The sequence below is a fragment of the Desmodus rotundus genome, chromosome 7 (genome assembly GCF_022682495.2).
Source record: "Desmodus rotundus isolate HL8 chromosome 7, HLdesRot8A.1, whole genome shotgun sequence".
In the NCBI taxonomy this organism is placed as follows: domain Eukaryota; kingdom Metazoa; phylum Chordata; class Mammalia; order Chiroptera; family Phyllostomidae; genus Desmodus; species Desmodus rotundus.
In genome coordinates this window covers 135,899,494-136,039,231 of record NC_071393.1, presented here as the reverse complement: position 1 = coordinate 136,039,231, position 139,738 = coordinate 135,899,494, and the positions used below count along the sequence as shown (strand labels likewise).

The window sequence follows — 139,738 nt, the reverse complement described above, 5'->3', positions numbered from 1 at the left end:
TCGTGTCTCCAGAGCCACCCTCTGTCCTGCACCCCCTTCTGACTGACGCCGGGGGGGGGGGGGTGGGGGGGTGGGCCCCGGTCAGCTTCCTTCTCTCCACTGAGGTGGATGGAGAGTGGGAACTCCCAGCTGTGCTCAGGGATGGCCTTCAAAGTAGTGCCTCTGCATGCCTCTACTCCCCTTGAGAGTCGGGGGGCCGCGCGGGCCACCCCAGTCGGTGGGGGAAGACGGCTGCGCTCGGGCGGGTGCCTGCGCAGCGGTGGCATCCACTCACACGTTCCACCCTGCCTCCCTTTTCTGCGTTTCGGGCTTTTCTCTGAGTAGGAGTAGCCAGTGAAGAGAGACGAAATTCCTAGGATGAAGAAACAGCAAATGTTTCAGGGTGTGGGAAAATAAGATAGAAAGGATCCCATAATGCAGCCTCGGTTTGCAAGGGTCCAGTAGGACCCGTGTAGAAGTTACCCTGTAGGGCCCATGTTATTTTTTATTCTTCTAAAAAAGTAAAAAGTGAACTCTATAAGATTAAAGGCCATAAGAAATAAAGTCAGACACGATGGACTCTGTGAATATTTGAGAGGCAATATCTAAATACGATGAAGAAGTTAGAAAAAGGTGAATCGTTAACTTTGTGGCTTGACATGTATTTTTACTGTCGGAACCGACCTCTACAGGACCCGCTTTGGAAAGTGCGCCGTAGTCAGAAGCTGGACATGTCGGCACGGCTGGAACTGCAGTCTGCACTTGAGGCTGAGATCCGGGCCAAGCAGCTTGTTCAGGAGGAGCTGAGGAAAGTCAAGGATGCCAACCTCTCCTTTGAAAGGTGCTTGTCCTGCCGCCTGGTTCTGCACAGCAGCCGGGCGCCGCGGGGCCTCCGGCGTGCTCCGAGCTGTTCTCGTGGCTGGCGCCCTCACTCCCCGACTTCGAGGTGACGGGCTGAGGTGCAGAGCCAGGACGTGATTGCAGAGCCCCTCGACTCTGGGCTGTGCTGCTGCTCGCGTCCCGGCACATGGTATCTCAGCAGCCTGACTTTGTCCGCTCCCTGAGAGCCCAGGGGCCACCAGGAGGCGTTCAGGCAGATGGTCGCACTCGGCAGGTGTCAGCCCACCATCTTGCCTGTGATGGAAGAAGCATTTCCGGGCCTGATGGCTGAGTCCCCTGGGCTGTGTGTCCTCAGAACACAGGACTTGTCCCCAGAGAGATCAGGGGTGTCCGAAACTCCATTAGGACTTCATGGGATTCGCTTTCTGAACCGTGACTTTTAAAGTCCTTGTTAGTGTGTAATGTTGACGTGTTCGTACTGTCCACAGTGTACCGAGTGGGCAGGCTGACCCACACGGGAGTGGCCATGGGTCTGTCCAGCAGTGTTTGTGGAGGCCGGCCACGTTCCGGCACTTCCCCCGGAGATCAACCCCTTCCCCCAGCACCCACACTCTGAACCGGCACGTGGACGGCCCGTGCTCCGTGCAGCTAACGCCCCCTGTTTTCTCGTTCCAGTAAACTAAAGGATTCGGAAGCCAGAAATAAAGAACTGTTAGAAGAGATGGAAGTTTTGAAAAAGAAGATGGAAGAAAAATTTAGAGCAGATACTGGTAAATTAAAATTACAAGTTTTTCCATTTTTTAAGTAAGAGCGTGTTTGAATGAAATGGTTTTATATTTAATTTCTTTCAGGTTTAATAGTTTTTAGTTATATAAAGAAAGCACTTAGTCATTCCAGAGCCAAAATTCTGAACGATGCGCTCCCCAAAGTTACCCACATTCTTGGTTGATCCTTCCTGTTTCTGTCTTGAGGACAGAGCAAATGCATAGGGGTATAGTGAGACATCACGCCCCCAGCGCGCTCTGTGCCAGCCCGGGGGCCGGGCCCCGTCTCCGTCTCCATCTCTGCTCTCACAGAGCACACCGCCGTGCCCCACCAGCCCTGTGTGGCCTCTCCCGTGTCCCTCAGTGTGTTTTGGGGGTAGACTGCCAGTCCGGGGGTCAGCGTGCACCTGCTCCTGCCTGGTGCTGCTGGCCTCTGCTGCAGACGCCAGCACGTCCGTGTCCCTGCCGCAGGGTGGGCGGGGGTCCTGCCCACAGCCTCGCCCGGCTGCCAGCTGTGGCCTCACAGCCCGGTGTGGGCAGCGTCACAGCGCAGAGGTGGTTTGCGTCTTCATGCCCCGAGCGGGATTGAGCACCTTTCCACACGTGTGGGAGCTGTTTGTGGTTCTCCACCTGTGACCTGTATATTTGTGAATTTTGCCCACTTGAAAAACTGTAAGTCGTTAAGCCTTTCTCTCAATTCTCAGAAGCTTTGTGGAGGACTGTGGCCTTGTGTTTGTGACAGAAGCTGCAAATATTCTTGCCATTTTTTTCTAATGATTTTGGAGGGGAGGAGTGCATAAGGGTTTTTAGAAAATTTTATGTGTGTCAAATTTCCCCCCTTTCGGAGTCATAGGGAGATACCCCCACATCCCCAGTTCAGATAATTCACCCATGTTTTCCTCTAACACCTGTGGGTTCACTTTCTAAAACGTAGCTTACTGATCCACTTGGAAGCTGGGCTGATACACATTTTGGGGAATGGGTCCAGGGTGTCTTTGTCCTGTGGCGAGTAGGTTGTTCAGTGCCAGCTGTTAAAAAGCTCCTGTCCCCGCTGACTCCCCGGCGCTCTTCCCACACACGAGATGGCTGTGGCCCCTGGTCTGACCCTGGGTTCCCACCTGCCACTGTTCATGGGTCCGCTTTATAGTCTGGCAGGTCGCCTCCTGCCACCCTCCTCCTCGGAGATTGCGGAGATAGTCTTCCTTGTTGACTCTCCAGCGCAAGCGTCCCCTCCCTTGTCTGCTGCTGGGCAGTCTCGCCAGACTGCCTGGGACGGCAGCCTCCCGTCTGAGCACCGGGGCCGTCTCTGACATTTCTACCCTGACTCGACATCTCTTTTCTCACAGGGCTCAAACTTCCGGATTTTCAGGATTCTATTTTTGAGTACTTCAACGCTGCGCCTCTGGCACACGACCTGACGTTTCGAGTAAGTAACTGTTTCTGAAAAGGGAGGAGGGAGCGTGTGGTGTTGGAAACAGTGCAGTGTCATCCGACTGCCGGGGGGTGCTGCAGACTCACCAGTGAGTTAGCGTCGGGCTCTCTGGCTCGGTCACGCTGACCCTGCCCTCGACCTGGTGTCAGGTGTGTGGGTTGTAGACGCTCAGGTACTGGGAATGGTGCAGGGAGGCTCCGTTGAATTAAGTTGAAAGTTGGTTCAGAACCTGCCCGAGGCCCCTGCTGAGCAGAGGGCGGGCTCTGTCCTAGGAGCGGCTGTTGTGAAGGAAGGGCGTACGACAGTCTTTCCTCTTGTTCCAAAACAGCCGGGAGGGACCCTCACCAGAAGCAGGACAGGAAGTTAAAGTCATGGAAGCAGAGCTCATTCCTGGGACCTCTAGGAGCTCTTTGTTTTTGTGGCTTTTCCCACTTTTTATTTAGAAAGTTCAAACTTGCAGCGAAGTTGAAAGAACAGTGAGCTCCGGTATCTTGTCCGGCTTCGTGACACATGTGTGTCCCCTCTGTCCCCCTGCGCCCACATGGACCTCCCAGAACTAGCTGGCAGTGAGCGGTAGGCCCCGGTGATGCGGGGTACTTCAGAGTGCATTTCCTGAGGTCCTGGCCAGCCTGCCTGACTTCGACGTCCTTGTCGTGTGCACAGTGTGGGTCCAGCCAGAGCTCAGGGCTACGCTGACTTGTCTCTTTGTTCTCCTTTACTCCAGAACGGTGCCTCCACCTCCCCTCCCCCTTTGAGACATGGCTGTTTTTGTCATGTCCAGACCAGTGTCCTGTGTAATGTCTAGCATTTGGGGTCTGTCTGGTGTCCCCTGGGTTGGGTGTGGGCTGGATGTCGGGTGGGAACCCTGCCCAGGAGGGGTGCGGGCCCCACGCCCTGTGGAAGCCACCCACCAGGGTTGGCCATGCTGACTTTGCTCGTCGGGTTGAGGAGGGGTAGGCAGGCCTCGCCCCCGGACGGGCTCCCGGGAGCGGTCAGCAGAGGCCTGGTCACTCCCCACCAGCAGCCTTTGCCAGCGGGCTAGCAGCTCTTGCCTAGGTCAGTTTTTACAAAGCCCACGCAGGTTGCGCACATCTTTCTGGGCGAATACCTGTTCCATTCACCTGCTGAAGCGGTTTCGGTGAGGTTGGCCATCTTTGTCTTCTCCCGGGTCCTCCGTTTTTAAGAAGCAGGTGCAGGGGCCATTAGTGGCACGTCGGGAGCCTCACCCTCACGGTCTGTCACAGCCTGTTGCCGCCCTCGCCTGCCTTTTCTGCCACTGCAGGGCCAGGCCCCTCTGCGGTGGCCAAAGACTGGGATTGTTAACCAGGGCGAGGTAGCCAGGAAGGTGACAGCTTTTCTGCAACATCAGGGGACAGAGTAGCCGTCTCTCTGCAGGTGACTTCTGGCTTGGGCCCTCCGTCACTGGATGGTGCTAGAGCATTCAGCTTGCAAATGGGGGCTGCAGTCCGTCCCTTGTCCCCTGTAGCCAGCACACCCGTCCTTTCATGGTTAATCTCGGTCATTCTTGAGCACCTCTGATCCGAGGAGAAAGGACGTTACTTGGTGGAAAGCACACCCTCGGTCAGAGTGGGGTCTGTCAGGAGGTGAGCCAGACTGGAGGGCTGTCTTTTAGAAGCCCCGCCCACAAGAGGAATGTGCAGCCCTGGAAACACCCCAACGTGACCGTGACCGAATCAGGTTCTCACACAGGTTGTTCCTGGGGGTGAGGGGAGGGTGCTGTGTCTCCGGTCCTGTCCACCAGCCGCTGGGGGAGAAGTCAGCCCCTGCCTGCGGGTCCCTGCTGCTCCCGGGCCCATACAGCTGTGCTCCATGGCTCAGCGGGGGCGCCTGCCTCCTCTCTTTGCATCCTTCTGATCAGCTAGCAACTAAATGAAGCCGGCGGGGCTGTTACATGGTGAAAATTAAACTACTTGCCCTTTTTTTGTTGTTCATTTTTTCGAAAGATAGAGCCCTAACGTATTTAGCGTACCTGTTTATGGGAGAAATTTGCTCATGTTGGCAGCTGACCCAGCCTTTCCGTTGTGAAGTTCGTTGCAAGTCCATCCAGAGCTGGCAACACGGTTGTGTGTGGGCTTGCATGAGCCACCTGATGAACTGCAACTGTTTCAGAGTGTTTCTCTGGTTGGGTTGGGTGGGCTTTCCACGAGGGGCACCAGGCACAGCTGTGAACGGGTGCCTTCCGCTTGCTCGTCTGCGTCCCAGCAAAGTGCCAGCGCTTCCCGTATTCCCACACGCAGGAACGGTGCGTGAGCGTCGGTGGACATAGTAGTAGCCTTTGGTGGGGAAACGTTAGCTCGGGAGTACTTGTTAAAATAAGGTCGGTTTTAAGTGGTTTTAGAACACAGCTTTAGCTTTAAATTAGCTTCAAAGCTTTAGCTTCAACCTCAAATTAGTTAAGAGAGTGGTGCCCCCTGTGTCATGGACTCCCCGAAGCTCTTCTGGTCAGAGGCCCCCAGACCTCTGCCGAGGTGGGGATGTCCTCTGGGTCCCTGAAATGAGGCCGAGAAGCTTTGGCTGCTCATTCGTAAGGCTACAAGGTACAGACATAGTCACTTGTGAATGACCTCAGGGGGCTGGCATTCTCCTCTTCCTTCCCTTTAAACACGTAGGGGGTTTGGGCTGCAGGTGAGGTGAGACCGGATGACCTCTGTCTTTGCCGATGCCTGACTGTGCCTTGTCAGAGTCTACCGGGCCAGCGGTCACACACCAGCCTTAGAATGCCAAGGGCTGAGGTCCCCAGGGAGTTGGGGTGGGCTGACCACCTGGTGCCACAGGGTTAAGAACCCATGCTGGGACCCCAAGGAGATGCCCTTTGTGTTTTTATTTTTTAGTATTTATTTATCTATTTTTAGAGAGAGGAGGGGAGGGAGAAAGAGAGGGAGAGAAACATCAGTGTGAGAGGTACTTCATCGATTGCTCTCACATGACCCCGACTGGGGACCTGGCCTGCCACCCAGGCCTGTGCCCTGACTGGGAATTGAACCGGCAACCCTTTGGTTCTCAGGCCGGCACTCAATCCACGGAGCCATATGAACCAGGGCTGGGGATGCACTTTTTTTAAAAAAGAACATATTGTTAGAGTCTGAATTCTGAGAATAAGCTGTCTTACTCCCACTCCTTCTTTGCCTTCTTTCCCCATAGACCAGCTCAGCTAGTGAGCAAGAAACACAGGCTCCAAAGGCGGAAGTGTCCCAGGCGACGCCCGTGGCTGCAAGCACAGAACAGCAGGAAGTAAGACTCTTGCCCCGGGACGTACTGCGAGCCCTCGGGTCTGCCCCTACCCCATGGCCACGGGCTGCTCTGTGCCCCCCTCCTCCCCTTGCCCCTGCTCTGCACCCCACATGCCTTTCAGAATCGCTGCTGGTGTGCCAGCAAGACCAGTGGGGTGGGGCGGGTGTTGCCACAGTGCAGGGCATTGGAAGTGCAGAGCTGTTCCTTGCGGATCACTCGGAGAGAGAAGTGATCGCGGCAGCTCTGCCGTGTGGGGTGGCGCAGAGCTGGGGCAGTGCTCACCTCTCCCTGCTCATCTCCTAGGACGTGGCTCGGGCTTCGCAGAGGTCGCCCGCCCCCCAGGCCCTCACTCTGGCTGGACCAAAGGTAGGCACTGCTGCGTGGATGAGGCAGGCGTCATTTCCGTAGACACAGTAACTCACCTTTCTGCTCTGGTGACAGTTTGTTACCGACAGCGTGAGGTCCAGGGAGTGTCAGGACCCCGTGTTTTCCTCCTCACACCGGTGCTCCCTGAACACGTTCTCCTTGAGAAATGTCCACATGTAGCCCCAGGCCCCTTTCTTCATTCCCCAGACCCACCTCCCCTCTCCAGGGTCACCGCTCCGTTCTGTGTCTAGTGAGTTCCTTCTCCAAGTCTGTTTCCCTTTACTCCTCAGCTCCTGGAGCCTTAGAGAACGGTTGGCAGGGGGGCACTTTCCCTCAACGTGAACGGAACTGTACTGAGTGTGTGCTTTGTGATCGTGTCTTTTCATATGTGTGTCTGGCCAGCTGTGCACACCCGTGCACACAGGCTTGACACAGATCGGAACGTTCCAGGCGTCACAAGGTCTGAGTCTCAAGCTTAGCTGGCATTTGGCCTGATTTAGAGACTTTAATTTTCTTTAGTGTAGACATGGCTTCTTTCACGGTGTTGTCCATCAACAGCCAAGCCAACCAGAGATGAGACACTCGAGTGTGTCTGAGACTGCCGGGTGGCGCGGCTATGGGGCTTTGATGCCCACCCAGGCAGCGGTCAGGGGTCCTGCACCCTCGGTTCCGACCCCTCCTGCCTCCTGCCGGGCTCCCACCACGGTTCTGTTCCCCGGCTCTGCGGTGCTAGCCTGAAGACACCCTGTCCCACTTCGAGCACGGCTTCGCCCCCCACTGCCCCTCCCCCAGCAATGGCGGGGCCTTTCCGCGCCTGCTGTTAGGAACGGGGCTGCTGTTTGTTTCTCGCATGTCGGTTGGTCCCGCATAGGAAGGCTTCCCCAAGTGGGAGCCCAGCCCAAAACATGGCCCTGGGAGGCCCCAAGAGCCTCTAGGAGGTAAGGGGCTTATTCCAGAGCACGTAGCAGCCACGCTCCTGCTTGCCCGCCAGCCGACCTCCTGTGTGTGCCAGACTCCTCTCGGAAGGAAACGCGTGGTGACGTGTTTTCGGCTCCAGCTCCGTGGGTGGGTGTTGAGCACACAGACTTCAGTCCGTGCGGCCTGGGACCACGTGTGCCTCAGAGTGAAACCGCACGTCTCTGCCTTCCAAGATGGTACCCAGGTTGTTTGTGAATTCGACTCCCTTCTTCGCAGAGCGCACGCTCACCTTCCTGGTGTTCTTCCCACAGCCCAAAGCGCACCAGTTCAGCATCAAGTCCTTCTCCAGCCCCACGCAGTGCAGCCACTGCACCTCCCTGATGGTGGGCCTCATCCGCCAGGGCTACGCCTGCGAGGGTGAGTGTGCCCTGGCTGCGCAAGGCGCCTTCTCGGGAGGGTGGCTGCCCTGAAGGCAGGCGGCTGCAGTGAAGCCCGGCGGTGAGCTGGCTGAGGGCAGCTCCTCCATCACCTCCCAGTTTTCCAGAGAGGCTGTGAGCGAGAGCCTGAGCCCGAGCCATGGTCCAGGGTGACCGAGACCTCTGTCTGTGACTGTGGGTCACGGACGTACTGTGTGCCAGGGGGTCCAGCCTTCCAGTGTCTCCAGGCCGCGCTGGCAGAAGGAAGAGTTGTCTTGGGCCACACATTAAGTACACAAACACTGATGAGAACTGATGAGCACAGAAGAGGTTTTAAGTAAATTTAGGATTTTGTGTTGGGACGCATTCATAGCTGTCCTGGGCCACGTGCGGCCCATGGGTTGGATGCCACGGTACACAGTTGCCCTAGAAAATCAGCCAGAGCGGAGAGCAAAATTCCACTGTTGCCTCTGCTGGAAGAACGCACCCCCGTGCAGTGGCCTCTTGCTACGGCCACTGTCCACGTTTCGCACCCAGGCCAGCGTGGCACTCACCTTTGGTGGTGTGACCCCTACAGTGCAGGCAGCCAGGCCACGGTGCTTAGGACTGCTGGGCCGACCCTCAGTACCCCATCGCCGGGCAGTGGGCGCAGCTGGTTTGCCGAAGAGCTCTGCTCTCGCCGTCCGGGCCGGCACACGCCTTCCCTGTCATTAACTTAAACTTGGCCAGCCTGTTGATTGACTGCTAGACGTGCTCCCCCACCCCCGCCCCGTATGTCACCAAAACCATCGCCCTGTCAGATGGTTTTGAAGCTTCACGATGTGGGAGAACGAGAGGCCCAGCTGTGTGACAGTCTCTCACCATGGCGCCCTGTGGCCTTGCTGCGCCCCGTGGGCACGTTGAGGAGTCGCTCGCACGGGCCCGCGCTGTGGTGGGGAGTGCCGAGGGGCTGCCGCGGGCACAGGTGGCTGACAGCACCCCTGCGTTGCAGTGTGTGCGTTCGCCTGCCACGTGTCCTGCCGGGACAGCGCCCCCCAGGTGTGCCCCGTCCCTCCTGAGCAGTCCAAGCGGCCCCTCGGTGTGGATGTGCAGCGCGGCATAGGGACCGCCTACAAGGGCTATGTGAAGGTAGGATCCTGCCCATCCCAGGGCCCTGGTCCCCAGTACCCCAGACACACACTGGGAGCTGGCCTGTTCTCGCCTCCTCCTGGCTGTGCACCTGACCACGGGGCGCTGGCACCAAGTGCCATCTGCAGACCACTGTGCCCTTTCACCTCTGGCTCCCACCCGCTGCTGCAGCTCGCCCAGGCTGCCTGTTTGCTGAGGTGTCTGCCTTGTCCCTGCAGCCCCTGGTGGGCGTGGAATCCTCCTCAGTAGTGCCTAGACCTTCCTGGCCTAGACTGGGCTCTGGCTGCCAGCCTGGGCCAGCGAGGGGCTGGTCTGTGGGGAGACCCCGCTGTGCAGCAGCGGGAGGCACCCAGTGGCATCGCCAGGAGGTCCCGCAGGGCCTGACCCTTCAGGGGCCATTCCCATGGAGTGCTGACTAGCCTTGCTGGTCCAGTGACAAAGCCCCTCTCTGACTGCAGGTCCCGAAACCGACCGGGGTGAAGAAGGGCTGGCAGCGAGCTTACGCGGTGGTCTGCGACTGTAAGCTCTTCCTGTACGACCTGCCGGAGGGGAAGTCCACCCAGCCGGGCGTGGTTGCCAGCCAGGTCCTGGACCTCAGGTGTGTGCCTGTCTCCGAATGCCTGCTTGCTGGTGTTCCACTGAAATGAGTCTGTCGCTTGACAAGCTCAACCTCAGTCACACCCCACCCCCCAGTCAGCATGCCGGTGCACAGCAGGGACTTCGGGTGCGGGCCAGAAACCACCTGCTCTCTGTAGGTTTGCAGTCAAAACAGTTTGCCAAATGGCCACGTGGCCCGAGAACAAGTAGGAAGTATCCAGAGGCGTGTTGCGTGTTCTGGGTGCCTGACAAGTACCCCAGTTTGTGACCGCACCTCTGACCTGTCACGTGCCCCCCGGCTGCAGGCACTCGGAGGCAGCCAAGCACCCTCCTTCCTTCGTGGCCCTGATTCCGCTTCCCATCTGGGAAGTGGACATGACCACAGGAGGAGGGTGGAGGACGGTTGTGGGAACGACGCATGTTAACAGGCGGGCGTGCGGAGGTTGGGGCCTGGCGTGCAAGGCTGCCACGGCCACCACTGGGTCAGCTCCCTCCCCTCGCCAGCCGAGCTCCAGGGCCACATGGGACCACACGTGCACATGGGGTGGCCATGCTGGCACCTGCCCAGGGCAGGGCCCGGCCTTGAGCTTCAGTCTCCAGCCCTGTTCTGGGGACGAGAGGCGCTGTGGCCGGTGCCCACGAGGACAGCCTTGTGTCCAAGTCCCTGTGCTCCTACTGTCTGTGTCCCCAGTGCATGGAGCGGGGTGGACAGCGGGGGCCTGTGGTGTTGGAAAGTCCGCAGGGCATCCTGCTTGCCCTTGCTGAGTGTTGGTGTGCCCTGGCCTGGGGGTGCAGAGGCCGCTGGCAGACACCCTGGGGTAGTTTGCTGGGCTCCAGCCCCGGGTTTGGAGTAGGTTGGAAATGGGGCTCCCACGGTCATCAGCAGGTTTCAGCCCTTTCCTTCAGAGGGACGGCCGGGGGACTGCCTGCGTGAAGCCACGTGTGGGCCAGCTCGGTGAGGTAGCTGGTCTGTCACAGGGGGTGACTCGGACTCGGGGGAGCTGCTCTTCCCCAGCGTCCTCGAGCCCCAAAGTGCCTGGGGGTTTGTGAGTTGTTTGTGGGTTCTGCCAGTGGAAGCACTTTCCAATCTGGGCAGAGGCGAGGGGCCCACGTCATGTGCAAGGGGCACAGTCGTGAAAGTGCCCTTCCTCGGGAGATGGCCGGCCCGGGAGGGCGGCGCGCGGGCCCAGGGTGCGCGTCTGTCCCCTCGTCCTGAGCACCCGGTTTCTCTGCAGAGACGAGGCGCTCTCGGTGAGCTCGGTCCTGGCTTCTGACGTCATACACGCTTCACGCCGAGATATCCCGTGTATATTCAGGGTACGGTGGTTTTCTGCTTTTTAGAGACATTTCGTTAAGCATAAAGAACCGGGGCTAAAGCGAGACAGTCCGTCCGAGCGTGTCGCTGCGCAGTAAGAGAGGCCAGCGCACGTCAGAAAGGCTGCTTCCCCACCGTCCTTTCTTGCCCCACGTTCCTTCCGCACGCTGTGCTGCCTGCTTCCTGGGGCCCCACCGCCCACAGCAGCAGCCGTGCCTCCCACACTGCACCCCAGTCTCTCCAGCTACAGCAGGAACACTCAGCCACCCCCACTCACGCAGGCCTGCTGGGCTGGCTGAGGCAGAATGGCTCCCCCTCGGTTGCCTTAGAGGCTGTGGTGCGAGGAGACTGGATCAGGGAAAGAACCGCCCCACACCTCCGCCGGGAGCTTTCACAGACACAGTCGAGTTTTGGTTGACATTGTTACTATTATTAAGCTGCGTCTGTACTCAGAAAGCACCTCTCGCGCACGGTACCGAGAACAGCCATCACTGTGCGCTCAGCAGCAGCCGAGACTGTCCCCGTGTCCCTGTGCGGGGAGCGCTCCCGGGAGCAGATGTTTGTTGGAGAGTCTCTCATCTGGGCCGTGTTCTGAGAATCCCTGAGTTAAAATGAGATCCTTCAGGAAAGCAGCTTCAGAATGGGCATTACCCTGCAGCTGGGCAAGAGCAGAAATGACTGAAACCTGGCCAGGGCTGTGGGTGGCCTGGGCCTGGTGGGCCCCTGGCACAGCTCAGAGGGCCCTCCAGAACAAGCACAGGCGCCCGGAGCTGCGTCCTTCCTGTGCCCGCAGCAGGGCGATGGCGGCCAGGCCAGGCGCCGTGCTGGTGTCCAGTCGTCTCACGGCTCTTCTCCCCGTCTTGTCTTCCGTCACGAAGGTGACAGCCTCCCTCTTAGGAACACCTTCTAAGACCAGCTCACTGCTCATTCTGACAGAGAACGAGAGCGAGAAGAGGAAGTGGGTGGGCATCCTGGAGGGACTACGGTCCATCCTGCAAAAGAACCGCCTGCGGAGCCAGGCGGTGCATGAGCCGCAGGAGGCCTACGACAGCTCGCTGCCCCTCGTCAAGGCCGTGCTCGCGGCCGCCATTCTGGGTACGTGCCTGCGCCTCGGGCCGCCCTGTGGGGGCGCAGAGGGCTCCCATGTGAGCGCGGCCCCGGCTGTGCCGTCGCCGGAGACGAGCGTCCTCCCCGGCTCCGTGGAGCAGACGGTCTGTGCGGACCGCTGACGGGCTTCCTGTTCTTGACAGACGGTGACAGGATTGCGGTCGGCTTAGAAGAAGGGCTCTACGTCATCGAGGTGACCCGTGACGGTGAGTGGGCCCCGTCGGGGAACGTGCAGGGGTGGAGATGACATCACCAGGCAGGGAGAGTGTCACCCCATCACAGAACTTTACGACAAGGGGGGGGCAGCAGCCAGGAAAAACGATGTGCAGCAAGGCTGACGATGTTCGACAGCTGCAGTGTCCACGGGGCAGCCCGGGGGCCTCCAGCGGGGCGGCTGCCACCCGCAGGCAGGGTGCTGGGTGGGCTGATGTATGGCTTCCGCTCTCCAAGGAGAGGGGTGAGCGGGGATCCAGGCCAGGAGAGCACCCCAGGGGTGGAGGTCCATTTTGGTCCTGGCTGCCGGCACCTCACTGAGACTTCCTTTACTGCAGATTTTGACATCTCACTTTTTCCAGTGAGAAAAGGCAAAAGCACCTGCGTCTCCCCTCTTTACCCCCTGGGCCTGGGGACCAGAGGGGTGGGACTCAAGAAGGCCTGAGGGGCTCAGACCGGCATGGGGCCCTGCACCCGGCTCTGCTCCGGACAGGGCAGCACCCCTCCTGCCGGCCAGCACCCATGCACTTGGCACACTGTGGAAGAAGGGTGTGCTGCCCGGTCCTGACCCCACTCCATTTAGGGTGTCGGGGGCATTGGGTGACTTTGGGGGCCCAGGGAGGGGTGAGTGGTTTCTGAGTTTGTCTGAGGATCCCATGAGCTTGGAGACAGTCCTTTTCTCCCCAGCTGCAACCCCGGGGCTCCTGGCCTCAGTGACGAGTGGACAGGAGGCCCGCCCCAGGGCCACAAGGTCACGTGTGAGGTGGCAGAGGCCAGGCTGACCGCGCAGGGAAGGGGTGGAGGGGGTTCGTTAGCAGGTGTCGCAGAGCGAGGTGGAGACGCCGCGTCGTCCGTCTTCCCCCCCCCCCCCCCCCCCCCCGTGCTTGGCTTCACGCCCCGTCCTCTCCGCAGTGATCGTCCGCGTGGCAGACTACAAGAAGGTGTACCAGATCGAGCTTGCTCCCAGAGAGAAAGTCGCCGTGCTGCTCTGTGGCCGCAACCACCACGTCCACCTCTGCCCGTGGTCTGCTTTTGACGGCACTGAGAGCAACGTCGACATCAAGCTCCCGGAAACAAAGGGTTGCCAGCTTGTGGTGACGGGGACGCTGAGGAAGAGTGCCGCCACCTACCTGTTCGTGGCGGTGAAGCGGCTGGTCCTATGCTATGAGGTCCAGAGAACGAAGCCTTTCCACAGGAAGGTGGCGGAGCTCGTGGCCCCCGGCACTGTGCAGTGGATGGCCGCGCTCAAGGACAGGCTCTGTGTGGGCTACCCCTCGGGGTTCGCCCTGCTGAGCACCCAGGGAGATGGGCAGGCTCTGACCCTGGTAAATCCCAGCGACCCCTCGCTTGCGTTCCTCTCACAACAGTCTTTTGATGCCCTTTGTGCTGTGGAGCTCACGAGCGAGGAGTTCCTGCTCTGCTTCAGCCACATGGGACTGTACGTGGACCCGCAAGGCCGGAGGTCGCGCGCGCAGGAGCTCATGTGGCCTGCGGTGCCCGTTGCCTGTAGTATGTATATGTTTTCTGTTGCCTCCCCCCGCCGCTGCGCTCCTCGCCCGTCAGCATGTGCTGGTCCTGCTTCCGTTCATCTCCGCTCCCTCGGCCGGGCAGCGAGGGAGGCACCAGGAGGGGTGGGACCCGCGGTCCTGCCATGGGAAGTGGTTCCGACATGGATCTCGGGCCGCCGGGGGTGGGCTTGCAGGAGCCATGGGCCCCCTTTCCACCCACCTGCCCGCCCGTGGCAGCCATTTGTAAACATACATGGTCACCACAAGCTGCAGGCGTTCAGGGTGCCAGCAGGAATGTGCTCCCCTGTCCGGGCTGAAGTCCCTCCTGGGGCAGACGTCATCGTGAGAGGCAGAAGCTGTTCCGGGAAAGAACGGAGTCAGCCTGTGTACTGGGAGTGGTTTTCTGTGTGCGTGGCGGTGCTGGAGGGAGTCATGGAGCCCCCAGAGTTGGGGCTCCCTGTGGCAGCACCCGCCCACCCTCCTGACTTTTCCAAGACCCCGTACTGCAGTGCCCTTCTCTGGAGGAGTGGGCAGTCTGCACTGTCACCTGGCAGGCCAGGCAGAACCAGGGGCAGCAGACGTGGGGTAATGGGTGGTAGGTGGGTGTCGCGTTTTTCCTTAGTCACCTAAAAGTGCAATCCTTTTGTGCCCCTCGTTGCTGTCTAAGACCCTGGGGTGTTGGGACCAAGAACCCAGGCCTGTGAGGTGCACTGCCCACCATTGGCTATTGGGGCTCGCTGGGTGTGTTGACTCGCCAGCCCTTGGCTGGGGCTGAGGCCGTGCGGGCAGCCCAGAGCCCACTGCTGGGATACCCCTTCGCTTCCCTGCCGTACCCCACCATCCTCACAGTGGTGCAGGGACAGCCTCGAACCACCCGGGCCCCTGCTCAGCAGGCCTTCCTCCGCTAGAGAGAACGAGTGACCACAGGGCCTAGGCTCCCGGTGCCCGTGCATGAGCCGTGGGGCACCTGGTGCCGCCGCGCGGGCTCCGCCTCATGGCCTCGTGTCCCCGTGTTTCCTGCACGTGTACGAGGCCACACTCTGTTGGTCTCAGGGCTGGTGCACTGACCCTGCCATCCCCACTCTGAGCTAGGCGCCCGTGTGTGCTCAGCCCCCCTGTCGTGGCCGCAGAGGTGAGCACACGGCAGTTCGGTCGACCTCAGACCTGCCTGACTCCACGGCCTATGCTCTCCCCGCTGACACCGACTTTTCAGTCTGCGTCTTCCTGTGGCCTGCACGTCTCGGTTTAGCGTTCTGCCGCCCAAAGATGTCCTCCTGGCTCCTTGCACGTGGAGGCCCCCGTGGGTGTGGGGAAGAGGTGCTGCGCTGCCTGAGAGCCCTGCCAGGACAGGGTCCTCCCGTCACGTTTCTGCATGTGGCGCTCCAAAGGACAGCCTTGTGGTTCGTCTGCGCCGTCACTTGTGAGAGGGTCTGGGGACCAGCTCTAGCATCCTGCCTGCTTCCTAGTCCTCCTTCCTCCCCCCACCCCCAGAAGAAAGGGCCGCCCCGCCGGCCTTTTGGAACGTAACAGCCCTGCAGGGGCTTTGAAAAGCCGGTTGTGCTCCATCGTCTGGGGCCTGGTAAAGACAGACTTTGAACCACGGCAGGTGGAGGGGCCCGGAGCCAGGGAGAAGCTGGGGACAGCCAGGCAAGGCTGAGTGTGACCATGGACGGCATTCCTCCTGCCGCAAGAGGCACAGACACCCCTGCTGCTTCCTCTGCCAGACGTTTTGCTGCTGTTTAAACGGGGGCGGGGAGGGTGCCCTCTTGAGCTTAAAAGGCCAGGCGGGCCTGCAGTCCTTGGGCTCTGTCGTTGGAATGCTAGGCAGCTTTTCCGTCACCGAGGACAGGTGCTGTCACTGCGAATGAGCAGGGAAGAGCTGTTGCAGGACTAGTCCCGCCTCTCCTGTGTCAGAGCAGACGGTGTCTCCGCCGTCCTCCTGGGGTCGGCAGGCAGGGCAGGTAGGGCTGCCGCCCCAGAGCTAAGCAGTGGTTTTTGTGCTTAAGTATTGACTTAGAAACCCAGCTTCTTGGCATCTCTCATAGAAGGAATTCATTTCACAAAACAGGACACTCGGCCCCTCCCTGAGTTTCACACGTTGAGCCCGAAGTTGTACGCTTCGGCAGCAGCTGTGACAAAGCCAAGTGCAGAGGTTGAGGACCGCCAACCGTTGTGCTGCGGTGTGTGAAGGGCTGCGCATCGCGGCAGCGGCGGGAAAGCACTAACACTTGGTTGTGCGGGTCGGAACTGCTAGAGTGGGCATGGGCGAGTGTCTGGGGCCAGCCCCCGCCTCCACCTGGGCCGAGGCCGGTGTGGCCCCTGCACCTTCGGGGGGCCCAGGTGGCGGGCCTGGACGCTGCCCTCGGGGCAGAAGGCGCCAGGCCCGGGCTGTGCTGCCTCCTCACCTTGCTTTGCTCCGCCTGTGCCAGGTTGCAGCCCTGCACACGTCACGGTGTACAGCGACTACGGCGTGGACGTCTTCGACGTGCACACCATGGAGTGGGTGCAGACCATCGGCCTGCGGAGGGTAAGGCCCGGCGGCCGGGCGGCGTCCCCCTGCTGCTGTGTGCCGGCCACGAGGCAGCCATCTCTCTCTGGTTTCCAACAGATCAGACCACTGAACTTGGAAGGAACCCTCAACCTCCTGAACTGCGAGCCTCCCCGCCTGATCTACTTTAAGAGCAAGTTCTCAGGTGAGTCTTTCTCTGAAGGTGGAGGGGTAGGAAGGCCTTCCCAGTGACCACACCCCTGTTCCCACACAGCCAGGCGCAGGCCCACCTGTGACTGCGGGCATCCTTCCTCGTTTCTGCAGGGACAGCACTGACCGTGCCTGACACCTCTGACAACAGCAGAAAGCAGATGCTTCGGACCAGGAGCAAGAGGCGGTTTGTCTTCAAGGTGCCGGAGGAGGAGAGGCTGCAGCAGCGGCGGTAAGAGCCGGAGCCGCAGCCCTGCTGTGGCGGCCCGGTGTCCGAGTCCAGATGGCGTTCATGTTTGCAAATCCCAAGACACCTTTTCTCCCTCCCCCAGGGAGATGCTCAGAGACCCGGAACTGAGATCCAAAATGATATCCAACCCGACCAACTTTAACCACGTGGCCCACATGGGCCCGGGCGACGGCATGCAGGTTCTCATGGACCTGCCTCTGGTGAGCTCCCGCCCCGCCCACCCCGCTCCCTCACCCCTTCGCCACCCTGCTGCAGGTGGGACTCTGTCTGGGGCGTGTCAGGCACTCCCCACCCAGGCTCTCCAGGTGCTCTGAGCAGACCCACAGCGCCCGGCACGGGCGTTCCCCCACTGGGCTGCTTCTGCTGGGAGCGCCCGCCAAGGGGCCCTTACATTGTTCAGTGACTACTAACGTTTTCACGACAAAACCAATGTCAGAAACAATTTCTAGCCCTGGCTGGTGTGGCTCAGTGGACTGAGCACCGGCCTGCGAACCAGAGGGTTGCCGGTTCCATTCCCAGCCTGCGCACATGCCTGGGTTGCGGGCCAGGTCCCCAGTAGGAGGCGCACGAGAGGCGTCCACACACTGATGTTTCTTTCCCTTTCTTTCTCCCTCCCTTCCCCCCTCTCTAAAAGTAAGTAAATAAAATCTTTAAAAGAAATTTTCTAAATAACACCTTAGTGTGAGCAGGTAACTTTTTTTCTCCTCCACTCTAAAAAATGGGTTTTCTGTAGGATTCAACTTAGTCTAAAATTACTGTTGCCAACTCTTAGCTCCAAACACAGCTGATGTTGCTGGGAGAGCCTTCCTGGCCCAGCTGTGGGTGGGCTGCAGACCGGGCAGCTGGCCCGCCTGCCCAGACACGCCATGAGTTCTCACGCTGTCTTCTCTGCCCAGAGCTCAGTGCCCCCGGCCCAGGAGGAGAGGCCCAGCCCAGCTGCTCCCGGCCTGACCCGGCAGCCCGCTCCCAGGAACAAGCCCTACGTCTCGTGGCCGTCGTCAGGTACCAAGGGCGCCAGAGCCAGGGCTAGACAGAGGGGGCTCTAGGCTCGCCCTTCAGCTGGGACTCCGTTCCCTGAGACAAGGGCGTCCTTGTGCCGCAGGTGGGTCTGAGCCCAGCGTGGTGGGGCCCCTGAGAAGCATGTCCGATCCTGACCAGGACTTTGACAAAGAGGTAAGGCCTGCCTGGTGAGGGGCCATGGCCCACAGGGAGGAGAATCCCAGTGGCCCCTTTTCATGGAAGACACTTGGGGCCCAGGGCTGGGTTAGGGGTGCAGCTGAGTTGCCTCCTGTGGAAGGAAGCACAGCCGGACGACACAGGACCTGGGTCCTTGTCATCAGTCCATCTGGAGCTCTGCACTTGTGACCATTTGGGCTGTGCCAGGGGAAGGGCAGGGCAGGTGGGCTCCAGTCCTGAGCCTGCAGGCAGGGAGCTGTGACCGTCCATCTCCAGGGAGTGGCTGAGTCCTCCATGGCCCGGTGCCAGGCCTCCTTTCAGGCTCTGCCCCCTGGCCCCAGACATGGCTGCATGGAGGCCGGCCCCCAAGGGGGCCGTGGGGCTCTCCTCCTGGGCACCAACTGCGGGGGGTGGGGGGGACGTCACTGCACGGCTGAGAAATGAGCGCCGTCCTGAAAACGTCTGGCCAGCTCTCCCTCAGATTCCTCTGTGTGGTTTCATGGACTTCGATGTCATGGGCCAGAGGTGCGGCCCTTGTGACCCCCGGACAGTGGTCCCCTGTGCCCTGGGGAGCCTTTCCCATGGCCACCGCCACCTCTGATGACTGCTCGGGGCCCCGCTGGGGGCTTTCCGTGGGGCTCAGGGTCTCCTTCGCGTATCCCAAACCTTGCGCTTACGCAGGATGAGGCACAGCTCTCTGGGCCTTGGTGGCCCCCGGCGAGATGGGGCGGGAGCACTCCTGCCCGTGGGGGGTGAGGTGGGGAGCACTCGGCACTGAGGGTGGCAGGGACACGGGCGCAGGTCTTGTGCCCTTGGTGACCGTGCAGGGGGGCACGAGCTGCATGCCCTGCCCACTGCTCCCCAAAGCCCGCCCCAGCGCTGCCAGGAGTGCGAGTCACCCAGCTCTTCCTGGCCCTGGCCCCCCTTCCAGCGCAACCGGCCGCGTCTCCCTCCAAGGCCCAGCTTCCCCTTCTCCCCCCCCTCACCTCCGAGTTGTCCTGTGTTCTCCTGATTCACGGGAACTGTCTAAATCGTGGTGTCATTTGCTGCAGATACTTCCCCCACACCACTCGTCTGCAGTCCTTTTAATTCTGGGGGTGTTTTGTCTGACAGGAATGTTTAATTTCCACACAGTCTAGTCTGCTGCTCTTCCCCAGTTCAGATACGCCACAGTCGTCACGAGGTCCGTTTGAGAGCACGGCAGGGTTTTCCTTACCGTTTGGCATCGTGTCATGGAAACGCGTGTGTGTGAGAGTGTGTGTGACGTGCAGTGTGAGGGTGTGAGCGGGGCCTGTCCCATGTGTGGGCCGGGCAGTCCTGCAGGCCGAGGTCCCTGCCCAGGTTTCCCACCGAGGCGGTGCTGCCTGCCGTCCCTGCAGCGTCCTGCCCTTCCTAGTGTGAGGACAGTGTTCCGTAAGGAAGTGGCGCTGGGTGTTAATCAGAAGCTCTCAGGCATTTTCCAAAGCGACTTCATTCCTGGTCCCTCACCCTGCTGCCGTCGTCACAGTGGGTCTCCTGAGAACCAGACCGCCGCGGTCGGGACGTGGTGTTCCCACGCAGCCCACCGATGCGTTCAGTCTGTGGACGTCGTGCCTTCCCTTTCTGTGCTGCCCCCTGCCAGTGTTGTCCCAAGGCTGCACGGCCTCAGCTCTGCCCTGGGGCGTCTGTGTCCCTTGTTGCCGAGGTTTGGGGATTTCTCTCCTGCCACAGTCATAGCCTTTGATGATTTTAGAGGGAGGTCTGTTTTTTTTTAATTTGTTTTTTTACTTTTTCACCCTCAACTGTCTCCTTTGAAAATTTTCATACCTCCAGAAAAGTTACAAGAATAGAGGAGTGAACAGCCCCGGTAAGCATTACTAACCCCCGTGCCCCCGTGAGCAAGGCAGCTCACCTCACGCCTCCCCTCACCCCCTGGGCGTCCGGTGGTGTCCCTGGAGCTCTCAGTCCACAGTGTAGGCGAGGCTCGGGCCGCACGCCACGCCGCATCTCAGTCCTCAGCCTGTCTGGCCACTGTTTGTTCGTGGCCTTGAGCTTGTTTTGGAAAGTCTAGTTCTCTTGCAAAATGTCCCTTCATCAGGCTTGTCTGATTTTTGAATTGGGTGAACTGCGGTTCCCCCACCTCTCTCCCGGCCCCCGGTCTCCCCAGGACGGACGGGCAGGTGTGTGCTCCCGCACCCCTCCTGAACCAGCAGTAGGTCCCCAGTATCGAGCCCTCCCTCCGAGTCAGCTGGCCCAGCGCGCTGTCCACTTGCGAGCAGCCTGCACGTCCGAGTAGCATCCCCACGCTTTCCCCTCCCCACCCCCTCCAGTGCAGGCCCCTGGCCAGGCCCATGCACTGCACTCAGCTGCCCCTCCCATTAGGCCCCTCGCCTGGAACGGGTTTGTTCTTTGTCTGGCACGACAGTGGTGGTGGTCTGCAGCAGCTCCTGGGTTTGGGTTTGCCTCGAGACTCAGGTCGCCCATCCTAGACTGCAGTTCCTCCCAGGGGACCTGGGGTCCTCAGGGCTGAGGTTGGGTGGCTGTTGGGTGCTTTCAGGGTCATGCAGCTGCCAGCTCTGACTAGTTCACAACACCTCCGTCACCCCAAAGTAAGGCCCCCCATTAAGGAGTTTCTCCTTGTCCCCCCACACTCCCCGCCCCGCTCACTGGCCTTTTCCCTCTGTGGAGCTGCCTGTGCTGGGCCCTCCACGCGGATGGAATTGTACAGCGTGGGGCCTGTGCGTCCAGCTTCCTCCGCCGAGCACCATGTTCTCAGTGCCCCTTCAGGTCGCCCCTTCGTGTTGCGAGCCCCCGTAGGAGGCCCCCAGTGTGTCTGCGGACGGACGGACTTGGGCTGCTTCCCCCTTTGCCGGTTCCGAGTGCTGCTGGGAACGTGCGCGTGTGAGCCCCCGTTCACTTCTTTGCACCTAGAAGCACTGGGTCACAGGACTCCTCTAACTTCTGAGGAGCCACCAAACTTTGCCATGGCAGCCGCACGCCACGGCCCCACGGGCAGTGCACGTGGGCTCTTTCTCTGCATCTTCACCGAGACGCGTGGTTTTCCTTTTTTAATAGTCACCCTCGCAGGGTGATGTCCTGTCTCTCTGTGGTATCATTGTGCGTGTCCCTGACGGTCCCTGACACTGAGCATCTTTCTCATGGGCTCGGCCACTTGGAGGAATGTCTGTTCAAGTCCTTGTCCAACGAGAAAGCCGTGACCAGATCTGTCCCCCCAACACACCCACGTCAGGCTGGGTGGCCTGCCCCCCACAGTGTAGGCCCAGGGCGCAGGGGCTCATGTTGTCCCCTTTCTGTTAACAGCCCGATTCAGATTCCACCAAACACTCGACCCCTTCCAACAGCTCCAACCCCAGCGGCCCGCCGAGCCCCAACTCCCCCCACAGGAGCCAGCTGCCCCTCGAAGGCCTGGAGCAGCCGGCCTACGATGCCTGACGCCACTGCAGGGCAGGGAGCCGGGCGCGGCCCCGATGCCAGTGCCAAGACTGAGCGGACCCTCCAGTGTTGCCTGGGGAAGCGGAGTTGGTGTGTACACACGGAGATGAAGAAAATCTTTATTGTAACATGATCAGTTTTAGGCCGCGTTGTTCCGGGCAGTAGACCAGACCCTTCATCCGCACAGCTGTGAGGAGACACCGCTCCCTTTGCACTCGAAGGGCCAGCGCAGCCTCTCCGCCCAGACCAGCTGCGAAGGTGCCCAGGGCCCGCCGGGGCCACCTGCTCAGAGACCCCAGCAGCTCTGGCGCGGCTCTGCCTGGCACACAGACAGCTCGGACGGCCTGGGCAGTGGCCCGTCCCTCTCCTGAGACTTTGCTCAGCCCATGGGAGGAGAGTAGGAAGTTGTCTCATCCAGTGGCGCTAGAATTTTGCAGACAGAGGCCAGAGGAGGTTAGCGTGTGGCCTTTTTACTCCTTTAGCCATGGACACAGGTCCCTCACGCGTGACGCTCATCCTGCCCTGGGTCCCCTGTGTGAGTCCCTCCCTGGTCACAACCACGGAGCGTCACCAGTGTCTACTACTGTGAAGTCGGCTGTGCTGTTTCCCACTCGTTTCCCAGCTCTGCCTCCTCCATGAAAGCAGGGCATCGTGGTGCCGCCAGGACACCCCGCCGCCCGGTCCCCTGCATGGAGCCTGAGATCACCGACACTCCTGCACACCGTCCCTGTCGCGGTGCCTGGGTGTGCACGCCCCCTCCCCAGGTCTCCTGGGAGCAGTTGGGTCTGTGGCAGGTCCCTCGAAAGCTGGTGGTTGCCTGGCCAGCACACAGCTGGCCCTTGGCCCAGGACGGGCTGTCCTCTGCTGTCCCACTGGTCAGCGTCCTCAGAGATGCTGCTGAAGGCGTGCACTTACCGCGCATTGGCACTGAGTGATGGGCGCCACCCACCGCGCCCGCGGGCCCCCCCCCCCCCCCCCCCCCGCCCCTGGGCCTTCTGCTGGGGCTGGCACCTGCTGGGGGGTCTGGTTTTTACTTTTTTAATGTAAGTCTGAGTCTTTGTAATTATTGAATCGTGAAAACATTTTTGAACAATTTACCTGTCAATAAAGCATAAGATGGCAATTTTAAAGTTCTCATTGGTTTGTCTGAATAGAATGACCTGTCACCTGACCATGTCTGAACATGCCCCCAAAGGCAGTGGGAGCCCTTTGGGGCATTTCCTCAGGGGTCACACAAAAGGCACTCATGCCCATGGGGCTAGACTGGCCTCGGAACAGGACCCCTCACCTGCTGAGGTGTTGTGGGGGGCCCACCTGGGGGGATGCTGTGCAGGGACAGCTTACAGCCTAGAACAGCAGAGCACCCTGTCCACCTGCATGCATGCTGGCCCGCAGCCACTCTAGGGGCAGGCCAGAGTCCCTGGGGTCGCTCAAGGGAGGCTGGCAGCCACACTGGGACTCTGACCCTGATGGGGTGGACTGGGCTGTCCCAGCCCTGCTGAGGCCCTGTGTGTCTGGTAAGACACGGGCGGTGACAGGCCTGCTAGGGGGTGGGCTGCAGCCTGGAGCTCCCATGTCCCATCCTACAGCGACACTGGCTGCCTACCGGCGCGGTCACTTAAATCCCAGGCTCGTCCCACTGTGGGGTCTCTGCAGTCACCATGGGAAGGTACAGGACAAACTGGCTGCAGAGTTCCACCCAGAGGGGTTCCTGTCCCATCTGCCTCCACTGTTTAGGCGAGTCCCGGCAGCCCTGGCCACCCAGAAGTGGACTGCAGCCTCCTCCAGGGTGTGGGAGCTGCAGGGGCTGCACGAGGCACAGGCGGGGCCCTTCAGAAACAGGTGAAATCAAATCACGGCAGCTGGGGAAACCGACGTACAAGCAGGGACGGACGCTGGCGAGCAGCTGGGTCAGATGGGTTAGGTCTCGGCCCCCAGGTTGCTGTCCGTGCCACATGGACCACAGTGGCTGTCACCAGGTGAAACAGGCACCAAGTGCCTTTTTTAAAAAATAAAAAACAGCTGCTGCAGCACAAGGCATGGCGGCGTCCACGCGTGGAAGGCAGAATAGCACCACAGGAAGCATCTAATCTAGGGTCTGAAGCCAGCGCGGGTGGGAGGGGGTGTTTGCAGACTCAGACACTGGTTCCACAGAAAGGCCGTTTGGCGGCGCCATCTCACACACACAGCCGCGTGCTGCGCTGGCGAGTGGCCTCAGAGCTGCCCTCGCGATGTGGGGGACAAGGCTTGGCATTGCAGACACCAGACACCCAGGCACTTAGGCTCCCTGTCCCCATCAGAGGAAGGGATCCGCCCACCCTCTCCCTGCAGGACGGGGCCCCGGGGCCGCCCTCTGGGCGGCCCAGACTGGTGGGCGTCCACGTCCACCCTGGTCCTGTCCCTGCACAGCAGCTTGGCGGGCGCTGGCTTCTGCCATGGACCCCCCCAGCACCAGGGGCACAACCTGCCCAGTTGAGGGCGCAACGTAGTTGATGGGAAGTCTCTGGCCACCCACGGGGGTGCTCGGGGCTGCCCTTGGCGTGGCCGGCCAGCCTGCAGGGATAGGCTCTGAGGACCACCCCTCTGGCTCCAACTCCCACCGGGCAGGGGCACGGGGGCGGCGGCGCAGCAGTCAGTGTGTCCGAGGACGGCAGGGACAGGAAACGCCTTTATTGGGCAAGGCCGCCCTGTGCTTGGCCGGCAGGAACGGAGACCCGCAGATTGGGACCCGCACGCTCAGGCCTCCGCCTCGGAAAAGAGCGGGTTAACGAAGTAGCTCTGGCTGGTGCTCCCGGCGTCCGCCTGCGGGGCTGGGGGCTGCGGGGACGCAGAGTCAGGGGGCGTCGGGCGCGGGGAGGCCCACACCCCCGCGCCACAGCCACTCACCTGCTCCACGGAGCCTGCCGCGCCGAACACCGGGTTGGGGAAGCCCAGGGGCGGCTCGGCTGCCGCGTCGCGCCTCCTCCACCTGGGGTGGGAACTCCCGTGAGCCCACGCTTCGTGCCCCAAGTACCCAAGGCCCCGCCTTCTTTTCCGTGGTACACAGGAGGTCCCGCCTCCAGCCCTTACTCCGCACACCTGAGGCCCCGCCCTGCGTACCTGAACCCCCGCCACCAGCCCCGAGTACCCGAGGCCCCGCCTTCTTTTTACGTCGCACATATGAGGCCCCGCCTCCTGCTCTGGCCCCGCCCACCCGAGTCCCGGCCCAGCGTACCTGAGCCGCCCAGTGCGGTGCAGCAACAGCGCCCCCGCCGGCAGCACCAGTAGCAACAGGAAAAGCGCGGCCGCCACACCGCCCGCCAACCCTGCGCGCGACCCCGGCTGCTGCAGACCCGCCGCCGAACCGCCTCCGACGGGCGCGCCCGACTCCCGGACAGTCGCCGCCAAGACCCCAAGGGCCTCTCCTGCAACTCAGGGCGGAGCTCAGTCTCCCCCGGGCGAGGCGTGGCGGGACCGGGCTGGGGGCCAGGAGGGGCGCTCGCGGTTACCATGCTCGGCGACGTCCGCCAGGAGGGCCCGGGCCAGCTGCCCCGCGCCGCCCGTGCCGGGCCCGGGCTCCACCAGCACCACCTGGATCTCCGTGTCGGCCTCCTCGCCCGTGGCCTCGCGGGGCTGGGGCGGACGCGGCACCTTGGACACGGCTGCCTGCAGCTCCTGGTACTGGGGCTGGGGAGGGGGACAGGGTTAGCCCGGGTACTCAGCTCCTGGGACCTGCAGGGACGTTGCGGGTATGGACACACGGTGACCTGGTGAGCGGCAGAGTGGGGCCTCAGCGTCCCTGACAGGGGGAGCGCCGGAACGGGGGCATGGAGGGGTGGGGCCGGGGCAGGGGCGCGGCCCCAGTACCAAGGTCAGGAAGTCGTGCAGCAGCCGCGCTCGGTACTGCTCCAGGTCAAAGGTGGGGCCGTGGGTCAGCGACACGATGGCTCCTGCTACAGGAGGGCAGGGGTCAGCGCAGCGGGCCCAGGACCGATAGGTAGACTGAACCAGAGTGGCCAAGCCGCCCCAGCAAGCAGGGGCCGGGCGGGGGCGCTCACCGCAGAGGTCGCAGCATTGCCCCTCAGGCCGGAGGGCATCGTGGCAGGCGGCCGGGGGACAGTGGCCGCCCAGGGGCTGGAGCAGGGCCCTGCAGATCCATGGCTGCACCTGGAGGCAGGAAGCGGGGTTGGCGCAGAGAGGGCGAGGGGCAGACCTGCGGGCCCCGGCCCAGCGCCGGCCCGGTCCCGATCCCCGCGCAGAGTCCCCTCCGCTCCACCGCGGACAGTGCTCACCTCGGCGTTGCCGCAGACGCAGCCCGACGGGTCGGCACAAGCCTCGGGCTCTATGTTTAGCGCCCCGAGCCCGTGGAAGCGCAGGCGGCCAGCGCGGGACGCGAGGAAAGCAGCCAGGTCTTCGTCGTTTGTGAACTTCTGCGTTGGCCGGGTCACCAGCGGAGCCAGCCCGAGGAGGCGACAACATCTGAGTGCTCGCAACCCACAAGTCCAGAAGACCAGAGTGGGAGGCGACCCAGGGAGGGGCCTTGCCAGGGGCTGGAGCCGTGGAGACCCGAGCCTCTGCCCCGCCCGCGAGCACCCGGCTCACCTGCCCCAGAGCCCAGAGGCTGCGCACGCGCAGGGTGCGGGCGCTCCGGCCGAGGCCCACCCGGAAGGAGTGGTCGGGCGGGAAGACGACGTCGTCGTGGTGGCAGGGCACGCGTTCGGCGTCCACGGAGAAGAGGCCGTGCGCCAAGTCCCTGGAGCGCCACAAGCGTGGGTCGTGCCACGAGAAGCGGTCTGGGTCGAGGAAGAGCACAGGGGCGCCTGGCGGGCAGGTGGGCGCGCGTCCCTGAGCCCCGCAAGGAACAGCCCTCCAGCCAGGCCCCTGTCTGACAGCCCCCAGGCCCCGGCCCTCAACACGCCCTTTGCCCGGTCCCTGCCTCCAAGACACGCCCCTCCAGGCCCCTCCTCCGATCACACTCCAATGTGGATCAAGCCCTTCCCTCCAGGCCCCGCCCCCTGCCCTGCCCTGCCCTGCCCTCTCACTTGCTCCGCAAGTCAGGTCTGAGCTGGGGTCTGCAGCGCTGAGTCCTGCTTCTGAGGCCAGGACGAATTCCCCGTCCAGCGGCAGGAGCTGCAAGAAGCGCAAACTGAGGCAGCGCCACGTGGTGGTCCAGCGCGCCAAGAGGGCCTGGTCTGCGCCCACCTTGCTCCTGTGACCCTGGGGAGGAGAACCTAGACAGCGGCCAAGAGGATGGGCAGGGCCGCAGGCCAAGGAGCAGGAGCTGCCCTGAGACCTGGGGGCTGGAGAGTTTGGGGCAGGTGACACTTGCCAGGGTCACTGCCCCCCTGTCGGCCTTGAGGCTGTACCAAACCGCTGGGAAGCCTGAAGGCAACCCTGAACCGTGTGAGGGCTGGGAATGGGTTCCAGGAGTGGCCAGGGAGGGTCACAGGCTGTGCAGTCCAGGCCTTGGGTGGCAAAGGAAATACAGCAGCAGGGAAACCAGGAGAGGAAAGACTGACCGGCCCCCTCCCTCCCCTTCCAAGCCTCAAGATCCCACCTCTCCTCCTGTTGGCCCTCCTCAGGGTTGGAAGTGAGGGCTGAGCCATGGGAGCGTCCGGTGCAAGGGTCAGGGCGGGGCTCAACCTCATCAGGGGCACAGCCTCCTGTCCCAACTCATTGGGCAGGGCCTGCTCTTTTGCTGTCCCCAAGCACTGACTAAGAAGCTGACCCCTGAGGGGATGTGAGGTCACAGGCCAACTACCCCCACACCTGAGGGCACTGTGACAGCAAGTCAACCCACCCACAGGCACCAGGACGGGTCTTGGGGACAGACAGACATGGTATGCCTGAGGAACAGGGGCGGTATTAGCGGTGTGAAGCATCAACTCATTTTTGCAAAGAACCAAAAGGGGACATATAAGTAAATTATGGAGAATATGAGCCTTGCAAGAAAGAACACAATCAGTGAGATGAACATGAATATTGACCCAGCTGGAGACCAGCCAGTGACTAGTGTTGCTGTTCAGGACACCCCCCACACACACACCAAGGCAGCGGGAAAGGGAGGAGAGGGAAAACCCGGGCGCCGTGGGAGGGTCAGGATCAACTCGTCAGCATTCAGGTACGAGGGGTGGGAGAGAAGATACTTGAAGAAACAATGTGGATGAATTTTCCAGCTTGGAGGAAAGCCGGGAAACTTCAGATTGCAAGGTCTCAGGGTGTGCCTAACAAGAAGTAAGGAAAGTCACACCCAGACAGGTGACATTACCCTTCGGGGTGTTAAAGATGCAGGGGACATTCTAAGAGCTTCAGAGAGAAAGAACAGATCACCCAGGAAAGACAGCATTGCAGAAATCAGATTTCTCAGCAACAACAACAGACTCAGAAAGACAATAGAATATTTTATATATTAAAGGAAAATAACTTTCCATGTAGAATTTTATACGTATTTTTTAATCCTCCCCCGAGGATATGTTTATTGGTGTTAGAATGGAAGGGAGCGAGAGAGAACCGGGGATGCGGGAGAGAAACCGCTGGGTTGCCTCTTGTACGTGCCCCACCCGGGGCTCAAACCCACCAACTTTTGGCTCTCAGGATGGTGCTGCAACCAACTTCACCGCCTGACCAGGGCTCCGCCTGGAATTTTATGGCCAAACTTCCATTCACATGCAAGAGCATAGTAAAAATACCCTCAAGCTCTTCCCAGCCAACACGGAGCCATGGCGTCTCTCGGGACAGCAGATGCACAGGCCAGGAGGCCTGGGCCCTGGGGAAGCCCCCCCACAAGGAGCAAAAGTCTGAGCTGGGACGCCCTGTGGCCAAAACCACGAAGGCCCACAGTCCACGTGCGGCCAGGCAACGAGCAGCACCAAGTCCCGAGGCCGGACGTGGGGACGTCTCCTGGGCTCAGAGCGTGGTGCAAGGACTGTGGCTGTTGTCCCCCGCGGGTCCGACAGAGGACCGGGCCCTGGCAGAGAACTGCGACCTGGTCACTGACAGCGCGCCGTCCGGACCGAGGGGCGAGTCCTGCTGCGCAAGGCCCGGGGCGCAGAAAGGGGCCGAGCTGGCCCCGGAGGAGGAAGCAGTTTTCAACCAAAAGCGATCAAAGAAAATTCAGAAGAAACATGACAAGAAGGAGAATGACAGACTCAGCCCCTCCTAGGGGAGCCGTCCGGCAGGGCGAGCTTCCTGCGCACCCGCCCTCCGAGGCCAGGCCCATGGGGCCGGGGGGGGGGGGGGGGGGGGGGGGGGGCGTGGCAAGGAGCTGCGTTCCCGCAGAGGGAAATCGGGCCAGAAAGGCAAAGAAATACGCCTCCCCCATCTCAGCTCATGAAATAAGGGTGTTCATTCTATGAAAGAAAAGTAAAGAAAAGAAAGAAGGGAGAGAGGGAGGGAGGGAGGGAGGGAGGGAGGAAGAGAAAGAAACAAAATCCCTCGAGCCGGAAGACGTCAAGTGCTGGCCACACAGAGACCCGCCCTAACTAAACCCTACAAACGGGCTTGGGGGCGTCGGAAGGAAAGACGGCGCCACCCTGAAGCGAGATGGGAGGGAAAGTGATGAGGGCTCTGGTGAGGCTTGTTGCTGTCTCTTTAAAAGTCTTAGAAGCGAGCACTGAAACGGGACCGGGAGGGCGAGACCAAAGGGACAGGCACCTGCTGCAGGACTGGCTTGTCCAGGGGAGAGACAAACACGGAAAAGTTCGAGAGTTCAAAAGCACCACCAAACGCGAAAGCCGAGGTGGAATGTATCGATTTCTAGAAAAATTTAAAACATCGAAATTGACACAGAAGCAATAGAGAATTTGAGTAGGTTAGCAAACATTAAAGAAATTAAAATCTTAGTCAAGGACCTCCTGATTTCAAAATCCCCAGTCCAAATGTTTTTACAGGCAAAGTATACTAAACTTGCAATTAATGTCTTCCTACAGAAATTGTCTTGGAAAACAGAAGGAAAAAAAGGAGTGGAAATTGCCCGGTCCATTTAATGAGGCCAAGGTGATCTCGATTTCAGAACCAGGTGAAGGACCTTCCAAGATAAGAAAGATTACAAGCTCGTTTTGTTAAGAAGGGAATCTGCAAACAATCCTAAGTAAAGTATTGGCTGACCAGGTGCAACAGTGTATTTTAAAAAATACATGCTGTCCGGCCCTGGCCGGGTGGCTCAGTCGGTTGGAGCTTCCTCCCGTGCACCAAAAGGCTGAGGGTTCCATTCCCGGCCAGGGCATGTACAGGAGGCAACAGGTCAGCGTTTCTCTCTCACGTCGATGTTTCTCTCTCTCCCTTCACCTCTCTCTAAAATCAGCAAACATAGCCTCAGGATATGAAAAGGATTAAAAAAAAAGGTACAAGAAGATTTTTAAAAAGAACAAAAATATGATGTACAAAGGGTTTATTTGACAGGAAGGCAGGCAGGCAGGCCTGGGACTTCCGGTGGTCTGTGTGTCTGGTGGAGTCCCAGCAGGTGGCAGTGGAGAGTCTCCTGCTGGGAAAATCAGCGGACGGTGCCGGCGGGAAGTCCGCCGGATGGAAGAAGCTGGCGCTGGCTTTGGCGGGCGCTGGCTGACGCGCACCCACACGAGGGAGCCAGGAGGAAAGGTTGCAAGGATGGTTCAACCTCAGAAAGCCTCGCTGGCAGCTACAGGAGGGGAGAAGATCGCTTCTCCATCTATGGGGGAAAAAAACTGAAAAAGTCCGACAACCTATTTCAGATTTTTAAAAAATTGCTAGCAAGAGAGTAGAACCGAATAAGGTTTATGCAGCGGAACCCTGCAGCCAACTGGACGCTCAGCGGAGGAGACCGGCTGGCTTTGTCTTTGGCTCTGGAGCAACAGGACGCCCGCTTTTGTCACTTTTGTTTGCCGTGGGCAGTGCTCTTGGACCGAGAGAGAGAGAGAGAGAGAGAGAGAGAGAGAGAGAGAGAGAGATATCAAAGACGTTAGGAGGACGGGAAAGGAGTGACTGCCGTTGTTCACAGAAATAACCCACCAGGGAATAGAATGTTTTAAAAAGTGAGCTCCACTCACAACAGACCCCAAACCATAAAGTCTTTCTAAATTTACCAACGCTGTCAGAGACCTCAACGGGGAGCACTTTAAAACTCTCGTGAAGAGTTTCACTGGTGGGTGAGCTGAAATGCTTGGAGAGATGCATATTAAGACTCCCACGGAGATGCAACGTGCGGACAGCAAGGTGCGGGCAGGGGACAGCGAAGGGCGCGTGGGGGCCCCAGAGGGAGCCTGGCCTGCACCTGTGCTGGGATGGGCTGCCAGGCGGCGCCACAGGCCAAGAGCAAGGCTGGCGGTTTGTAGGAGAGCGTCCGAAATGGGGCGTGTTCCAGGGGCAAAAAGAAAAAGCTGGTCCTCTAGCCAGCCCTCGCTCAAACACGTGCCCCCAATGGCCAGACTGCGACCTACGAGATGTAACAGCTACTTGATCGGGTTGACTAGGGGCTGGCGAAGGACTCTGGCAAAATCCGGAACTGGTTCGAGGGCAAAGGTTATAATTGTTTGATGATAACGGGGCTTCTGCTCAGTGAAGGGGACAGGGCGCGGGGTGTGGGGAGCGGGGAAACATTCCCAGGAGGAAGACGACAGTGGGTGATGGCTGGGAAAACAGGAGCTGCCCCCCAAACAAAACTGGGCGAAGGGTAGAAACAGGAGCGGGGAGGGGGCTCAGGAGGAAGAAAACCCCAGGGAGAGACGCTCCAAACTTGACAAATACAAATTAAAACACTGATGTCCCCGAGCCTGTGACGAGGGTGACATTGAGGCTGCAGGACACTGCTGTGCTTGGAAGAGGGGACCTGTGCAGCTGGGTGGGAGGCAGGCTTGCGTGGCACTGGCTCTGTCTGCCCCCCACGGATGGGGACTGCGGGGGGCCCCCCTGTTGCTCCCTGGACTGTCCCCACCCAGGTCCTCTGGGAGCATCGCTGTGCAGAGGAGAGCCTGGGAGGTGAGGGGGACGCCCCAGGGGCCGTGCACAGGGACATGAGCGCCCAGCACCCCCCAAAAGAAAGTAGGGGCTCCTGCCTGGGCAGCTTGGGATGAAAAGAAGGGCCTGACAGACAGGGACCTCTGCGGCAGTGAACGGATGGATAGATGACGGATGGGTCCCTAAGCTCTCCCGAAGATCAAAGTAACAAAGTCGCCTGGGAGGGGTCCAAGCCCCGGAGCGCTGCCTCACTGACCCCCCTGCATGCCGGTCCCCCACCTGCCCAGGCTGCCGCCCAAATGATACTTCAAATTAGGGGTCCGCCACCCTTTCAGCAGTGGGCCGGAGACCGAGTATTTTAAGCTTTGTGACCACGCAGCCTCCTCAGAGCCCCTCAGCTCTGCCCTGGTGGTGCGGCAGTGGCCACAGAAGCAGGGACCCAATGGGGGCTGTGTGCTGATAAAACTTTATTCACAGACCCTGGAGTCTGAGTTCCCCAGCCTTCTCACTTCAACCCCACCCCACCAACCCAACCATTTAAAAATGTGAAAACCATTCTCAGTGGCAGCTGTGCGGGGGTGGGGGTGGGGGGTGGGATTTGGGGCACCTGGCTGCGCAGCCCACGAGCCCCACGGCAGCGGTTGGGGAACCTCTGCTTCCTGCTAATTCCCAGCCATCTCTGGACACCGGGGTCTGGGCAGCGTTTTGAGAGAAGGGTTCCCCGGAACCAGGACGGAGAATGGCTTGGAGGGAGGGGTCTTTCTCCAACCCCAGGCCCCCGGGGCTGCGTGTGGCCCAGGATGGCTGTGAACACCGCCCACCACGAAATTGTAAATTTACTTAAAACCCTTTTGTGCTCATCAGTTTTCGTTAAAAAGTGTTTGTGTATTTAATGTGTGGCCCAAGACAACTCTTCTTCCAGTGAGGCCCAGAGACGCCAGAAGGTTGGACACCGCTGCGAGGGGACACACACTGTGGGGACCGAAGCCAGAGGCTGAGGGCAGTGTGGGCAGGAGGCCACCCACCCGCTCCCCCTTCTGAGGCTGCGGTGTCCCCCTCCCACGTGGCTCCCCGACCCCTCAGAAGCCCCTCCAGAGGCCAAAGGCCGCGCCTGCAGGGCCGCGCGCACCGCCAGCGCCCTCCCCTGGCAGCCGCGGGCGCCCCTCACCATGTCCGAGACGCTGTGAGCTGCTCGCAGCAGGACCGACACCATCTGCCGGGAGAAGCGGCGTCAGCGCGGGCCCCACTGGGCCCCCCGGACCACGCGGGGCTCAGGGTGCGAGCCACCCCCCCCACGTCCCGGCACCTTGTCCGCGGGGAACTCGACAGCGGCGCCCGCGCACGGGGTCCGGTTCTGGCTCCAGTTGTCCGCCGTGTCGAAGTCGGTGTCGGGGACCCAGATTTTGTAGGCGGCCCGGGTCAGCTCTGGGGAGGGGGACTCTAAGTGCTCCCCGCGCCCGCGGGCGTCCGGCTCCTGCCCAGACGTCCGTCTCCGGGAGCACGACCCCCGGCCCCGCACTCGGGCGCCGAGGGCGGCCGGCGCGGGTCCCACAGCGGGGCTGGGGGCGGGGGGTCCCTGGGGCGGCCCGACTGTGCCCCGCCCCGCCCCGCGCGCCCTGGCGAGTTCCCACCGGACCTGCGGAGCCCGCGCAGTCGCGCATCCCCCCGGATCGCCTGCTCCCAGCGCGCCCGGCCCGGCGGGGCCTGCACCCCGACGACCAAGGACGCAGGGGCGGAGAGAGGGGCTGGGGCGGCCCGGCTGGACGGCTCGCCACGGGCGCGGGGGACGTGGGGGGCGGGGACGGGGCTGCGGCTCTTAAAGCTCTGGGCTTGGGTGTGGTTGGGGCGGGTCTCGGCGCCTCCTGGGCAGGGACCCTGAGGCCCCGCAGCCCCAGGCGATGACTCCCGGGCGCGCTGCAGCTTTGCGCTGGGAGGAGAGCCCGCCGGGGCTGTGCTGGTGCGACCCGGGCCGCCCACCCGTCAGGCGGCCTCGGCCTCGGGTCTGCGCCCCGTTGCGCGCTGGCCCCGTCCGTGCGCCCCGCTTACCGCAGAGCTGCAGCCACAGCAGCAGCCGGCCCGGCGCCCCCAGCGCCCCCAGCGCGCCCATCTCCACGCGCTCCTCCGCCGTCGCCTGCCAGGACTTTGCCCCGCTGGGCCCGCGTGACCAGGCCGGGTAGGGTGGGGGCCGCAGGGACAGTTACACATTTACCTCCAGACCCGCCTGGGCCGAACCTTCAGGTTCCTCGGCCGCGCCTGTCGGGCCTCGGGCCTCCCCACCTTCAGCCCCGCCAGGACCCGTGGGCCTGGGATGTCGCGGAGAGGGGAGAGGGTTCGTCAGGACCCCCAGCCCCGTGAAGTGGGTGTGCCGGGGGGGGGGGGACGGAGGAACGACCATTGGTTCCCCCTTCTCTGTCCGGGGCGCCCACCTGCAGGGGCTCGGAGTCCACTCTTCAAGGTGGGCTGTGGGTGGGGACGCGACGGAGGCAGGTGGGCGGCGGGCGTGGGCGTGGGCGGGAGGCCGACTGACGGGGGTGCCGAGTAGGGGAAGGAGCCTGTACTGGGAACAGTGGAAGGCAGGCAGCGAGTGAGTGCGCGAGTGGACAGTCACCGAGCGGTGGTGGACGGAGAACGAGGGGTTCGTGACTGTGGGTGCGGACGGGCGGTGGCGGCGTGGAGGATGCGGGGACAGCGGCCGGACCGGGAGGTGGCTGTGGGCGGCAGCGGGCTGTGGAAGGAGGGTCCAGACGGGCAGACGGGCGGCGGGGGCGGTCAGAGGAGGGAGGCCGCAGTGGGATGAAGAGGTGGACGGAAGCGTGCGGATTGGTCACGTGGCCGGTGGCGGGCGGAAAGGTACGGGGTGTTTGGGCAGGTGCCCTGCACGTAGGTGGGCGAGGCGGGCTGTGGCGTTGGGATGGCGGGTGGAGGGCAGTGGGCGGGACTTGGACGTATCGTGGGCGGGAGAGAGGCAGAGGATGAGAGTAGAGGTGATGACCAGACACAGTGGCCAGGCGCCTGGACAGTGGGCCGCTGATGAGCCGGGACAGATGGACAGATGGATGGCAGTGTGCTGGAGGGACGGGTCTGGGGGACGACTAGCCCTACTGGGAGAGGTGGGTGCTGGGCTCTGCACGTGGCACAGAGGGAGGACTGTGGTGAGTGGGCGGAGTGGGCCTGGGTGGCGGAGTGTAGCGTGGGTGCCCGCGCAGATTTCACGGGGTGAAGTTCATGAGGTACCGTGGGCTCATGGGGGGGCAGGTGAATAATTAGGGGTGGGCTGTGGGTCAACGGAGAGAGAAGCGGGTGACCTGGGAAGGCAGGAGATTGACAGGGATGCCCTCACTGCTGCTGGTGGACGGAAGGGGCCGTGGATGGGCCACGGGCTCTGGGTGGCTTGACAGTGGCTGAGGGAACGTGGAAGGGTAGATGGCAAGGCAGAGGGCTGTGGGTGAGGGGAGCCAGTCAGCCTTGGGGACTCCTACGCCTCCTCCCCCGCAGGGTGCCCCGCCCTGCTCCCACACCTCTTAGCACCAGCTGTCAGAGGACAGAGCCCACTACTGGGGCTGCTCTGGCCTCTGCGCCCTGGGGGTGGGCAGCGGCCTGTCTGGGAAGGAGGTCGTGAGCACACCAGTACCCCCGTCCTCCCTGTGTCCTCATGGGATGGGGGAGCTGCTCTCAGTGGCTCCTCGGTGCCAGCCCCGCCCAGGGGAGGGGGTCTGCCTGGCCCCTGAGCGTGGCCTTGCCTGCCTGTTGGGCTCACAGACAGATCCATTCTCTGACCTCGAACTGGAATGCAGGGGCTGTTTGGGGGTAGTACAGGCTTTGTCCCTTGTCTTGCTTCCTGCTGGGAGGGAGGTGGTTCTGTGGACAGCGTCTCCACCCAAGAGCCCCTTCTCTGTCCCCCACCTCCTCCCCCCACCCCACTTCCTGTGCTCAGGGTGGACAGCCCGGAGGTTCAGCAAAATGCACCCCGGGGCCAGAGCACTGCAGCCACCCCAAACAGGCAGGTGAGTCTGCTCGAGGCCTGGGCTCCTTGCTCTTGGCACAGGAAGAGGATCATGCAGAGGGCAGGGTCCCAAGGAAGCTCCAGAGGCTGGGACAGGTGGCCTGGGGAAGCTGAGCTCTGACTACTCCTGCCCCACCTGGGCAGGCCATTCCCTGAGAGACTGTTGTCTGAAGACAGCAGTCAGGGAGGGCTTCGTGGAAGAGGCAGCACGGAAACTGCAACACAAAGGCTGTGGTCACAGCTGTAGGCAGAGTGTACAGGTTGGATAGTGGGGTAGGGCTGGCTGGCTGTGGGTGTTGGCAGCCACCTCCTACCTCAAGCGGCTGTCAGAGAGCGGCCCACAGAGGAGCCCACGCCAGGTGGGAGGCGGATACTAGCCCGGGCCCAGGCTGCCAGAGGAGCAAAGCTGTGAGGTGGCACATGGCTGGACCACGCTGGCCACTGCGTACTCAGTGCCCCCGACACCCAGGCCCCCAGGGGCACACACTTCCTCAGTGGGAAGTGGGAGAAATGCAGCATGCCCAAAAGAGTTTCTTCCAGTGACCAGGAAACCCCACAGAGCAGCTGCTTTGGGCACGGGTGGATCCAGGGGCTCAGCTGTCTGGTCTCTTGGCCTCTGTGTCCGTCTGTCCTGCTCTGACCGCCCTCCGTGAGCTGCTGTGCAGGTTTCTCTGTGCTCAGCCTTCTCCACGTGGCAGGGAAGGTGGCCCAAGGGAGCCAGACCCCCGCAGCCCCGGCTGGGCCGCAGACAGGGGTTCAGGGAGGTGCCAGCTGGTTGCACCACGGAAGGGCTGCTGTCCTCTGATGGCCATTGCGTCCCCCCAGGGGTGGAACACCCTGAGGGGCAGCCCTGCTGCCCTGGGCTGTGGGTGAACAGACCTCTGTTAGCCCTAACCCAGACCCTCCAGGGCCACGAGAAGCACCCCCTTCTCTCCCCATCCGCCGTTCTCACCTCTGCGGGGACAGATCCACCCCCCGGTCAGCTCCCAGCTCCTTCTTCCCCCCTTGGTCCTGACAGAGTGGCCACCCCACCCCCCGAGCCGAGGGAGGCGGCGAAGGCCCTGAAAATCAGTCCACACTCTGCAGGCCTGGCCCATGGCTCTCTGGGAGCTGCTGTCCCCAGCATGACCCCGCGGACCGAGGCCGAGAGCCGGTCAGCCACGCTGCTGCCCCCAGCCCTCTGGCGTGCCTGCCCCGGGACTTGAGGTCAGAGTGAGTCCTCAGGACCCTTTGTCAAAAACTGAGAATTTCAAGACAGTGACCGCTGCACCGAGTGGGGGCTCGTCTGAGCGGCTGCCCAGACGCAGGAGCTGGGAGAGCCCATGCCCATACCCGGGGCCCCGGCCGGCCAGCAGCTCCTGCCGCCTGTGAGACAGGGTGATGAAGAGCCCGAGAGTCCTTAGTCAGGTTTATTTTCCTCTAATAAGACAGCTTAGCATTTCAAAGTTTTGCATTCTACATTCTTACAAACTTCAGTTATTAGCATCAGGAACACAAAAAAAACATTACAAGACCTCAAAACACAAATAAATACCAAATAAAACCACACACAATATACAGTAAACACAAATATAAAACATAATAATGCTATCAGAAAATCAGACATGTTGTTCACTCGTATTAACAACATGATTATTGCTGAGCAATAACTTACACTGTGTCTTGTTGTTTTTTCTTAGAAGAGCAGAAAACACGGACGGGAGTCACTGGTCACAGTCACTTGCGCCGTCAAGGTGGGGCCTCCCAGCCGGCGGCCACCGCACTGGGCAGCCTGTGGGACAGCAGGTTAGCACAGGGTCCAATGAGAGGTCGGCCTTCTTTGGTCTTTGTTCTGGGTCAGGGAGCTGAGCGAAGAGGTGAGCCAGCAGGGAGGGGATGCGATTCTGAACACGCCACGCAGTCGTGTGCCGGGTCTGCACTTCCCTTTGTCACGGATGTCACCCCCCAGAGTCTCAGAGAGATCCTTGGAGGTCATGCTGCTTTTGTGTCCACCGATTGGGTCCCTGGGTTTGCTGCTGAGGGTCATCTTACTTTCCTAAGGGGACTGAGTGATAAAAGCCAACCACCACGAGCGAGCTGCAGGAGAGGAGTGGCCGTCCTGCACGCCACCCCGTCTCGGCGAGCGCTCACAGGCACTGCGACAGCCGGGGAACGAAATGCCAGCGCCGCCCCACCTGGCCAGCGGAGGACGTCCCTAGGGCGCCTCTGGGCTTTGCCTCCCTTCCCTCCATCAGCCCTGGCTCCCCGGTGACGACTGAAACTGCCCAGACAGGCAAGAGTGATGGCCAGGCCACTTGCTCACACGAGCCTCACCTGACCTGGACCGCGGAGGATGCGCCCGACGTCGGAGTAACCACAGCTACCGACACTGGCCCACGAGAGACGAGGCTGTGGTCTCAGTGGAGACGTCAATGCAGGTGGCAGATACCTCACTCATCACAAACACAAAGGCAAAGGGGCTGCCGGGACCCCCAGTGAAGAGCTGGCCCCGCAGTGAGCAGTGATGGCAGGCCTCACGGCTCCACCCGGCAGGCTCCGCACTAGCAACCCCGGGCCGAGGGACGTGCTTGCGGCCGAGGTGTGAGCTCCCGACCAGCCCGGGGAGGACAGCGGAGGTGCTGCGGCCGCACCCGTCTGTGGTGGGCACGGAATGACAGTGCTCAGGTCACCCCTTCAGTGTCAAGGGATGGGCAAGGGATGGGCACTGGGGCCCAGGGTACGACCCACCTCAGGACCCGGCTGTGTTCCGGGCTCCGTCCAGATGCCCTTTCCTCTGCTGGACATTGCCCCTGCCCCCTGTTGCAGGTTGCCAGGCCAGCCACGGGGGACCACCCTGCGAACAAGGACTGCAGGTGTTACCCAGGCTGTGGTCCCGACCCTGGCAGCTGACGAGCCCGGAGGAGACAGACTGGCTGTCCCCCGTGGTCCCCAAGGCGGGCCACAGTGGTCCAGGGGAAGCCTTGGGGGCATCAGCTCTGCCTGAGACCACTGGGATCGGCTGGCAGCACCAGGCCTGGTGGAGGCAGATGGCAGGAGCCACCGGGCCGAACGCTTCCCGCTCCACCGGCTGCTCCGGCATCAGCCATCAGGGTCGGCGCAGGCTGGCAGCAGGGAACAGCCAGGACTTCGGGCTGTAACAGCCACCTCGAGGCCCTTCCTGTCCACAGCAGTGAATGCACCCCAAGCCGCATCCCAGGGGCCGGTACCACCGTCCTCTGACAGCCTGAGAACTCACGCACACTCCAAAGCACTCCTGCCACCTGTGAGCCAGGGGGAACGGGAAACCCTGCTCCTACGAAAGGCCGGCTCACACCCCTCAGGGCTACACCGGGCCCCGAGTCCCTCCGGGGGTCTTTGGTGGGTGGGGGACGAGGCTGGCAGGAAGGCTAGTTTCTCTCCAGTGTTGGAGCTCGTGTCTGTGGGCAACTCTGTCGCGCACGGGATCGCACCACATCCCGCTCCGCCTGTCGGGGGCCCGTGAGGCGGAGGAGTGCCAGGACCTGAGGTCAGGCCCAGCTGCGTGGGCAGGGCACCAGGTCGCCAGGAGGCTGCCCTCCGGGGCCCAGGGCACACGGCAGGGAAGATGCACACACAACAGGGGCCACAGGCCCACGGCCCCTGAGTGCCACCAACCACGATCCAGCCACAGGACCACACTCCTGCATGTCACAGCCTCCTCCCAGGGGACAGTGCCAGCTGCCCACGCCATGTCCTGTGGCCTCCTTGAGAGGAGGAGGGAAGCCCGGCACCTGTCCCAGGGGCCAATCTGGACAAGCCCTGCCACGGGGCGGATGCTTCCAGGTCGCTCACCCCCAACAGGACTCCCACCCAGGGAGCAAGGGAAACACCGTCTTTTGTTTCTCTTTTTGAGCAGAGGGAGGTGCTGCTTCTCCTAAACTTGCTGAGGAGGAAGCCACAGGGCTGTGCCTGTTGGTGGCCCCAGACCTCAGGACATCACCTGAGGCCCGGTGGGGGCTCCAGCGGGTCTCTCCTCTGGGTGTGCAGGGCAGGGCCAGGGCGAGGCCTGGAGGTCGGGGACCCTTCTGAGGGATCCCCGCGGCACCTGCGGGAAGTCCTTCCTCTGTGAGTGTGGACACGCGACTCCGAGCTGACGACACGGATTTGCCCTCGAAGCCGTCCTGGTGGTGGAGACGGGAGAGGAAATGAGACGACGGAGCGCTGGAACTGCCGAGGGGCCCGGCAGGTGGCGACGGAAGCCCAGGACGGTGTGTGAGGAGGGCGCTTCCAGCAGGCACTGGGGCGAAGGCACGCCCAGGGCGGACGGCAGCACCAGAGACACGGTAGGCCGCGGGGCAGCAGCCCGGCCGTCCCTGCGCCACCGTGGGGAGCCCAGAGGCAGGCAGGCAGTCTGAGCACGCGGCCGGCTGGCCGGCGTGGGCGCGGCTCTGGGATGACGGCAGAGGCGGTGGGCCGCGCGTTGGCCGTGCCTGAGAAGCACCCGTCGTGTGTAGCACCGTCAGGGTCGGAGCACCAGGACGCGCGGTGCAGAGCAGAGGGGCGGGGCAGGCCAGGCTCTGGCTGCCAATCACAGTTGGACCATTGAGAGAAGGTAAACAGTGAGTTGATAAGAGGCCAGCTGGGCAGGCACAGGCTGGGCCCACAGACCCCCGAGGCCAACCCTCCCGGGGGCAGCCCGGGCAGGCCCCCAGAGCGGCGGTCTCTGGAATGCTCGAGGGTTCTGCTTGGGCGGGGCCCACGCCCGCACCCGCGCCTTGCCCGGGCGGCTCACCTGGGGGCCTAGAGATTCGGAATCTGTGATGGTTAAGCAGGGGCCCAGAAGCCCCGATGGAGACTGGAGCCCCTGCAGCAGGGGTGGAGCTGCCTGGGGGCCGGTGAGAGACAGGTCTAGTGGCCGAGAGAGGTCTGGCCACACGACCACTCCCTGGGACTGCAGAGGACGCAAAGCCGGGCTGGGAAGCAGCATGCACGCCTAAGGCACGTGGACCGTACGCCGCCATCTCTACGCAAGGACGTCGCTTTTGGAGGTCGCGGAGGTCACGGACAGAATGCAGCAACGTGACAGAATGGAGAACACCTGCTGTGGCCGCCTGCAGCACAAGTCGCCTGCCCACCCTGGACACTGGACACCGAGGGCCGGTGATGTCAGCGACCGAGACCTCGCCAGAACACACGGGGCACAATTTTAAAAACCGACAGGGTTTGTTTAGAACTCCAAAGTTCAACGAATGCCCTAGTTTAGGGTGAGAACAAGTATAAACCTGGAACGATGCACAGCATCCATGAGCGGTTTCCTCGCGTGACAATTCCGAAGCACTGTCATCGACTACGACAGGTATTGAAGGTTACATTTCTAACGAGAAATAACAACGGGTTGGATATTCTCTTTCCTATCACAAGTGATAACCAGTGTTTGATATTTTACATTTTCTTCCAAGAAATATAAGTCTATCATCGTTTTAAAATAAAATGTCTGCAGTAACAATTATCTTAGAACTTTAAATTAAAAAATGATTCTGAATTTAGAGACTTTCAAAAAAAGACCCAGGTGTACTTCAGGGTCTTCTGACAAACAAATTATTAAAACAGAGACCAGGTGAGGCCTTAAAAATAGACAATATGTTGTATTTGAAACAAGACTGCACTCTTGAATTTGAGAATGAATATATAGGAACTGCATTATTATTTCATAAATTCTCCTCTTACTTAGCATGCTGACACGTCCAGCTGTCCCCGGGTGTGTGTGTGCGGGTGGGTGTGGTATTTTTTTTTGGTGTTCAAGTTTCAGGAAGAAAAATCACGGTTCTTTCACTTAGCGTATATGTTTTCCACCTTACTTAACTAGATCTTTAAAAATGAAAATGGAAGCCTCCTCTGACGGCAGTATTTATCTCGTCGAAGGATAAGTAATTCTTCAGTGAAGTGTCGCTAGTCTATGAGAAAACGTCCTCCGGCGTGGCTCCTCCCACCGGCCCTCGGCCGCCTGCTGCCACTTCCTCCGTCCCACAAGGTCCTTTCCGAGTGCGAGGACCTCGGTGGAGACGGCGGTTCAAACCCCCCAGAGGAGTTGCCTTCTGCTCGATCCGCCCCCCCAGGGACTCGTCAGGGGTCGGGCAGGTCCGAAGTATCCACTATGACTTTAATAAAGATGGTGTCGTCTTTAATGTACGTCCCGTTTTCTAGCACAGTCTGCGCCACAAAGACCGGGCAGCCGGAGGCGATGTTCATCTCCCCGGTGGGCTTCTTGAAGCTGCTGCTGTTGGGGTCTGGCTTGAACGCGTCCCCCAGGTGGCGCCGAGACGACCCCTGGTCCATCAGCATGAGTGTCACCTTCTGCTTGAAGGGCCACGGGAGCAGGGCGTCGTACTCGCCACGCATGATGACGAAAAAGAGTGACAGGTGCGTCCCCTTCCCCATGCCGTCCCCGTTCAGGTAGACCCGGGCGCACATCTTGTAGCCGAAGTAGCCGGTGTAGAAGGGCTGGCTGTACAGGGACAGTGTCTTCCCCATGACTGCCTCCTGCTTCCGCCGCTTGTAGTCGCGGATCTTCCAGATGAGCACCCCGTTGTAGCTGGCGGTCTCCAGCACCTGGAACCGCAGGTCCATGTCGGCCAGGCGGATGTCGTGCACGCTCAGCATCTGGTCGTGCCGGCTCAGCTGCGACTCCAGCAGGCCTGGCGGGTGGGAGAGACAGACAAGGGTGTCAGTGGGGACCAGAAAGGCGGGGGGGTTGCACTAAACACCAGGAAACCACCGAGGCTCTCGGCTGGCAGAGGGTAACTGCCACGCAGATGCCCTGACACAGGCCTCAGACCCTTGTGCTGTGTGGGCCACCACACCCATGGCGACGGCGCGCTGAGATGCAGCAGCCTGGGGTCCCCAGAGCCCCTCACTGCAGGGTCAACAGGGAGCCCTCCAGCCTGAGGCTTGGGGTACCCTGCACCCCAAATGTCAGGTGCTTCTGTCCCCACCCCAGGTCCTCGGCTGCTGAATCCAGCCCCCACGTACTCCGCTCACCATCAGCCCTTCTGTGCAAACACGCAGCACATCCATGTGCCCCCTGAGTCACAGGCCCAGACTACTTCCAGACATCAGACATGTGTGGGCGGGGCCGGCGGGGCTCTGCCAGCCTGCCTGTCACAGGCCGATCCCTGGGCCTTCATACACACCCGACCAGCAGGCCCTGACCCACGGCTGCCATCCCTTGGTGCTGGCCTTGGACAAGTCCCAGCGGGACCGTTTGTCCCTGCCAAAGGCACCGGGGCCGAAAGGCTGTTGGCCTGGCACACACTTCTCCCATAACCGGGAGGCCCTGCTCTGAGGCACTGTGTACCCCACGGGTTCGAGCCACAGCACTTACCTGGGTCCAGGTCCCTCCCAGACCCATCCCTGCCCCTGTCCGGCCACCCTCACCTGTGTTTCGGGCTGCCTGCCCCGAGCTTTTGTCCACACTCTCCAGCTCGGTCACTCGGTTCTGGAGCGACTCCACGCTGCTCTTCATGCTGTCTGCTTCCTCCCAGTTCTGCCGGAAGGGGCGGATCTCTTTGTCGAGCTCTTTCAGTTTCTCTGCTTGGCTGTCTATTACTCGCTTCCAAGTCAAAGGCATCAAAGAGGCAAAACACAGTCAGAACTCACAGAAAACGCCGAGCCACCACCACCAGAGCCCAGCTAGTTGGGGACAGAGAGGCCAGCCCAGGGCCCCACAGGCACCCTGTCCAACACCTCATGTACCTCAGGGACAGAGGTAACGAGGGTCCTTACTTCCCAGAGGAGGGACTGAGGCACAGAGAGGCCCCCCCTCCACCAGCGGCAGGGCAGGTGGCCCCACATCACTCTGTCCAGGGCTCTCAAGTTCAGGGCACTGGAGTGATGCCCGTTGGCACCATCTGAAGGCCCACGACCGGAAAGGCTCCAGCCACCAGCAGGGGCCAAACGCTGGGGGCCTCCTCCCGGCTGCCTGGCTTGGGCTGCAGGGGCTGCCCTGACTCTGCAGCTCCAGAGACCTGGGCGTCTGCAGGGGCTCACAGCAGGAATGGGCCCTGGGGGCGGGTCTTCAGACCCTGGGGAGCCTGGGCCCAGGCCTGGGGCAGTCTGCCTCCCCCCAAGGATCCCCCCTGAGGGACTGTGGGAGCACCGCCCTCTGGGCCCACACGTGTGGTTGGCAGCAAGGCCTGACTTCAGGCTACTTTACTCAGAAAACTTTTCTTCCCAGAAATACACAGACCGCTTCCATCTCTCACAGGGACGGCAGGGGCAAGGGCCCACCTATCCTGGAGGACCCCCCGCCCAGTCTGCGCAGTGGCCCGGGGCCAGGGCCTAAAGGGGTTTTGCCTCTAAAGAGAATTTGCATTTCTGAAGTAAGGCTCCTGGAGGCTGAGCAGGGCAGCCCGTGAGGCCGTCTGTGGGGTGGCAGGCTGGGGGTGGGGGCCAAGCTCACTTCTCCTTTTGAAAGCCTATTTTTAAACACGGGGTTTCAGCACCGTTGCTGGCTCTCACTGACCACGAAGAACAAACTCTGCAGGTTTGGGTTACTTTTGGGGGGTAAAAGCAGTGTTATTCTTCCTCTTCTTTCCAAGAAAGCCTGATGTGAGTGAGCTAACATCTAAAAAGGAAAGATGATTTCGCTGAAGAACACCTTCTACGCGGATGCTCCTCTACTTTCAAGCGCGCTGTGGCAGGAGGCCACTGAATGAGTTCACCAAGTCCGGTTCGGGCGCCACGCAGTTCCCGCGGTGAGCGCGCAGACCGGCGAGGCGCCTCCACTGAACGCCCGGGACTGTCCTCGCAGGCTCTCCCCACTGAGATGATCCTTGGGCGCTAGCAAGTGGGAGGGGACGGCAGCCAGGCCTGCAGTGATCAGGGGCAGCTGGGAGGGGCCACTCTGTCTGGGCCTCACCCGGCCTCTCAGGGAGGGAGCTGTGGAGTCTTAGCCACTCGAGCCTCTGGGTGGCCAGGACGACTCCAACCCAGGAATGCGGAGCCGAGGGGCAGGAGGGCACGCACATGCGCACTCGTACACTAGGCTCAGCTCACCTGACAGGGGCCCCCACAAGGGAAACTGCTGCTTTTAAATGACCTTTCATTTGCATCAACAGCACCATTCCAAAGCCAAATGCCAGTCCAAATTGACCTTTCTCTACAAAATGCAGCCAAGGTGCTTCCACTCCCGAGGCACCGCCCACACTCAGTCTCCTCGGTGTTTCACCAGTAAGAACCCACGTACAGGCACGTCCCAGACGCACGCGCAGGCGCACACCACGCAGCAGGCCCGCTTTCCCAGCGCCCGTCGGTGTCCGGCGCGTGCTTCCTGTGAGCCCGTGCCGCCCGTGCGGTCCCTGTCGGGGAACTGGAAACCAACGTTGTCCCCATAGGACAACGCAGGTGGCGCTCAGGGGCCAGGCCCTGCAGGGCCCTTGGGAGAGGAAGTGCCACGCCTCCCGCCACATCTGCACGCATGCAGCCCACAGGGGTTTCTGGAAGACGGATGTCTCCTAAAAGACCCACAACCCCGAATTTCTTCTCCCTTGCACCCAAGTGCAGGCAGCCTATGGGTGGGGCCAGAGGCAGACTGAACCTTGCCCTCCTGGCTGCCCTTCCACGCAACCCTCCAGGGGAGTGGTCACCTGGCCTCAGCGCCACACGCTGTACAGCCGATGATGGGCCCTCATCTTCAAGTGCACCCCCCCACACGTCCCTCTCCAGGGAGAATGGCCCCAGCGAGCCCCCCTCATAACCAGCCCTAGAGTGCTAATAAGGGCGGAAGCTGGCTCCACAGTGTGGTCACCCTCTGTCTTAGACTGCGTGGGTTTATTCAATCACAATAGCTTTAAAATATGAATCACACACAGCAGAATCCCTGAGCTCTACAAGAAAGGAAGCTAAGTGAATTAAGTGCCAACTCTGCTCACTGGAAGTGGAGGGAGTGGGTACACAGAAGCCTCGGGGGCTGGGACAGGGCACCTGGGGCCTCTGTGAGATTCTAACGTCCCAGTGCACGCGGACCCACTGCACAGTCACTTTCTTCCACTGTCGGCATTTCTGACAAGGGGTGAACAGCCTCCCCGCCAGGCCACTCAGGGGAACACGCCGCCGCAGGCACAAGCCTGGGAAGCCATCCTGGCAATGCGCTGGTGTCCCCGTGACGAACGTGCAGACGGCAGTGACAGAGAGCACACTAACCAGCGCCCCGGGGAGACCTGTGCTGGAGGCAGACGGGGAGCAGCCTTCTACCCAGGCCCGTTTCCACCGCCACCTTCCCCGGGGCCCCATGGGGCTGCAGGTTTGGAGACGCCTTTGATCGGACGGTGGGATCGAGCCAGTGAGCATGAGAATCACTGGAAAATTCAGAACAAAACAGGAGTGTGGCTCCACCTCACTTTAGGAAGTGAGACTTTACACATGAACATATGAAACCAGAGATAGTAATAAAAACAGCTAATTTTCAAAATCATAGGCTTTTAAGTTCAGCTGCACTGACAGGGACTCAAAGGCACAAAGCAGGGACCGGAGGCGCCTGTCTGCTAAGGGCGGGGCTCCTGGGACGTCCTTCTGAGAGAGGACACTGTAGGGCCCCCCTGCCCTTCAACGCAGCCATGGTCTTAAGCCTCTTACCTGTAAATGAAGTATTTTGGATTCATTATTTCGAAGCATTTCCTTCTGTCTCTCGATCTCAATTTCGAAGCTACATATCTGGTTGTGCAGGCTCTGGATGCTCTTGTTTTTCTCCACACTTTCATTCTGCAGCAAGGAAACCTGCAAATGAAATTCTCCAATTAAGCATGCAAAATTGGTTTTAATGTTAATGACAAAAATTCGTAACAATTAGGAAAGCAATGCAGTGTTCACAATATAGGCCGCCTTTTAGCTCACTGGAAGGCGTTCCAGGGAAAAACCTCTCCCCACAGGAGGGAGAAGCCCTGGCAGTCGCTCGGGGACCCACCAGCTGCGCTGCTCAGCACCTGCCCCAGGAACGGAGAAAGCGAGGCCGAGTGTGGCCGCTGAATCTCAGAGCGGACGGACGCCTTCCACAGGATTTGCTGAGAACAAATAAACCCCTTACCAGCAAGGCCTCCACACCGTGTCACACGGAGTGTGTGTCCCTGAGAGGCAGGAGTCACAACGCCACACTTGTCCTCGCCTACAACGCACCCTGATGGTCCCTATTTTATTCTCCTTTGCTTTTGGAAAGTGCTAGTCCTGCACCGCAAAGTTATTTCAAATCTACCAGCGGCCTTGCACGTTGAAGGTGCTTTCAACACAAGGAGCCGGCCCGGTGAGAACAGGAAATGAGGCGCCTGCTTCCCCGTCACAGAGATGGGGCTGCAGGCTGCTGTACCCACTACTCCCAGCCTCGTGTCCAAGCCCCCTGTGACTTTTTCAGGAAGAATTGTTTCTTCTTCCGGAGAAACAATTGGCTCCTGAGATCCAATTTAATTAATGGGTCTACAGTCCTGGGGTGAGGAATCGGGGCGCCTGGCCCCCGGAAAGGCCACCTCCACCCCCAGGTATCTCCCCTGGAGGCAAGTGTGGCTTCCCCTAAGTCAATGGGGACTCAGGATGAAGTGGAATGTCACCAGCACCCAATGACCGAGGTGATGTCACTGAGGTGGCGGCCCAAGGTTCTCAGGACAAACCCAGGAGTGGCAAGAACTGACTCCTGACGGGCCCCTTTAAAGAAGGACTGGCCTGAGGACAGACCCTTCCACTGCCCCGGCTGCGCGGGCCATGCTCCTTCAGACAAGCACGCACTTACAAAGGAGCACAAACTCGCTGGCCACGTGTCCTGGGGTTCTACTTGGCAGCACTGGACTGTCCTTCCTGAAACAGGATGCCACAAGGCCTGCGGCGCCCACACGTGACACAGCGCCCCCATGCTGACAGGCAGGTGCACCGTCACAGTGCCGCCTCTGCCTCTTGCCGTTACAGCTCACCTATCCCCGCCTGTCACAGGTGGGCCGAGTCCCAGACTCCATTCTCAGAGACACCAGGCACACACCAGCCTGCTGGCAAAAGACTCAGTCACAGCTCCAAAGCCACGGCAGCGTGTTTCCACCACAAACCGAGTGACTTGTGGGTGACCAGGGGTGTCCACACTACAGGACGCCCACCCCGCCAGGGCAAACTCTCCATCTTCCTTCACCCTGATGGACACTGGTTTTTATTTATGTAGACGTTTTATTCCAAGAAACCAATGCTGTCACACACAGGAGAGGTGGCCTGGCGGGTGTTTCCAGGAACTACGGGTGACGTCCACACAGCAGATGAACGGTCCCCGCCCCCAGCCTGTGCTACATCTCCCTGACTCACGCCTAAAACGGCAGGTGTGGGGGGTGTTCCTAAGTCCAGATTTTACAAGACACTTTTTCTACGGTTTTGACCATGTGATGACCCGTCTCTCTGAACCAACCTAAGCATTCTCTTTCCTGCTGCAGATGAACAATAACCTGAGATTCCAGCTGCATAATCCAGACTAAGCAAACACACTCCAGGAAAGTGAAGTGTCTCCTCTATGGTCCAGCCTTCGCTGTGGGCTCTGGGAAGAAGCAGGGCCCAAACGAGCCTGTGTGGAGCAGGGGCTCGGCCTGCATGACCCCTGGGGCGGGGGCTGGGATGGACAGGGCCCACCTGGATGACAGAGTTGGGGGAAAGATCTTCGAGCTGCTCCCCGAAGCCTGGGGTGGGCAGCACCCCACGAACCAGCATCCCAAAAAGGGCTTTGGAAGGCCCAGCCCTCACGCAGCCCCTGAAGGGCAGGCGGCAAAGGTGTCTGTCTGGGAAGGGGACCTGCTCGGCGCCCACCCCACACAGCCCGCTGGGAGGTCAGCGGGGCACGGGTGACAGGGAGCGGTCTTCTCCCACACATTTGACGCGGGTGCCCTTCCTGTTCAGGGCTGGCACCACTGCTGGGAGAGCCGAGAACGGGGGTCTGGGGCTCCGGGGTCCACACTGTCTCAGCTGCCCCACTCGCGGCAGCTGTGACAGTGTGGAGAGGAAAGCCCGGCATCCAGCACGGCTTCACTCACAGGAGAGGGAGGTCTGGAAGTTTCCCAGTCCCTCCTCCAGAGCAGCGCTAAGATACCTACATGTGACGCTCTTTAAAGAAAGCAGGCGCTCTTAATGGTGACTGAAGAACAGAAGGAACGCAAACACCTTCAGGGGTAAGCGCAAGATCACACAGGAGCGGTTATGTTTTCGAACGCCTCTTGATGCTGTGTTCCTTTTACCCCCAAACCACTAGCAACTATAAAAAAGGTTGTTTCTCCTTTAAGGAACTGACGGAAACGATGAAAACCCAACGGGAGCGAGGCGTGGCGGGCCGTACCTTTTTCTCGAGAGAGCTGCTCCACTCCTTCAGGAGGTTGACGTGCTGCACCGCGGAGCTGGCCTCGTGGGCCTTGATCTGCTGGTTTGTCCCCTGCGAGAACGAAGGTGCGGAGTGTGAAGCCAGCCTCGGTCCCTGAGCGCACAGGACGCCTCCCAGATGCCTAACTCCAGTCCTGACACCAAGCGGGGGGGCCCAGAGCCTGACATGGGCCGTGCCCGGCAGCCCCTGCTCTACTACTGTGTGCGGGCCGGGAGGTGGCCTACACAGGGTGCTCTCAGACAGGGCTCGGCAGGTGCATGGTAGCCTCAAGGTCACGTGCATCCCTCCTCACCCTTCTTATCACGCGCCTTCTCAGCTATGTCTCACACTTGTAATGTTGAGAAATTAAATTTCAGACATATTTTTGTTCTTTTATGGTTTTTTTCATTAAAAATACCAATGGAAAATGTTTAGACACCTAGTTACAGCTAGATACTGGTACAATAGTCAAGTGGACATGTAATCAGACTAGGATTTAATTAACTCACCCAAATACTGATTTCTTAGTGAAACAGTGTATCAGAAAGGGTGGTGTTCATCGCTGCCCTGAGTGCACTTAGAGGGGCACATACAAACATAAACGATCTACAGAGTACATAAGATGCAGACCACCGTGGTCGCTCGTGAGCACAGGACACTGTACTTCCCATATTGGAGGAAATAATTGGTATGAAAATATAATTTGTTTTGATACTGGAAAATTCAGAAGCCACAGGAAGCATTTTAATGATCTCCAAAACATATACTCTGTACATAATAGTCATATATGTGTATGTTGAGATAAGTACCGCCATATATCAACATATACATACACACACACAGGATGGATGGGGCTGCGTGCAACATGACAGTGGGGGCTCTGTCCCCTCAGAGACAGAGGCGAAGGGAGAGCCGGTCGTTCTCGTTCTCACGCTTTCCACTTGCTTAGACAATCCTAGGGTGCCGACATCCCCGTACTGATTTCATAGCAATGTATTATGCTAATACATAAAATTAACTATAAAGTACTCTGATAGTAACATGTATTGTCTTTTCGTAGTTTTAAGACTAAGATATGCATTTAAATAAAAACTCAGCTCAAATTCACTAGCAATCTCAGATGTGTTGAAAAAAATAAATAAAAAGCGAGACACAGGTTTGTCCCAGCACAGGTGTGGCAGTGACGAGGACGTCCTCTCCACACTGTTCTTCCGGGAGGTGTGGCCTGTGTGTAAACGCACTGGCGGCACAGGCGGGTGTGGTCCTTACTGCTCGGCACCACCACACGTGCGGCCAGAGCCAGGCCGGCTGGGTACCTGGGGCGCTCAGTCCCGGGGGCATTTCCCTCGCTGTCTGTCTGAAGCCCGCCCGCCACCAGGCCTCTGTGTCCCACTCGCTGCTCACTGGCTGGCTCTACACGCAGTGGACGCCCTGACGTCCTCCGGGGCAGGTTCTACCTGGGGCCTGGAATCCCTACGTGGAGAGCAAGCACCCGCGGCCGCTGCGCATGGCTTTCTCCGCCGTGTGGCAGCAGGGCGATTCGGTTCCACGACACGTGCCAGAAGCGGCACATTTAACATTTATGTGACAACTTTCCCTCATGGCAGAACGTCAGCGACTGGGAAGGACAGATGTCGGATACTGACCTGAAAAACGCAGCCATAGCGCTTAAAACTACAGGTGCTGGGGGCATTGACACACTCTGACAAGTGCGCACTCAACTGCAACGGGAAAGAGACATGAGTTGTGGCACGAACGCTCGCACGGAAATGTTCAAACACGTTAAGGGCGCACCAGGACGGACGGTGCCTCCGCCTTGGCTGCGCGCACCACCTGCTTCCGGACTCCTCAGCAGCAAACTCACGGCATCGTCACGTGTGTGCACGCATGTACACCGATATACAGAGATACATTCACTGTAACACTGCTCACACTTGCATTTTCTTTAGAATTGTTTAAAATGGACATGCCATCTGCAGTGCCATAATTAATAAAAGGAAACAACGTGAACTGAAATGCACACTTAAAGACTGTAAACAAAAACTGCATGAAACACGCAAAAAAGAAAACATTCGGGATGCAACTGGCCACACACCTCATACACAGTACACGGAAATAAACCTATTTCCAAAGCAAGCTCACACGATGGACCGCTAGGCTCGGTACTCAAGGTAACTGGAGGAGCGCTGCCTTCTCCTAAGAGACTGTCCCTTCTGCGTGGCCACACATTCCTGCAGCTACCAAGGACCACTAAGGTCACCCTAACAACATGAGTCCCAACACTGTCCCCACCCCCCTGCAACGATGGGAGAGATTAGGAGGAAGTGGGAGTGGAGAGCTCATGGGGCGCTGCTCACAGGTCAGCCACGCGTCAAGCAGACCCCAGGGGAGAGGGGGACAGAGCGCCTGGGTCTAAAGACACAGCCCTAGGCCCTAGGCAGGCGCCATCGAAGGACAGACGCCCCTTTTACTGAAGAAATAAATTCTCATTAGGAAACTCTGGGGACAGACCTTTACAGGACCAACTGTACCCTGCATCAGGGAAGCGGGCGTGGGACCTGCTCGTGTGCCAGGCCCCTGCACCCCCACGGGCCTGGGGGCGTCACTCTGGCAGGTGCAGTTGGTTCTATAACCTCCCCTCGGTCTACGGGACAAAGACGGCCCTTCCCTTCAGGTCAGTTCTTTGGGCAAAGAGGAGAGGGGCCCACCCCCGCCCTGTTGCAACTGTTACCAAGGAGGCCAGTGCCAAGGGTGTGGCCTGAGGGACCCACCCCACCGTGGCCAAGGCCAGCGGAAGGCCTCTGAGCCCGGGCCTCTGTCACAGTGACGGAAGTAGGAGCTGAGCACGCCCCCTGCCTGCAGCTTAGTCGTGGGCCGGGGCAACAAGCACAGCGCTCGGCCTCAAGGACAGGGTGAGCTCGGTGACGCTGCAGCCTGCTGCTGCGGGTCCACGCCGTTCCCCAGGCTGGCCTTGTCGCCGTGGCCTCAGAACCTTACAGAGCCTACAGGCAAATGGGGGCAGCGTTTGCCCCTGATTACTTAGTAAAAACTTAGGGAAGCATGTAAAACCCTGGAAATAATTCCAAAGACACAGACTCATCATGCGTCCACTTGAACAGGGGCTTTCCAGCTGTGGTGACAACAGACATGCACCTCCTGCCACTCCCTGCGGCATGACCAGGGACCAAGGGCCAGAGACCCATCCCCAGGCAAGAGCTTGTCCTCGCCCAGCTGTCAGGTTGTGCGAGGACGCACCTCAGTGACAGCGGCCCTTGGGGTCCTCCCTGTACTCCATGTCTCTTGCTCCATGGGGACATGACACTAACCCCCCCATATCCAGCGGTAAAATTCCCGGCTGCTGAAAAGACTGAGGTGAGCAGGGCCCTCAGATCAGAGCTCCCAGGACTAAGGGGCCGATGCACCGGCCCCCAGCCAGGCCCGGCCACTCCCTCACCTCGCTCCGCAGGAGGGTCTGGACTCTGCACTTGTGAGGGCAGGACACAGCCACGCAGGGACAGTCCGTGTCTTCGTGTCTCTGAGGGAGAGAACAAAAGTGCTGTCAGCTCTGAAATGCATGGGCCTGCCAAAGTCCCCCTCGACCCGGAGGGAGCAGCCTGCCCCCACCTGCTGCTCCAACTCGGGCGCTCACAGGACTCCTGGACACGCCCTCACACCCAGAACGTGTGAGTGTGAACCACGAGGCATCGCAGAAGCCTGATGTAGGTCTGGCGAGGAGCAGTGCCCACCCGTGGGAGCAGCACCCTGCTAGCAGCCCCCTACACCCACACTGAGGCAAGGGTGGGCCAGGACCGGCCCAGGTTGGCCTTTGCTGGCAGGGCGGACAGGTTTCGTCTGGCCTCTTTTTGGGGTCTGGAAATGATGCTTCTCAAGCACCTGAAACAGTGAGGTCTCCTGGGTATTTAAATCGCAGGCCTGACATCTTGCTGAGATTATCTTTAGTGAACAGAGAATAGGGTGAATTCTGCTTTAGCCATCCCGGGTGACTGCCCCACTCAGCGCCACCTGGGCAGCACACCTTCCGTAAGCAAGGCGAGGGCCAGAGTGGAGGTGGAATTGCAGGTTCAATTAGGTACCCTAGGGGAGGACAGGCCTGGCCAAGCACCTCGGTGCCTCTGTCTGACCAGGCAGGTGTGGGGACCAAGGACAAGGGCAGCCCATGCAAGTGAGCAAGGACAAGCCTCTCCTCTAAGGAGCAAGCCAGGCGCCTGCTCCGCTTCCTTCAGCATGTTGTGGGTCCGGATGACACCTTGGCTTTGGGGTCTGGCTTCTGGAACTGTCAGAGAATAAACAGCTGTCGCCTGTCGTAAGCCGTGGAGTCTGTGCCCCTGCCCCGTCAGAGCAGCCCCAGGAAAAGGACAGAGCCTTTAGTCTGTGAGAACTCCGCACGTTCGTGGGGTTAGCCTGTCTGTGAAATTAAGTACAGCTTTGACAGGTACACGGAGCAAGGACAAGACATGGGAGCCGCAAGCAGGGCTTCACAGTGACTGGTGCAGGGCCAGACCCAGTGACCGCCCCCAGCTCCGTGTGCTCCCGTCCCTGCCCGTCCCCTCCCCCGAGACCGACCACTAACCACAACCCTGAACTCTGTGCTTCTGCTCCCTGTGCTTGGGAAGAAAAGGCTTCCTTACTCGTGTATTTGTGCCCGACAAAATCCTGTTTTGTTTTGATGGCTTTTGATTTTTATCAAAATAGAACCCTAGCCGAGTTTGCGACCTGGCTCAGAGTCAGGCTTCTCAGGCTAACACACACGCTGTGCATGGCTGCCCGTCCTCGCCTTCGATGAGTGTCCCCGCTGCGTCACATGGTCCACAGGGGCCCCCATGGCTGGTGTGCGCTGGGCTGCGTGGCCACACTGGGGCACAAGCGCCATGGCTCTCCTTTCCAGAAGGGGAGGTGCCGCCAACTGACTGACACGTGAATGCCCTGCCGGCGTGTTTTCCAAAGAGCCTGTGCCCCCGTGCCCACGGGTCCCTTTGCCCATAAAATGCGATCTCTAGCATTCTGACTTATCACAAACGCACAGAGCTGCGTAACGAGCCCGATACCCGATGGCTTCTAGACTAAATGTAAGATTATGCCGACCTGTCGATTTGCTGATGTATCATCGGCACCACAGTTTAAACACAGAGAAGGTTCTCAGGGCACGGCCCAGCGTGCCAGCACCGCGTCAGTCTGCACTCCATCAGCAAGCGACGCCCAGACGGGATGCGAGGTGTGGGAAACGCAGGGATGCCGGGGAGCGCGGGCACTTGGGCCTGCTGGAGCTAGGCGGCTGCTCCTTGTGAGCTGCAGGCTGGGAGGCTGAGCCTGTGTGTCAGCGTTGGAAGAGTAAGACCTGGGCATCAAATCACGCCGTGACGGGTCAGGAGGCCAGGGCGTCACGGGACCGTCCGTGGTGTGCGTGGGCATGAGTATGCAACTGCCCTGCTGGAGTCAGGGTCCCGGTGCACGAGCAGGGACCTCGAAAGGCGTGCTTGGGACAGCTGCAGACCCCGACAGAAAGGAACGTCTGCCTCAGCACACGCTCGCATGTCAGTGTCAGTAAAACAGTGTAAAACCAGTTTTCTTAACGAGGGCATGGCAAGGTTTTAAGGAATCATCATTTGCACGCTCAGGCCCAGACTTGGTAATTGTCACTTTGTGCCTCTGCGCCTGTCGTGCCTCCGAAGAGGACAGACCACTGTTTGTGACCTGCGTGTGCTGTGCCAGCAGCCCCAGCTCCGAGGTCCAGCAGGCCCCTGATGCCACCTAAGTCCGTGCACCTGCAGCGGGGAGCCAGGCCCTCACCTGTGTCTCACTGACACGCCCCACGAGTCCTTCTGCAGTGGGAGCTGGTGCTGGAGTCTCTTCTGCAAGTGAAGGCCACCGACTGGTGCAAGCAGCAAAGTGCACGTGCGACAGCAGCACACTGGCCCGTGCGAGGCCGGGGCATGCTCACTAGGCACACGTCTCAGTGCCTGGATTGAAGTGCTGACGGGGTCACTCCACTACAACAGATACTGGCCCTCTCCTAAGTGGGGGCACAGCTCCTAAAAGTCCTTTACGACCGGAAACGTCTGGGGCCCACACAGGATTCGGGGTCGCCACGGGAAGGTCACGTAGAGGAAGTAAACACGGGGGTGATCAAGGGTCCAGCCCATTTTATAGTGAAAAACCAAAGCGTTTTCTACATCTTGGTCACTAAGTGCTTCAGATTATCCACCAGGCATTCCTGAGCCATCAGCGACTACCATGGGTTCTACCCTGGAAACAGCCCCAGAACCTCTCTCCCCATCCAGACCGACACTGTGCCTCCCGGCCCTGCCGCCGCCCACCTGCCACACCTGCCAGAGAAGTGCAGGAGACATGGGGCTCGGACAACGTCACCCCAGTGCAAGGCTGCCCCACGCCTGCCCCCACCCTCCGGTCTGCCTCCTGTCCCCTTGGCACTTGGACTCAGGTTCGCACTGGGCATGCGCCGGCCTCTCACGGTTCCTAAAATCCACCCGCCAGGTGAGTCCCAGCCCAGAGCCCCAGTTGCCGTGCTGCTGCCTCTGCTCCAGGTGCTTCCTGCATCGGTCACCAACTGGGCCAGAGGCCAGCCCTGACCACCCTGCTCCCCTGAGGGAGTTTACTGGTGTGCACAGAGCTGGTCTCCATCACACGCTGTAGGTCTGCCTGTCAACAGTCTCTTCCCACCAGACGGGGAGCTTCACCATGAAACCCTCCGACCGAGGACGGTGCTTTGTGCGACAAAGGGACTCGTGCTGAGAGCCACCACACCGCGATGCGCGTACAGTTCGTCCACCACCCCAACGGCTCTCTGTCTCTCCAACTCACAGGGGAGGCATCTGATGCTATGGCGCGCTCGGCACCGCACCGTGCCACAGCGGTCGGGGCACGGGAAACATGCCGGGTTCTGCTCTCTGCAAGACAGGCAGCTGCACTCCAGCACTGCAGGGTAACCGCCCCGCCGGGCGGACAGCTCCCACAGAGCTGTGAACACAGGGAGTGACTTAACAGGAATCTGAGGCCGTCCCCTGACACCCGTGAAAAATGCTCCCTTTTCTGAATAATTAGTCTTCATCTGTCAGCACCCCAAATGATGGTCAACCCAGGCAATGAAAATGTTAATTACACAAACAAAACCAGGAAAACCCAATGAGGCTGAATGCTGAAGTCAACTCAGGTGAGCACTGCTATTCACTTCCTGTGCTCGCTCTCCGTCCCTGCCGTTTAGAAGGCGTGCTGGGGACGGACCGCGCGGCGCAGGCAGGTGGGAGGGCGTGGTGGCACGCACCTGCAGCGTGATCATGGGGACCTGGCTTTTGCAGTGGCTGCACGTGGCCTCTCGGTATTTACAGGCCTTGTCCACGTGGTCACGCAGGTCTCTCCTCAGGACCCGTTCTTTGCAGTCGGCACGAACGCACGGCAGTTCTTCAAACTGGCAATCATTCTTCAAATGCACCTGTAAGCAGACAACTCAAAATTCAGAATCGGCAAAACCGCAATCGGAAAACACCAGATTTTAGCCTCTGCGCAATCAAACCCTACAGAAATGTGTCCGCCTGCCGTTAGACTGGCTTTTCACAGAGACGAGTGACACATGTATCAAGAGGTACTGAATTTCATACCCTCGTTAGTGGTCACTCCCACTATATTGCTTTGGATAATGAAGTCCACTCCTCTTCCTGGATAAGTGAATGGCTATCTGCTAAAGACTATGATTCATTCTAATTCAAATGTCTTTCCAGGACAAAATGATACGAATCAAAAAAAAAAACCCCACAAGAAGTTGTGTGGAATTTGATGGTAAAAAAGAAAAAGGTTTTTAATGCACCTTCCAACTTAAAACTCCACGCAGACTTCTTTCTGTCCCAACCAGGCCGGGGGAGCTCAGCAGCCAGGTGCGAACGCTGCTGACAGCACTGCACACCCAGGTGGCTGGGCTGCTCTCCCGCTGGGGCGCGCTTTGAGGGACGCTCCTCCCCCTGTGGGAGCCCGCCCGCCACCCCGGGACTGACCAGCAGGTGGCCCAGTGTCAGCTGCTCCGCACAGCCGCGGCCCTCGTTCCTGCAGTAGATCTGAAGGGCCAGGATCTCCCTCTTGCAGCAATTGTCCTTGAACACCTGGAAGGGGAAGGGCAGGCGCAACTGCAGAGAATTAGTGTTTCTTAACCTCCACACGCTGCTGCTTCGGACAATGCGAAACCACTCAAAACATCCTGAAAGCGCCTCTAAGTGGCCTCACAGCGCACGAAGCACCATCTTAATTCCTGATGCTGTGAAGAGGAGAAGGAAGCTGCCCCACTAGGAGACACAATTTAAGTGACAGAAGCTTAACTGTGGCTTTTATTAGAAACGCCACAAGAAAACGAGTCACATGGCACCCTCGGAGACCACTGTGGAGCACCGGACACTTCGCAGTCACCGTGATGATCTCAAGGCCGGGCACACCGGTGCCACGGTCACATGTGCGCTCGGGACGCTGCAGGAGCCGGCACCGAGAGGGGCTGCCGGGGCAGGACCTGTTCGGGGCCTTTTCAGGTCACCTGCTACTCGGGAAACTGCTGTAAGAGATGGCATCTCCCAGACGGTTTGCGAAACATTTATTTTGGTTCCTTCTCCTGATTAAGTCACTCACAACTCATTTTTCACCAAAATACCCTGCCAAAAAAATACCAAAAAGCCCCTCTTTCAGCCCTGACCAGTGTGGCTCAGTGGGCTGGGAGTCACCTGCAAAGCGAAAGGTCACTTGTTTGATCCCCGGTCAGGGCAGGTGCCCAGGTTGTGGGAGCCAGCTTGGTTGGGGGGCCTGCGAGAGGCAACTGATTGATGCTTTTCTCTCACATCGGTATTTCTCTCCCTGTCCTTCTCTCTCCCTTCCCCTCTAAAAATAAATAAGTAAAATGTTTTAAAAAGTTAAAAAACAACCCTCTTTTAAATACACATTGCAGACTGAGATTGATCTAATAAAAAAAATGTTTCCTTTTCAAAATGAAAACCTTCTTTCTCTATTTCCCTTTGAGAAAACGCTCACTCCTTCTAAAAACACAGTCTTACCATCTCAGCCCTTAGGCATTTAATTCTAAGAAACACCCACAGCAACACTGTGAGGGTGGGAAGCCAGACTGGGGTCTCATGTGCCCTTCTCAACTACAGAGACAGAGAAAGAGAATCAACAGCTGTTGAGTTAAAAATAAACTTATCTGGAGTCAAATATAATCCTGTATTAAAAAATGACTGTTTATATTTTTTAAAAACTTAAAACAAATGTTTATTGGTTTGAGAGAGAGAGGAGGCGGGGAGAGAAACACCGAACGGCTGCCTCCCACACATCTCCGGCTGCAACCCTGTGGTGCTCAGGACGGCGTTCCACCATCTGGGCCACACTGACCGGCACAAACGTGACTATTTTTTTTAAAAAGGTCATAATTTAAGATACATTAAACCAACAAAACAGGTATTTTAACCGGTAAGAAGTGAGCTTCCTTTTTGTGTCAAAATTTCTTGAGTCGTCCGAGTTTAACTTCACAGACTGACAACACAGCAGCGATGGAAGCACGGCACTCCGGAGTGGACGGGGCTCAGCCTACCTGCCGCAGCTGTCCCAGGCTCCCGAGGGGGACCCCAAGGGCCCCACAGGACCCCGTCGTCACTGACCCGGCCTCAGTCTCCCAGGGCCCAGCGTTCCCACAGGGACCCGCAGCATTAGCCACCTCTTGTGGGACTCTTCGAGAACATAAGCAGTTTTCTGTGGCTATGAAGCCACTGAAAAATGGGAACAGTGCTGAAGAATGAAGGGGAGACACTCGGAGGCCGCCTCAGCCCACGGTTCCGGCCCCTCAGCCACGGTGGTCAGACTCACGTTAACAAGGTGACCACGCTAAGACAAGGGGTAGAGTCGAGTGACTTGCTTTTCTTAAAAACGACCCCTTCCCTATTACCAACAGACGTTTTTAGAAGCAGGTAAATGCTTAGAGCGAACAGGTGGATGGACATTCGGCCAATTCGTGTCTACACTGTCCTGAGCAGGCCCCGCCAATGCCCTGTTCTGCAGCCCAGGGCCCGTGGCGGCTGCTCTGCCAGCACCCGGCGGCCACGTGCTTCAGACGGGAAAGCCCCTGGGAGGGAACTTAACTGTACAATTTAATGACCTGCATTTAAAAAAACTGTCAGGTCCATTAATCAGAACACGGGAACCACAGATTTTTATTGATATTTTAGATATTTCGATGAATCACTTCAACCTCCCAGTGCCCTGGGCAGCGCACAGACGACCACAGAAACGCCACGAGAGCAGACCCGGGCCGAAGGAGGGAAGCCAGTGGGCCACCTGGGTAGCCTCCTGTGCCCTGACAGGGTGGCCCCGAGACACCCGTGAGCTTTCCCTGGCACGCACAGGCCCGTGGGGAAGGGAGGGGCTGACGTCTCCCTTGTACAATAACTTCAAGAGGCCACAAGGGGGCCGGGGAGCCAGGCAACAGCACAGGTGCCTGCGCACGTGCCGGGGTCTCAGGAGGCCACCACACCTGCAGCAGGTGAGTGCGGGCTCTAGGGGGTGAAGACCTTGCAGCGAGCAGACCCGCCCCGTGCGTCCAGGTGCCTGCATGACAGGGCGCCGATGTGACCCCGCCGCACCGGCAGCCACACTGAGATAACAGGGAGCGCCAGAGTGCACTCTGCCCAGCGTCAGACAAGGGACAGACAGTCCACCGAAAGCCCGAGAATACCTTATCTTTCGCGATGCCTTCTTGACACGCCGTACACTTTGGGCCCGAGGAGCTGAGGGGAAACACACAGACTCGTTAGCGCATAAGTGCCAGCCCCGGACCCAGCGCCTGTCCTCTCCCCGGACGGCCGAGGGGCCGCAGGGCGCCTGGCAGCAGCCAGAGCTCTGGGGTGCCGGGGCAGGCTGGGCTGATGTGTGAGGCTGTAGGAAAAGGGGGCAAAACACGTTCCATGGTAACTTTCCATAAGGAAGTTGAGCAGAACAGCTAGGTCAGGCCCCACTGGAAAGCCCCTTGCAGTTAAAAGTGAAATTTTATTTCAGAAACCAAAACCAGCTACATGAGGGCTCCTCAGGGTGGGCCCCCAGGGCACGGGAGCTGAGCCTGCCGTGGGGTGAGGGGGTGTCCTACAGGGACTGCAGGGGCAGGGGCTGAAAGCGACAGGTCTCCCGCACCATCCCCAAGCTCAGGCCCGGAGCCCAAGCCACCCTGTGCTGGACCCTATAAACCATCCGGGAGAATGAAAGGAATGCTGGGTCCGTGCTCCTCGCCTACAAGAGGCGGAGGCGCAGGTGGCAGGCTCCACAAACCAGGACTTGGGCGGCGGAGCCAGGGGCTGGTGGGGGAGGAAGTAGACGCCTTTTAAGATGCAAGCTCGCTCACACAGGCAACGCCCACTAACGTGGAGCTTGTGCTGAACTGTTTTCGCCACAGCAATCTTCAGACCCTGGGGCTGAGCCGCCTCGGAAGGGACCCCGGCGCCCGCAGGAGTGGAAGGGGAGGAGCCAGAAGACAAAGAGCCCCGTCCACCTGCCCTCCTGCCCGCGGTGGTGCCCAGGGTTCACTGTTTGGGACAGTGGACAGGACCGCAGCGGGCAGTGCCCGGTGGAGGGTGACGGGGAGGGGCAGGGAGGCTGGTGGGTGTGCTTGGCAGTGAGGCAGGATGAGGAGGGGGCACGTTCCCTGGCACCTGCGCCCCACTGGGGACAGAGTGTAAGTGCGGCCTGCCGTACCCCCAGGGCGCAGCACCAGGCCCAGGAAACCTGCGGGCGAAGGAAGACACTTTCCTGGCCAGTGTCACTTTGCTGAGGCCGCCCTGACCCCCGCACCATGACTGCGGTGGTGTCGGCCCTCAGCTGCCCAGGGCTCCCACGGGCCCATGCGCATCTGCCAGCACACAGACACGGGCCCCTGCTCTGGCACACGTCCTGTCCGTCCCGCGGGCCCCGTCCTCCGCAGCCCTGCACACCAGAGCCCTTGCATCAAAGGCCTCCTCGGTCCGTCTCCGCCACGGAACTGTGGGCCCCTAGAGCAAAACTCAGTGATGTGGCCGGGGACACCAGGGACAGACGGAAGGCTGCGGGAGGGGCTGAGCGGTGCAGGCCACGGGACACAGAGACCCCCACCGCAGGCATGCACCCCAGTGGGCTTCCCTCCATGACGCATCCATCTGGTCACTTCAGGGCTGCAGAGCTACAAGAAGGAGCGTGGTGGGCTGCAGCCACGCAGGGGGCCACGGCGGGCCTACCTCAGCACGGAGGCCATGCAGCTGTCGCAGAAGCGGTGCCCACACTCGGTCTGCTTTGGGTTGCACAGCACCAGCCGGCACTTCTCGCACTTGTACTTGTCTTCCACGGGCTTCACGAAGCGCTCCTTGTAGCCGCCCTGCTCGGGGACCAGCACGGGCGCTCCGCGGTCGGGGTGCAGCCTGAGCGGCGGGTTGGTCTGCAGTGGGCCCGAGGCGTCTGTCTTTTTACTCGGCTCCATTTTAAGAAAGAGAAACTCTGCTGGAACAAAGAACAACCGATGAGTCAAGTGCTACCCTGGGCCAGGGACCGGCTCTGGAGACGCAGCCGAGCCCGAGGGACGCGCTTTCTTTCTGCTGCGATGGGACTTCAGTGCGTGGTGGGAACCGGGCAGGGCGAACCCTCCACACTCATGTCGCGACTCAGCTAACAGCATCATCTGCACGTCTGAGGTTCTTTAAAACGCAGAGGTGGTTTGCTGCGCCGCACTTCCACATCCATCTACGCCTCATCCTGATGTTCTGGCGGAAGCAGCAGCCACTCCGCCAGTTTTATTTCCCGCGTCAGCCTTGTTGCGGGGGCACCGTCCAGGGTACCCTGCGCCGGTGGCCCGTCACACGGCATGGCATCGCAGCCAGGCCCGTGGTCAGAGCGGGCGCCTGTCATTCTGACATAGCACTTACTGTCTGTCGCTGTCTGCGGACTCCTCGCTCCTCCTGGGTCCCTGGTGTGCTCCCTGAGAGTGCGCCCCCCGTGCCCATCCCGGGCGTGACAGGCCTGGCCTTGCCCCCTGCGGGCCCACCTCCCCCATCAGCCCTGAGCAGCAGGTCCCCGCACTGTGCACCTCACGGCTTCAGGGTGGCGCCATCGAGGACTGACGGGCGCTTTCACGTCTGGGACAGAGCTGGTGGAGGGGGCATCAGTACTGGATGGGTCTCCTACTGCAGATGGTGACAAGTGTGCAGATGGCTGGCTCCCACCTGCAAGTCGCCCTCCTCAGACCCAGAAAGCAGCTCCCAGACACAAACCACAGATGTGCCAGTCTGCGCGGCCCACCCGCTGGGATGCATGGGGGCATCTGGGGGCCCCCAGAGGAGGCTGCTTCCAAACTCAGCCGAGCTCTCAAAACTACACCGTGCCCCTTTTCTAGTTTATCAGTTGATTTTAGAGACAGGAAGGCAGAGAGGGAGAGAAACATCAACAAGCAAGAGAAACGGGTCAGCCACACCTCCACACACCCCTCGCTGGGGATGGACCTGTAACCCAGGCAGGTGCCCCGACTGGGAATCGAACCACAGGTTTAGTCTCGGTGTCTGGCTGACGCCTGGCAGGGAAGGTGCTCCCCCCCCACCGCACCGACAGAGAAGGGCCAGGTCTGGGCCGCTCTGCCGCAGCGTGCTTCTGTGACAGCCGACCACTCAGGAAAAGAGAACTCCTCGGCCTTCCACTTGGATCGGCAGCTTCACGGCCGGAACGCCCTCACTCAGACGGAAGCTACTGAGCACTTCGGTTTAGCATTTTGTCCTATGGAGTTAGGAAGCTATGGGTTCAGTAGACAGTTCCAATGAGAAACGTTGGCTTTGGAGGTGAACTCTTTCATCAAGGACGAGAGACAAGTAACATCGCGCTGACGATAAATAACAGATGCCCGTTTCCCCGCACACGTCTCTCTGTGTGAACAAGCAGGTGCAGCCTCCATGTGCCGGCTACTCAGGGGGCACCCGGCACTCGGACAGCCTCGCCGCAGCAGCCTGTCCTGAGGCGGAGGGCGGCCTGCAGCTGGCTGGTCAACACTCACCTGCAACGTGGGCACCTCGGAGGCACCTCGGTGACGGGACTCCCAGCGTCCTGCGTCCTATTCCACACCTGGCCCATTCCTGAGCTGCGCCTTCAGGGCTTGGGCAGCAGGAACAAGAAAACACGGGGCATCTATCTACAGCCTTAGTGAGGAAAAGGGACCAGGAGAAAACCGTCTACATGGCAGGCCTGGCCACAGAGACAGGACGCAGATTCCTGGTGGGCAGGGCTGGGGTGGTGAGGTCTACTGCCAGGCACGGGGCCGCTCGCCGGGGTGAGGCAAGTGAGAGATGAGCAAGAGAAGCATGGATCGGCCACACATGGACGGTGCTGATGGGGGCGGCTGCACAGCTCTGCGAAGGCGCCACACACCATGGCACGGCCGCTCCAGGCCGCTCCAAGGACTGTGCCCGGGTTGGTCTGCTCGTGACATCTGTACAGAGCACCACGTGTTTTACACCTGGGCGTGCCTGACGCATGTGGGGGCAGGCTTTCCGGCAGATTGTCCCCGCACACGCTCTCGGAGAAGACGACCGGCAACTGCGACGGGGGGGGGGGGGGGGGGCTGCAGGGACAACGGGAGCCCCTCTCCAGGGCGAGTCCTCGGCACAGCGCCTGCCCCAGTCTGCAGGGCTCCCCACCCCTGGAGGCACCCGTGTGGAGTACCTCCCCTAGGCCCGCAGTGCCAGCCACACAGAGGGACGTCCTCTGGCCAACCGGGCAGGCGCTCAACACATGCGGACTCTTCCTCACCTGAGACAGCCCAAAGCCTTTCTGCGAAATGCCCCTTCCCGGCAATCAGGCAAGAGAGAGAAATGAAAGGCATCCAGACTGGAAAGGAAGGAGTAAAACTATTTCTATTTTCAGAGGACATGATACAGAACATGGTAAAGAATGAACCAGAAACCAGTTGAACGAATATGAACCAGTTCGGCAAAGCTGCAGGATGCAACTCAGTATGTAAACATCAACATGTGAAAACAGTGTTTCTAGCACTAGCAACGAACAACCCAAAAACGAAACTAAGAAAACAGTCCGTTTAAGGAGAGGGGAGCAGGCGGGGAACTGAGGAAGGAGGATACGTGGGAGTGGACAACAGTGTGGTGATTGACAGGGGGAGGGGGAGTAAATGGACTAAATGGCAATGGAAGAAAATTCAATAATAAAAAAAAGGACAGTTAAAACAAAAAAAAGAAAACAATCCATTAAAGTAACATCGGAAAGAGCTCTGGCTGGTGTGGCTCAGTGGATTGAGTGCCAGGCTGTCTGCAAGCTGGAGGTGTCGCAGGTTCTATTCCCGGTCGGGGCACATGCCTGAGTTGCAGACTGGGTCCCTGGTTAGGGGCATGCGAGAGGCAACTAATCAATGTATCTCTCACACACTGATGTTTTTCTCCCTCTCCCTTCCTTCCCCTCTCTCTAAAAAATAAATAAAATCTTTAAAAAAGCAATAAAATGAAAAAAACATCAGAAAGAATACAACATCCAGGAACAATGTAACCGAAGGCTGGGAGGAGGTGCACCCCGACCACGGCAGAGCGCAGCTGTGAGTGCAGCTGGGACACGGCCCGGGATGGCAGCTCTACTCTAACCCAGCTACAGACTCCACCCCCCCCACATGGGCCGCCTGAGCTTCCCTGCAGAAATTCACAAGCTGAACCTGAGAGTCACACAGGATGCGAGCAGAATGGCCCGGAACAGACAAAACGACAACCCTCAGGAGCCCGTGCCTGCTGACGTCAAGCTCACTGTGCAAGGCCAGGCAGTGGCAGAGGACGGACACAGCAAGGAAGCAGAGTGAGCCCTGCTGGTGCTCACCGGCTTTCAGACTAGGCTGCAGGACCACTTGATGGGAAGGGGCCACGTGCCCTACACTCGGGGTCAGCGGTGGCGCCGCGGCTGAGCACGGAGACAGCCACTCCCGGGCCTCTGCCGGGGCTGGGCTGGCAGTCACCCCACAGCAGCCACTCTGACCCCCGCCTCCCTCCCTCCCGGGGGTCCCTGGGCAGAGCTCGGGGACAGACACACTGCTTCAGGGATCTCGGGAGGACCAGTTCTAAGCTCTACCTTGCTGGTGTCCTTTCTAATAAATGTATCAGCTGACATGTGCGACAGTATGTGGAAGGCACGTGCCAGGTCAGATCACAACGGGACAACAAACCCTCAACGCGCCGTCTGTGCGCCGTCCCCCGTCTGCACCTTCCTTGGCCACCCGCCTGCCCTCTGCAGTCCCTGTCCGTCTGGACATGCATTATAACCCTCTTGCACTTTTCTTCCTGCACGGTACAGCTTTACCTGCTTTTAACTTCATAGAAACGATGCCACACCATCTGTGTCCTCGGCCACGCGCATTACAATCATTCTTCTGGGTTTCCTGTGTGTAGCAGGCGGGCCTCACTCACTTTCACTGCTGTGTAACAAGGCCACGAGGTGCACACCTACGCCCAGTCACGCTGTGCCAGCTCCTGTCACCCTCGCCTGCCTGTCTCGGGCCCTCGCTCGAGTTTCCCTAGGACACGTCCTCCAGCTCAGGGCTCAGGGTGTAGCAGACAGGCAGCGGGCCAAACCCAGCCAGCAGCCAGCTTCTGTCAGGCCCTTGAGCTAAGGCACTTTTGCAGATCTTTAGGGGTCGAGCAAACATGAAACAAGGACAATGAAGTGACGAAAGTGACGAAAGTGACGAGACCGTGTGTGGTCTGCAAAGCCTAGCACAGTCCCCATCCCACCCTTGACAGAATGAACTCCGACCCCCGGGGCACCCAGAGTGCAGAAGGGCGTGGCTCTGCAGGCTGTGGGCGTGGCCAGTGGCCAGCCCCGCCCGCTGCCCCCTGGCAAAGCGGCACACGTGTTTCCTCGGCTCCTTGTCCACACCCACCCTGGGTGGCACCAGAAACCTTCACTCCCGCCAGCCTCGTGGCACGCCCGACGGTCTCTCTCTTCCTCACTCTGATAACCAGGTGGTGCTGGCATCTCTCCACACGTCATGGACCCCCTGTGTCCTTCTGTCTGAGAAATGCCCCATTCTGTCTTCTGGCCGTTTTTAACCAGCTTGCCGTCTCTTGCCACACTGACTTGCTACCACACTGACTTGCGGGGCCCAGGCAGATGCTCTGACCGCTGACCCTCTGTCGGGTGCAAGTTCTTCCCCACAGCCCACGGCTCAACTCTAACTTTGCTTACACCTTTTAATGAGGAGTTCCTAATTATCATGGGCCTTGGCCTTTTATTAAAAATACTTAAGAGTAGCTCACAGGAGACACGGATGAAAAAGGGGCAGCCGAGCACACACGGAAGCAAGACAGAAAGCAGTCATGGCAAAGCCGCCAGGGTGTCACTCCCGACACCGACCCCACGGGCGAGGACCGAGGGCCTGGAGTGGGGAGGACAGGAGTCCAAAGGGGTCCCACTCAGAGGGTGCAGAGAGAGCCGGCGTTCCACCACACGGGAAACCTGGTGCTGCCTGCTGCCTTCAGGTAAACAGGGTACGAGACCCTCACCTGTCCACATCCCTGCTGGCTGACCTTTCAGGCCAGGGGGTCAGCGGGGAGCCTGCTGCCTTCAGGTAAACACGGATACGAGACCCTCACCTGTCCACATCCCTGCTGGCTGACCTTTCAGGCCAGGGGGTCAGCGGGGAGCCTGCTGCCTTCAGGTAAACAGGGTAGGAGACCCTCACCTGTCTGCATTCCCAATGGCTGACCTGTCAGGCCAGGGGGTCAGTGGGGAAGCGGTGATGGTCACAGCGCTCGAAGCACCAGTGTGACAAAGAAGGTGAGACTGACCTTGCTCTAGGAGCTCTTTTCAAAGCCTTTGAAATGGAATTCCTGGGACTGCTTGCATTTCTGGAGTTCATATTAAGAATTTATGTTTCTGACATCAGGACCGTATTTTGCCGTGTATAATGTGTACTCTTTTGCCCAAATTGCTGAGGGAAAAATAAGGACGCGCGTCATACATGGGTATAATGATTGCACACCACGGGCATTACAACACCCTGTGTAATGAGCACACAAGCGTGGGACGCGGTACGCACTGTTCACGGCAAAATACGGTACGTTGTTAAATGTCTACAAAGCTTTAATAAATTTATGCAGCTTAAATAAAAAGGAAATAGTTCTAATTTTACCACAGAATCGTTTTCAACAGGAGATTCTGCTCCAATGAAACCAGCAAACGAGCCACCGTGTGAAACAGGCTCGAGCTGCCCCGGGAGACACACCTCCCGAACAAAGGCTGACTCAGGGCAGAAACATGCGAGCCCGGGGCTGGCCCCAGGGCCTCCCATGTCCACGGGACGGCCAATGAGGGCGACCTTAGGGGGCCCCAGGACAGCAGGAGCGAGACGCCTGGGCAGGCGCCAGCACTGCTGGACGGGCAGTGTTCTCTGGTTCCCGGCAACCCCAGCCTCCACCAGCCACCAACTGTCACCACCAGGAGTCAGTTCCCAGGTGAAGCGTAAGCAGCGCCTCCTCACCTCCGCAAACATTTAGGACAGTGGGAACAGAGTCTGCAAGTCTTCAGGTGAGACAAATTCCACGTGTCGTGTCCCGAGGAAAAGGGAGCTCTGGGTTCAGGAAGACCGGCCCTGGAGGCAGGTCCTCCACACTCAGCTCAGACGCAGGCAGTAGCAAGCACTCCTAAAGCGGGGCGCCAGCGTGGAATTAAAGCCACACACAGTCACGTGAAGGAGGAACCCCAGATGACCCTGCCTAGGGACCCCACATGAAACGGGGGAGTGGAGCCTCCAGCTCACGGGAGGAGACAGCAGTGCTCTGTGGAGGGCCAAGCCCCCAGGAGCCGTGAGGGAGGGCAAGGTTTCCACCAGCGTGGCCGCCAGCCAGCAGGCACGCGGCGGACAGGAGCAACGCTGAGCTCCGTGAGCACCTGGAATTCTTTTCTGGAATCAGCCGGGGTGTCCGTGCACCAGGCGAACTCAGAACTGGTTGCAACGCCAGCCCCAGACGTCACAGTAAGTGAAGTCAGCAGAAACACCTGAGTGAGGAACCCCAAAAGTCCACCCTTCCACAAAAGCAAGAGAAAAACTGGCACACCTGTCAGAAATAACTGTTTTGGGACCTGCGAAACTAAGTAAAAGCTTGCAGGAATTAGAGGAACACTTAACCAAGAGAAATGACCTAGTCTTGGTAAGAACGGAGGACTCAGCAGCACCTGGCCTCACCCCGGCCCATTCCCCTGGAGGTCGTGGCCTGAGGGAACACGCCTGCGACCCGCACAGGTGCCTGATGGAGGGCATGCGGAGAACTGAACAGACCCCGAGTGTAGAGACTTCTGCTGGTTGTTCTAGCCGATCGGGTGGCTCCGTAGACCAGCTCACAGGGCCGGGCTTTACCGCACCCACCCCAGTACCCTCTCAGTGCTGAGGCGGCTGCTGGTGGCCGGGGGCAGGGCAGGGGGTGTTACTAGAAACATCTACAGGTCAGAGTATCATTTGCTGCTGCCCGGGGCAATCGATGAGAGTTGAGGCAAACAGCAGACCACCAAAAAGGCTGAGAGGAAATGCTGGGAAGTAAGGCTCGTACTGCCGGGATCCAGGGGCCTGCACGGGCCCAGGGCCGTGTGCCAGCCGGGAGGAAGCCGAGAGGGCCGGCCTCCGGCCTCTGGCTCCGCACCTGCGGGAAGGAAATGAAGGCAGGGCTGTCAAGGGAAGGGAGTGGAAGTTAATTCTGGCTCCAGGCACTTAACAGAAGCCTCCATCCGCTCACCAGCTGACCACGGCCCTCACGGAATAGAGGCTCCAATGAGCAACGTGACGAGGACCAAGAGCTTTGCGAAGCCGCCTCGGCAAAGCCCGCGCACGGACAGCAGCTGAGCTCTGTGTCCCGATCAGCACTCACCACAGCCCACATGTCCAGTTTTCAACACAGGACTGTGAGGCACGAAAAGAAACGCAGGAAAAACAGGGTAAGTAACAGGAGCTCTCGGAGGAAAACCCAGACGTCTGCCGTACGAAGACTTTAAATGAGCGTTCCGCACGGGTCCGAAGTGATAGAGACAACCATGTCTGAAGAACTGGAAGAGGCCACCAGAACGGTGTCTCACGGAACAGAGATTATCGATAAAGATAAATTTTTAAAGAAATCAAGTACAAATTCTGGAGTTAAAAATCACAATGACTAAAACGAAAAACTCACCCCGGGGACTCAGCGGCAGGACTAAGCAGAAGAGGGGAAGAAAGAACTTGCAAACAGCTCAGTGAGATTTCGAGATGAGGCAAGTGAGTTTACTCCAGTCTCAGCAACGGAGGAAAAGTAGCGAAAACCACGAACAGAGCCTCAAACCCCTGCGGGGCACCATCAATCACACCGCACCTACGAGGCCTGTCCAGAAAGTGTCCAGCCACGCACTGTGAGCAATACGGGCATTTACGAAGAAGACACAAGAAACACTGTACACAGGACAATGACACCTCAGTCCCCTTCCAAGTAGGCTCCCTGGGTTCTCCCAGTCGCCATCGGCTGCCTGGTCGTATTTTCCTGAATCTCATCGACGGTCTGCCATCTCTTCCCTTTCAAAAGTGATTTTAATTTGGGGAAAAGCCAGAAGTCACAGGGCACCACATCTGGGCTGCAGGGGACCGAGTCACCTGGGTGACTTGATGTTTTGACAAAAAACTCTGCAGCAGATGTGAGGCATGAGCAGGCACATTGTCGTGATAAAGCTGGCAGTCACCAGCTGCCCAGAGCTGTGACCTTCTGAATCATTGGAATAGTTTCTGTGGAGGAATGTTCGAGCTTAATGCAAAATTGGATGCAGATTTGTTGCTCTACTTGCTCACTTTGAATGTGACGGCCACACAGTGCACACGCTCACTCAATGGCGTCTGCCACCCCCGCTGACTAGTGCAGTGACGTCGTCACTGTTCACACGCGCGTTCCCGTCCACTGTCCTTGGCTGCCGGGTCACACTGCTGCTGCACACGCTGTTCTCGTCACACTAATAATGGTGGACTTTTCCTGCACAGACCTTGTATATTATAAAAGTCCCGGAAGGGAGATGAGGGAGAGAAAGGGGTGAAAAGAACATATGAAAAAATAATAAACAAAAACTTCCCGTATTTGGTTTAAAATATTAATCTGCACATCCAGGAATCTCAACAACAACAAAAAAGTTTTTTTCAGGATGAACTCCAAGAGATCCCCATGTTCTAATCAAACTGATAAAAGAGAATTTTGAAAGTAGCAAAAGAGAAGCAACTCCTCACATACAAAAGTTTCCTCAATACAATTAATAGTTTATATCTCATCAGAAACGGTGGAGGATGCAGAACAATGGGGCAGCATTCAGAGGGTTGAAAAAAGTAAAGTCCTGTTTCAAGCAAAGCTATCCTGCAGAAATGAAGGAGATTACCACCGAAATACGAGAACGCTGAATCCAACAGCCTCTAAAAGGTATTACACAGCATGACGCAGTGGGATTTGCCCCAGAAAGGCAAGGGCAGCTCGATGTAAGAAAACCAATCAGTGTAATGACTGCTTTCATACGACAAGGGGGAAAACAGCACATGACCATCTCAATCCACGTAGAAAAGGCATCTGACAAAATCCAACACCCCTTCATGATAAAAAAAAAAAAAAAAACCTTCAGAAAACAGGGAATAAAAGGAAGATGCTCGACACAATAAAGCACATCCATGAACAGCCCGCACCTGACGGAAGACGGCAGGCTCCCCCCGCCCCCCACCGAGATCAGGGAGAAGGAAAGGATCCTGCTTTCCCCACTTCTATTCGACATCATGCTGGAGGTTCAGCTAGAGCAATTAGGCAAGAAAAAGAAATCGAAGGTATCTGAATTAGAGAGGAAGAAGTAACAGCATCTATATTCACAAATGTCCTGATCCTACATATAGAAAAGCCCAAAGACTTCATAAGAAAACAACTACAGCTAATAAATGAACTCATTAAAGTTGCAGGATATGGGACCAGCACAGAAGCATCACTTGTGTTACCCAGCAAGAAACAACCTAAAAAGGGAATTCCATTTACAAAAGCATCTAAAAGAATAAAATACCTAGGAATAAGCTTAACCAGTGAGGTGAAAGATCTGTTCACAGAAGACTACAAAATAACTGCTAAAAGTTAAAAAAAAAAAGAGAGAGACACAATTAAAGAACAGGACATTGTTTATTCCGAAACAAACCTACGTACACGGATGGGAAGACTTTGCATCATTACAAAGGCAAATACTACTTGTGATGGTTACTTCTACCTGTCACCTGGAACGGGGCACGGGGCACCTGGAGATGCACAACGATTATTCTAGGTGTTTCTGTGAGGGTGTTTCTGGATGAGGTCAACAACCCGAGAGGTCTCTGAGTAGAGCAGACTGCCCTCCCCAGTGTGGGCGGACCTCCCCAGTCAGTCTGGACAGAACAAGAAGACTGCACCTCCCCCGAGAGAAGAGGGTCCTTTTTTGCCTGACTGCCTTCACACTGAGACACTTACTTCTTCCTGCCTTCGGGTTTGGACTGAAATACCAGCTCCTCCTGGGTCCCAACCCTGCTGGCCTTGGACAGGAACTAAGCCACTGGCTCGCCAGCTTGCCAACGCCTCCTATGCATCTCGGGAACCACCCGCCTCCATAATTGCCTGAGAGCCACTTCCTTAGAGTGTCTCTTTCCACACACACACACACACACACACACACACACGGCTGTTTCTCTGGAGCACTCTGACCAATACACTACCCAAAGTGATCTGGGATTAACAGTCCTACCAAAACTCTAATGGCCTTTCTTTTGCAGAAGAGAAAAATCTGACCTTCAAATTCACATGGAATGGCAAGGGACCCCAAAAGCCAAAACAATATTGAAAAAGAAAAAGTTGGAAGACTCACCCATCTCAAACTTACTGCTTTAAAACTTACAATAATCAAAACTCTAATACCAGCATAAGGAGAGACATGTAGACCAACAGAATAGAACTTAGAGTCCAGATATAAGCCCATACATCCACAACCAAATGATTTTCTAAAACAGATTTTATTTATTTCTTTTCAGGGAGAGGACAAGGGAAGGAGAAAGAGACGGAGAGAAACATCGATGTGTGAAAGAACATAGACTGGTTGCCTCTTGCACGCCCCCCACTGGGACCTGGCCCACAACCCAGGCATGTGCTCTGACTGGGAATCGAACCAGGGACCTTTCAGTTTGTGAGACGGCACTCAACCAACTGAGCCGCACCAGCCAGAGCTATGGCCAAATGATTTTAGACAACGATGCCAAGACCACGAAGTGGGAAAAAATAGCCTTTGGGACTTCAGGGGAACCACAGGCAGGAGAGTAAACCTGGACCCCCACCTCACTCCGTATACACAATCTAACCCCAAAACAGAACAAGAACGGAACTGCAAGAGCTAACACCGGAAAACCCACAGGAGAAACACAGGGGTAACTCCTCGTGACCTTGAACACGGCAAAGGGTTCTTAAACATGACAGCAAAAGCAAAATCAACCAAAGACACAGGTGAATTGGACCTCAGCAAACCGGAGAACTCCGAACATGAAAGGACATCACCACGAACGTGCAAAGACAAGACCGAGACGGGAGAAAACATCTCCAAAGCTGACACCTGGCAGGGCCTGGTATTCAGCATGCGTGAGGCCTCCTACACCTCAACAACAAGAAGACAAAAGCCCAGTTAAAACATGGGCAAAAGATCTGAGTGAACATTTCTCCTCAGAAGATAGAAACTGCTGACAAGCATATGAAAGGATTTCAACACCATTAGTCATTAGGGAAATACCAATCAAAACCTCAGTGAGCTACCACCGCAAACCCGCGAGTGACTACAGTGCTTGAATCGGCACTCGAAGACGCCACTGGTGAGAAGATAAAGCGGGGTGGCCACTGAGTGGGCCAGTTCGGCAGGCCGGCGGAAAGCTGAACACCAAGCCACAGCACGAGCCTGCAATCCCACCCCGTGCACCCGGAGGACCCGAAACACGTGTTCACACGAGGGTTTGCACGTGAAGGGCCACGCAGCAATATCCACGAACAAATACTAACAACAGCCAATACACAAAAGGTAGTAACGGCCCAGATGTCCGCCAGGAAATGGCAACGGAAGACAGCACGCACACATGATGTGCTGCTCTTCTTTGGCCGCAGAAAGGACTGGAAGATCGGTGCCGCCTCACGGACAGACCTCAAGACCGTCCTGCTGCGTGGGGAGCGCCAGAACACGGCCGCACATGGTGTGACTCGGTGCGTGAAAAACCCAGAGGAGGCAGGTCCGCAGAAACAGGTGGTGGCGAGGTGGTGGCTGCCAGAGGCTGGGGCCGGGACAGCATAAGGAACCAGTGGCTTCTTCGTGGGCACGGAGGCCCTTTTTGGGAAAATGCTGGTGGTCACAGCTGTACAACACTGGAGTGTACTAAAAACCACTGAATTGTGTACTCCAAATGGTTTGAGTGATTGACTTTCCTTACAAAATGTAAGAAACACTTCTAATGAAAAATGAGAGGTCTAAGGAGCGGAGACACCCGAACCTGGCTGCATCACAGGCAGCCTGACACCCTGCTCATCGACCCCGGCAGGAACACAGCAGCAGCAACAACACTGGAAATGCTCAGCACATGTGAACCTGATACCATGCAATTCTGTCCACGTTTAGAGCAAAGAACCTCGCATCGTTCGATGGATTTCAACAGAAACTCTGGCGAGGAGTGAAGACGTCAGAGGCAATGAAAACCTGGGCTTGAGGAAACGACCCTGTACATTCAGGGCGGAGAAGTAAGGAGGAACAAGTGGCCGAAGGACACCCTCCCACACCTGACATGGGGCGCACTGGGGCTGGGGCCCACGGACACCCCTGCGGCCAGCTGCCACTGGGCCCCAGGCCGAACAACGGGGCCTGCTGGGAGTCCGGCTACAACAGTGAATGCCGTGGACAAAGGTCCCCAAACTAAAAACCTCTGTTAAAAAAAGAAGTTCCTTGGTTCTTATTATAACTCTCTGAAATAAACATAAAATCAAAATGCTAAATTTTTCAAAAATATCTGTGGATAATGTCTAATCTGTAACTAAACCTGGCCAGTCACACCGAGCTGAGACGGGCCAGGAGCCCCGGTGGGCCCGCATGGGGGCCGGCTGCTGGCAGGGGAGTCAGCAAGCAGAGCCGCATCTTAGGGACCTTCCCAAATGGGGGGTGGTGGGAACCTGTGATGAGATTCCTTGATTTAAGTATAAATACTTTTCCTCACTTGCTTATACACGGTATAAAAAGTTAAATTCTACCTTAACCCTAAAGTTTAGGTGTGACGCTTACAGATTAATGACATTCTATAATATTGATAACGATTGTGTTGATGGAAGAAAAGCCGCGTGAGCTCGGTCAAGTGCATTGCACAGGTGGTGGAGGACGCAGCCTGCAGGGACCTGCAGACCAGTGTCAGCAGCCTCGTGTGGGGAAGCAGCTCGGCGCTCGCAACATGCAGAGACTGTGCCTCTGGTGAGGGCAGCGGCCGTGCCGGGGGTGCGACCTGGGGCCTTCCCCCGGTGACTGATCCTCACTTCGGCATCAAGTTTGGGCAGGGGATGCCTGCTTCCACGCACAGAAAGAGAAAGGCTCTGCGCAACGGCAGCCACAGGCACATCACGCAAAGAGAGTGCCCAGGAAACTGTGACAGGGGAGTGGGTGACCGAAAACGGGCACCCAAGTCCCTGCCCCGGGAGCTGAGGAGCCGCCAAGAGCAGAGCCACCAGGAGTCAGCAGCCTGGGAGCTGCGTCCCGGGTGCGCAGCGCGCGGCCTGCTCAGGGCCAGGGCTGGCCGCTGCAGTCCCCTCTGGGCAGAGCTGCTGGTGCTGGAGGCAGCCACACGTGGACCAGACTCACAGCTGTCAGAGGGGAGGGGTTAAGGGACTGGATGACGGGGGGGGGGGGGGGGGGGGGGGGTTAAGCAAAAGAAAACACATTTACAACACACAGACAACAGCGGTGACAGGCGGAGGAGAACAGGGAGGGCGGCAGCTGGAGGTGGGCAAAGAGGGGGAGCGGGGACGGTGGGGGGCAGACTCTGCTGGGGTGATGGGCACATAACTGAGGTGCAGGTGCAGACGGTGTTTTACTGGGTTGTGCCCCAGTGAACTCAATTAGAAACAAATAAACCTGACAACTCAAAAGATTACTGTGTTACTACATTACTGTTTGCTACGTGTTTGGGCATGAATTTATTATATTTTGAGGCCATATTTTTACCCAAATGAAAAAACCCCTGTTCGAGAAAATCGGTTTATGAATGTTAGTTTCCCGCCAGCTGCTCAGGAAGCCCCTCGCAGCTGGGGCAGGCCGTGCTCAGAGGCCAGCGAGGGGCTGGGGCTGGGCCCCTCCACTTCCGCTGCAATTGCCACTCCACTGACTTACTGCAGGTCCCTGCTTCTGTGACTTCAGCCCAGCTCCATTTTACTTGGAGATTAAAAACTGGAAACAAAAGTAACATCTGCTGACAAAGGGTGTTCCAAAACGGGAAAGCCCGGGGAAAACCAAAAAAGGGAAGCATCAGATAAACAAAGAAAATGGCTCCTGCCAGCAAGAAAGTACTCAATACTCAGGGACGTGAAAAACGAGCTCAACGTCAACCCAGCAGGGAAGTTAAAGTCTCATCCAAGAGATGCCGTACAGGGGGAGGGAGGAACCACTGGCAGACAGGTGTGCCTGTTGTAAGTTTCTGGCAGTCCAGTCACACCGACATCTCAGCACAGATTCTGGTCCCAACCCTGGTGCCAAATGCCCCACAGAGTGAGGGGCCTGTGGCCAACTGGCCAGAGCAATGGGAAGGCAAGAGGGGGACTATACTCTCATCCAGACAAATGGGCAGATCATAATCACAGAGTACAAGCCACGCTTAAGAGAGACAAAAAGACACACACAGGCAGGCAGGCAGACAGCTGCAGGTACACAGTGAGAACAATGTGTGTAAACTTGGACTTCAATCCTTTAGGAAAACAACGGCTGTTTGAGGCCTAGCACGGCCGACACCCCTTGGCTCCTGCGATCCAGGCTTTTCTAGAGCACTCACGCCACCCCAGCCACACGCGAAGGTGCTGTGCCTGTGCTGCACCCCTGCCTCACCATCTGGACAGGAAGCACTCAGCCCACTGACCAACAAGCAGGCGGCAGCGCTCCGGGAGGGTGCCCCCTGAGGCCGAGCCCGGGGCTGAGCTGCGAGCAGTGATGTTCAACATCCTGGAGTGTCAGGCGCCCTTGAAAGTGCTGAGTGAAAAGCAAGAACCCTGGCGACGTGAAGGAGCGGGTCACTGTGTTTGCATCGACTTCTGGAGGAAAGCATGAGGCTCCAACAAAACACGGCTCAGAACCCCTTCTGCCCCCCACTCTCCCACTTCTACCTGTCAAGGCTGCTCAGTGCTGACCCAGCACCTCTTCCTCCTCCCCTGCCCCTCCCACAGGGCCGCTCTCAGAAATCCAACTTCCAGCCCCCATCTTCCCGCCCCCAGGCCCCCCCACAGTAAGCTTCTAGCTCTTCACGCCCCCCCCCAGCTCCCAGACAAGATCACCCCGTATGCAGCTGCACAAGTGCCGTGCAGTCCCGCAGCCAGCGTGGACCTGGTCATCTTCAGTGTCTCTGTGCCCATTCGACCCACCTCCCCCTACCCAGAGCCACCCGCTGCCATCCTAGGGAGCAGCACAGCCAGAGCCAGCTGTCCCGGACAGAGCCTCCCCAGAGCTCTCCCTGCAGCCGCCACCTCCCTGCCACAGGTGCGAGTTCTGTTGCCGGCAAGGCCTTCTCAGACTCGGGTGCCTCAGCAGCGGTCTCTTCCAGCTGACACAGCCCATCCTGAGCTCTAGTCCAGCCTCCTTTTCCACGTGAGGAAAACCAGCCCCAGGCGAGCGCTGCGCTTGCAAGGCCCCCACATTACTGAGAAATGTGCACCTGGACAAAGAGCAAAACCATGCAGACTCGCATGCAGGAGAGACACACTGATGAAAGCCAAAATACTTTTTAACATGAGGATGTTTCTACAGTACATCCAATGTGATGGAATACTGTGTAACTGTAATGCAAGAACGAGGACCTCTACACACGATGGTGATGGTGCGAGCCTCACAGGCTGTTAAATTAAAAACAAAAAACAAGGTAGAGAAAAGCTTCTACCATGTGCTACCCTCTTCCATAAAAGAGAACTTGATGCATTCATTGGTTGATTCTTGTACGTGCCCTGAACGGGGACGAACCCAAGACACTGGTGTATAGGGATGACGCTGTAACCGACCGACTACCTGGCCAGGGCCTCACGATGTCATTTTCATTTAAAGAGTGCCTTCCTGGGGGTCCCACAGAAAGGCCTAGAAACCATAAGCAGCCCTGCACCAACGAGCCCCCGCAGCACGCAGACTGTGGTCTCGAGATACCATTTTCTACAAAAGGGACCCCGAGCTGCTCAGAAAAACAGCCAATTCTGGGGTGAAAAGCACAAACCGAACCTGAAACATCTCACCATAGCGGAAAGCAGGGGAAGGTGGAGCTGGGTTCTAGGCGAAGGACAAGGAGACAACTCAAAGTGACCCAGCTTCAGCGTGTGTGAGGGCAGTAGCCGCAGGAAGCAGGGTGAACCATGCATTCACATCCTAAGCTTACGGTGATACTTAAAATCACCGCCGGGCCCCGGGGGCGCAGGGCCACGGAGCACTTCATCCCACTGAGGACCGGACCGGAGAGGGCATCGGGCCTTCCCTGCACCCCGTCTGGACTCTCCCTGCGGGGGGCAAGGGAGGTGTCTCTCTCAGAGGTATCTCCGTGAAGGACGGCGGAGCGCATGGTAACACGTATGACATCATCACTTCGTGACCTGAGAGACCGTCTGCGAGTCCAGAAACCTCCTGGCCAGTGCGCAGAGCCAGAGCGGGCTCAGCCTCCTGACCCGCCTGCCACGTCCCGGGAAACGCAGGGCGCAGAGGGACAAGTGTGATGGAAATGGCAAAGTCCAAACGGGAACTCTGACCACAAAGCGATCAGCTGGCTTCTCCAACAAAGGAGGTACGAGGAGAAAAGGTGTGGGAAGAGCAGCAACACATCAGCTAACTGCAATTATTTGTCCTCTGCTTCAAACAAACTAAAAAAATCGAGTCTATTGGGGAAAACTGAATGGTACAGTGATTATGAATGAAATTTTAAATAGCAGTCTTCCTGATATTTATGAATTTATCAAAAACATCTCTGCATGAAACCTCACTCTGGATGCAAACATTTCAAACCCATTTGATATTCATTTTAATGTTTTAGTATATTAAAGAGTTCTTAATCTCAAATATAAAATGCCATTCAATCACGAATTAGAGACGGGAACACAGGGCGTTTTGCTTCTTTTGAAACTCCTAGAGGAGTAAGTTTAGGGAGCACAGTCCCTGTTAGGAAAGGACGCCACGCTCAGCCACAGGTGGGCACCCTTCCCGCACCGCACGGGCATCCTTCCCAGGAAGGGGGCCCCGGGGAGGCAGAGGTGCATGTCCCCACCCTTGGTCTGCAAACTCATTCGTCGTTACTGGGCCGTTACACAGAATAACAATGTCTACTATCCCCAAAGTTCAACGCTGGTTTTGAATAAACAAACATGAGGTCAGACACAGACCAAAATAAACCGCCACGAGCAGGGAAGATGCTCAAACACATCTGCTATAGACGCCGCCGTGACAGCCACAGCAGAAGAGAGAAATCTATCCCATTAAAAGTCTCGGGTGGCATACCTGAGTGCCCTGTGCTGTGATCAGACCCGGTCCCGGGAGAGGAGCCTCCGGCGAAGAGCGCGAAGCCGTGTCAGCTCTGCCCGTCTTCGAGTAACGGCGCGGAGCCCCTGACCTAGAAGTCAGAACAGTACTCAGTCAACTGGCAAGTTTAAAAGAGCTGAAAAACAGAATTTCAAAATGTAAAATTTAAAAAATAACAATCCAAGTAGACTTTTACTTTTTAACAAAAACTTGTTTATTAGAGGAAGTACCTACTTAACAGAAAAATTGCTAAAGCTAGAAGTTAAAGGTATGTTGAGGGAGAGTCTTTTTAAATCCAATGTAAAGGAATTAATTTTACACATGAATAAAACTAAATGCAAGATTATTATTTTATAATGTTTTATTGATTATGCTACTACAGTTGTCCCAATTTTTCTCCTTTTATCCCCCTCCGCCCCAGCAGTCCCCCGACCCCAGTTCATGGCCATGGGTCACGCATATCATTCTTCTGGCTTCTCCACTTCCCCTACTATTCTGAGCCTCCCCATCTATTCTGTACCTGCCATTCACGCTTCCAATTCTCTGCACCTTTTCCCCCATTTCCCCCTCTTCCCCCACCCCTCCAAATGATCTCCATATCTATGATTCTGTTCCTGTTCTGCTTCTTTGCTTAGTTTTTTAGATTCAATTGATAGATTTGTATTTTTTGCCATTTTATTGTTCATAGTTTTGGTCTTTTTCTTAAATAAGTCCCTGTAATGTTTCATAAAGTAATGGCTTGGTGACGATGAACTCCTTCAGTTTTACCTCGTCTGGGAAGCTCTCTACCTGCCCTTCCATTTTACATGCTAGCTTTGCTGAGTAGAACAATCTAGGTCATGGGGTGGCAAACACAAGGCCCGCAGGCCGAATCTGGCCCTCCACCTTGTTTCTACCCGGCGGCAGCTCCCAGTTAAGGAGTAGTTACATTTATACAGTCCTAAAATTACAATTGGCCCTTTGAAGGCAACTGTGAGGCTGATGTGGCCCCCAGTGAAAATGAGTCTGACACCCCTGATCTAGGTTGTAGGTCCTTGCTTTTCATCACTTGGAATACTCCTTTCCAGCCCTTTCTTGCCTATAAGGTTTCTTTTGAGAAATCAGCTGACAGTCTTATGTGAACTCCTTTGTAGGTTACTCTCTGCTTTCCTCTTGTTGCTTTTAAGATTCTATCTTTAACCTTTGGCATTTTAATTATAATGTATCTTGGTGTGGTCCTCTTTGAGTCCAACTTGTTTGGGACTCTCTGTGCTTCCTGGACTTGTATGTGTATTTCCTTCACCATTAGTGAAGGGAAGTTTTCTTTCGTTAGTTTTTCAAGTAAGATTTCAATTTCTTGCTCTTCCTCTCCTCCTCCTGGCACCCCTGTGATTTGCATGTTGGAGCATCTGAAGTTGTCCCAGAGGCTCCTTAGCCTCTCCTTGGTTTTTTATTTATTCTTTTTTCTTCTTGCTCTTCTAATTGAATGTTTTTTTTCTTCCTATGTTCTGAATTGTTGATTTGATCCTCGGCTTCATCCACTCCACTGTTGGTTCCCTGTAAATTCTTCATTTCACTGAGTATGACCTTCATTTCTGCCTGGGCCTATTTTTTTATGCTATCAAAGCACCCAGTGAGTTCCTTGAGCATCCTAATAACCAGTGTTTTGAACTCTTCATCTGACAGGCTGCTTATCTCCATTCTGTTTAGTTCTTTTTCTGGAGCTTTGCTCTGTTCTTTCATTTGGGCCATGTTAATTTGTCTCCTTGTTTTGGAGGCCTCCCTGTGTTTGATTCTATGTATTAGGTAGAGCTGCTTTGACTCCGTCTTAGTAGTGGGACCTGTTGTAGAAAAGCACACCTATGAGTTGGAAGGGGCGGAGCCTGAAGTACTCGCCCAGGAGGAAAACCCATGTGCATGAGGCTGATGGAGTCCTAGATGTGGTGTTCGCCGCTCTGTGGCTGTGTGTGGGCGAGGACTCAGAAGGGGGACAATGGCCACTGCCTGGCGTCTGGAGTTTGGGAGTAAGCTGTCCCCCTACACTGGTCTTGAAGCCAGACACTTCGGTTTCTCCCCATATGCCACTGGTGCCCCTCCAGATGCTGCCCTGGTGCTGGGGCTTGGAGGGAGTGAGTCTGTAAGTCCTAAGTCCGTTGTGGGCCCTTTAAGAGGAGACTCCTGAGAATCCTGCAGCTTCTTTCACCGCCCCAACCCCCACTGGTTTTCACAGCCAGAAGTTGTAGGGACTTACCCTCCTGACACTGGAACCCTAGGCTGGGTGGTCTGGTGCGGGGCTGGCATCCCGCACTCCAGAGGTGTCCCTCCTGATTTTTATCCACCACATGTGCGTATGGGACCGCCCGTTCCACACCTCCACCCCTCCTACCCGTCTGGATGAGTGTGACTTCTATACTTCCTTGGTTGTCAGACGACCATACAGCTCGATTTTCTGACGATTCTGGGTGATAGTTGTTTTGTAGTTTAGTTGTAATTTTTGCTGAGGTTGTGCAAGGAGGCAAGTCATGTGTACCCACACCTCAATCTTGACCAGAAGTTCAAGAATGTTACTTCTAACTTTTTCATCACTGACAATTTCCAGTTGGCTTCCAACCAGGCAGGACAGGAAAATGCTCTCAAAAATGTAAAATTTCTTAAAAAATGATCAAGTAAAAAGTTTTTTTAAAAATATATTTATTGATTATGCTATTACAGTTGTCCCATTCCCCCCCCAACTCCACTCCATCCTGCCCACCCCCTCCATCCCACATTCCCCCCCTATAGTTCATGTCCATGGGTCATGTATATAAGTTCTTTGGCTTCTACATTTCCTACACTATTCTTACCCTCCCCCTGTCTATTTTCTACCTACCATTTATGCTACTTATTCTCTGTACCTTTCCACTCTCCCCCTCCCACTCCCCTATTGACAACCCTCCATGTGATCTCCATTTCTGTGGTTCTGTTTCTGTTCTAGTTGTTTGCTTAGTTTTCTTTTGTTTTGGTTTTAGGTGTGGTCGTTAATAACTGTGAGTTTGCTGTCATTTTTACTGTTCCTATTTTTATCTTCTTTTTCTTAGGTAACTCCCTTTAACATTTCATATAATAAGGGCTTGGTGATGATGAACTTCTTTAACTTGACCTTATCTGAGAAGCACTTTATCTTCCCTTCCATTCTAAATGATAGCTTTGCTGGATACAGTAATCTTGGATGTAGGTCCTTGCGTTTAATCTTGGGTAATGTAAATTATGATGTGCCTTGGTGTGTTCCTCCTTGGGTCTAGCTTCTTTGGGACTCTCTGAGCTTCCTGGACTTCCTGGAAGTCTGTTTCCTTTGCCAGATGAGGGAAGTTCTCCTTCATTATTTGTTCAAATAAGTTTTCAATTTTTTGTTCTTCCTCTTCTCCTGGCACCCCTATAATTCGGATGTTGGAATGTTTCAAGATGTCCTGGAGGTTCCTAAGCCTCTCCTCATTTTTCCGAATTCTTGTTTCTTCATTCTTTTCTGGTTGGATGTTTCTTTCTTCCTTCTGGTCCACACCGTTGATTTGAGTCCCAGTTTCCTTCGCATCACTATTGGTTCCCTGTACATTTTCCTTTGTTTCTCTTAGCATAGGCTTCATTTTTTCATCTACTTTTCGAACAGATTCAACCAATTCTGTGAGCATATTGATAACCAGTGCTTTGAACTGTGCATCCGATAGGTTGGCTATCTCTTCGTCGCTTAGTTGTATTTTTTCTGGAGCTTTGAAGTGTTCTGTCATTTGAGCCATTTTTTTTTCTTTTTTTGTCTTGGCGCGTCTATTACTTAAAGGGGAGGAGTCTTAGGTGTTCACTGGGGTGGGGTAACGCTGGTCGCTGTGGGGGAGGGGCCGAGAGGGAGCAATGGCGCCCGCTCCCCTCTCCACCGGATTTCAGTCTTTCACTCCGCTACCCACAATCAAACTGGGCCCCTCTGGTGCTGGTTCCCGAGTGGGTGGGCTTGTGCACTCTAGGCCCCTGTGGGTCTCTCCAACGACCTCTCCCGTGAGGCTGGGAGTCTCTCCTGCTGCCGCCCCAACCCCCACGGGCGTTTTCACTCAGAGGTTTGAGGCTTTATTTCCCCGAGCTGTAGCCCTGGGTTGCGCGGTCTGCCTCGCTCCCCGCCGTTCATCTGGTCCATCTATGTTCAAATGTGGGGCTGCGGTGTGCTACCCGCACTCTGCCTGCCCCGCTCTCCGCCACTCCGGGTCCAGCCCTCTTGGTTTATCTGCGCGAATGTGTGGCCGCAGGGTCTGCTAGTGCTCGGACTGCCTGCCCCGTTCATCCCACGCTCCGCCAGTCTCGGTCCTGCCACAGCCACGCGAGTCCTCTCCACCCCGGTGCCTGTCTCCACCCCTCCTACCGGTCTAGACAAATGTTTATTTTTTATTTCCTTGGTGTTGGATCCCCTTGCCGTTCAATTCTCTGTCAGTTCTGGTTGTGCGAGGAGGCGCAGTGTGTCTACCTACGCCGCCATCTTGGTTCCAAGTAAAAAGTTTTAAGATAAAACTGTTCAAACCACTCTATAGAAATATGTGCTTTGGGTTTTCCACATTATTTGAGTTGGACACAAATAAAAAAACTGTCTTCAGATTACTTTTATTTAAAATCACTTTTGTCATGAAGTATGCAGAAACATAGGAAAGCACAGGAAATACGCAGTTTCATCAGGGGAATCACAAGTACGCTAGTCCATCTGCCACCCAGGAGAAGGGGGGCACAGCAGAACCCCCAAAGGGTGGGGCCCCTCTGTTCCCAAGCCCTCTCCTCCCGCGGGGAGTATCACCTGCCCTGACTCTCTTCTTCAGATGTGTCACCTCGGCGTGCAGGCCTAACTGACCCAGTCTGCTTTTGCCAGCTTCTGAATTTGACCTGAAAGAACTGTACCGAGTACATCCTTTTGTCTTGCCTCCCCTCTCCACTGGTGTTGCTCTACCTGCCGTTTATCCTCATTGCTGTGTAATATCCCACTGTGTAAATATCCCATAGTTTCCTATCCATTCCCCTGTCCCCTGGGTAGCGCCTGCTTTTGAGCAAAAACTGGCACCTCTGAGACCCTGCTGGGACAGCTCTTAAGCACACAGGCATGCACTCCTGCGGTGCACACACTGAAAGTGTGAGCGCCAGGCTCCTGGGTGTGTACTCCACATTGCCACTTACAGCCACACTCCCTCCCACAGCAGCCGTAACAAGTGACACTCCACCAGAAGAGATGAGTTTCTGTTGTTTTACTTTTTCAACAAGACTTGTCAGGCATTGTAATTCTTGCTAACTGAGCCCTGGCTGGTGTGGCTCAGTGGAGTGAGTGCCGGCCTGCGAACCAAAGAGTCACTGGTTTGATTCCCAGTCAGGGCACATGCCTGGGTTGCGGGCCAGGTCCCTGGTAGGCAGCGCACCCGAGACAAACCACACACTGATGTTTCTCTCCCTTTCTCCCTCCCCTCCCCTCTCTCTAAAAATAAATAAATAACACCTTTTTAAAAATTCTTGCTCACTGAGTGACTGTGTGGTGATAACCTAAGAATTCTTTATCAGGTAGAATTTTATAATCATTTCGAATAAAGAATTCATGAAACGTTACCTCTCACCACTGCTGCAATGGAGCTTCCCTTCCGCAGCAGGGCCTTCCCTCGCTCTCCCAACAGCTCCTGCACTTTGCTGCCCGCCCAGGGCCGCTCCCCACGGTCAGCTCGCCAGTGGGAGACACGGCCCCAGCCCCCAGGATGGGGCACCTGTGTCAGCGGGGCCGGCCAACAAGGGCACCCTAACCCCTGCCAGAGTCAGCCCACCTCCGTGAACACACACCCAGTTCAGAATTGATGGAGCCTTTCCATCCTCCTCTGGACTTACAGAGGTGTCACGCTTTCCCAAAGCACTTGAACATGAGCACGTGGATCTAGCAACCAGGAGTGAGAGGCTGAGGGTACTGCAGGCACAGGGGGCGCTGGTGGAGACACGTCTGCCTCAGCCGGCACCCCGCGGTCTGCACGGAGGGGAGCAGCTGCCCCTTTCACGTACGACAGTGACAACGCAGTCACCCCTGAGAGCGCCCTCACTGGTGCGACCACACTGCCAAAACCATGAATTTTAATCCACTCAGACACCGTAAGGTCAATTAGGGTCATGCACAGTAACACACACACACCCTCGATATTCTTCATTCACATTTCGTAAATCAGCAGTTCATCATAGTAAGGGAAATAGCCAGTCAGAGAAAGACAAGTACCATGTGATTTCATTTGCATGTGGAATCTAAAGAACACAGTAAAACTACAACACAAGATAAACCGATCATAGTTACAGAGAACAGACTGACAGGGGTTGGGGGTTTGGTGAAAAGGTGAAGGGACTGAGCAAAAACACACAACACACAAACCTCACAGACCCAGACCACAGCGTGGTGATCACCGGACGGAGAGGCAGGAGGCGGTGAATGGGGGTGAGTGCCAGTGGAAGGAGACTGGACTTGGGGTGGGGAGAGCACAGCACAACACAGGGATGACGTGTTACACAACGGCACGCCTGCCGTCTGCACAGCTTCACTAACCTCAAAGGCACCCCGAGGAATCCAATTAGAAAGAACAGTTCATCACCCCAAATTGAACCGCAGTTCTTGCCAATGGCACGTTAACTCCAAGTGTTTCTCTGGCAAGAGCCCGGTGCGTCCTCAGCCATAATGTGTCCTGCCTGCCGGGAACCTCCCCAGGTTACACGACCTCTGTTGGGTTTCGGCGACCAAGTTGTGAGAACCTCAAAAATGAATTAGGATGTGCTCCCTGCTTTGTTTTGAGGAAGTATTTGGGCAAGATTGGTGGAATTAGACAATGAAGCCATCTGTGCCTAAAACTTTTTTATTACTGGTTTTGTAAGGGTAACAGGCTTATTTAAAGTCTTCTCTTTCTTCCGCAGTTACTCCTAATACGTTATATTTTTCAAGAAAGTTATTTCATCTGATTTTTCAAATTTAGGGACACAAAGCTATTTTTAACAGCGTTCTGAGTTTCCACGGCCCGCCGTCCCCATGGCAGCGTCTCCTTCCACCGCACTGACCGCACCGTGCTCCTCCTTTCCCGTGACCGGTCGTGCCAGAGGGCTGTCAACGCGCCACACCATTCAAAGAACCAAACGTTGGTTTTGTTGATCTTTTCTATGTAAATTTTCCATTTGACTGACTCTGCTTTTTAAATTATTTTCTTCCTTTGGGGTTTTTCTCTATTCTTTTTCTAATTTTTAATTAGAATGATGCTTAGCCTATTATTTTCAGCTTTTCTACTTTTCTAAAGCTGTAAGTTCCCCTCTATGTGCAGCTTTGGCTGCGTTCTATAAGTTTTGATACATAGTATTTTCATTATTATCCCATTAAAAATATCTTTTAACCTCCATGGTATCATCTTCTTAGACCCATGGTATTTAAAAACTATTTCTTTATATTCAAACTCTTAGGAGTTTTATAATAATTTTTTGTTACTAATTTATAGCTCACTTCTACTGAGATCAGAGAATAGATTACTCTATATTCTTATAACATAGAATATTTTATTCCAATATTTTATAATAATCTATTGCTGTGACCATGTTTTGAAATGTGCTGAGATTTGCGCAATGAACTAGAACTGGTCGATTTTTACAAATGTCTTACATGTGCTTCGTAACAAAGTTTCTGCACAGAACGTTGGTTATACGTACATGAGACCAAGAGTGCTGACCCCGTTTAAAACATCTGCGCTCCCAGGTTTTGGGAGGGGTGCTGCTTATTCTATCAATTACTGAGAACAATTCCCATTTGTTACCATTTTCCTTCTACCTGAAGTTCCCTTAAAATTTCCTGTAGCGCAGTCCTGCTGGCATTAAATTCTGTCAGCTTTTACAGGCTTGGAGACTGGGACTTCACTTTCATTTGTGAAGGATATTTTCACTGGTGCAGAATTCTAAACTTCAGGTTCTCTTAACATGTCTTTAACATGTCACTCTGGGCCTGAGTGCAGCTGGAACCCAGCAGGAGTTTACCGTACCTCTAGCAGGGGTGTCCAACCCGCGGCCTGCGGGCCACCTGTGGCCCAGGATGGCTATGACTGCGGTCCAACACAAAATCATACATTACTTAAAACCTTTTTTTTTTGCTCATCAGTTTTCACTGGTGTTTGTGTATATAATGTGTGGCCCAAGACAACTCTTCTTCCAGTGTGGCCCAGAGACGCCGGAAGGCTGGACACCCCCATGTCTGGAGGAGCTCTCTGCCTCCACTTCTGCTGCTCCTCATTCAGGCTCTGCCTGTGCTTTGGAACAGGAGCAGAAGAGACCCCACTGATGCTAGGTGTCATGGTCAAGGCTACAACTCATCTAGGGAAAGATTTCAGTGTTGAGCTATGGGGCTGTTTCTCCCGATCCCTCCCCGACAATTCGCTGTGTGGACTTCTCTTGACTAAAAGGTTGGTGGCTTTTGCTGGGGACCAGCGCTCTCTACCACACTGGTCTCTGGTCCTCGCTGGTCTCTGCACACACTCCTCTTGCATTCGGGCTGGACGATCTGCGATGCGTGACGTCAGGCACAGGACGCTAGGCGCGGCGTTACTCTCCCTAGGCTGTAAATTGTCCTCTGGACTCCACCCTGTTTCCCTTTGTGGGCTACACACAGCTGGCAACACAAACGGCGCTCTGCTGCCTTCTCGCTGGCAGTTCTGGCCGGAAGTCACTGTCATCTGTACCTTTTCCCTCTGTCTGTGATGCATCTTCTCTTTCACTCGCTGCCTTTTAATACATTTTTCTCTCTCTGCCACGCATTTTTCAGCAGTCGGATTAGGTGGCACCTTGGTAAGGTTTTATTTGCTCGCTCTATTTGAGGTGTTTGAGCTGTGTGGTCTAGAGTTCTCATCAACTCTGGACAGTCGAGCCACTATTTCTTCAAACACTGTTTCCGTTCCCTTCTCTCCTCCCGGAACTCCAGGTACACACTCTCCCACCGCAGTTAAATGTGACCCAAAGAGCACTAGCGTTCTTTTGCTTACTTTTCCTTAGTCCTGACGCTGTAGTCGGGACAGGTGCTACTGCTGTGAGAAGCTCGCTGACCTTGTTTCTGCAGTGCGAATTCGCTGTTGATCTCTCTCATGCACCGCTCATTTCAGGTACTACGCTTTGATCGCTAGAAGTTCTATTTGCCCTTTTTATACCTTTCACTGCACTCACCACGCTCATTTTCCTCTACATTCTTGAATATGTGCAGCTTACTTATAAGAGGCATTTTAATGTTTTGTTGGACAATTCCTCATCTCTGTTATTTTTGGGTCTGTTCCTATTGATTGATATGCCTCCTGGTTTATGTCATATTTTCTTGTTTCCTTGAATGCCTGGTAACTTTTTTTGAAAAGATTTCATTATTTTAGAGAAGGTAAGTAAAGAGAGAGAAAGAGAGGGAGAGAAACATTAATAGGCTGCCTCTCGTATGCCCTCTAATCAAGGACCCAACCTGCAACCCAGGCATGTGCCCTGACCAGGAATCGAACTGGCGGTGTTCTGCTGTGCAAAACGATGCCCAACTAACTGGGCCACGCAGGTCAGGACACATGCCTGGTAATTTTTACTAGGTGTTAGACACTGAAATTGTTTTACATTGCTGAATGCTGATGTTATCGCATCCTTTTAAATACAGCTGGGGCTTCCCTCCGAGTCTGCAGTTAGGACACTTGGACTCAGGGAGGGTCTGCAGCAGCCTTTCATCTAGGGGATAACTGACCCCACCTTCTGGGTTTACCTGCTCGGAACCGTCTCCACACAGATGGAAAACCAAGCCCTAGCAGGATCTAACCGACAGCCCCAGGCGGCAGGAACAGGCTGATCGTCCCCCAGTCCAAGTCTCCGGGGCACAGCCTGCAGGTGTCTGGCGTTCTCTAAGGAGCTACACAGTCACCCTCGAATCCCGGCTGCCTCGCGTCCTCCCCAGACTCCGATCTCTATTTTGCGGGCTCTGCCTGGCTTCTCTCTCCCCACCCTGCAGTGCAGAAACTGGGCTGTCACCGGCAACGTCGCCCTGAGGGCCAGAGCCAACCGGCTGCCGTTTCTGCAGGAGCAAGTCTGCACCCATCCACTCGTGCACTGGCTGTGGAAGCACCTCGGACAGGAGCCGAGCCGCGCCAGGGCAGAAGGTTTCACGGACCAGGCTGGCCTCATCGCAGGGCTCACTGCCTCTGTCTCCCTTACTGGGGACACAGTCCTGACCAGCCTGCTGACCAATGCTGGAAACTGCTGTTTCACACGGTTTGTCTGGATTTCGGCCTTTTGAGATGGGAGCCCGGCTGGGACCATGGTGAGGTGAGTGAGGCACCTGTGTCAGGACAAATTTTAAGGGAGTGTAAAAAACTCAGTGATAGAAATGAAAATTAATGTAGAAAATCCATGAGAAACAAAATATAAAATCTAAATAAAGACAGTATTAGTAACAGTGCCGAGATGAGCTACACTGAAGCTAAGGCAAAAGGAAAAAACTATTAGTACTGATCTTGACTTTATTTAAAATTTGATTATTTCATCACGGAATTTTTTTTTGCATCAAATGTGATTTTTTAAAAGTAGCTCATGCAAAGGGTATTAATTTCTGAACTTCCTGGTCAAGTGCCTGAGTCACATCCCCCTCGTCCTGGTGGAGAGTGAGTCCCGTGCCTGTCACTCTGTGGCAGGGAACAAACAGGACACCTTTCCCGGCGAGCAGGGTGGCATCGATGTGCAGTGACTACTGAACGCCTCCTTTCTCAGAGACACCCCAGAGCCGGAAAAGGCTTCACTGGGAAACCTTAGGTTCTCCTTCTGTTTGCCACTCACAGGTCTCTTCTGCCCATCTGCCCACAGACCCGCTTTGTGGACAGCAAAGCACCTCGAGGAGAGGAGAGCTCTCTCGCCTGACTAAGTGCGCACCCTGAAGACACCGAGACCGTGAGACAACGCTGCATGGTAGTCACACCCAGTGGGTGCCCGGGTACCCCAGGAGGGAACGCTGGAGCAGCCCGCAGCGCCTGCGACCACATTCCTTTCAACCAACCAAGTTCCTTTCCTGATTTTGGGGGACCCCGAACCTTCAGAAATCAGCCAGCTCACTTCCTGCATTTTCCCAGCTGCCCGTTCTCTCTAATACACGTGGCAGGAAAGCCCTGGGCAAGCAAAGGCCTGTCTCCTCTGCGGGGGAGTAAAGGGACTTCCGCGATTTCTGTGTATTCTCGACACTGCGTTTCAGTGTCTAAGCCACGGATGCAGGAAAATGTTTTCAAATGTAAGGACCAAGAAAAGGTTTTTCCTTAATTGAAAGTTGTATGGTATTAAGTTTAGTGGAGAAACAAAGACTATGAAAGGAAGTTATAATTTTCGTGAGAAAGTAGATCTCATGAAACTCAAAGTAATAATTAGACGTCATTTAAAGTGACTAAGCACCCCCCTCTCCTCATGACACAGTGTCCTCTGACCTGACTTGGGCCTGAGCCCCGCCCCCCTTGGCTCAGCAGGTTTCGAACCTGCTCCCTCATCCGACTGTGCTCCCTCATCTGGGGGGCCTGGCAAGCTGCCCGCTGTCCCCTCTCCCATGGAGGTGTCCGCTCCTTCTCTCCGCTCCCTCCACTGTCCTGGCAAACACCTCAGCCTCAGGACTCCGGCTACTTACACGAAATTCACAGCTTCTCACTGACCCTCCGCAGGGATCCTGTGGTTTATCTCACAGTCCCCTCGCCCCCTGCACTCAACAAGGAGCCGGGCACACTCACAGCCACTTGCTCCCTGGGGAGCTCACCCCCTCTAAGGGTCCTCCATAACCCTTCCCTCCCCATGAAAGTGACCCTCCCTGCCCTGTCCACACCCCGGGGACCCGCACTGGAACACGCACAGGCCCGGGCTGGCCATGCTGCCTCCTCTCCACTGCTCCCCCTCGCCCCCCCCCCCGCCCCCCGACCGGGAGCTTCCCGCAGACAGCCCGTGTCCTCCCCAGGTGTGTCTTCCTCAGGTGTGTCCTCCCCAGGTGTGCTCAGTGCTGAGAAAGGGCCCACACCGCAGCAGGCATTCGGCGCACGGCCATCAGTCGTAGTTACTGCCTTATTCTTGCGGTTACTTGTTTATTCCTCGCAATTCCATCAAGTCCGTCCTCCCCACCCCTGCCCCGCCCCCCTCCCCACAGTGCAGGAGAGGCACTGGCAACATAGACACCCAGCGTGACCTGGAGCGCGCAGCCGGGGCTCTGCCTCCTTGGCCCTGGCTCTCGACAGCCACGACCCCACCAGGCAGCCCGCATCAGAGAAGGCAGGCTCCCGACTTACCAGGTCTCGGCAATCAAAGAAGGTCTATGCTCTAAAACCCGATCGGCCGTTTTCACTCTCAATTCGCCTCTGAAACGTTACACGCTGGTTCGAATCTCTCCCGGACCACTGAGGAGCCGAGGTAATGATGTCCAGCAACTTGCCCCAGGCCAGAGTCACCAGGACTGAAACTGGGGTCTCAAGGGCCAGTGCTCCTTCCATGGCAACCTGGCCACAGTGTCCCCGATGGCTCTGGCACACACCTGTGTGTTCAAATCCTGGGTAGCCATCCAAATCCTTACCAATGCAGAACACCTCCCTCAAAGCTCCCAGAACATCAGTGATCCTAGTGGACGCACTTAAAAACCAGGTGCCTTTTCCCACCATCTTCCCTCTCAGCACTGACGCCCAGGGGCAGTTTACACCTCAGGCACTCGCTCACGCGACACTCACATCAGGCGCGCCAGAGCGGGCTCCTTCAGGGGAGCTGGTACGGCCAGGTCTGCCTCCACGGGAGACAGTGAGATCCTGGGGGATTTTCTCACAGCATTTAAACAATAATTTGCTTAGTTCCTAGCTACCTGAACATGCAAAGTGACTAGAATTACATAGCTTACTTGGGAAAATCATTATCTGGATGGATATGAATGAGGGGGAGGAAATGGCTGGTTAGGAGTGAAATGACCCCCCTTGCTGCCAGCAGGAGTCGTGAAAACTCCTGGGGGCGGGAGCCAGTGTGAGGCCGCAATGCAAGGGGCCGGTTTTGCTCCTGGCCCTGGGAGGGTTTCTGTGAAGTCCTACAATCATGGACAAACGCCCACCACCACGACACACTTCTGTCAGTGCTGAAAGCAAGTGTTGGATGCGTGTCTACAGGCAGGTAGAGTCACAGGTACGGTATTTCTAGGATCTCTTTGAATGGAACAGTCTTCACGCTACACGAACCATCTAGAGTAAATCTACTTCCTACTCAGATGCAGCCCCGGCGCGACCGCTGCTCGATCCCGGGAGCATGGGGCTGGGCTGGTCAGGCGTGGATGGGGTGGGGCCTCCCAGGCAGACTCTATTCTGCAGGGATGGCTTGGCCTCGTGTAGCTCTGACTCACTGCGGCTTGCTCCGTGAATTTACAGAGATTTGTTATACAACATCGAGTCTCCTAGTTTCCCCCCCAAAATAATCAGCCTTTTGAATACAGAATATTTTACTGTCAACACGTCTTATATGGATAAAGTGGCGACACTGGCAACATTTTCTCCTGGAAAAACAGGAAAACAAATCTTTATTTGTAGGTCGGAGTGGTGCAGGGCGTTTGGGACGAAGCAAGGCTGTCTGACCCCAGGTCCATCTCTGTTCACGCTCCCTGTACCTGATACATATTTTCAAATGACAGCAACCTTCCCCCAACCAGGCACTGGTCATGAGGAAAATGGAAGAGAATTTCCTATACATCATCAAAAGTAACAGGGCAGGTTTTATGGGTTTCTCCAAACTACCTCACCCCGCAACAATCTCCACACCAGAACTGGAAGGGTCCCAGAAACCGGCTGCCCTCACGGCACATTTGCTCAGCTGCTGACAAAGAACTTGAGGGGGGGGGGGCACGAGAAAGAAGGGCCCACTGAGGACATCCGTCACCTCCTCTTTGTGTTTCCTGCCTCTGGAGGAGGGAGGAAGTAGAAGTGTTTAATAACTGGCAAAAGAAAAAAAAAGCAAGTCAGTGACGGGGGAAAGAGCTCTTACTCGAGGCAGGAGCCACCTGTGGACTCTGGGGCGGTCCCAGGGGGAAGGGGCTGCGCAGATGCGGCCAGCGCCTCCATTGCCTCCGCTCGTTGCCAGGACTCAGGGACCGCAGAGGGGACAAGATCACGGACTGGTGTGTGTGTATGTGCACATGTGTGCTCACGTGTGACAGGAAACCTCCCGAAGGGCAGCACATGCTGAACCCCATTTAAAATCTGAAGAATCAGCAGAAATTAACCATTACTATAATTTTCAGATTTTAAAACCATAAACACAGGTAAATGCAGTAAGAAAAATCAAGTGCCGGACTTCGGCCAAGATGGAGGGTAGTAGGGAGACACGCCTCACCTCCGCGCACAACTGCAGCAAAAATTCCAACTAGACAACAAAACAAACAGCACCCAGATCCGTCAGAGAATCAGACAGTGTGGGAGTCTGACAACCAAGGATCTAAAGAAGCCACCCTCATTCAGACGGGTAGGAGGGGTGGAGTCACAGAGGCACAGAAAGACGCGGGGGGTGGGGGGGGGCAGAAAGGACGGCCCCACACCCACGTGTGGTGGATACAAATCTGGAGGGACACCTCCAGAACAAGGGATCGCAGCCCCAGGCCAGACCACCCAGCCCAGGGTTCCAGCACCAGGAGGATAAGTCCCCACAACTTCTGGCTGTAAAAACCAGTGGGAGGTGAGGTGGCAGAAGAAACTGCAGGATTCTCAAGAGAATCCCCTTAAAGGGCCCGCTGCCGACTTAGGACTCACACAGACCCACCCCCTCTGGCATTCAGCACCGGTGCAACAGCTGGAAGGGCACCAGTGGCACACGGGGAGATGGGAAGAAAGTGAAGTGACTGGCAAGGAAGCCAGGGAGACGGCTTCCTCTCAGGCAACCTCCAGAGACCAAGCCGTGGCTCTGTCCCCTCTCTGAGCCCTCCCGGACAGAGAGCCACAGAGCTGTGACACAGGTCACCCCACCCTGACCATTACCTAAGGCTCCACCCCACACAACTCACAGGTGCGCTCTTCTACAGCAGGCGCACTGGTACGACAGGGAGTCGGAGCAGCTCTACCTAATACACAGGAACAAACACAGGGAGGCTGCCACAGCGAGGAGACCGAGAAACATGGCCCAAATGAAAGAGCAGGTCAAACCTCCAGGAAAAGGGATAAATGAAATGGAGATGAGCAACCTATCAGATGCACTGTTCACAACACTGGTGATCAGGGTGCTCCAGGAACTCACTGGGTGCTGCGATGGCATGAAAAAGACCCGGGCAGAAATGAAGGTTGCATTAAGTGAAGTGCAGAAAAATCTGCAGGGAACCAGCTGTGCAGGGGAGGAAGCCGAGAATCAAATCAACCATCGGGAACATAAGGCAGGAAAAAACATTCAATCAGAACAGCAAGAAGAAAAATGAAATCAAATAAACAATAGAATAAGGAACCTCTGACACATCTCCAAGGTACCAACATCTGAATCACAGGGCTGCCAGAAGGAGAAGAGGAAGAGGAGGAAATTGAAAACTTATTTAAAAAAATAATGGAAGAAAACTTCCCTAATTTGGTGAAGGAAATACACATACAAGTCCAGGAAGCACAGAGTCCCAAACAAGTTGGACCCAAAGAGGCCCACATCAAGACACATCGTAATCAAAATGCCAAAGGTTAAAGGCAAAGAAAGCATCTAGCAGCAAGAGAAAAGCGGAGAGTTACCTCTGACGGAGTTCCCCTAAGACTGTCAGCTGATTTCTCAAAAGGCACCTTGCAGGCAAGAAAAGACTGGCAAGCAGTATGCAAAGTGATGAAAAGCAGGGACCTGCAGCCCAGATGACTCCAGCAAAGCTGTAATGTAGAATGGAAGGGCAGAGAAAGCGCTTCCCAAACAAGAAAAAGCTAAAGGAGTTCATCACCACCACGCCATTATTACACAAAATGTTAAAGGGACTTATTTAACAAAAAGAAGATTAAAACTATGAGCATTAAAATGGCAACAACTATCAACAGCTGAATCTAAAAAACGAAGCAAACAAGCAGAACGGGAGCAGAATCACAGGGAGATCACTTGGAGGGTTATCAGCTTCGAGGGGCAAGGGGAAGAGTTGGGGAAAGGCACAGGCGATAAGCAGCACAGATTGGCAGGTAGAGAATAGACGGGGATGTACGGGAGAGGAGGTGGAGAAGCCAAGGGAATGATGTGCACGACCCATGGCTATGAACTCGGAGGGGGGAACTGCTGGAAGGAAGGTGGGCCTGGGTAGAGGGGAGCAATGGGGGAAAATTGGGACAACTGTAATAGCATAATCAATGAAATATATTTAAAAACAAAACCAAGTGTAATGCATAACAATGAAACTAGACTGCTTTCTGTCACCACACAAAATTAACTCAAAACGGACCGATGACCTAATATTAAAGCATGAAATAAGAAAATACATAGAAGAAAACACAGATACTAAACTTACGGACCTCGGTCTTAGTGAGGACTTTATTAACTTGACCTCAACAGCAAGGGAAGTAAAAGCAAAAATAACTGAATGGAACTATATTAAACTAAAAGCTTCTGTACATCAAAAGAAACCATCAACCAAAGGGCAACAACAGAACAGGGGGAGACACTGCAGATGACACCTCCAATAAGCAGTTAATATCCAAAATGTATAAAGAACTCATACAACTTAACAGCAAATAAACAAACAACCCACTTTAAAAATGGGCAGAGAGCCTGAACAGACACTTCTCCCAAGAAGATGTCCAACAGTCAACAGATGCAGGAAACTTGCTCAACTTCACTGGTCGTGAGGAAAATGCAAATCAGCACCGCATGAGATGCCCCTCACCCCTGTCAGCATGGCTGTCATCCCCAAGACAGGCCGTCCCGGGGTTGGAGAGGCTGTGCAGGAGAAGGGGCCTCCCTCGCCGCTGGTGGGAGCGCGAGCTGGTGCAGCCGCTGTGGGAGACACCACGGGAGCTCCTCAGGACGCGAGGCGAGAGTTACCCTGTGACCCTGCACCCCTCTTCTGAACATCTCCCCCGAAAGTTTGAGAACATATGTTTGGGAAAACACACACGCCCCTGTGTTCACTGCGGCATTGCTCGCGGTGGCCGAGACTGGGGAACAACCCGGCGTCCTCCGACAGAGGCCCAGAAGGAAGAGGTGGTGCACACCACTCACAGCGGACACCGCTCAGCCGGAAAAGATGAAGTGTCTGCGACAGCACGGGTGGACCCTGAGAACACGCTAGCGAAAAAGCCGGACAAAAACCGTCAAGAACCACACGTCACTCATACGCAGGAGATAAAACAGAAATGAACAAAGGGGACAAATGAACACACATTCACAGGCACAGACAACAGTGAGCTGCTGGGGGGATGTGGGGGGGAACAGGGGAGATAAAGGGGGAGGGGCCGAGCACGGGGTGATGGGAGGTGGTCTGACTGTGGGTGGTGGGTGCAGGCATGGTGCTCGGCTGACACGGTACAGGAGTGTACACTGGAAACCGGTGACCTCATTAACCAGTTGCCCAATATATTTAACATTTTTTAAGTCAAGTGTTTAAAAGCGGCTCAGTATTGAACATCAGTTCAATATCTCATTTTATAAGTTAAACAGGAAAAAAATTCCATTACGATTCTAGGGTACTGAACTTTTTGCTGTATTTCAGCTTGACAGTAATTAGTATATACGTAATATACACACATACATATACACTAATATGCATCAAGCAAGATGATACTAACATACATAAAAGTATATATACATAAAATAAATATGTTGGTAAATATTAGTGCTTGAAGATTAATTAAATGGGTTATGGGCCAGAGCTCAGAAAATGTGTTTGGTAAAAAGACACTTTTCTCACACCTCCTTCCAAGCAACAAACTAACCCTCTGCAAGCAATTCACTTCAGGCATAAATTACACTTCAAAGTGATACAGGAGCTGTTTTTCCACAACTCGGAACAGATACCTTGATCCAAATTAATAACCAGGATCTTCAGGGGAGCGGACCTGAACCCAGGAAGTGACTGTGTTCCACACCACTCCTGTCGGTGGTCAGGCCGTCTGTCCAGCACGATCAGACATTTTCGAAACCCCAGACAGAATGAGATGGAGAACGAAGCTGTAGGGGCTGTGTGTTTGAAGTAGAGGTGAGAAGCTAAGACCTGTACCCTGGGCAACAAGCCCCACGGCTGGGGTTGGAGCAGGACCCTTCCAAAGAAGGCAGCCCCAGACCATCGAGAGGGGCAGCAGGCCTCACGCAGGCAGGAGAGCAGACCGACTGCGACCTGGGCTGGGCGGACAGGACTGCACAAGATTCTCTCCGAGGCTTCGACATTCCACAGCCTCTGTCTCCAGTGGCGTCTCCTCGCAGTGCAGCAGCATGGCGTAGGGAAACAGAGCCCGCCTTGCAACGGAGATGCCGGTGGCTGAGCATGGGCTGGGGCCGCGGGGGAGCCTACTCCAGCCTGTGTCTGAGGACCCTGCAGAGCAACCCTGACGGTCACTAAACGCCGTCCTGCAGCACATGCAGGGCTTATCTGCGTGAAACGTCACTGTTAAGTGCACATCGCCGTTTTGACAAACCAGGACACCGACCTCCTTCAGTTGTAGTACTTGCTCTTGTTCCAAGGCGAAGAGCAAGTTTAACGAGATCATGCTGTTGAATTTCGTGTGGGTTCATCACAGGTCTCTCACCCCAGGGCCTGACTCGCTTGCCGAGTCGGTGGCAGCTCCGGTCAGTTTTTCCTCTGGGGTTTCAGCTCATCTGAACGCATAGGAACTGCAAGGCCAAGTGCGAAGGCACTTGTTTGGAGACCTGACTCAGACTCTAGGTCACATGACCCTCCTATCAAGGAGACCAGTGTCCTCGAGACCTGAGGGACTGACAGCAGGGGCGCTCCTCCGCTGGGAGGGTTGGGTGCTTGACACAGCTCTCTCTCAGGAAGGGCGCTCCCATTCTCTCCCCTACGTCTGGCAGCATGCTGGCCCTGCAGGCCGCCAGAGGGGACCTCCAAGGACTGCATTCCCACCTCCTTCCCACCACGCTGCATTTTCCCAGGCTTCCATCTGCCTGCTGAGCAGTGGGTGCCACAGGACCTGCCCCCACCTTCCTCCTCCTCTGTCCTCTCTGCTCACCATCCCCACATCTGTGACGGTCCTGCACATCTGCAGGGATCCAAAGTTACTCGGCCCTTTACTGGGTTCCTGTCACTGCTGAGCCAAGACCCAGCCATGGGAACTGTACTTCCTGCCCTCACGGAGCCTTCAGGATGGAGGGCGCCAACGGGCAGGTGCCGTGGGAATGCCCCGACCACCACCAGCCTGCGCAGGGCCAGGCAGGACCAAAGCCCAGGCAGCGGCCTGGATGTACCCACCTAGGCCAGGGCCAGGCAGAGGACGACCCAGAGTCCCGGGCCTCATTTTACTGGGACACAGCCATGCGCGCCGTCCACCGCAGCAGAGAGGCAGGGCAGGCCCACAAGGCCTGATGTGCTGTCAGATGGCCTTCGGCAGAGAAAGGGTGCTGAGCGCTAGTCCCAGCTGCTAGCAGCCCTGCCCAGGATATCGATCAACTTTCCAAGTGCAGGTGTGGGAATGAAAGAGCACACGCCCACGGGAGGGTGGACAGGACCTGCGGGCGAGCACGGACGCACGGACAGAGGGGAGGAAGGCATGGGTGCACCTGCATGGGCTGTGCTGATGCTCACCTGCACCCCAGCACCCCACCTCGGGGTGGGCCTGGACACGCCTCTCCCTGTGCAGCACAGTCTCTGTCCCTGAAACCCTCCGCCATTGCCCCTGCAGGGAAACACAGTTTAAAGCTCACCTCTTACCAAAGACCCAACAGGAACCCCAGGCATGGAACAGAGGCTTCAGAGGTGCTGCCGCAAAACCACCTCCCCCGTCAGGCCACCCCTGCGCTCTCCCGAATTCTCACACCCCCAGTCTCGGCCTCGGGCTGCTGGGGCCCAGACACGCGGCACCCCACAAAACAACGCACAGTGACCCCGCCTTTCGATCTGACTGGTCTGCTGAGCAAACAGGCTGAGAGCCTCAGCTCACCGTGGGGTGGGGGTGCTCTGGGTGCTCTGGGTGCACACCTGGGAACACACGAAACAGTGCTGAGTTGTGCACTATGACAGGGTGCAGTTCCTGGTATGCAAATTATTTTCAAGAGCTGTTAAAATGTGAAGGCTAATTATCCCAAAAGCACTGATTTCATATGTTTTCTGTCTTTAGCATGTACTAAAACGCCCTAATATTGGTGAATAGAGACCCTAAGGATTCCAGCAACCAGGCTTCACGATAAATTACCCCAAAGGAGTGTAAGAGCCACGCACTGTCCCGCTGACTATTCTGCGGGTTGAATTGTGGAGGGAGGACGGCGCATGGGGCACACCCTGCGCCGGCGTGTGGGATCTTGGCTGGCAAATGAGCAGTGGAGAGCCAGGGACCGCTGAGAACCGTGCGCTCACATGCTGGCGGCCGAGTCCCATGGTCCTCCTCGGGGGCTCACAGGGCTGCTTCACAGCACGGCAGCTGGGTGTCCCCAGAGCAAGTGCCCCCCCCAAAAAAGCCAGGCAAACACTGTACACTCCTTGAGACCTAGCATGGCAGCCATGCAGCATCACTCCTGCCTTGCCAGGGGTGTGGCGGGTCACAAACCTGACCCAGGTCTTCAGGGGAGGGACGGAGACCCCACCTCCCGGCCAAAGTGCTGATGGGAGAGCACATGGGATGGCAGGCGCCGTCAATGAGGCCACTTCAGAAAATACAGTCTCTTACCCTGAGCTCTACAGCAAAACCTCAATCTTCTTGGAGGCTGGCCAATTAAAATTCTGTTAACTGGCCTCTAGCTAAAAATCAGTTTGTATTTCAAGCCTTATAAGCTGAATCTCTTATTCCTTGTAGTAAGTTGTAACTTGTAAGCTGTACCTATAGGACTTCGTTGTTCTGTCTTAGAAAATACAGTATTGCAGCCCTGGCTGGTATGGCTCAATGGATTGAGCACCAGCCTGTGAACCAAAGGGTCGCCGGTTCAATTCCCAGTCAGGACACATGCTGGCCAGGTTCCCAGTAGAGGGTGCATGAGAAGCAACCACACACTGATGTTTCCCTTCCTCTCTTTCTCCCTCCTGTCCCCTCTCTAAAAATAAATAAACAAAGTCTTTTTTTAAAAATTAAGAAAACACAGTATCGTGACCTTGGTTTAACAGGTTATGATTCAGACTCACACACACATCCCCACTCCTTGCCCTGTGACCACTGGACACTTAGCTTCTCTACAGACATCAGACAGTCCCTGGATGGGGTGGCTCTGTGGGTTGAGCGTCATCCCATACGCCAAAAGGTCGCTGGTTCGATTCCCAGGCAGGGCACATACCTGGGCTGCCAGTCAGGTCCCCAGTCAGGGTGCGTACAAGAGGCAACTGATCAATGTGTGCCTCTCCCTCTCTGTCGCCCTCCCTTTCCCTCTCTCCACAGATAAATTAATGAAATGTTTTTTAAAAGCCCACCATGGACAGGCAGAATTTATCTGGACGCTGAGGCCGGGGCTCACCACCACTCGGCTTGAGGCCTCCTGCACCCTGAGCAGAGAAGCCCAGTAACTGGCAGGAAGCAGAACCGCTGGCAGAGCGCAAACGTCCTCTGTGAGGAAAGCGTCCCTGCAAGCGAGCAGAGCCTGGGGGCGGCTTCCGGCCCACGTCTGGTTCTGACCTGCTGTGGGACCTCGCCCAGGGGCCTCACCCCTCGGGCCTCAGTGTCCCCGTCCTCCAAATAAAGGGACCGGATTAAATGGAGACTCTGAACTGAGGCCTGTAGGTGAGTCACCGCAACACGCCCACTGGCGGGAGCCTGAGAGTTCCAGCCATCTTCAAGCCTGAACTTCAAACTCCGGGATCTGTGCGCTCACTGAGGGGAGGAGGAGCTCCGCAGAAGTGCAGCTCGTCCTGCTGGAGCCTGGCGGGTTCTCTGAGGAGCCACTGCCCCGCCATGCCAGGGGAAGAGGGGGAGGCCACGTGGCCGGGCTGCCTGGAGGCCTTTCCCAAACACTAACAGCAGACGCATCGGTCCCCTGTGGTCACGACGTTGGTGCAGATACGCAAGGGGGACTGGCTTTCAAAGACATACCACGCATATCTCCAACACACAGCACACAGCCCTGCGGCGACGGGGCCATTGGCCTCGGTCACGCTCGCCAGCGGGCATCGGGACGTGGCTCTTTCTGACGTGGGCCTCCCTGTCTTCCTGCCAGCTACCGGGGAGGAGGGACAGCAGGGCCGCTGCCCAGGAGCCGGGCTCTCAGAGAGCCCTGCAGTGTGCTGCCAGAGAGAGGCTGATCACACAGAGAGAAAGCCCTGCCAGAGCCACACGCCAGCGATCAGCACTGGGCTGCTGCACGCACATGGGCTGGACCGCCGGCCCAAGGCTGCAAAAACCATCCCCCCCGCAGTCCGCCGCAGGACGGAGACCCAGGCGAGTGCAGGCAAGAGTGAGCTGAGCAGACAACTCGGGTAAAGGGAGAGAGAGCGTGCTGCACACAGCAGCTGGCTGTATTTACACTAATTGCCACTGCGGCCGCTCCACTGGAGCCTCTCACTTAAAACACCAGCAGGTTCAGATCCCATTCATGAGCTTCCCAGAACGGATGCAGTCGCCATGGCAACCCTGGCACCCTATTTCTTGGCCTTGGACATATAAATGACCACTCACAATGCATTTGGTGCGGTTTGGGGCCACCGATTCATCACAGAACAAATCTGAGCTCTGACTCTCAGCCTCGCTTCAGAGTGAACCCAGAGGCGCAGCTGCAGGCAGTGCCCGGACCCCCCCACAAGCACAGAGCCCGCCCCCCCGACAGTGCTCATCTGCAGGCCAGCAACTGAGGGAATCAGACCCCATCGCCCACCGCACACGGCTGAGATTTTTTGAGACGGAGCAATGGAAGTGTCACACTGTTTCAGGTAAAACAGCAAATAAGTGACATCGTTTCTCCATCTCTGGAGGGTAGCAAGTCAAAGAAAAAGCAAATCTCTCTAAAGAACATCTTCAATAATCATTTGGACGGCACGTGCCAACGATGAACAAAATGACCATTCCAATTTCCAAACTGTCCTTAGTAAGAAACCGAAGTTTCATTTCTTAGGTGCAGAAGAGATCTCCTGGATCCTAATCCTTCACCTTTATTACTAGGGATAAACATTTGAAATACATGCTGTGCATACACTGACAGCGTGACTTTCAAACCCCTTACCTTCTCATAAGCCACGTGAGCAGGAAAGAGAGAGAACAGGGTCTCCGAGCACAGGCATCCCTAGCTCCCCGTTCCCGGGCAGCCACTGCACCGGCCACTCGCGGGGGCTGCACGCTGCGGCAGCCCCACCGTGGCGGCCACAGCCTCCCCAAATGCCGTCCCCTCTCACCACGCGGTGGCCGCGGCCAGGGGGCACTGCCTGCATCCTCTCCAGCTTCAGCCTGCAGGCCCCGGCGGGTGGCTGTGAAGGGCACGGCCGACCTGCCCCCGGCCGCTTCCACGCTCACGGAGACTTGGGTGAGGGCTGCATTGCAGTCTTTCTGAGAGCTACCAACCTCCCAGCAAGAGCGAGGGAGGCACTCCGCACACAGGAAGCTGCCTTTGAATCACAAAGATTTTGTGCGGTCCTCTTAAAACACCGTGGCAACCCCCTGGGGGCGGTGCGTTTCTAGATTCCCAGCCTGTTTCCTAGAGGCCACAAGTCTGTGGTTTTCACTGGAGGACGGCCGTGCCCTGTGCTGTGGGGTGAGCCCGTGGGGCTGGAGGGAGTGTTCGTGGAGACGCGCAGCCTCGGTCCCCGGCGCCTGGGGCAGTCCTTCCACCTGCTGCCCAGCCCCACATCCACGCTCCCTGAGGAGCGGCAGGGGTGGCAGGGACTCTCCTTGCAGAGCAGGGAGCACTTCCACTTCCTCTGTGGGCCGCGGCCACCTGCACGCCGCTACCTTCACGGCACAGCAACACCGCGATCTGTCAGAGCGCGCGAAACTCAAACCAATGACCAAGCCAGAAAAACCACCCAAACCAAAATCAGAAAAAGGGACTTGAACGAGCAGCACACTCATGGAGCGACCGCCGATTTCCATTCGATTGTTCACTGCACTCAGGGAGCAGGAGCCACGTGCCGCAGGAGGCAGGTCTCAGCATCCTGAGGGACATGCTCCCAGGGGAGAGCAGTGGGGACCAAGTCACTCCTCGAGTGAGGACGGCCAGTATAGCCACGGGTGGGGGGCGTGAGGAGGACCAGCATATGGGTGGGGGGTGAAGAACGGGAGCTCTGGGTTCCAAGGAAGCCTCCAGAAGGACACTGACCAGGAGCTGAAGCACAGAGCTCTGCTGGGCAAAGGGAGGTGAGAGGAGCCCCTCCAGGTACACGCGGCTCTGCTGAGCCCGGCGGGCCCTGCCACCTCTGCGACAGACGGGCGCACGAGTACCTGGTGCCTGAGGCGCAGGGGCCTCGCGTGCTTGGGAGCGGCAGACTCCGGGCCTAGCAGGGCACCACCACCACACACCGCTCAAAGGTAACAGCCGTCCTCCAGCAGCTCTGGTGACCCCTCCCGGTAGGGGCTGTCCGGCCGTGTCCTGTCTGACCCTGAGCAGGTGCTGGGAGAGGGCGGGTGAGCACAATGGTCACCCCAGGTCTCGTACCACCACATGACCCGTGGAACCCCCGCAAACCCTCCTCGGCCGAACCCCTCACGGCGCTAGCTCCCCCTTCTCCCCCACCCCCTTCCCACCCCCATGGGGAAGCCCTTCCTCTGGCCTGTCACCCCCAGCAGTCCCCACACCACAGGCAGTGGCCTTGCTGGATCTGACCCCACTGGAGCCCCGCCTGCAGAGGCAGCACCTTTGTCCCTGCAGTGGTGGTGCGCCCCCTCTGAAGCAGGTCCTTGTGGAGGGTCCCCCACAGGTTGGCCACCATGGCTCCACCTGCTGCTCTCAGGCAGCTGAGGACACCAAGGCCCAGGGAGACCAAGGGCCAGCCCAGGCGAGAGAGCCAGGGGCTAACCCAGGCTCTGAGCCACAGGCCCCCCGAGGCCCCCAACCCAAGTTCACCGACATCCACAGGAAAGGATGAGGCTTCCCTGAGGCCTGACTGGGGGGGGGTTCAGATTCGAGGCTATGCTGCAGCTTCCCAACTCTGACCTCTCCCGAAGATGAGATGTGAGAGCATTTCGGAGCACAGGCAGATTCCTGGCTGACTGGACCGCCTCACAGCACGGGGTGGGCGATCAGAAGCAGGTGGAGGGGCAGCTCGAGGAAGTTTCTCTGCCGTCACTGAGCTTTGTACTCGGTGCAGCAGCCTCAGAGGGACTCGCATCAAACACCTCTGGGCACATGGAGGCCTGGGCACCCCGGCAACTCTGCCTTTCAACCAGAGATCAAGGCTGGTCCTCTGAGGCAGCCTCAGCCTGCCAGCCCCAGCCAGTCCAACTCGGTAATATACTCTCCCCAACTCACGGGTCCGAGGCCCTGAGCCTGGGGAGCCAGAACCCTGTGCTCCAGCCCAACTGGGCTCTCACAGGAGGTCAAAGGAGCCAGCAGGGGCTCCTACCAATCCACACTCTTGCCTCCTGGCAGAGACAGCACCTAGAGGGGTGAGGTCAGCATTGGCAGGGTGGGGGTGGGAGGCTGAGACCTGTCCCAGCAGCGAGAACTACATTGGAGGGAGTGCGCACTGGTGGAGAGAAACCAGTAGGGGGTCGGGGGTGTCTAGGGCCAGTGGGGTGATGAGGAGGAGCCTGCTAGAAGACCATTCAAACTGCTTCCGGGTCAACCATCTGAAAGCCAAGGGCAGTGAGCAGGCTCAGTGCTTTCCTGTCGTCACCACGGTAGAGACCAGGGAGGGGGACTGCCAAGCGCACTGCAGAGGGGCGGCCTGGTCTCCCCACCCCCTGCCTGCCCTGGGCCCACAGGGGTGGGGTGCAGAGCAGACAGGGCATCTGCCTCCCTCCAGCACTGACCCTCCCAGCCAGGCGCTCACCCTTCGGAACCTGGATTTGTCTACAGCAGGGAAAGGGGAGGCCCATCCTGAGGGGTGTCCAGCCCACGGCCTGCAGGCCGCACACGGCCCGGGATGGCTCTGAATGCAGCTGAACGCAAAATCATAAATTTACGTAAAATGTTAGAGGTTTTTTTGTGATTAAGTGTTGCAAAGTATTTAATGTGTGGCCCAAGACAACTCTTCTTCCAGTGTGGCCCAGGGACGCCAAAAGGTTGGACACCCCAGGAAACGATTTTTAACTAATGTGATGCGAGTGAAGGGTTCCCAAAAGTGTAAGCGCAAGATGTGAGGCACAACTGTTAGCAAACACAGCCAGTCTCTGCGCCGCCGCCGCGCTCGGTGCTCTCTCCCAGCGTCCCTCGGGGCGAGTGCACGAGGAGGGCCTCCAGCCTCTCACCATTCATCGGAATGACCACAGCGGAGTCCGCTCCTTAACCAAATAGCCACAACGAAATTCGTAATCTAACTCCGGCAAGCAGCTAACAGTGTTACTGCACATTTACATGAATTGGATACAAATCACGGAAGGGCTCATTTGGACACTTAACAAAATGCTCAAGGTTATCACTACGATCTAACATGTTTACTACTTCAAAACCAGGCAACCCAGTCACCACCACTGCCAGGAGAAAGAGCCAGGAGTGGGTGGTAAACTGTCCCATGGGAAGTGCAGACAGCTTGGCAGCCACGCCCCTGCTGCTGGACCTGAAGGACAAAGGGTGCTGCCGAGGAGGAGGAGGGGGCGGGGGGAAGCACGTAAGTAGAGTACGAGCTACAGACAAGATGCCGCTGGCTGAGACACAGAGCAGACGCGGTGTCTGCCGGCAACTAGCAGGGTCCCGTCTGACACGACCCTGCGGTGGCCGTCAGGTGCCATCCAGTCTCAGGAAAGACAGACACGACTGTGTAGGGACAGGCAGCTCAGGGCCTTCGAGCACAAAACAGGAGCCACCAAGTCCCCAGCCACGGTCCAAGAAGCCCCAGAGACAAGGAGCAGAGCCTCTTTACAAACATAAATCAGAACCTAAACAGTAGCTCAAGGAAGCATCAAGAGCGGATGCAAACTCCCAGGTACGCACCCGAGGTAAATGAAAACGGGCACACGGCCGATCCAAGCAGCACCACTCACGACGGCCCGAAGGGGCAGACACCCGCCTGCCGCCGATGGGCGAGGGATGCCCCGCAGGAGCTGCATCTGTGAGCAGGAGCACCGCCTTCCAGGGCGCGGACGGACCCTGCAAACAGGAGGCTGAGCGAGAGCAGCCAGTCCCACAGACACGCGCTGCACAATGCCATTTCCACGAAGTGCCCACGACGGGCGGCGGCACAGCCCTGGCGATATGCGGAAACCCCAGGCCGGGCGCAGAAAGCTGATGAGCAGCCGCTGTGAGACCACCGCAGCGAAGGTGTCTTCAAAAAGCCGACACAATCCAGCCAAAGGCGGAACAGGCAAAGTAGCATCACTTTATGAGACATAGCTCACCACCTCAAAGAAACAAAAAAGAAAAATTTTGCCCCTCAAAATGTACTATTTTGAGGGTACCCCTTCCAAATAATTTTAAATAAGCTTCTTGCTATTCAAAACAACTCATAAGTATTTTTTAAAGACCTTATTTATTTTTAGAGAAAGAGAGGGAGGTGGGGAGGGAGGGAGAAAGAGAGGGAGGGAACATCGATGTGAGAGAGAAACATCAGTCTGTTGCCTCTCGTGCGCCCTGACCGGCCGAACCCGCCACCCAGGCACACGCCCTGACCGGGAACCAAACCAGCGACCCTTCACTGGGTGGAATGACGCCCACCCCACTGAGTCACACCAGTCAGGGCCTCATAACTGGTTTTGGTAACTTTTTCCCATCAGTATCTCAGAGCTCAACAATTTTTCAAGAAAAAAATGGATTTTCCCTTTAATGTAGAATATCAATTGCAAATAGATACACGTGTAGTACTTCTAACCGTGAAAGAGTACCCCTAGGAAAACTGTCGACCCCACCATCACCGCCACCGCGTGCCCATTGCTCAGCTCCACCACACTCGGGCAGAGGCACCTGCGCCGTGACCACGCAGGAAGATCCGTAGGACCTGAAGGCAACGAAGCCAAAGAAAACACATTCTTTAACTGAACAGACCACTCACAAAAACAAAAATCAGCCTCAGCACAAAATAAACAACTGACTGACTCAGAGGAAGGCAACGGCCCCTGACCCCGTGGGCAGAGCTGCCAGCGGCTTCTGTGGGCCCGTCCACCCTGGCACCGCCGCCAGCAGAAAGCCATGTGGCCGCCTGAGCACCGTCAGGTAACCAGCCAAAGCGTCATTACAGAAACGTGTTGCTATTTTCCGCAGGAAGAGAATCGTGTCTACTCATCACTCACAATGAGTCAGCCGGTGTATAAGATATTTTACATAATGGGAAATTTATTGTGACCCAAAAGTTCAGCGTGTTCTCATTAAGTTACCAGAAATCACAGATGTGAAGATACTTCTGTTAACTTGGCCGAAATCAAGAAGAGAAACTACTTCAGATACGCGCGCGCTTTCAGTTAGGCAGGTCTAGTTCTTCCTGTGCTGCTGGATTTCCAGTCGCTGCGGGTGCTGGCTTCTGGAGGTGGAACACGGAGTCCGGAAAATCTGCGCCGACAGCGCTGGCTGCCCGTGTGGCTACACGGTGCCAACGCCGGGCCGGGCGGCCTCGGCTGCCGCGCACACCCCTGCGGTGAAGTGGTTTTTCCAGAGCGATGAGGCCGTCTGAACGCAGCCTCCCGCTGGGCCTCGCTGGGAACTGGACACTCTGTGGAAAATCTCCCAGGGCTGCACCCACTTACCGTTTCCCCACGCCACACCTAGTGTCTCTTGTAACCCCAGTGAGAGAACGCACGTGACACGTTTCGAGACCTGTTCAAAAGCCTGCAACAGGCCCTCCCACATGCCCAGGGCCGCGCTGGGAGGCTGACACGCTTGCTCGCGCAACACAGGGGCAGACGCGGGAAGTGCAGACACAGGCTCTAAGAAAGAAAACCTTTCCGATTCCATAAACGTAACATGTGTGCAGCCAAGATAACGCCACCAGATACTTTTTACAGTACGGGTGGTCCCCCCAAAAGAGTAATTATAAAACTACAAGGAGTCACCTCAAAACTCAGGGTGATGCCCCCATCCTGCTACCGTTGCCCACCAGGTGTATCTTGAATGGAAGTTTTTACAGCACATGCTCTAGTCTTAAGTATTTTAAAACGTATCACCAAAGACCTTCTGAGACTTTTTCAGAACTGTAATCCCTCTTGTGACGCTGGAAAGGCTGGATGCGTGTTTCTGAGTGCCGTGGCTCATTAACCCTCAGGTCAAGTTCCTCGGACAAAAATAATTCTAAATTGAAAGAACGATCTTTAACGTGCGTGTGCAGATGTGAGTTAACACCTGCTGCGTCATTCACAACAGCCCACAGAGAGACTGTGGAGACAACACCGAGTGACACCACCTTCGGGGACTGACTATTCCGCCCCGTGTCCTCTGCAAAGGCTTGGGACACGCGGAGTTAGACAGGTCTGCATGCTGGCCCTTCCCTTTCTAGTAACGACGGGCGGGCTTCCCTGCAGCCTGGCAATTCAACACTTTTCTCCAAATGTTAAGCCCCATTTCAGAAAGCAGGCAATCTTATTTAAAGATATCTAACTACATCAAAAATGCATCTTAAAAATATTAAAATACAATTATACTCATATTTTAAAAGTCAGGAAATGTACGTTAAATTCTTCTCACGTGGAAACTCCTGCCCACCTCCAGCAGTGAGACAGTGGGCAGGTAGGTCTGGCACTGAGGACCAGACCCACCAGCGGAGGGCAGAGAGGGGTCAGAAGGGGGGCACCCTGCCCTTAACCTGCGCCAGACCCACAGGAAGTGGATGCAGGGTGGTCCAGGGCGACCACCCCCTACACTCCCCAGGGCAGAGGGCAACCTCAGGCGCCAGGCCCTGGGCAGCAGGACAGCCGTACCTGCAGGGCGCCCCCCGGTGCAAGCTCATCACACACCAGGCCGGCCACGCTTTTCCTTCCAGCAGGCGGCATGAGGCTGGACAGACAGATGTCCACTGAACAGGTCCACAGCCCCTCGTCTGCGGCTCTGAAACCCCCAAAGCCCTGAAACAGCGTGTGCAGCCCACTAGACAGCAGGCCCTGACGCCGGCGCGGCTACCACGGTCCGTGCCACTTGGTGCCGCTGGGAGAACCTCAGTGTCCAGCACGAGGCGCTGCCCGGGGCGTTCCGCAACGTGTGGCAGAGTTGTCAACCCCGTTCTCAGGCCTCAGACACCCCGAACCCTGCTGCCTGCCCCCCACTGAGATGTGCACAGCAGCACTGATGACAACAGGGCAGGCGCTGGCCGGAGTGACCACCGGCCCCTCACTGGCCAGGAGACAACACAACCTGGACGGAAAGTCCAGACTGACACGTCTGTTTGTTGTGCAAACTTTCCTGTGCCGGGCACCAGTGTGCCCAGCCCTCACCCACGCCAGGCACGCCAGGCTGGAGACAGGACCACGTCGCCACCTCCATGACCCCTCCGCACGGAGTGGGCACAGGGGGCAGTAAACGAGCGGCGGCCTGGCGACACAGGCAGCCACCCGAGGAGTGGGCAGAGGCGGGGGCTCTGGGAACCAGCATAGGCGAGGGGAGGAGCAGGGCCGGTGCCAAGCAGCCCCCATCCCCCGAGGCGGTGGAGAACGGGGAAGCAGTAAGCCCTGGTCCCGAAATTAAACTGCCAGTTGCAAATCCAGCTCCTCGCAGGCCTCGGCCATCACACCTGGCGTCAGGAGGGCCCAGACCTCTGACCTCCCACATGCCCCCATTCTGGGAGGTGTCGTGGGGCTGAGAATCTGACTTTTCAGTGCTTCCCACGAGGAAGGCTGGAGAACCTGCACTGGGGGAGGGGACTCACTCACACCAAGACCGGAGAGAAGGGGAGCAAGCAGGCAATCTGACACACGGGAAGGGGGCCGAGCAGTTCAGTCACCGCTGGTGGCGAAGTGCGCAGAGCGGCTGGCTCCCCGAACCGCCCTGCCAGGGTGAGAAGACGCGCAGTGTGTCTGCTCAGTGCTCGAAGACACCAGAAGGAGGGTTACTGCCAAGTCCTCGGAGGGTGCGACAGGTCCTCACCCCGGGGAGGGGCGGGCGGGGGGCGGGGCGCGGAAGCCCGGGGGCCCCGCGCAGCTGGGACGCAGCAGCTCCTCCAGTGCAGAATGAAGCGCCTGTCCAGAGGCCGTAAAGACGCACAAACGGAGGGGTGTCCGGAGCAGCTGCGAGGCTCTACTAAAGGGTGACAAAATGGGTGAGCAAGTCCCAAACCCTTTAAGGTTAAATATGCATTTGAGAGATTTAACAACATAATAATGAAGTGGCTTCTCCAACTTTCCCACCAAAATACCCCTGAAGGCACAGGAGAGAGAACCCTGAGGGTAAGCACTCTAAAGTAACTCAATTTATGCAAAATCTTGTTTCCTATAAAAAAGTCATGCAAATCTTACACTTAACTCCAAAACAAAGCCTGCGACACACCGTCCCCCCTCGTCACTCTCCGCTTCCGGAAACCCAAGCTTGCTCTCGGAAGGCTGGCCACGGCTCTGCCTTCTCCCCGGGCCCTGTCTCCGCCTCCCACCAGCCTGTCCCAGCCCCCACCCCCCACTCTGTTCACTGGAGAGCACACGCGTTCGAGGAGTGGTCCGTGTCACGCCCCTCTCTCCCCTGGGCGCTGTCGCCCGCCTCCCACCGCAGCCTGCAGCACCACTCTGGCCGACATCCCCAAGACCTCCACGTTCCCAAACCGACGGCCCCTCTCACTCAACTGCTGGAGGCCCAGGAGGATTTCCTAACTGCAAGCTTGCATCCAGCCCCAGCGCCCACTCCACAGGGCTCTGGGTGTCCCCTCCCGCTGACCCACCTCTAGCAATCCCTGGCTCAGCACATGGCACCAGGCCGTTGCTTAGGTCACATACCCCACACCCAACCCATCAGCAAACTTTCTCCTCCGTCTTCCAAATGTGTCCCAAATGCAATCACTTCTCACCAAGCTCCGTCCACACCGGCCTTGCTGTTCCTGAAACGCACCAAGCGTGTTCCCACGACAGACTCCTTGCACCTCCTGCCCTCCTCCCTGAAAGCGCCCTCCTCCCAGATCCTCGCCTGGCCCCCCACCTTGCTTCTTACAGCCCCACTCAGCGCTGCAGCTCAGGCAGGCTTTCCCTGAGGACTGTGGCGGGCGGGGACCCCCCTCCCAACTGGCCCAGAGGCCCATTCCCCAGTCGTTCCTAGCACTGCTCTGGGGCACTAGCTGACACGGTCGCTGGTGTCTTGACTAGCCCTGCCCCCAAGAGAATATGAACTTCAAGAGGGAGGGCGCAGGACTCATTCACCTCTGTGTGGCCAGCTCTTGGAACAGAACCCGACGCCTGGTGGGAGGGGCTGGTTCAATATTTGCTGAATCTGTTTACAGCCTTATTTTGAAACACTACTTTTGGTTAGTGTGAAAAGCGTCATTCATGCACTCAACACTGTAACACAGGAGCACACCACGCACCTTTCCCACGTCCTCCCGAGGAACCGTGTCCTGGTGGCTGCCCCGTTCCTCATCACAGCGTGTAGAAGGCCCTGGAAACCACCTACGTGCCCACCAAGGGAGAGCTGAGTCGGACACGCTCACCCGGCCACAAGAAAGGAGGGAGCCCTGCCGCTGCGCCGCGCAGAGGGGCCTGGGGGCGCTGTGCTCAGTGAGAGCAGGAGGCACCCAGGGCGAGACCAGCACCACGAGGCCTCCCTGAGCAGTGGGGTCCAAGCAACAACCACGACACAAGCTCACAGACGCAGACAGCAGCCTGGTGGTGGCCAGATGTGGGGAGGGGAAAATGGACGAAGGGAGTCAAAACAGGCAAATTCCAGGCAGGAAATGAACGAGACCTGGAGGGATGACCTGCAGTGCGGCAACTACAGTCGGTGACACAGTCCGACAAGGCTGAAAGCTGGAGGAGAGTAGCTCTGAAAGTTCTCAGCACAAGAAAAAAAATTCTGGGCCCTGGCCAGGTGGCTCCGTGGGTCAGAGCGTCGTCCTGACGCGCCGAGGTTGGGGGTCGAGCCCCCATAGGGGCCCAGACCAGAATGAACCAATGAGTGAGTGCGTCAATACGTGGGACGACGAATCAGTATTTCTCCCTCCGCTCTTCCGCTCTCTCTTAAAAAAAAACAACAATAAATTAAAATTTAAAACAGAAGAAAAATTCCCTACACAGGACTATGCGTGTTAACTAGATTTTCTGTGGGTCATTTCACAATGGATACAAGTATCTAACCGCTACGCTGTCTAGCTAATTTGTGTGTGAACTACAGAAAGAAACTTTGACACAATCATACAATCCTCACAGTCAACCAAATAGAATGCTATGCTATTAACAAATACTTCTGTCTCCCAGGCTGGGGTGGCTCAGTGGGTTGAGTGCTGAACTGTGAAGCAAAGGGTCACTGGTTCAATTCCCGGTCAGGGAACAAGCCTGGGTTGGGGGCTGGGTCCCCAGTAGGCAGCACATGAGAGGTAGCCACACAGTGAGGTTTTTCTCCCTCTCTCTCCCCCCCTTCCCCTCTCTCTAAAAAAAGGTGAATGAATAAAATCTAGAATAAATAAAGAAATAAATACTTCTGTCCAACATAAAAATGAGCATCACATCATTTTAAACCTAGTAGCCACATTAAAAAAGTAGAAAGAGGTAAACTTATGTAAAGTACATTATTAACACAATATAAAATTTTGTCGTTTCAGTGTATAATCAGTACAAAACATGATTTGTGAGGTCTTCTCTGTTCTCCCCGCCCCACCTCTTGAACTCGGGCATCAGTTTGCACGTCCTGGTGCGGACTGGCCCTCGCTCCTGGGCTCACCAGCCACATGGCTGCCGAGCTAGACGGCCTGCACCACATCACGAATACTGTCCTTCTTCTCAGTCTATGTGTGAAAGAGAAAGTTACACTTTGCAGAAACTGATGAATTGATCCTAAAACGCACAAGGAAATGCAAGGGACTCAGAAGAGACAAAACAATCTTTGAAAAGAACCAGTGTGGAGGATTCTCAAGTCCCGGTCACAAAACTTACTACAATGTTAAGCAATCAAGAGAATACAGGCACAAGAATGGATGTAGAACAGAACAGAACGGAATGGAGAATTCAGAAATAAACCCTTACATTTGCAGTCGACTAACTTTTGATAAGGGCACCAAGACCATTTCGTGGAGAAAAGCGTAGTCTTTTCAACTAATGGACAACTGGGCATCCACCTGCTTAAGAATAAACCTAGACCCCTACCTCATACCACATATAAACTTTAACTCGGAATGGACCACTGGCTAAGAGCAAGAGCTAAAACTATACAACTCTTAGAAGAAAACAGCTTTATAAATCTTCACGGTCTGGATTAGGCAGTGATTTCTTAGACATCACCATCGAAAGCACAGGAACCAAAGAAAAAATAGATCAACTGCTTTCATCAAAGTTAAAAATGTTTGTGCATCAGAGGACACCATCAGGGAAGTGAGAAGATACCCCACAGAATGAAGGGGAGAAAACATTTACAAATCATGCATCTGATAAAGAAATCGTATCTGAAATAGGTAAAGAACTCTTATAACTCAACAACAAAAAGACAAATAACCCAACTTTTAGAAGAGGATATGAGTAGACATTTTTCCAAGGAAGATATCTAAATGGCTGATAAGAGCATGAAAGGGTGCTTAACATCATTAGTCATCAGGGACATGCAAATCAAAACCACAGTGAGAGACCACTTCACACCCACCAGGACCGCTAAGGTAAACTGAACAAACAGTAAGAGTGCGGTGAAGACGGGGAGGGACTGGGGCCTGCAGACACTGCGATGGGAATGCGAACGCCCCAGCTGCACCGACAAACAGCCTGCAGTCCCTGACAATGTCACACAGAGGTATCAGCAAGCCAGGTGTATATACAGCAGACATAAGAGCGCAGGTTTTCACCAAAAACTTGGTCGGGCCCGATATTACTCCTAAGAGCGGTGTTACTCATGAGGCCCCACGGGGGGCAGCCACCCGGCGCCCGTGAACTAACGAGGACGCAGGCCACACGTGGCCTCTCTGCGTGGCGGGAGCTGCTGAGACACGCCGCCACGTGGAGGGGCCCCGCAAACACCACGCCACGCAGACAGAATCGGTGGCGAAGAGCACACACGGCATGACTCCGTTCGGTGAGGTTTCCGGAAATGGTCCATCAACAGAGAAGAACACAGACTGAGGGCTGCCTGGGGCTGCGGGAGGGGAATGGGAAGTGGCAGCTATGGGTACGAGGTTTCTGCAGATGATGGAAATGTTCTAAAATTTGAAAGTGGGGATCATTGTAAAACTCTGGAATATAGTAAAAATGGCTGAAATGTACACATAAAAATGGTGAACACTACATGTAAATTACATCTCAGTAAAGCTATTACATAAAAAAGCAAATTATAAAATGGGGTATTATTTAGAATTCTATTTTTTTGAAGATTTTTTTTATTTATTTTTAGACAGAGGGGAAGGAAGGGAGAAAGAGAAACATCAATGTGTGGTTGCCTCTTGCACGCCCCCTACTGGGGACCTGGCCCGCAACCCAGGCTTGTGCCCTCACTGAGAATTGAACTGTGGCCACTGAGGCACACCAGCCAGGGCTAGAATTCTATTTTTATAAAAATAAAATGTATATGTGCCCCAAACATAGCTTAGCAGTGATCTTAAAGGGCAGGACTATGTATTTTTTTATCTTTTGATTTGCCTATTAAAACAATTTTCCTGAATGGACATTCCTTTCTTAATAAAAACTTGTGAGGGGGTTTTGTTTTCATTTTAAAAGGATGTTTTTTTAAAACTAAAAGTTACTAAATATGTTCCTATTTTTTAAAGGCATAAGATTACTATGCCCCTAAAAGAGATGAATGATATACACCAAACTGCTAACAGTGGTGAGCAGCGGGAAATACTTGCATTTTCTAAATAGTCCACCATGAACACACTGGCTTTTTTCCTTAAAACCAACAGGACGCTCACGCACGCTCTCTCCGGGACCCGGGAATTCTGGGATGAAGGCCATGTGGCTCTTGGGAAGCACAGCAAGAAGGGGACTGCACTCAGAGGCCAGTCCTGTGGTGACACCTGGAAGCAAAGGCCCCACTAACACCGAGGGGCCATCTCCCAGACAGTGTGCCCCAGGCCGGGGGACCGAGTCCCACAGACGCAGGCAGGGGGAGGAGGGCGTCCCAGAACCAGGGCAGTTTTCAGGGGCGGGGGCGGGGGAGGCTCTGCGTGGCCAAGTCCAGATGGTGCGGGCAAGGCCCTGACCTCCGGGGTCTGGTCAGGCTGTCGCAGGGGTGGCCCGGGAGCAAACAAGGCTGCCGGGAAGGGCTTCCTTCGGAGAGGCTCTGCCTGCCGTTCAGCTGGGGCAGCAGCCTCTTGGCAACGTCAGCCCGCCGGGCAGCTCTGGGTGCAGCGGAGGGTGAACCAGAAGGTCTGAGCGAAGGTCCGATCACCTCCGCCCTCCGGGACCAGGGTTCTGACTTCTGCCCCTGGCCACGGCCTGCCACCCCGGCTGCAGGACCAGTGAGAGTAGCAGTCGGAGAGCAGCCACACAGACGGCACAAGTCAGGAGACTCCAGAGGGCACCAGGGGACTGCCGCGCTGCGCCGCCCTGCCCTGTGCGGCCGGGCACGAAGCGCACAGGACTGAACCTCCCCGAGCATGACCTGAGCGCGTCCATGCTGAACAGACTCAGGACGACACCCCACCTGTCAACGGCGGGGAGACGTGCTTTCTTCCCTCTTTATCTTCCCGTATTCCCCCTGGGCACCCTCTCCAAGAAGACAACTGTGCCCAGGGAGCCGACGGGGACAGAGCGCACGAAACTGCCCTTCTCCACACAGATGTCCGGCCGCTGAAACCCAGGTACCGACTCTGGCAGGAATGTCTGCCTTTCTCAAGACCCTCCAAGTTCCTCGGCTGATGGGACCACTGGCACCTCACAAGCATGAGCCGTGAGCCAGACAGGCAGACACGCATACAGCCCGCCTTCAACCTCCGCCCAGGAAGTCCCGACCCTTCTGAAGAGCAGGCCTCAGAAAGGTGAGCGAGTGCTCGTTCCAACTTCTCACAAGTAACAATAACAATGACATCAATGTCCTCCTACTCGGGAGTTTCTGGTGAGCGCACAAGGCAATATACCGACCACGTGCCATAGACATGTACACTTGAAGCCGATATGATCTTATTAACCAATGTCACCCCAATAAATTTAAAAATTAAAATTAAAAATAAATGCAAGAAAAAAATTTTGCTGCACCATAAAAACAACAACAACAACAACTTCTGAAGGTTTCACGAGTCCCTGCAGCACAGAGTTCACGCCTGCTGGTACTTAAGGCGAGCCCGGCCCAGGCCAGCGGGCTCAACTGGTTGGAGCTTCGTCCAAACACCAAAAGGGTTACGGGTTCAACCCTCATTGGGGCGCGTGCGGGAGGCAACTGATCGATGTTTCTCTCCCTCCCTCCCTTCTACTCTCTAAAATCAATAAAACATATCCTCAGGTGATGATTTTTTTTTAAAGGTGGGCCACGATCTTTGCCCTCCCCAACCCCCAGCCTCACCACATACTTAGCCCACCCTAAGCGCCCAGCACAGCCCACTGCACTGTTCGATTCACAGAAGCTGTGTTCCCCTCCTGGCTCTTCTCTCACCTCTGGGCCTCCCATAGAAACACCCCACCCGCCCCCTGCTACCCTGAAAATCAAGGGATTATTCATCCTATGAAATGCCTGCTCAAAATTCTAGTTTCTGTAAAGTATTTTCTAACCCCTTAGAAGCCAAGAGTCAGCAAACTGTTTGCCATAAATGGCCAGACAATAAGCATTTTAGGCTTTCTGGACCACTGCTGGTCCCTGTTACATATTCTTCTTTGCTTATCTTTACGGCCCTTTGCAAACACAAAAACCATTTTTAGACCTGTTGTTGCAACCTTTTCAACGCCCTCCCCCCTGCGCTGTGCTCTGCGACGCCCCTGCCTCTGTTACCCACTGTCGTGGTCCCCACTGATCTGCTGCACCTGCCGCCCTTCCCTGCTCGTCCAAGAGTTCCCAGCCTGCACGTCTGCCCTCCTCATGCGACTCGTTCTTCCAAGACGAGAAAGATCTCTCTCTCTCCCCACATCACCTGCTATGTAATACTCGTACATAAACATGCTTTGTCCACCCTGGCTGGTGTGGCTCAGTGGATTGAGCACCGGCCTGCAAACCACAGGGTAGCCGCTTCAGTTCCCAGTCAGGGCACATGCCTGGGTTGTGGGACAGGTCCCCAGTAGGGGGCATGTGAGAGGCAACCACACACTGATGTTTCTCTCACTCTTTCTCCCTCCCTTCCCCTCTGTCTAAAAATAAATAAAAATCTTTTTTTTAAGATTCACTTTTTTTTAAGTAAACAGATCTTTTTTTTCTTAAACTGAAAAGATCAATTCAGTTTAATGAATGTTTTAAACTGATCACTTCTAAATAGGGTGTGTTCAATTTTAAATTCCTTATAATTTCCATCACAAGCAGCTAAGGAACTTCTTTTGGTAAAGCCGATTTTTTTCTAATGATTTTATTTATTTATTTTTTAGAAAGCAGGGAAAGAAGGGAGAAAGAAAAAGAGAAACATCAAAGTCAGAGAGAAACATCGAATCGGTTGCCCCTCGCAGGCCCCCAACTGGGGACCTAGCCCCCAACGCAGGCACGTGAAGTGCCCGAGACGTGCCGCGACTGGGAATCGAACCAGCGACCTTTCGGTTTACTTTTACAGTTGACAGCCAAACCACTGAGCCATGCGGTCGGGGCTGTGAAGCTGGTTTCTAATGAGCTTCTCAAACCATGAAGGCCGTCTGGAATCAGATGAGGTGAACTCCTCAGTTTAACTTTAATTCCACGAACTTCTGAGCCCAGGCGAGGCTCCTGTCTCCGGGAACACCCACCGGCTGTTGGCAGATTCTGCTCCCTCCTGAGGGGATGCACCTTCAGCATTTCCCGCTTCCTACTTCTTGTAAAATGTCTGGAATCCACTCGCTAGACAGACTCAGGAGTGTCCTCATCACCAACAAACCGTCTTACACGACGTCTCCGACTGCCTGGGGACGCCTCCATCGCTAGGGGCCTTCCGTCACTCATTTTCCGACTTGGAAACTGAAGAATTCTCGGCCTGTGGCCAGTCAGGGACGAGGCCACAGGGACCCGTGACACCCACTCCCCGCGCTCTCACCCAAACCACAGCCCATGGACACACTGCGACTCAGGCATGAACACCCGGAGTGCCCGCTCTCCTCCCTCCTGGGACAAGGCCTCCCACACCCCGGAAGGCCCCGGAGAGCCGGCAGCACCCCGCCTGGACCCCCTGGCCTTGCTGGCGCTGCAGCGACCATGCCAAGCCATGCCACTGGTCTCGGTCCCAGGTAGGAACAGCGAGGCCTGCTCCTGGGCCGCGTTACTCGAGGCTGGCTCTGTGGGCAAGAGGTGAGGCCGGGCCAGCTGCGGGGGCAGAGAGCCCAGCGGCGCAGCACTGCCTGCCCCACCCCCACCCCCACACCCCACTGCCTCAGCTCTTCAGTCCTCCAACAGGTGAGGAAAAAATAACGGACAGAAAAATCCCCTATGCAAAAACCCCAACTCTGCGGGGGAGGGCGTGGCCTGCGAACCAGGACTCCTCCTTCAAGTGCCAGGCAGCCAGGTGAGTGACGCCAGCAGGAGGGGCACAGCAGGCGGCACATCCGCAGGCCCTACGGGGAACAGGGCTCCAGGAATCCAGAGCAGAGGGGACAGGCCCACCAGAGAAGGGACGAGGTGGCAGGCAGGCCACCCAGGGAGCGGCCCACAGGGCGGCTGTGTCTCCGGGGAGCAGCGGCGGCCAGTGCAGGGCTGTCGGCAGCAGGCAGGGGGGGCCTGGGTTTCTGGGAGGCCTCTCGGGCAGCCGCGTGAAGGGGGCCAGAGGGGCCTGGGCCCAAGTGGGGGCGGGGTAGGGGGGTGGGGGGAGAGCAGGACGCAAGGCTGACATCCAGGAACCAAACAGGAGGGAAGGAGAGGGATCCAGGGATGCTCCCCTGGCCTGAGCACCTGGAGAGGGGCAGGAAGGAGTCAGGAGTCCCCCTGGAGACAGGTTAGGTGCACATAAAACAGGATACCATGGTCACTCCCTCTCAGGGCTCACTGACACTGGCCTCTTTTCCCGGCAGGTCCTGGGCAGTGGGCTCCCCCGGCCCCAGCAGCGCCCGCCCACGCCGCTGCAGTCTGCAGCCCACGCGTGGACTTGGCCCCCCATCCTCACAGCACGGGCTCCTGGCCGTGGGAGCTGCCGGCCTCTCCTGGCTGTGTCCCTGACACTGAAGGTGCCCAGAACACACAGCGGCCTCAGCCAGCAGCCGAGTGACATGGCTGAGGCTGAAGCTCAAAGGGAGCCGTGGGCTAGACACAGACCTAGGGGACTAGGGAGCCAGCTGGGAAACTATTCCACATCTCAGGGGACCTACTCAAAAGTTCCCATTCTGCTGACCAGAGGCTCACTTAAATTATGGCTTCTTAGGAATGGCTTACTCAAACCAGCTGGGTGGACACCTGGGCCCAGGCTCTCTGACCTCCCAGTTCCTCTGCTCAGTCTGGTGCACACTGTGGTGGAAGCTTGTGACATGAAAAACCACTTTCTAACCTTTAAGATCTCATTTAATGGCTAAAGACTGAATCTGTAGAAAGCCCCTCACCGTACACAAATGTTAACCCTTGCTGGTCACACATTCGCCGGAAATGAAGACAAGACCGTCGGGGAGCGCCTTCAATAGCAGGCTTTCCTGGGCGCCACGCTGCTGGGCACTGCTTGCCGGCGGGGCTGCCCCGGGCATGGCAGGGTGCTGGCACAGCTCCAGCCCGGGCTCACTAGGTACAAGCAGCCCTCTCCAACCCCCACCCCCAGGGAGTTCCCAATACTGCCAAATGTCCCGTAAGGGGACAAAAATACACCCCCCTAAAGACACGTATCCTAGACCAAGTGGTCTTTTCTTAGTAATGTAACCAAGGAAACAGGTTGAAATTACGTTAAATTTGAAATGCTCACTTAAAAACCAGTGGCCCAGAGTTACACCCCCTAGTGAAACTGAAAGCAACGCAGGCCCTCCACAACCCGCCCCCCCATCCTGGCGGGCTCTGAACCATGGCAGGCTAGAGGTCTGGTCTGACCAGACCAACGGTGGGGCTCTGGAGGCCGGCCCACCTGCCTGCTCTCCAGGGGAGGGGCTCCGCGAAGGAGCAGGCCCTTTCAGACACAGGTGAGGCGTGGCCGCAGGAGCAGTTCTTGCACATGTGCCCCTGGAGGACCAAGGCGGAGAGCAGCAGCTCCCTGCTCCCCCTTCGCCCCCCCCCCCCCCCCCCCCCCCCGCTCAGGAGCCAAGAGGAGAGGCCACCAGCCCCCAGACTCCCGGGGGAGGGCCCGTCTGCGGGGCGACCATGAACCCCACTCGCAGGACTCCTGGACCAGGGACCCAGGCCCCGAGAGCACACGAGGCTTCTCTGGGCTCACTCTTCTACCTGTGGCTGTGTGTATACAGGCTGCTCTCAAAAAACAGGCGCTCACCTGACACACGTTCAGTCACGTGAGACATCTGTAGTGTCGGAGTCCCATGTCAGCTGACCACAGGGTTCTGAAGTTGGAACTTTTCCTCCCCCCTCGGAAGAAGGGCCCACGCCCAGCCAGGCCCAGCCTTCCCAGTGCCCCCTGGAGGGGACAGGCTGGTGATGGTGGTAACCAGATCAAAACTAGTTACCAAACACCTAAGTCATCGAAACCAAAAGGCACCAAATACACATGTGCAGCAAATACAGGGTTGGCCAAAAAGTTCATTTGGTTTTTCCGGTACAATGGCTCTAGAAGTGCTCAGCTGTCTTTAACTTCATTAGAATCAACTTTGTTAGACTGTATTGTGACAGCTGTCCTGTCAGCGTGTATTTAAAAAAACTTATCAAAATTGGTGAATTTTGCCTGGCTGGTGTGGCTCAGTGGATTGAGTGCTGGCCTGAGAACCAAAAAGTTGCTGGTTCGATTCCCAGTCAGGGCACATACCTGGGTTGCAGGCCACGTCCCCAGTAGGGGGCATGTGAGAGGCAACCACACATTGATGTTTCTCTCCCTCTCTTTCTCCCTCCCTTCCCCTCTCTCTAAAAAAAAAAAAAAAATTGGTGAATTTTTGTGTGGCCTTTTTAATATTGAAGATGAAAGGAAATATGCAACATTTTGGGCGTATTATGGTTTATTATTTCAAGAAAGGTAAAAACGCAACTGAAAGGCAAAAGAAGATTTGTGCCGTATGTGGGGAAGGCGCTGTGATCCAACATATCAAAAGTGGTTTGCTAAGCTCCGTGCTGGAGATTTCTCGCTGGATGATGCTCCGTGGTCAGGTGGACCAGTTGGAGTTAATAGCGATCAAATCAAGACATTAATTGAGAGCAATCAACACTGTATCACACGGGAGATGGCAGACATACTCAAAATATCCAAATCAATAAAGTTATTCGTGAAAATGAAAACTGTGTCGTCTACTTAGTGGAAAAAACACACACGGACTTTTCGGCCAGCCCCACACTCCCTCGAGGGCTGAACGGAACGAAGACTGAGGATGAGTAAGGAAGGTTTGAGGACGCATCCATCTCGGTGCAGATTCTGCTCAACCCAAGCGTGGCCGAAATCCTGCCCGTGCTTCTCAGGGGGCAGGGGGCGTAAGGGAGCCGGGGAGTGACCCACGGATTCTTGCCCGGAGGGTCATACACAGAAAGACTTTGAGAGGTTTGTAATGTTAAAACCCATATTATAGAGCAAGACGCAAGCCACAGGAATTCCAGATAAAACAGCCCACAACAACTCTGTGTGAAGAACAAGCTGCTTCAGCCCTGGCTGCTGTGGCTCAGTGGGCTGGGCGTCCTCCCACAACCCAAACTATCACGGGTTCAATTCCCAGTCAGGGCACATGCCTGGGTTGTGCGTTTGGCCCCCAGTCAGGGTGCGTGCGAGAACCAACTGATCGATGTTTCTCTCTCACGTCCACGCTTCTCTCTTTCTTTCTTCCTCCCTCCCGTTCTCTCTAAAAAAATAAATAATTTAAAAATCAGACTGCTTCAGTGCGCTGTACCCTCGGCCCTCCGAAAGCGTCCAAGTCACACATCACTAATCCATTGCAAGGGGGTGGGAGGCTCACAATGGAAAGTTTGGGACATGCTGATAATCCTCACCCAGCACCACATACCGAAAACAGCTCGACTGTACTTCTCGCCAACACTCGTGGATCGGAAGAATCCTGAGGGATGCTCCACAGAACCCAAGATTCTAAGTCTCTACAGAGAAAAGTCAGTAAAACAGGGAGGGAGGAGCTGTTTGTAAAGCCTCATAAATAAACGTGCTATTTCTCCGACTGTCTCTAGCCAATTATTTTTAGCCAACTCCGTAGGGTCACCCCCTCAAAGTCAAGAACGGGATCTGTGCATGTTTCTGGGGTCCAGGCAGTGGTCCTCAGACACCAATGACAGGAGGCTGCCCAGAGCCAGCCTGCGGGCGCCCCCCCCCCCGCCCCCCCAGTGCACTGCCCCGGAGTCTCTGCAGGCCGGCATCCTCGGAACTAGAGGCCAGGCATGGCCACACCCAGACGCAGAGCGAGAATCCCACCTCCTCCACGCAGGCTGGGAGCACAGGCCGCATCCTGCCGCTCTTCTCCTCTCGGCTGGAACTGTACCCAGAGCAGGTCCTTTTCAATAAAACTGCCCACGTTTCCTCTTTCTAGGACTAATTTCTAAGCTCTCTGCCGCAGGGACCACGTCACACACACAGTTACTCCCCGGTGACATCCAGCCCAGATGCGCGCACACACAGAGGGACGAGGGACACCCAGTGGCAGACCCCACAGACTCCTGACTGTGGAACACGCTGAACTACCCGAAAAACCGGGCCTGCCATGCCGAGTACAAACAGAAGTTCTGAGGAAACAGCAGCCCAGCGGGGGAAGAGCAATGTCATGGCGGGCCGGCCGCAGGAGCGCTCCCAGCTGCCCGGCTGGGGTGCCGCAAACCATGGGAGCATCACACACTCGGACCCCCAGGACCGCCTGTCAGCCCCACAGTCCCTCGCGCAGCACCGAAGCCTGACGCGCTGCACAGCTCAGCACCCTTTGGCCTTCAGAAAGGAGAAGCGTGCACAGCCGGCGCTGCATGACGCTCCCGGAAAGCCTGGGACAGCGCGCGTGCGGGGAGACTCAGAAACTAGGCGTCTGCAGCGAGACCCAGGGGCAGTCACCCCAGCGGGAAGCGAGATTAGGAACAGCACCAGGCCAGGTCAGGTCAGGCCAGGCTCTGGCACCAAGTCTGTGACAAAAACACTGATTGCAGAGGCTCTGGGGCTTCCAAGCTGTGTGAGGGATGGGGCACCTGCAGTATCGTCCTCCCTGTCTGTGCATGGGCCCGAGGCACAGGAAGGCCAAGTGACTCGGTCAAGTGCACTCGAGCTGAGCAGGAAAAGAGCCCGAGGCCAGCACGGCCGTGCCCACCTGAGTGTCCAGCCCTGAGCACCCTGCCAAGATGTGCACTGGGGAGCAACAGGTGGGAGCGGGTCCCAGGGCCCTGCCCCTCTGGACACCTGGACAGGTGATGCTGGAGGAGGGGACCCGTGCCCCTGCTGCTAAAGCACAGCCCAGCCAGGCATCAGGCACCCCAGGAGCCTGTCCGAGAGACAGCCAGCAGGACTGACTGAGGGCGTCTGAGGAGGGCTTCAGCTCTGATGGCTCTTCATACTAATCCTGACATGCAGCCAGGGCTCAGGACCACGGACGTGAAGGCATTAAAAGAAAAGAATAGAGCAAAATACTCGGAGAAGGGAGCCTGCAACCTGGTCCAGAGCTCCACATGGACCCCCTTCATCCATCGCCGGACTCAGGGAGGCGCCCCCGTGCTGACCACGAAATGGGGTGGACCATCAGCACTCCCCACTGCCCTGGAACCGGTGAAACCTGAGACACACCACACCAAAGGCCAGGTCCTACCAGACCACCACCCACAGCCACAGACCGAGCAAGTGCTGCAGCTGCCCGCCTACAGAACGTCGGTGCAGACCCCGAGAGAAGGCGCCCCCACACAGAGGCTGTCGCTGCGCTACACGTGGGGTCTGCCCACGGCGGCCAGACTGGGACTGCACATCACACCGCGAATCCACAGACTGAGAGGGATGCTGGCGGTCCCAGAGCCGCCCCGCGCCGTGCCCGAGTGCCCACCTGCCCTCCAGCCACCTGCCCTGTCTCCCGAACACGCCCAGCACCAGGGGGGGGGGGGGGGGGCGCCCTGAGCAGGCCGTCCCCACGTCAACCGGCCCCTAGAGCCTCCTGAACTCCAATTCTGCTTCCAAAACTGCAAATGGGCCCAGTCTTCCATCCGAGGGCTCAGGTTACCCAGCCACCTCTGTCATCCCAGCGCTCGGAGAGGCTCCCCTGGAGACACTCCTTGTGAGCCAAGTCCCACCTAACCTCACCTGCTGCCCTCCCTCCCCGTCCTGCAGTCTGCCCTCTTCTACTCTTGTTGCCTTTCAGGCCAGGCCGAGGCCGCCAGCTGCTTGTTGGTTCCCAAGGGGGGCGGCCACCACCAAGGTTTCATCAGGCCGGGGAACAGCTGCCCAGAGCCTCCATGCAGCACTGCAGCCCCCAACGCCCGCGGCCCCCCAAAGGTTCAGATTCTTCTCCAGCCTTAAGCTCTCATGGGCTCTGCCTCGTGGAGCTGTGGGTTTGCCCAGGGCCTGGCTCCCCTTCCTCCCCCCCATCCCCCTGCTGGACGGGGTGTCCGCCCTGTCCTGCCCCAGCCACGTCTTTTGGAAGGACACAGCTTACTCGGCTTCCCAGGTTCACAGCTGAAGGAACCTCGTGTCAACACGGATCATACCTCAAATCTCGCCTGACTGGCCTTAGAGGTGAATCTGGAGATCGGGCTTTGGAGCCGCTGGGATGGAGTGGATGTACTCTGCCATGAGGACGACATGAATTTCAGGGCCCGGGCAGAAGGCTGTGAACTGAACTGGGCCCCTCAAAACCTACAGGGTAAAATTCTCACTCCCAATGAGACGGCACGTGCAGAGGGGCCGTGGGGATGAGCAGGGCCCTGAGGAGAAGAGACACCATGGGGCTTCCTGTCCCTCCCCCGCCTGCACAGGGGCACAGCCAGAGGTGGCGGTGAGCTTGCCAGGCAGAGAGCCCTCCCTGGGAACCGAGCAGATCTCCGCTGTGCGCGCCACACGATCTACGATCTCGCCATGACAACCAGAGCAGGCCGACACCTGCCCCTTTCAGAAAGCGCGAACTTCTCGAGGACAGGCAGTGTCCCCCTTGGCAACACACACACACGCACACATGCACACACGAGTGCGTGAGCAGCATGACCGGCGCCCACGCAGTGCGCTGTAGAAGTTTGCTGAGATCCACTGAACGTGGTTGGTGTTCATGTGTGTGCGCCTTTCTGTGCACACTTAGCACAAACACACACACAATGGTGAGCACGCACAGCCAGCCAGGCGTGAGTGAGTAGACAAGCCCGTGCTGGAACGGTGTACGCTGGTGGGCAGGCCCTCCACCTTCCCCTTCCAGGCTCACGACGCGGGCCCCTTTAGCCTCAAACGCTGTTTCCCGCCTTTCTGATGAAGCCGGTGTTTTAACGCCCATTGTGGTATTTCCACAACCATGACAGTACCATCCCCATCCACCCTGGAAGGGGACAGGCATTTCCAAAGTTAAGTAATGTGCCCACAGGGCTGCCACCGGCGGGGCCCCCAGCCTGCTACCGCTCCAGCAAGCTGACAGACATCCCAGCCGCCACCTCGATGTGGGATGGAGAGACGACACTGCAGGCTAGTAATACCTGGAGGACAGGATGTCAGAGGTTCTGGAGACCTGCTCTGTGGCGTGCAGAACTGGGGCCTCCGCGGACTGGCTGCCTGAAGGCGGACTGCGCCTCACTTATTGCGCCCTCGGCACAGGTGACTAACAGCTGATGCGGTCCCCGAGAACCCCAAGACAAAGTTAAAAAGCAAGGGTAACTATCTTAATTCGTCTCAACACGAGGCAACAACTTTTTTATATGAATCAGAACACAGAGAGGAGACAGGCAAAGGGCATGTCGTCCACGGTGTGAAATGTGCCGTCCTCCTGCCCCTCCCACCCCATCCTCGAGTCTCGTCACCTGGCTTCAGCTGGTAGGGAGCTCACCCCCACCCCGCACGGTCACCTGAAGCAAACGGGGATGGAAAAGGTAAGTGGTATCAGAAGCGGCAGCCCCAGCTGGGAAGCTCAGCCTCGTCAGGATGACAGGGTTGAGGGTGGATCCCCAGGGTCAGGACACACCCAAGAATCAACCAGTGCTCGCGCAGTGAGTGCAACAGCAGATCGATGTTTCCTTCTCTCTCCCCCCACCCCTTCCTCGCTCTCTCTAAAAATCAGTAATTCTTTTAAAAATTTTTTTAATTAAAAAGCAGCAGAACTCCCAAAGACCTGCAGAAAGCAATTACTTTCCTCCTGGTCATATGTCAAAGACCAGCAAACTTTCGGAATTTACAACGAAGACAAAACAAGAAACAGGCGCCCCTCCCCTACCAAACATACACGCTAAGTACATACAACACACGCACAATGTCACTGCTGTCAGAGACATCGGACCGTCCAGCGAGGGTTCCTGACCTCAGGCACAACTGGAGGGAGTTCAGGGGCTCCCAGGACTCCGTGAAATTCCACACCGTGGCCAGTCAGGCAGACACATCAACCACTTCACGTGGCTGACTCCTTCTGGACAGAAGGGTAGCTGCCCAGGAGTGGTTGGCGTTTGGGAACAAAGGCAGGTGTGCTTGGGACACCAGGGATGGGGCGGCTGGTGCTGCCCTGGGCAGGTGCAAAGAGAGGACACGCAGACCAGACGGCCACAGTGCCCTCTACCCTCATCGACCCCCATACCTCAATCAATAAAATATACTTAAAAAAAGAATTTCTAAAACATGCAATATCTGTCTATTCTGTCAGAGGCACTAACCTCTTTTCCTAGATTGTCAAATTAAAAAATGTCAATAGCCAAAACAATAATAGCTGCCTGGTGTGAGTGAATTAAAATTATAGCTACATTTTTGGTCAGATCAGCAAAAATGGAACATATTTTTTGGAGTGCCACAGAATTCAGCCATCGGTTGCTGTGTGCCGTGAGATGAAGGAGCCGGCAAACCGCTGCTCGAGCAGCCTGAGCTGCCGCATAAGAGGTCCAGCCACCCCAGCAGGCAGGCATCTGCAGAGACTCTGGCACTGCACAGAGGGGCGGACCCCCAACCATCCAGGCATGTGAGTGCACCTGTCTTGGACCCTCCAGACCATACCTGAGGCCAGAGAAACGTCAGTGAGTGACCCGCATTCATGCCACGTGGAGTGGAGAAGAATCGCCCAGCTGAGCCCTGCCTGGCCAGCCCGCAGAACCCTGAGAGCTGACAGCGGATGCCTGTTTCAGGTCACTGGTGGTCAGTGTGGTCTGTCAGCAGCAGTCACTGCCTGAAACCACCTGTGGCTCTTTCATGAAGTGACAGGGGCCCTTCTCTCCTGTCCTGGCATCAGGAATGCAAAGCCCCTTTCTCCTGTCCCCCTGGTGGACAGAGTTCAGTGGTGGTGCCAGCCAGGGTCGTCCCAGCTAGAAGCCACTTTCGGAGCAGCCTGGCGTTGGGAAGCAGGGAGGCAGGGGGTATGACGACCGTCAGAGAGGTCTCCTGTCTGCTTTGGAACCCTCCTGGAACCTGCTGCACACCCCGGGCCACGGGAGGGCAGGGCTCAAAGTGCTGAGGAGACACCTGGGGCTGCCAGGATGCAGCTGGTACCCTAGTACCGGAGCCAGACCAAGAGAGCGCAGGGAGAGAAAACTACAGGCCAACATCCCTTATGAATGCGGATGCGAAAATTCTCAAAACAATAACAGCAAACCAAATCCCGCAGCACGTGGAAAGGAGCAAACACCACGACGAGGCGCAATTTACCCCAGGAAAGCGAGGGCCGTTCAACATGCACAGATCCCTCGTGACACACACACACGTTACCGGAACGGAGGGGTCACACCATCTCGTGAACAGACACCAGCATCTGACAAACTTCAACCACCTTTCACGGTAAAGCACTCAGCAACGCAGGAATGGAAGGAACTTCTCTACCATGACAAAGGGCGTTTCTTTTTAACAACCCACACCTGACCTCACAGTCCACGGAGCACGGCTGAGACCTCCCCTCGGATCGGGCCCAGGCCAGGCCGCCTGCGCTCCCTGCTGCCGTTCGGAGCCATACAAGCCCCAGCAGGGCAACAAGGCCACGGAGAAACGGAGGGCGTCCGAACGGGGAAGAGAGGGAGAATGACCTGTACTTCCCTTTGACACGATTCTACGCAGACGCTCCCAGAGAACCCACAGAAAAGCACGGCAGGTAGTGACAAGATGCCGCGTGTGTGACCAGCACACGAAGACCGGCTGCGGTTCTACGGACAGCAAGCAATGAACAATCCGGGAACGAAGCTGAGGGAAGGATGCCCTTTGCAACAGCATCCAGAAGAATACAACGCCCAGGACTAAATTTAACCAAGGAGTGAAGATCTGGTCGCTGAAACAACAAAATCTTGCTGAAAGAAATTAAAGATGTAAATAAACGCAAAGGTCATGGACTGAAAGGCTGAGTATTGTTTTTTTTCTTAAATTTCATTTACTTATTTTTTAGAGAGAGGAGAAGGGAAGGAGAAAGAAAGGGTGAGAGACATCGACTGGCTGCCTCTCACACGCCCCCCAACCAGGGACCAGGCCCACAACCCGGCCATGCGCCCTGACCGGGAATTGAACCGGCGACGCCCAGCTCACTGATCCATACCAGTCAGGGCGGAAGAATGAATATTGTTAAGATGGCAAGTCCCCAAAGCAGAGTCAATGCAACTCCTATCAAAACTCCAAATTATTTTTGCAGAAAGAGAAAAACTGAATCTCAAATCAGTATGGAGCTCCAAGGGATCCCCAATAGCCAAACCATACTGAAAAAAAAAAAAAAAAAAAAAACCAAGTTGGAAAACTCACAGTTCTCAAACTTACTTCAAAATTTTCTAGCCCTGACCGGTGTGGCTCCGTGGGTTGGGTGTCGTCCCACAAAGCGAAAGGTCGCCAGTTCGATTCGGTCAGGGCACATGCCTGGGTCGCAGGTTCAGTCCCCAGTCGGGGTGTGTGTGAGAGGCAACCCATCGAGGTTTCTCTCTCACACAGATGTTCCTCCCCCTCTCCTTCTCCCTCCCCTCCCCCTCAATCAAAAAATAAAAAATTTTAAAACCTTTGTATAAATCCATAGTAATTTAAAGAACAGTATGCTACTGGCATAAAGACAGACACATAGACCAAGGGAGTTAGAATCCAGAAAAAAACTCAAACGGACATTGCCAATTGATTTCCAACAAGAATGCCAAGACCACCAGCAGGGAGAGAGCAGTCTGCCTCCGACACACAGCGCGGCGGAGCTGGACCAGCACGAGCAACGGAGCGAAGTGGAGCCCCCACCTCCCTCCCTCCACAGACACACATCAACTCAAAATGGGCAGAAGACCCACATGTAAGAGCTAACGCCATGAAACACAGCAGTAAACCTTCACGACCTCCGATCGGGCAAGCACTTCTCAGATTTGATACCACAAGCAATAGCAACAAAAGAAAGAAACGGATAAATTGGACATTATCAAAATTAAAAACTCTTAAACATCAAAGGGCATTATCAACACGGTAAAAAAAAAAAAAAACCCTACAGAATGAAAGGAAATACTTGTAAATCACGTATTTAATGAGGGCTTAATATCCAAAACATATAAGGAACTCTTACAACTCAACAACAGAAAGACAAACCCAACTAAAGCACGGGCGAAGGGCTTGCTTGGACAGACGCTGCCCCGGGGAGGCACGCGAGGGAAGGGCAGATGAGAAGGCACGCGCTGTCAGTAAGGAGATACAGAGCCACGGTGCGATACACTTTACATCCACTAAAGCAGCTTTCGTCAGGAAGGCAAAATAAATGTTGCCAAAGATGCGCAGAACTTGGAAGCCCAGCGCATTGCTGGTGGGGATAAGTTAAATGCAAAGTTACCACAAGACCAGCGTTTCCCCAAGAAAGGAAGACACGCATCCGCCGCCACAGCCGAGAGGTGAAAGCCGCCCACACGTCCGTCAGTGGGTGGACGGGCACCCACGCGGTGGTGCGGACACACGGTGGGGCACTGTTCAGCCGCGAGTAAGAGCAAAACGCTGGTCCGGGCTCCAGCCTGGATGCCCCCCAGCGACATTATGCCAAGTGAAGGAGCTGGACACAAAAGCTCGTGGGGCGTGACTCCTTCTGCAGATGAGAGCCCAGAACAGGCAAATCGGCGCAGACAGAAAGCAGATTAGAGAAGCGGAGTAAAGGGGAGTAGGAACCGATTACGTAAGGAGTGCCGGCGGGGGGTGGGGGGTGGGGGGGTGGTTACGGGCGACGGAAACGTTTTGAAACTAGAAAGAACTAGTGTTTGCACAACATCGTGAGCGCACGGACTGTCACCGAGCTCTAACTCTAAACGAGCTGATTGTACGTTGTGTGAATTTCTCCTCCGTAAAAGAAAACGTGCTCAGACTGCAGCTCACTGACTCACTCTCTCTCTCTCTCTCTCTCTCTCTCTCTCTCTCTCTCTCTCTCTCTCACACACACACACACACACACATACACACACACACACACACACAAGAGCGCGCACGCTTCGGTCCCCGGGACACAGGTTAGGGCAATGAACACACCGGTTCCCGGCGGGGGCTAGTGGGCGACAGCAGGGCCGGTGCTGCATGTGCGCCCAGACCGCGCCCTCCCCTCAGGGTGCAGCCTCCAGGCACTGCCTCCGTCCTCACCCGGGGGCCTGCTCCCTGATATTTGGAGAGAGGGGAAGGGGCAGGGAGGGAGGGAGAGAAACGACGACGGTTGCCTCTCGTAAGCAACCAGATGGGGAACCGAACCCACAACCCAGGCACGTGTCCTGACAGGGAATCAAAGCCCACGCTCCAGCTGAGCCACCCCGGCCAGGGCAACGTGGGCTGTTTTAACGGGGTGTTCGGCTGCCCTGGCCGGGGCGGCTCAGTGGATTGAGCGTGGGCTGCACACCAAAGGGTCACCAGTTCGATTCCCAGTCAGGGCACATGGCTGGGTTGTGGGCCAGGTCCCCAGTAGGGGCCACCTGAGAGGCAACCACACACTGATGTTTCTCTCCCTCTCTTGCTCCCTCCCTTCTCCTCTCTCTAAAAAGAAATAAAGAAAAGAAAAAAATTGGGGTGTTCAGGGAAGATCTCCTGAAGGAAGAAGTCTTTGAACAGACAACAGAATGAGTTGAAGAATACTGTTCTGCTAAATAACTAAAGACAATAATGTACTAAAACATTTAAATTTACCACAAACCCACGTGCACAAAAACTGCTTTTCTAAAACAGAGGGCTGACAAAATGTGGACGTACCTTTTTGTGCAGAGAGACAGTAACTGTTCGTCCCCAGACCTTAGAGCGCCCGTCACCCGCCTGCGGGGGAGAGGGAGCCGGACTAGCCCTTGTGAGATGCTCGGCTCTCACAGCCTCTCTTCCACCCCCGAGCAGTTTCCGTAAACGAGAACGCAGAGGCTCAGAGCAAAAGCAACTTGCTGTCACGGCCACAGGAAGGGCGGGAGTTCAGACCAGGCCCGACTTCCAACCCACACTCCTGGCACATGGACACAAGTCCCACTTCCACTGGCCGAACCGTGAACACAAGACAACGTGGCCCCGTTCTCAGGGCGCCTGTCTTCAAAACACCACCCAGGATGCCCCGGGCCACCCCTCACCCAGGAGGGGCATTCCAGCTCCGGCACACAAGGCCCTGCGGGCCCACTGCACTGCCTCCACCCAAAAGGGCCACCTTGTGAGAGAGCAAAGGCAGGCCCCTGTCCCTGCAGCCTCAGTGTCCGGCTGGGCCCATTCCTCGCAGCCCCTCCTGGAGCGGGCACAGGGGGCTGTGACACAAGCGCCCCCCTTGGCTGCCCCTCCCGGCTCCTTGGGCATGACGTGGCAGCAGCCCAGCAGGAGCGCCACGTGAAGTCTGCGCCCGAAGAGCCACCACCGACATCACTCCCCTGCTAACTATGGGGAGGCTTCTTGGCCTTTAACGTGTATCCCCACCAGGGACCCGCAGCTCTAATTAAACCCCGGGCGAACGGGTAGAACCTTCACTGTGCTGCGCCGTGACCAGCGTGCTCTCTGCAGAGTGGCCAGGCCTCGGGGACTTGCTCAGCACAGACATGCTGATGTTGATAAAACCCTGTCAAGACACAATCTCTGAACACTATCGTCATTACCAGGTACAAGCTTAAACATAAACTGAAAGAAAGAGAGGGGAAGGTAAGCACAGGAAGAGATCAGGTTTGCGACTGCTACTCAGCAAGATGTAAGCAGCATCTGAAGAATGCTTTAACTGAATTTTCACTTTAATTTTATATGTACTGACGTTTTAGAGAGGGGAAGAGAGGAAGGGAGGAAAAGGGAAAGAGGGAGAGAGAAACACCCATTTGCCGTTCTACGTATGGATGCACTCATTGGTTGATGCTGGCATGTGCCCGCGGGGATCAAACCTGCAACCTTGGCGCATCAGGACAACGTTCCACCCAACTGAGCTACCGGCCAGGGCTTTAACTGAATATAAAGGCTGCTGAAAGAAATGTTGCTGCCATAGGACAGTACCTCAGAACAGAAAGGAGGAATGAGTACCGGCCAGGAAACAAGTCCGGACGGGCGAAGCAGATTTCGGAGGAAAGGACAGGCTGCAGGCGAACACACGCTGGACGCGTGCACAACCACCTTGAAAGGCACCACACAGCAGCAAAGGCAGAGCATGTAGGGTCTGGAGGCAGAATTTGGAAGTCTGGAGTATGAACAACATCCCAAAGTCGACCGTGAGCCAGCTCAAGCGGACCGCGGAGTGCAGGGACCAGGACAGGAGCTCGAGAGTCCCACGTCCTGCTGCTCCTCCTCCTCCTCTCTGAAGACAGGGAGGCCTGGCCTCCACCATTGGGCTGGCACCGGGGCTGCACCACGGGCGGCCGGCCAGCTCCCACTCCTCAGACCTCAGATGACAGGCTCAGGGGACCCAGGCAGGCGTCTGGGCCTCTGCCCTGAGCCCACCCGCCCTGCAGTAGCAGACCCCCGCGCCCCCCGCCCCCACTGCTCCGTGACCAAAGGCGTCCTCTGGCTGGCCTGCCTCACAGCAGCGCCTCGGAGACAGTATGGTCACCGAGCATCTCACCTGACTTGTTAGCTTTGGAACCAGCACTGACTGCCCTGAGTAGGAAATGTGTGTTGATTAAATAATCCTCAACTACCGCAAGCTGGAATTAGATGCCAAACAGCTCCCCTGGGGCAGGCAACCCTCAGGGCAACAAAGAACGCAGGGGAAAGCTCTACTCTGGGCGACTGGTCCCGCTTCTCCAAGATCCGGCCTGGGAGAGCTCCTTACCAAACACGCAGAGCCCCGGCTGCCCCCCACAGGCAAGGAGGGAACTCCCCTGGCAGATCTGCACGGCCCCTGCCGGACCTGACACGCGTGTTCGCGTCCCTGCACCCCCCCACACAGACGCTGCCCTCAGTCCCGTGGGCACGTGCGTTGGTGGGATGCTTCACTGTCCACTCCTCCCCTCACGAGCAGGCGCCGGGCATGGCACTCTTGGCCACCTTCCCCGGCAGGGAAACTGACCCCGGGGGGCCCAGAGGCAGGACCGTGATCCCCGTGTCTGCGTGCACCTCCCACCTTGCCACACTGCTCGAGCTTGGGGTGGGCAGCCCCGGGCCACGTGGCGGGATGCCAGGGGACCCTCAGGGGCCCCAGGGAAGCCAAGGATAAACACAACGCACCTTCTGGAGGATCAACTACGCTCAAAATTGGGGAAACAAAGTGTGTTTATGTTAGAAAAATCAGACATGTTACTGAGCACAACGTAAAGTTCTCATTACATTTTAAGATAAAATTTAAAGGGTGCGAGACAGACCGTGCTGAAGATGCGCCGTGCCCGCCACACACGGGAAAGGCTCCTGAAACCAGAACACTGCATTCGCCACAGAACGACGCCTCACCCATCAGGCTGTTCCTAACGCACCAGGACAGAACTTAATTTCCACAGTAAAGTTGTGACTTCTGCTCATTACTGGGCAAGGAAGGACTAAAGAGATCTGGTTTCCCTGTTCCTTTGTGAGTCATGAAAAGCACCCAAGAGCCCTGGCTGGTGGGGCTCAGTGGACTGACTGCAGGCCTGTGAACCAAAGGGTCACCGGTTCAATTCCTGGTCGGGGCACATGCCTGGGTTGCGGGCCAGGTCCCCAGTAGGGGGGTGTGAGAGGCAACCACACACTGGTGTTTCTCTCCCTCTTTTTTTCCCCTCCCTTCCCCCTCTCTAAAAATAAGTAAATGAATAAAATCTTTAAAAATAAAAAGCACCCAAGAAAGCCACAATGTCAGATGAAGTCTCCAATCACACCAGCCCCGAATGTACCCAGCCAGGGAGCCCCCCACTGTCTGAAGAGGCGAGCAGGTGGGGCACAGTCAAGGTGGCGGCAGTAAAGCCCGTGGCTCTCCCAACTACACCAACCCAGGTGTGGCAGCCGTCCCACACACCCTGACCCCAAACCTGCAGGTGTGGAAGGGACGCAAATGCTGAAGGAGACTCTGCCCCTAGTCCGGCCCGGGGGAGGGGAGAGGCCTTCCTGCACCTCATTCCCACTGGGGCTCACAGGCCTCCCACCGGGCGCCGCTCTTCCAGAGCACAAGCATCGTCTCTGAAAACTTCCACTCCGCCATCGTGACACCGAAGCACTCGGGGTTCACCGTTTTGATGCTGCTGTTGTCCTAAAGCAGGGTGTCCAGCCCACAGCCCGCAGTCCACATGCAGCCCGGGACGGCGGTGAGTGCCACCCAACACAAAACCGTGCATTTATTTAAAACACAGGAGATTCTTTGTGTGACCACGTGTCACAACATATTTAGTGTGTGGCCCAAGACAACTCCTCTTCTTCCAATGCAGCCCAGAGACGCCGAAAGGTTGGACACCTCGTTAAAGAACTTATGATGCCACTTGGCCAACCAATTTTGCTTTTCTCTTCCCTTACAGAAACCGAGTTTCCAATAAATATGCTTTTAGGTTTTGCCATAGAACCAAGTGTTTACATGGGAAGGGAAATCAGGATATCAGAACAGCACCTGTGATATCTTTCTTGGCAGAATGGCATCGTGAGAAGTTACCAAAAACCTGCATTTAAAAACATGCAGCATAAAAATCAGCATGGAGCGAACCCTTAAAGTCAATCATGAAATGAAATTACAGGGCCCAATTCTTTATTTCTTGAAAATTAAAAAGGTTTGGGTCATTTCAGGGGGAGAGTCCCTGGGCAAAGGGCTTTTTACCATTTATAACCCCCCACCCCACCCTTTTTGAGGCACCCTACCTATGTGGAGAAACAGCAGGGACAGCAATGAGCTTCACCCAGGGTGGGGCCGGCTACTGTGCTCCCCACAGCAGACCAGCCCCTTCCCAGGGGCAGACTGCCTGATCCACTGGAGCTCCCGGTGCCCAAGTGCCTGGAAGGAGCCGGATAAGCCTGGGGCAGCGGCACCTGGGCACACACAGAGCAGTGGCATCGCCAGCACTGCGCCTCTAGCGAGCAGCGCAGGGTGGCAAGTCACCAGATCCCACCATTCGGAAACACCGAGGGGCCTGGTGAGGACTGCCATTCTCGGACCCCCTCCCCGTGCCACTTCTTGGAAGCCTCCCCAAGATCCAGGCCAGCCAGGAGCTTTCCCATCCCTGAACGGCCTCCAGCCCTCCAGTCTTCCACACAACCCCCTGCTTCACTGCAGCCTACAACTCCTGACTCCGACTTTCTCTCCGGGAGGGGGTGGGTCTTCCCGATCTTGCTGAGGGCAGGGTCCTCGCCCCTCCCCCAGCAGCACCCATCCTGGCGCTGGCTCAGGTCCCCGCAGGTCTCTGCACCTCCTCCCCGGGCACAGAGGCCCAGATGCCCAGACTTGTGCAGACCACGCCTTCAAAGGCAGGCGGCATCTCTCATCATCCTGGCACTGTAACCAGAACATTAGGGGAACTCGAGGCACATTAATTGAACATTAAATTAAATGAGAAAAAGACTCCCAAGTCCCAGCTAATGATCCACTTGTCTCGAGGAATGAGAACGCAGGCAGAGATTCCAACCTGATACCCGCAGCTGACAGACCAGAGTCAGCTGCGTTCATGCCATCTCACCATCGGCCCACCTCAGCCCACGGGGTCCGCACAGGGAGACAAAAAAACGCAGCCAAGGGCAAGTTCTGATGCTTACCCACACAAACCTCCCCTCCCCCTTCCCAGGCCGGTCAGTTCCCAGCACCCACCATGGCTAGGCCCGCACTGTGCAGGAGGACACAGTCAATGAAGGCTCCCTAACATGAGAAGGCTGGTGTGTATTTTTAGTTAATTAGGAATAATAGACATTACCCAAACATACGTAATGTTTTCTTACATTCATTCCTTTTCTAGTTTAAAATCGCATTGCCTGCCCTGGACGGTGTGACTCAGTGGATTGAATGCCGGCCTGTAAATCAAAGGGTGGCCAGTTCGATTCCCAGTCAGGGCACTTGCCTGGGTTGCGGGTCAGGTCCCCAGTAAGGGGCGCACAAGAGGCAACCACACATTGATGTTTCTGTCTTTCTCCTTCCCTTCCCCTCGCTCTAAAAATAAATAAGTGAATAAAATTTAAAAATTAAAAAATGAACACAAAATGAAAAATATATATATATAAAAATAAAATTGCATTTTCTTCTGTTTCCATTAGCTCCTTTGGACCCTCAGCCTGCTAACTGGCAGGCTGTACCACCGTGTGCATCTCTCTAAGGCCCTCCACCTGCAGGCGTCAGGCCCCGGCCGCTGGCTTCATTCCTCCTGCCCAGCGTGGGTCCAAGCATCCTCTCCACATTCAGGCCTCGGCTGCCTCTCTCTGGTTGCCTTCTAAATCCACTGGCCTCACCCCCCCTCTCCTCCTCCACATCTCTCTTCCCAGCTTCTCTCTGTATCTTAAGTCAATATTATGACTCTCCCGACCCCCCCCCCCAGATAATTTTGCTTCCTCTGTGAGCACCTGTAAAGAAGCACCCAAGGGGTCCTGACCCCATGGAACCCATGTGGAGGACCTTGGTCGTAAGATGTCTCCTCTGCTAAGTTGCAGATCTTACGCTGACCACTGCGAGGAAGCTCGGCTGTTGTGTAACACCTGATAGGTTAGATGGCTCGCTGCCGCGAGTCTCGCTGGAAGAGGGGAGAGCAGAGATGGGCAAATTTAACGCAATTTCCTTTGTCTGCCTGAGCTAGCCCATGCTTGCAACACCACGATGACAGTTTTATCTTTCTTAAAGTGCAGCTTTAACATCACCAAAAAAAAAAAAAAAAAAAAGGAGTAAGCCATTTTCACCCTTCGGCTCATTAGCATATCTATGCTGACAACCTGCAGGAAGGTCCCTCTCCACCTGCAGAGTCAAAAATGAAAGGGACTCCGGCAGGGATGTTCACAGAATCAAAATCCCGAACACGGGGAGACAGAGAGAAGCAACTGAGATGCTTCCATTACACGAAGGACCTTGTTCAGGGCGTGAGCAACAGCAGGGATATTGTGTAGAAATACTGGCCACCACTGGCGCCTGGTCCCTGTGGAATGTCTGCATACCCTTCCCACTGAGCGAGGCCATCTTATTAATTTCAAAATGAATGGGCAGTGTCCAAGGAAAATAACTGGTCTTCTTTCCGCCTCACAGAGATATTCACATGAGTGTCTTAAAAAAAAAAAAAAAAAGCCTGGAATTCTCCCTGCCAGCTCCCCCTGCGTGCCTGGCTCCTGCATTGTGACAGCTGGCACAGATGGCGTCTGGGAGAGACACCTCACATCGCAGACCTCGCAGGGCTGAGGTCTGATCTCTCGGAGGGATGCGGGACTCCAGGGCCTCACTCCTGCCACCTGCACCCACTCTTGCGAGGGCTCCCAATCCTGCAGGGCATTCCCTAGTTCTCACACTGGGTAGGCTATTTTGTTTTGGCCAAAGAATCTGTCGTCTCTGAACATACACCTTGTCACAAGGCAGGGACCAGGCAGACCCTTGCTCCCACTGGAAGAGCTAATGGCTGTCCTCGCTGGGGCCAGACTCCTGCCCAGGATGCAGTCATGTCCCCGGGCCATTTCCAAAGACGTGTGAAAGGCGTGAGAAGGCTTCAGCACCAACTGCTGGCCCCCCGGGTCATTTCCTTACATGAAGATTTTATAGACACACAGGGGACAGAACACAACAAGTCCCAAAGCTTCACCCGTGTGTGCTCACAGCAGACGCTAGAGAAAAAAAATTATGGCTCCTCCTCAGTGGTGTGCTGTGAATGTAAATCAAGAAGCGGCAACAACGCGGCTCAATACGGCCCTTATGACTCCACACAAATACACGCACAGGGCGCACACTCACACACGCACAGCCCCATGTCATTCGGAAATCTGATTCACAGCTTCACACGAAAAACGTGACATAAAACTGTCTCCTCCAGCGGCCCGGGATCGGAAGGCTCCTTAAATTTCAGAGCACGTCCACAGCGCCCCATCAATTTCCATTTCATGCTACGCGTCCCAGCTAAAGGTAAAGACTCTGCCGCACAGGATTCTCCCCAAAGGTCTGCACATCAGAGCGCGGTCCCCGCGGGGCGACGGTGGGCAGGCGGCGGAGCGCGCGAGCGGCAGCCCGGCGCCTGCGGGCGGAATTCGCCCCCGGCCGGCGGCGCAGCGCTCGGCCCAGGGCGCCCGTTCTGACCTTCCGCGTCAGCGAAGGTGGAATGCGTGCATTCTGCCCCAAACGCGGCCCGGGCCCGCCCGCCGCCAGGCCACTGCAGCTCGGACTATGAATCAGTCGGAGGCTCATCTGCAGAGGAATGACTCAGTATAAACTTTTAAATAATGGCTCAAAAAAAGACACGCCGCCGGCCCGGGGCGAGCACGCCCGTCCGTGTGGACACCGAGCCAGCCGGCTTCTCCCGGGACGGACGCCCGCCGCGCAGCAGATGCTGCTTTCTCGCCGCCCCGAGGAGGGTCACGTTCGCAGGAGGCCCGGGCGCCCCGTTTCCTGAAAAGCTACGGAGCCCCGGCCCCGGGCCTGGCCCCGGGCACAAAGTTTCCCGAAGTTGAGGCGTCCGGGCGGCGGGCGGGCAGGCGGGGACCGGGCGAGGCGGCGCCGCACCGGGCACTGGCCGCCCAGCGCCGGGCCTGCGCCGCTCCGGCCCCGCGCCGCCGCCGAGGGCGCGGGATGGAGCCCCGAGATAGACCCGCCGGGCCCGCCCGCTCGCCGCCGCCGCCCCTTACCCCGCGGTCCGCCGCCGCTCGCCGGCTCAGGGCCTCCGGGCGCGTCCTCCGCCGCGATCCGCAGCGTCCTGCTCCCCGGGCAGCCCCATGTCGGGGGGCGGGGAAGGGCCGGCGGCCGCCGCCGCCGCCGGCTGGAAAGTCCCTGCTGGGCTGCAACCCGGCTCGCGCACGCGGCGCCCGGCCGCGCCGCGCTCCCTCGCGCCCTCACGCTCCCTCTCGCAGCACTTCCTCTCGCGCGCTGGAAATCCCCGCCGGCCGCCGGAGCGCGCCCGGAGCGCGCCCGCCCCGCCCCCGCCCCCGCCCCGCCCGCGCGCGTGGGAGCCGCAGGAGCCGCCAGCGCGGCCGGGCCCACGGGCCCGCGCGCTCGCGCGCGCCCGCTCCTGGTTGCCAAGGCCGGCCCGCGGGCGCGGCGCGGAGGGCCTTAGCAACGGCGCCGCGGCGAGGGCGGGGGTGCCCGAGGCAGCCCCCCCGCGGCCCCGCCCGCCGCCGCGCGCCCCGCCCCCCAGCTCAGCGCGGCCCCCGCCGCGGTCCCCGCCCCCGGGCGCCGCGCGCCCGGGCGTCCCCCTTTCCGGGTCAAAAAGCCACGCAGGCCGCGTGGGGCCCGAGAGGTGCAGGTTTCTTCGCGGTCGGGAGCGATGGCATCACGCGGCTCACTAAGACAGCCACCCTCTCTCACACTCACACGGCCACAATGGCACACTCAGGGCCACTCACTCACACTCATGGGCACGGCATTCACAA

At 56.7% G+C, this 139,738-nt stretch overlaps 3 protein-coding genes across 13 annotated transcripts in view; 1 reads left to right on the top strand and 2 right to left on the bottom strand.

Annotated features, from left to right (window-relative positions):
- Nucleotides 1–23,892, top strand: part of CDC42BPB (CDC42 binding protein kinase beta) — a 79,570-nt gene extending 55,678 nt beyond the window's left edge. Inside the window, exons 19-38 of one of the 5 annotated variants that reach the window (XM_053927583.2) lie at nt 672–820; nt 1,495–1,589; nt 2,930–3,009; nt 6,178–6,267; nt 6,571–6,633; nt 7,863–7,968; nt 8,959–9,095; nt 9,554–9,693; nt 10,928–11,009; nt 11,886–12,102; nt 12,258–12,320; nt 13,240–13,836; nt 16,265–16,362; nt 16,444–16,528; nt 16,648–16,765; nt 16,866–16,983; nt 17,680–17,785; nt 17,886–17,956; nt 19,772–19,805; nt 21,529–23,892. In XM_053927583.2, coding sequence (XP_053783558.1) covers nt 672–820; nt 1,495–1,589; nt 2,930–3,009; nt 6,178–6,267; nt 6,571–6,633; nt 7,863–7,968; nt 8,959–9,095; nt 9,554–9,693; nt 10,928–11,009; nt 11,886–12,102; nt 12,258–12,320; nt 13,240–13,836; nt 16,265–16,362; nt 16,444–16,528; nt 16,648–16,765; nt 16,866–16,983; nt 17,680–17,785; nt 17,886–17,956; nt 19,772–19,805; nt 21,529–21,584 — 2,505 coding nt within the window. In that variant the 3' untranslated portion in view covers nt 21,585–23,892. The other 4 variants (XM_053927584.2, XM_053927585.2, XM_053927582.2 and 1 more) reach the window with 4 other exon arrangements.
- Nucleotides 23,893–24,031: 139 nt separating this feature from the next.
- On the bottom strand, nt 24,032–33,484 carry AMN (amnion associated transmembrane protein). 4 transcript variants are annotated; one of them, XM_053927586.2, is made up of 12 exons: nt 33,347–33,484; nt 32,607–32,725; nt 32,469–32,513; nt 26,413–26,500; nt 25,973–26,190; nt 25,663–25,800; nt 25,429–25,537; nt 25,238–25,323; nt 24,880–25,057; nt 24,606–24,795; nt 24,278–24,359; nt 24,032–24,208 (listed from the first exon to the last, which is right to left on the bottom strand). In XM_053927586.2, the coding sequence occupies exons 1-12, from the start codon at nt 33,405–33,407 to the stop codon at nt 24,128–24,130; spliced, it is 1,395 nt and encodes a 464-aa protein (XP_053783561.1). In that variant the 5' UTR covers nt 33,408–33,484; the 3' UTR covers nt 24,032–24,127. The 4 variants fall into 4 exon arrangements, with proteins under 4 accessions (XP_053783561.1, XP_053783562.1, XP_053783563.1 ...); XM_053927587.2 differs by having other exon boundaries at nt 25,238–25,320; XM_053927588.2 differs by having other exon boundaries at nt 25,973–26,163.
- A 7,395-nt stretch (nt 33,485–40,879) lies between these two features.
- TRAF3 (TNF receptor associated factor 3) lies at nt 40,880–139,243 on the bottom strand. Of its 4 annotated transcripts, none has more exons than XM_053928085.2 (12): nt 138,998–139,243; nt 78,397–78,508; nt 60,882–61,140; nt 59,357–59,408; nt 56,649–56,753; nt 55,925–56,092; nt 52,079–52,159; nt 50,271–50,345; nt 48,604–48,696; nt 45,894–46,034; nt 42,696–42,870; nt 40,880–41,956 (listed from the first exon to the last, which is right to left on the bottom strand). In XM_053928085.2, the coding sequence occupies exons 3-12, from the start codon at nt 61,118–61,120 to the stop codon at nt 41,385–41,387; spliced, it is 1,701 nt and encodes a 566-aa protein (XP_053784060.1). In that variant the 5' UTR covers nt 61,121–61,140; nt 78,397–78,508; nt 138,998–139,243; the 3' UTR covers nt 40,880–41,384. The 4 variants fall into 4 exon arrangements, with proteins under 4 accessions (XP_053784060.1, XP_053784059.1, XP_024423890.1 ...); XM_053928084.2 differs by having other exon boundaries at nt 60,882–61,137; XM_024568122.4 differs by lacking the exon at nt 138,998–139,243 and adding an exon at nt 98,129–98,408 and having other exon boundaries at nt 60,882–61,137.
- Nucleotides 139,244–139,738: the final 495 nt, after the last annotated feature.

Coding starts and splice junctions, on each gene's coding strand:
- AMN (XM_053927586.2), bottom strand. CDS start 33,407: ATGGGCGCGCTGGGGGCGCTGGGGGCGCCGGGCCGGCTGCTGCTGTGG. Junction 26,501..32,468: donor CTCACAGCGTCTCGGACATG/GTGAGGGGCGCC, acceptor CGCTTCTTGCAG/CTCCTGCCGCTGGACGGGGA. Junction 25,058..25,237: donor TGCACGACTTCCTGACCTTG/GTACTGGGGCCG, acceptor CCCCCTCCCCAG/CCCCAGTACCAGGAGCTGCA.
- TRAF3 (XM_053928085.2), bottom strand. CDS start 61,120: ATGGAGCCGAGTAAAAAGACAGACGCCTCGGGCCCACTGCAGACCAAC. Junction 59,409..60,881: donor TGCATGGCCTCCGTGCTGAG/GTAGGCCCGCCG, acceptor GTTTCCCCTCAG/CTCCTCGGGCCCAAAGTGTA. Junction 42,871..45,893: donor CCAAAATACTTCATTTACAG/GTAAGAGGCTTA, acceptor TTGACTTGGAAG/CGAGTAATAGACAGCCAAGC.